This window comes from Notamacropus eugenii, chromosome 1 (genome assembly GCF_028372415.1).
Source record: "Notamacropus eugenii isolate mMacEug1 chromosome 1, mMacEug1.pri_v2, whole genome shotgun sequence".
In the NCBI taxonomy this organism is placed as follows: domain Eukaryota; kingdom Metazoa; phylum Chordata; class Mammalia; order Diprotodontia; family Macropodidae; genus Notamacropus; species Notamacropus eugenii.
The window spans coordinates 110,204,182-110,348,360 of NC_092872.1; the positions used below are offsets into that span (position 1 = coordinate 110,204,182).

Consider the following 144,179-nt stretch of genomic DNA (forward strand, 5'->3'; position numbering starts at 1 on the left):
TTAGTTCTGTTGTTGATATGATCAATAATTCTACTAATTTTCCTAATATTGAACCAGCCCTGCATTTCTGGTATAAATCCTACCTGATCATAATATATTTTTCTCATGAGAAGTTACTGTATTCTTTTTGCCAATACCTTATTTAAAACCTTTGCTTCTATATTCTTTAGAGAAATTGGTCTATAATATTCTTTCTCTTCTTTGGCTCTTCCTGGTTTAGGTATTAGAACTGTATTTGTATCATAAAAAGAATTTGGTAGCACTCCTTCAACAATTTTCCCAAATACTGTATATAGTTTTGGAATTAATTTTTCTTTAAACATTTAATAGAATTCACTTGTAAATCTATCTGGTCCTAGATATTTTTTTCTTAGGCATTCTGTTGATGTTTTCTTCAATTTCTTTTTCTGAGATGGGGTTATTTAAGCTTTCAACTTCCTCTTCTGTTAATCTGGGCAATTTATATTTTTAAATATTCATTCATCTCCTTTAGATTGTCAAATTTATGGATATACAATTGAGCAAACAATATATATATATATATATATATATATATATATATATATATATATATATATATATATATATATATATATATATATATATATATATATATATATATATTCTATTCCAAAGTTTTATCTTTACTCTGTGTGTATCCACCTGTTTCAAATGTGTTTCTCGTAAACAACATATTGTTGGATCATGGTTTTTAATCCATTCTGCTATCTGCCTCTGTTTTATGGTAGAGTTCATCCCATTGACATTCTCAGTTATGATTACTATCTGTTTCTTTCCCTCCATCCTCTTTCCCCATCTATGCTTTTAGTTCTCCCTTCTCCCTGCCACTGCACAATAGAGTTTTTATTTTTGACCACCAGTTCCCTCAGTCTTCTTTCCCTTCTTTAAGCCCACCCCAGCCTTTTACTCTCCTTTTTGCTTACTACTTCTTCCCTCTCTTTTAAACTCCTCTCCCTTTTCTTTCCCCCTTCCTTTCCTACTACCTATAGTGCTAGTTAGATTTCTGTACTTCGGTGAGTTTGTTATCCCCTCCTTGAACTAAATCAGATGAGAGTAAATCTCAAACAATGCTCATCTCCCTCCCCTCTTTCCCTCTACTGTAATTTATTTTTGCGTCTCTTCCTGTGATGTAATTTACGTTTTTTCTGCCTCCTCCTTTTCACATCTCCCATTACAATCCCTTCACACCCTTAAATCACATTTCTTTATCATATCATTTGATTTATAGCAACTCCTTCTTTCTATGTATATGACTTTTAAATGTCGTAATATACAATTTTCAAAACAAACAAGTATCATCTCTTATAGGGAGGTAAACTGTTTGCCCATATCGAATAATAAGGTTTTTCTTTTCTTTTTATAGCTCTCTTGAGACTTTTGTTTGAAGATCGAATTATTTGTTGAGCTTTGGCAATTTCACTAGGAAGGTCTGGAAATCCCTTATTTCATTGAATGCCCATCTCCTTGTCTGAAATATTATGCTCAATTTTGCTCAGTAATTGATCCTTAGTCCCAGCTCCTTTGCCTTGCAGAATATCATATTCCAACCCCTCTGATATTTTAATGTAGAAGCTACAAAGTCCTGTGGATCCTTACTGTAGCTTCTTGATATTTGAATTGTTTCTTTCTGGCTGCCTGCAGTATTTTCTCCTTCACTTGATAGTTCTGGAATGTGGCAATGATATTCGTTGGTGTTTTCAGTTTGGAATTCCTTTCAGGAAGCAAACAGTGGATTCTCTCAATGACTATTTTGCCCTCTGGATCTAGGACCTCTGGGCAGTTTTCCTTGATGATTTATTGGAAAATATTGTCCAGGCTTTTCTTTTCATCATGGTTTTCTGGTAGACCAATAATTTTTAGATTTTCTCTCCTGGATCTATTTTTCAGGTCAGTTGTTTTTCCTATGACATATTTTACATTTTCTTCTATTTCTCCATTCTTTAAGTTCTGTTTGACTGATTCTTGATGTCTCATAGAGTCATTATCTTCTACTTGCCTAATACTAAGTTTTAATTGATTGTTTTCTTCAGTTAACTTTTGCATCTCCTTTTCCATTTGCCCAATTTTTCCCTTTAAGGAATTATTTCCTCCAGTCATGTTTTATACTTCCTTTTATATTTGCCCAGTTTTCCTGTTTAAGAAGCTGTTCTCTTCAGTGAATTCTTTTTTTCATATTTTTAAAATTATTGACCAGTTTTTCTTCTATTTTTCCAATTTGGTGTTTGAAGTCCTTCTTGAGCTCTTCCAAGAATGCTCTTTGGGCATGAGACCAGTTCACCTTCCCTTCTGAAGTTTCAGATGGGAGCATAGTCTCAGTGCTAACCCCCTTAGTATACTTTTTTTAAGCCTAGTCCCCATAGAAAGATTCTGTTGTCTCTTTTTTTCTGCTTTGCTTCTTGCTCATGATGATCATGCTTTTCTTGTCTTTTAAAGTAGATCTCTGCTTCTGGAGCACAGGTGGCTCTGTCCCACTGGTCTTGTGCTAACAACTTGAGGCTTTGTGTATTGTGGCCTCTGGTTCTTTCAGCTAGAAGCTAAAATGCTGCAATTTACCTGGTGCTGAGCTGGCTGGTATGCTAAAGCAAAGACCAGGTGAAATCTTTCTGGGTTTTCCAGGAGTTACCCTGAAGCTAGCTGCATTAAGTGTGGAGAGGAGGTGATCTGACCAAAGGAGTCTCCCCTGCTGAGCTTGAGCATAGGAAAGCTCAGTGGTTGGTGAACATCATCTGTGCTAGTACCTTCCTGATTCCCCTGGGGTGCTGACGCACACCTGGCTTCCCGGTGTTGGCAATTGCAAGCTTCACCCCCCTGGGGCTCAGGATTTCCTCCTAGTTTCCTGAGGTGGGACTTTCTGGGACAGCTTCAGTCTTGCACTGGTCCCCTTCAGCCACAGCAGAAGGGATCCCCCTTTGTGATTTTCCTAACTTCATGAGCTAAGAGACTGTTTACCCCTTCGACTGATTCCACCATTCCAGGATTTTTCTTGGAGAAATATCGTCTGGGTTTTTCAAGGTCAACAAGGGGAGGGGGCATAACATTTGCTGTTTACTTTGCCATCTTGGCTCTCAGAAGTTCAAGTAGGTGACTTATAGACATTTAGTTGATGGGCTAATAGTTTCAGGAGCAGCTGCTGCAGTTACATGTGGTTCTCTCTTGCTCACATCCAATGGACAGCTGTCCTGAGCTGATGTTTGAGAATCTGCAGTGCTGTAGGTTTGGACCTCCCAGGACTTCCTGATCAGCTTTTCTATGGTGGGGCCTGTGCTGGTACAGCCTGTGGGCTGTGAGCTCCTCCAGACCCATATAACAGATCCTTCCTGTCGACCTTCCAGTCTGTCCTGGGTTGGAATCTGCCACACTCTGTCTCCTAATATATTCTGCCATCCTAAAAGCTTTTACCGTTACTATTGATAACTGTATTTCCCTTCATCTCATTTCCCCAATTTATTCTATTCTCCATCCCCTTTCACCCTATTCCTCCTCAAAAATGTTTTGCTTCTCACTACACCCTCCCAAGTATGGCCACCCTTCTCTCACTTCTCTTATTTATTCTCTTCTCCTGTAGGGTAAGGTAGATTTCTATACTCAATTGAATGTGTATGTTTTTCCCTCTTTAAGTTAATTCTGATGAGAGTAATTCCCCTTCATTCCCTCTCATTCCCCCTCAACTCCTCTCTCTTCCTCTTCAGTACACAAGCTTTTCCTTATGTCATTTATGTGAGATAATTCGTACCTCTCTCTTTCCCTTTCTCTCATGAGATAATTTGTACCTCTCTCTTTCCCTTTCTCTCAGTACATTCCTTCTTTACTCCTTAATTTTATTTTTTACATATCATCACTTCATATTCCATTCACACCTGTGCTGTGTGTGTATACATGTATATATATGTGTGTGTATATACATATATAAATACTCCTAACTTCCCTAGAAATGATAAAGGTCTCATGAGTTACAAGTGTCCTCTTCCCATGTAGGAATATAAACAGTTTGACCTTATCAAGTCCCTTATGATTTCTATTTCCTGTTTATCTTTTCATGTTTTTCTTGAGCCTTTTATTTGAATTTTCTGTTCAGCTCTGGTCTTTTCATCAAGAACACTTGAAAGTACTCGCTCTCATTGAATGTCAATTTCTCTCCAGAAGAATTTTACTCAGTTTTGCTAGTTATCTGACACTTGGTTGTAATCCTAGATCCTCTGCCCTCCAGAATGTCATATACCAAGTCTTCCCCTACTGTAATGTACAAACTGTTAAACCTTGTGTTGTCCTGACCGTGTATTCATGATACTTGAATTGCTTTTCTGGCTGCTTGCAGTATTTCTCCTTGTACTGGGAACTCTGGAATTTAGCTATAATATTCTTTGGAATTTCATATCGAAATCTCTTTCAGGAGGTGATCAGTGGATTCTTTCAATTTCCATTTTCCCTCTCTGGTTTTAGATGTCAGTTTTCCTAAATAACTTCTTAAAATATGATGTCTAGACTCTTTTTTGATCATCACTTTCAGGTAGTCGAATAATTTTAAAATTATCTCTCCTGGATCAATTTTCCATGTGAAGTTGTTTTTCCAATGAGATATTTCACATTATCTTCCATTTTTTTCACTCTTTTTTTTTTCAAGGAGGGAGACAGTTTTGATTTATTGATGTTGCTTTGTGAGAACAGATTTATAATGCAGGGAAACAGCTTTTGAGGGGAATATCAAATAGTTAAAAGGTTACAGACTAGCTTTGATGTCAGAAGGCAGCAAGAATGTAGGGAGAAGGAGAGCAACAGGCTCTGTTTGTGTATAAACTGAAAATTGGGTAGTTGTCCCAGAGCTCAGGGCTCCATGGTCGGCTTGGGAATGTCCTCTTGGTACGATAATTGGGGTGATTCTTCTGAGGACAAAGGCTGGGGGCACAGGTGATAGGGCAGGAATTTGGTGACTCCTCAACCCCATGTACATACAGACTTTGTTTTCCAGGGTTCTAAGAATGGATGGCAGCCCAGCACCTTGATCTTTAACTGAGTAACCCCTGGACCAGGAAATCCAAGTGAACTGGAACTAGAGCACCTCACTTTGCTTCAGCATGATTTGGCTTGCCCCTCTCAGTTCTTACCTTGGTCCCAGTGCCTCATTCACTATCCCTTTCCTCCTCCTTCACCTTCCATCTTGAACTATTTCCAAGAAGACACCACACAGGCTTCCTTATACTCTAACCCAGGCTGAGGGGAAAGAAAGGGACCCTCATCTTTATGTTAAATGTATGTGGTAGAAATTCTCAGGCAGATAGCAGCTGCAGACCTTCTGTTTGGTTTGTTTCAGTCATGTCAGGAAGTAAACATAATCTGGGCCCTTAGGCCTTCTTAGCAAAATAAGACACCACCCAAAATGTTGATATGAGGTAGATTTCCTGTCTTAGAACAGTCAGAGGTAGGTAGATGACTCAAAAAGATTCAGGTAGCTCAGCTTCATGTAACAACTATCGCCACTGCTTCAAAAAAAAAATGAAGTAGCTGGAGTAACACCTTCTTGAACTGCTGAATGTCAGCTTTATCCTGGTCTTCATCCTGGGCCTGTCTTATCAGTCTAGCTACAGCTTCTCAGACAAAGATCTTCAGCATCTCCACCATGCACTGCAGAGCATCTCCACTACTTAGCATCTCTCATCCTTAAAGTTTAGGGGCAGCAACTTGTTTACCAGCTCCTTCCTAAAGCTGGGACCATCTTCCTCCATCTCAGCCACAGAGGCCCAAGAAGAACTCAGGTACCCCTCCCTGGAGGTCTTGTACCAGTCAATGAGAAATGACCACAGGAAGAAACAGTTGTGCTGTTGCCCCAACAGTTAAGGACCTATATTTTTTTCATTTTTTTGGATTTGTTTTATTGTTTTCTTGATTTCTCATACATAGTTTGCATTTGCTCCATCCTGATATATATATATGTATATATATATGTATAAATTTTGTATTTTTTAAATTTGTTTCTAGTTTTAAGCATTAACTTCTTTAAGATTTTGAGTTCTAAATTTTCTCCCTGCCCCTTTGTTCCCTCCTCCTTAAGATGGCATGCAGCCTGATATAGGCTATATATCATATAGGTTATACATGCACAATAATATTAAACATTTTTTCACATTTTACTCATGTTGTAAAGAAAAAGCAGGAGCAAAGGGAAAAAGTCAAGAAAGAACCAAAATAATAAAAACAGCAAATAATATTCTTCAATCTGCAACAGATATATAGTTCTTTCTCAGGATGTCATGAGTCTTTTGGAATTGTCTAAGATCCTTCTATTACTGAAAAGAGTTAAGTCTATCAAAAGTGATACCATACAATGTTGCTCTTACTGTGTACTATATTCTCTTGGTTCTGCTAACTTTGCTCAGCATCAGTTCATTTAAGAATTTTTGAAATCTGCCTGTTCATTATTTCTTTTAGCGCGAGTCTTACATTATGTTCATATACCATAATTTGTTCACTCATTCTCCAATTGATGGGCATCCCCTCAATTTCCAATTTTTTGTCACCACAAAAAGAGCTGCTATAAAATTTTTGCCATTGTGGATCCTTTCACCACGTTTATGATCTCTTTGGAATATAAGGCATGCAGTAATATTGCTGCATCAAAAGGTATGCACAATTTTTTACTCCTTTGGGCATAGTTCCAAATTACTTTCCAGAATGGTTGTATTCGTTCACAACTTCAACAATGCGTTAATATTCCAATTTCCCACATCTTCTCCAACTTTGATTATTTGCCTGTTTTTTCATGTTAGCCTGTCTGATAGATGTGATGTGGTACCTAAGAGTTGTTTTGATTTGCATTTCTCTAATCAATAGTGATGTAGAGCATTTTTTCATATGATTATATATAGCTTCAATTTCTTCATCTGAAAACTACATGTTCATATCCTTTGTCCATTTATCATTTAGGAAATGACTTGTATTCTTATAAATTTGACTCAGTTTTCTATATATTTTAGAAATGAGGACTTTATCAGAGACACTGACTACAAATTGTCTCCCAGTTTTCTGCTTCCCTTTTAATATTGATTACACTGGTTTTGTTTGTGTAAAACTTTTTAATTCAATTTCATGAAAATCATCCATTTTGTATTTTGTAATGTTCTCTGTCTCTTGTTTTATCAAAAATTCTTCAGTTCTCCATAGATATGACAGCTCTCCTAATTTGCTTATAGCATCACCATTTATATCTAAATTGTGAACCCATTTTGACTTTTTCTTGGTATGCAGTGTAAGATCTTGTTCTTTGTCCAGTTTCTGCCATACTATTTTCCAGTTTTTCCAGAAATTTTTGTTAAATAGTGTGTTCTTCTTCCAGAAACTGCTGTCTTTGACTTTATCAAACTAAAATCTTTGACTACTGTATGTTGTGTACCTAACCTATTACACTGATCCACCACCCTATTTCTTAGCCAGTATCAAATGATTTTTATGATTGCTGCTTTATAATACAATTTAAGATCTGATATTGCTAGGTCACCTTTCCTTGCATTTCTTTTCATTAATTCTTTTGATATTCTGGACCTTTTGCTCTTTCAGATGAATTTCTTTATTACTTTTGAGCTCTATAAAATAATTTTGGTAGTTTGATTGGTATGGTACTGAATAAATAAATTGGTATGGTACTGAATAAGTAAATTAATTTAGGTAGAACTGCAATGTTAGATAGAATTGTAATGTTTCTTTTATATGAGGTTGGCTTAGTCACAAACAAGTAATATTTTTCAGTTATTTAGTTCTGACCTTATTTGTGTGAAAAATGTTTTGTAATTGTTTTCATATATTTCCTAGGTTTGTGTTGGCAGATTGACTCCCAAATATTTTATAATGTCTACAGAAGTTTTAAATGAGAATTCTCTTTCTATCTCATGCTGTTGGGTTTTGTTAGTAATACATAGAAATGTCAATTATTTATGTGGGTTTATTACTTCAAGCAGTTTTTTTTTATTTCATTCTCTAGGATCCTCTAAGTACGCCATCATATCATCTGCAAAGAATGATAGCTTTGTCCCTTCTTTACCTATTCTAATTCCTTTAATTTCTTTGTCTTCTCTTAAAGCTAAATCTATCATTTCTGGTGGAATATGGAATAAGAGTGTTGAAAATGGACTTCTTTGTTGCACCCACAATCTTATTGGAATTACTTAACCCCTTTACAATTTTATGTAGATGCTACATATAATTTTAAGGATGACTCCATTTATTCCTGTGTTGTTTTATGTTTTTAATAGGAATGGCTGTTGTATTTTATTAAAAAGCTTTTTGTACGTCTATTGAGATAATCATATTATTTCTATTAGCTTTATTGTTGGTATGATCAATTATACTGATAGTTTTCCTAATATTATATATTATAGACAAAATCCAGAGTTGACCAGTCAAGGAGAAAACATTACAAGCAGCCAGAAAAAAATCAAGTACTGTGGAAACACAGTTGGTATAACACAGGAATTAGTAGCTTCTATACTAAGTGATCTAAAGGCTTTGAATATGATATTCCAGAGGTCAAAGGAGGTAAGATTATAACCAAAAATCACCTGCCCAGCAAAATTGAGTATAGTCCTTCAGGGAAAAAAGTGTGAAAATATATATATATATATATATATATATATATATATATGCAGTTACATGCACATACATATACACATACATATGTGTGTGTGTGTGTGTGTGTGTGTGTGTGTGTGTGTGTGTGTGTAGACAGAAGGCACGGGGTAAGATGAATATGTAGGGAAAATACCTAAAAATAAAATTTACTGTTGGGTGGAATGTACTTGGAGTAAGAGGAAGAGAGAGGTAGAATGTAGCAAATCATCTCACATAAAAAGTCAAGAAAGAACTCTTACAGTGGAGGGGCAGAAGGGGGAGGTGAAAGCAAATAAGTGAGCCTTACTCTCATGGGATTTTGTTTAAGGAGGAAGGGAATAACATACACTCAAATGGATATGGAAATCTATTTTACCCTGCAGAAAGACAGGGAGCAAGGGGATAGGAGAGGGAAGATAATAGAAAGGAAGGGAAATTGGGCAAAGGGATAATCAGAAGCAAATACTTGTGGGAGGACAGGTCAAGGAGAGAATGAAATAAATGGATGGCAGCATAGGACAGAGAGAAATTTGGTTAATCTTTCATAATGTAACTATTATGGAAGTGTTTTGCATGGCTACACATGTGTGATCTATATTGAATTGCTTTCTTTCACAATGAGGGTGGGTGGGGAGGGAGGGAGAGAATGTGGAATTCAAAGCTTTAATAATGACTATTCATTTTAGTCTGTTTTATTGTTTCTTGATGTCTCATGAATTCATTCGAAAATTATTTTTTTGTTGAGCTTTTGTACCTCTTTTTCTATTTGCATTACTCTGCTTTTTAAGAAGTCATTTTCATCAATTAAGTTTTATGCTTCTTTTACCATTTAGTCAATTGTGCTTTTTAGGTTTATATATTCTACAATGTTTGTATGTTTCTTTTACCATGCTTTCAATCGTCTTTTCATAATTTTCTTGCATGTCTATGACTATTTCCCTAATTTTTCCCCTTCCATTTTAATTGATTTTTAAAATCAGTTTTTTAGCTTTTTCAGGAGTTCTTGTTGGGCTTTGTATTAGTAAGCACCCCAACATATGAGTAGGGCTGCTATCACAAGTTATCTGCATCTATTAAAAGGAAAGGGAACTTTTGAGGGATTAACAATTTCCTTTAAACAAGCACATGTATCGTTCAGTTAGTTCAGGGGGAAAAGTCAGCACCCTGAACTTCAGAGAAAATACAGAGAAATCTAATTCAACAGACAATACTTCCAAACTGTTGGACCTACGTCACAAATCGACTGATAACTGTCTGACCATACATACATACATACATAGTTACCAGAGAGGGAAGCTCCAACATCTCGGTTTGTAAATCTGGGGGGCTGCTTAGTAGCTTCTCAGAGTCTCATCTGACACACAAACCTTTTTCTGAAAACTAAGCCCCAAAGTTAAACTGCACCTCAAGAGTCTTTATAAACTTTTTGGAGTCAGAGGACATCACAACCCTTGAGGACCAATGCTTCATTAGAAAATTAACAAACATTTTGGGTGAATGATATATGTGCTTGATTAAAGGAATGATATATGTGATTCATTAAATTGCTACCCCTCAAAAGTTGCCCTTCCTTTGATAAAAGCATATGAAAGAACCTCTGATAGCAGGACCCCCTGTGTATGTTGAGGTACTTACTGATTCAGTTGGAAGGGGCTTCTCATGCCAGGGACTTTAGACCATGACAATTTGCCTTTGCTGCGAGGCCCACAGAGCACCATCTTGTCTGGTACTGAACTGAGGCAGTGTGATGAGGGTGTGACTGGTACTTCTGGAGATCTCAGGTGTCTGACAGCTTACTTGGGGCTAAACTATAATCTTATTGGTGGGGTCTGGCATGTGTTGAAGAAGGTGAAGTATTTCTGCATTTGTCCAGGGATACACTGAAGCACATAGTGGTCTCACAACTGGAGGTAGTCTTTTTGCCCAGAGCTTTATTGAAGCATATGGTAGTTCTATGAACTGAAGTCTGCCCATTCCATTGGCTATGCTAAGGCATATGTGGGGTCCTGGTGGTTTGGTTTTCCTTCTTCACCACACTGGAGCTCTGGATCCCTTGCTGCTTTGCTTAGTCAGGGCTTGCTGCTGGCTTGCTTGGACATTTACTCTCCTGGGCTGTGGTCTCCTTTTACCTCAGTGAAACAGACATATGCTGCTGTTCTTCCAAGTTTCTTGAGTTTTTTGCTGGTTCTCCTGTCCCAGGGTTTGTTTGGGGGCACTACTATATGGTTGTTTGGAGGTGAATATGGGAGAATTATGGCACTTCACTGCTTACTCTGCAATGTTGGTTCTTGGACCTCACTCTTCTGTTGTGAATTTTAATTCCCTTGTTTGTAAAATTAGTGAAAGCCCTTTGAGACATTCTGTTGTTGTTTAGTCATTACCTATTTTGAGGTCTTCTTTGCAAATATACTGCAGTGATTTGCCATTTCTTTCTGCTCATTTTGTTGATGAGGAAACTGAAGCAAAGAAGGTTAAATAACTTTCCCAGGGTCACAAAGCTAATAAGTGTTTCAGTCCGGATTTGAACACAAGAAGATGTCTTCCTTTCTCCAGACTCAGCACTCTGTTCATTATTCTACCTAGTTGCCAATGTCCCTTATATCTTTGAGTCTGTGATATAACGTGACTTAAAGGTCAATATCACAATAGACCTTAAACTAAAAATTAATCTTCAGTATTTATTGCTTAAAGTAGGGGAAATGTTCTTGATGACTATGTATGAGTGATAGGTCAACAGAGAGACAAGGAGAATGATAGAGAATTGGAAACAGATATAAAGAGAGAGACAGAAATGTACAGAAACCAAAAGGAACATAGAAACAAACAAAGAATTAATGAAAGAATACAGGAATTAAAGTTGTGCTTGGATTTCTACTTGTTAATAAATAAACCATGTTCTTTGCTATTTACATTGAATTATTTGTTTAGAAACTATAGTAATGCATTATGTATGTATTTGCATATTCACATATATGTGTGTGTTTGTGTATCCATATATGCATATTTATGTATCTATGTATATATGTATGTGTGTGTGTCTATGTATATGTATGTATGTATATATGTACATGATAGAAGAAAAATTATGCTTATTTGATGATATGCTCATTCTAAGACAAATTTATTTCTGAAGTCTTACATTTCTTTCTTGAGAGAGAGAGACAGTCAGAGAGAGAGACAGAGAGAGAACTTCATCCTGCCTTTGGAAATATCTATATTCAAGACATTTTCATTGTTATATAATTTATAGGGTTCAAGAACAAAAACAAAATTTCATAATCAAAGTTAAACAGGGAAAAAATGTCCAGGTTCATTTATCATTTAGCTAACCTGGAGAATCACTTTCGTAAAATCCCTCAGTCCCTCTTTAACCACTCCCTACAAGGAAGCCACTTATTTCCAAGTAAATTCAAGTATGGCTTTTCGTGTTTTTATTAGGCAGTCTTCTTTCTCCTCTGAATGTGTTCATTACCCTAATCACTTTAGCAAACAGTCCTTCCTTTGTTGAGATCTCTCCTTTTAAAAATTGATTTGGTCCTTCCCTTCCCTTCCCTTCCCTTCCCTTCCCTTCCCTTCCCTTCCCTTCCCTTCCCTTCCCTTCCCTTCCCTTCTCTTTCTTTTCTTTCCTTTCCTTCTCCTTGTCCTGTCCTTTCCCAAAACCATAAGCCTACCGCACTCTGAAGCTGGGACACCAACGGACCCCTGCCTAAGGGCTGTTCTGGACCCTCCTATCTTTAGAGTGATTATCAATAGTAACACTGTTTCCTTTCCACCCTGACATTTTTCTTTTTCTGGTTCTCATTAAAAGGGCCATGCCCTAGCCACTTCTTAAACAGAACTATTCAATGAATGAGAGTTGCCTCACCCTAAGTGAGCACCTGCAAAGACCTTGGCCTAGATGGCCAAGTTATGACAAAGATTTCTAGTTCCAATTAGACTTAAAACTTTAGACTACACTATTTTCCCATTTTTTTTGGTAATATGTAACCTAAATAGGGAAGGGTGGTATCTCAATATATTTATGACTCCTGCACACTTATGTGTGCATGTATATGTATATTATGTGTATACATGTATATGTATATTACATCTACACATATATAACATGTATACCATATGAAGTAAATTGTTTACTGTGAATAAATGAATCTTAATAAAGTGGCATATTTCTCAAATAATTTTAACCAATTCAATCAGATGATACAACAATGAAGCAAAAGGATTATGCAAACACAAAGATTATCAGTAAGTCATTAGCTTATTACCAACTTATGTGCCTACTCTCTTTTATCTGTAAAATATTTATGCAAAAGATTATGTATATAAAGAGTGAATTTTCTGTAAAAATATAAGAAAGGAACATCCCTTCAAAAGAAAATTTGGGAGATGGAGCTAAGACTGTAGAGGAGAGACAGGAACCCAGCTGAAATTTCCAAACCTTCAACTTTAAAATAACATCTCAAATCAAATTTTGGACTGGCAGAGCCAACAATAGGTCAGGTTGAGACATTTCTGCAGCTCAGGACAACTTAGAAGACAGACAATAGTACTGTATGAAACCATGGTGCAGGCTGGCCTGGACTACACACAGCTGCAACAACAGCAGTAAGCCTTGAAAACAGCTGTGACAATGGCAAAAGTAGCAGTAGATTTGGGAGCTCTCATCCCTGAGAGATTAAGGAGGTCAGATAACTAATCAAAAAGTGATGAGATGGGACCTTTTCTTGGCCCTGGGTACACATAGTGATAATTGACAATTCTATTGCCCATATGCTGTTCTGGATCATACTTCCAGGGCAGAGAGGGATGCTTGTGTTCAATCACAAGAGAGCTGAGGCCCTGGTCCCAATTCCAGGGCAGAGAGTATTACTAACACCGGAGGTCAACAGAAATTAAAATTTCAACCTAGGTCCTTCTGATACCAAGCCCTGAACTCTTTTTATTGTTATCACCTAATTGCCTCAATAGTGTGAGGAAAAAAAAGTAATGTAAAACAAAATATAGTATGAGTTCAAGAAAAAAGTTAAGGATGAGAAGTGGAGATCAGGGAGCAGTGGCTCCCTAGCTGAATTTTGAATTATTGGGGAATGTATTCCAGATGTAGGGAAAGATCACAGAGGCAGGAAAATTGGGTACATATTCATGGAGTGGGAACTGAGGTAATATGTTCTTTAAAAGGTAATATTTTGACAAGACTAAAAAAGTGGGTTGGAAACAGATTGTGAATGATGAGATTTTGTAGAAAGAGCACCTGGCTTGCAGTTGGCATACCTGAATTTGAATCCATGTAACTATGGGACTTATCTAAGCCTCACTTTCCTCATCTATAAAATGGAGTTAAGAGTACTCTATGGATTTCAGAAACCTGGTAGGGAAGTTCTTTGGAAACTTTATTAAATTAAAGTGTTATTCCATGACTCTTCCTCTCTGGTGAGAAAGAAACATGGCAAAACAGACATATGTTTGTACATGAAGAATTACCAGCTAAATTTTAGTACTAAATTCTACAAATATTAGAATGAGCCGTTGAACCTTTTACTGTTTTTAAGTCTTTTTCCTGGATAGCTATATGACTAGGTTATATCCTCACATGCTCAAGATAAGTGCATAACTTTCTAGTGACAGAGATAAAATGAATAAACTTTCAAAAACATTTTAAGCAAATAATTCTGTGATAAATACATAAGACACTCTCACTGATGAGGGTTGGAAAGGATGATGGGATGGATGAAATTCTGAAATCCCCCAAAGTCTGGAATACCAGGGGCAGATCACCTGGAATGAATTCATGGACTCAAACATTCTTGAGATCAGGGTAAAAATTTATTATGATTTTCAGCAGGCAAGAATTCTTAGGGAACTGACGATTTGAATGGGGTACAGGTAAAGTTTATATAGTTTATTGTATAGTATAACATATGCCAAGCTTGATGACCAGGTGATTCAGGGTGGTGGTTAAGGCATAGTTAGTCCTTAAAGGAACATGCACTTTTAGTATCTATTGCTCATGTATTTTGCCCTGAGCTCATCAAGAAATAGCCCAAGGAGGGGGTACATGGAGATATGGTTTTAGGCCTGAACCATCAACTAACAGTCAGGGCTGACTGAGGAATACCAGGCTCCTCTCACCAACATCTTGTTAGACAAGATAAATGTAAGGGAGTATACGTATGTCTAAGTCTAGGATACATATGATTGGTCAATGAGTAGTAAATATTGTTATGATCCAGTACACAGCCAGCACATCCAGCGCACAACTGGTTCAAACTAATAAATTCTGGAGGTACAGCTGGCTACTGTATCAAGAGGAGAGGTAATGACTTGCTAGGGCATGCTGTTCTTGGGCTGGAGAGAGATTGCCTGGGATAGTGTTGTGAGGCTAGAGAGAAATGTGATTTTTAGAGAGGAATGTGATTTTAGAATTGAGGTCCAAGCACATGCACCCAAGCACCCTAGCATTCACCATGAGACTGGGGATATAAACACACAATTTCATGTGTGTTATCCTATAATCTTAGGTATTTGGGTTGTGATTTACTGTTAACTTTGAAAAAATGTGACCACAACATTTTAATGACATCATAATTTACCCCTTAGTACCGAAATTTAGAGGGTAATCACAAGACTGATGGTTTTTCAGCAGGATAGAAACAAAAGAGTATATAATTAATAGGAATAATTGGTCAAAATAAAATGCTACCAGACAATAAATTTGTTCTACACCCACCCTAAGGAGCTCTCCACAGCAAAGGCCTCATGATGTTCTGGACCCTGATTTTTCATCCTACCTAATTAAATTTGTCTTGAAAGTTTGATTTGAGGATGGTCTTCAGTGGGGCTGGGGAAATTTCCAGTTAGAACTCCATCTATATGTCATTATATACATATTCATAGATTCTTATCAATGAATTTGCACACATCATCAGTAAAGTGCAATTTAACAGTGGGAAGTTGTGAAGTATAGTGCCTATATATTACAGACTATGGGACACTTTGAAGGATTTAGAAAAAAAAAAAATATTTGCTTTGTTATGCATGGGCAGATTAAACTAAATGTTGCCTTAACTTTGATCCTTTATGCTATTTCTCAGTTGCTAATTATATTTGAAAGACTTAGAGGTATATCTAATAATATGCTTAATTTATATGCTGTAGTGCCATTTTCCCCTGAGGAACTCAAAGCACTTCCCATATTTGCCTCAATTTTCTGTTTCTATACTTGTACTTTTGGTTAATTCCTGTATTCTATTCTCTGACTTTCAGATGTTTATTGTTCTCTTCCCAACCAATTTCCTCATGAATCCTTTTGCCCTGCAAATTTTCAAGAGTACTTAACAGGAGTGCCATATTTAGCCCCTAAATGTGTCTAATTCTCCTAGACAAGACTGTTCTCTTTTCATTTGGCGTCAAGGGATTGACTCAAAATAACTATCCTTTTGTTATAAAGAAAGAGCAGCAGAACCAAAGAAATTCACTAAAATGGAGACTTTACAATCTGTTGAAAGAAAAGACATAAAATATCTGAATTTCAATAGCTTCTGTGGATGACAAGTTTAAGGCCCTCTTTTGGCTGTTTGGAAATCCCAATTCTGGAAGCTACTTGACTTTTTTCTTTCTCATTTTGTGAGAACAGAGGTCTTTAATGCTAGTCTTTAATTTTTGACTAAAGTGATATTTACTAGGTACATCATAGTCTGTTTTGAGTAGACAATATTATTGTATATCACTCAATAGCACACTAACTGCATACTGCCTTGTGTTATTCTGTATGTTTTATTTATGCAACTATACCATAAGTTCTTTGAAGGCAGAGCACATAGGAGTTATATAAGCTTTATAACATCTGAAATCTTGGTCATATTACCTTGTTTATGATAAAAATCAACTTGTGTTTCTTACATCAAGCAATCCATAGTATTCATTAAAGGACAGCTAGATGGTGCAGTGGATAGAGCACCAGTGCAGGAGTCAGGAGGACCTGAGTTCAAATCTCACCTCAGACACATGACACTCACTAGCTGTGTGACCTTGGGCAAGTCACCTAACCCCAATTGCCTCATCCTGGGTCATTTCCAGTCATCCTGATGAATATCTAATCACTAGATTCAGATGGCTCTGGGGAGGAGAAGTGAGACTGGTGACCTGCAGAGCCCTCCCTCCCTCAAAACAAAGTTAAGTGCAAGTCATGTCATCACTTCTCTGATGGCGTGGTCCTCTTTGGCAATGAAGGATGAACACACAGCTCAGTATTCATTAAATTGGTAAATACATCAAACAGGACTTAACATGAGAAGGAATCAGAAGGCATGTATTAATACTCCAGTGGATCCATATGCTCATTGCTGTAGGTGCTCCATTAGATAATGAAGATATCACTCACCCGTTACTTCATAACTCATGCAACTCTTGTACACTATGTCTTCCTTTAGGCACTTAGATACCAGAGATATCTAAATAAACTGGATATCTCCCACGAGATCTTTTAGTATTTCATGTGCAGAAGACTATAACTGACAATATGTTAGGAAACACTTCCTAGATATCTTTTTTTTTTTTTTTTACCAAGTCTTGAAACAAGTTAGAGTTGGGTAACATGCTGTAACAATTACATGTAACTCTTCATTGTCCTCTAGTATATCCATAATTTTGATTCTTAGGGATTATACTTTTCCATGATTCTCAACCTTATACCATAATCAGGAGAAAAGTGATATAAAAAATGGCTTTTTAAGTCAAAGAGAAGCTAATCATTAAAAGCACTGTAAACTCTCTCATCTGCTATTTACTTCTTCAATTCTGGACTGAAGTCACTGTTAGACTTTGTCTGCCTAATGTGTTCTGATTAACTAATTCAACAGGAAGATCAACCAGTTGTTTGTCATAGTTCAAACAAGAGATAAAGTGATTTTTCTCTCTGTTAGGTAGGAAGTTAGTGAGATAATTGATTTTTACAGCTTGCCAATTTTCTAACTTATACTTTCCTCAAATGTTAAATGAAAACTAAAATTAGATACAAAATTAAAAACAAATCAAAATAGCAATGCCTCCTATCAATTTGTTTGACCATAACTATTGGTTGAATATTATAAAACTATGACTTCTTGCCAATGTAATATAATATCTTCATGGTCATTTATTTATTTAGTTAGTTAGAAATAAATTCATTAGGGCAACCTCTTTTATGCAATCATGGATCTCATTGGAAGAAGTCCTGCAGTATTTTAGGTCTTCATTCAACCAAAAAATGTCATCTAAAACAGGAACATCAGGAGGAACTCAACATTTACAGAGCATTTGCACTCTGTAGTCCTTTCTCTGAGACTGATTGATTCTGTATCATTTTCTTACTGATCCTTTTTATGATTAATTGATTTTGTCCCATAACTGTTTTCGTTCTGTAACTACTTGAGTCATGGTCCTTTGTCACTGAACTTCATTCATGATTTAGCTGGTCTGCAATGGGTTCCTTTTAGAAATCCAACTTGCCTGCTAATCACTGATCTTTTCTTGCCTCAAGGAGTTTTGTTAACCTTGGGGAATGGGCCTGAAAGAAAGGCCTGATATCTTTACTCCACAAAGCTATCTATTCTTCAGGAATGTCTGGTTTGCCATCTAACAGTCTGGACTGCTATCTCAGACCAAGACTTAAACAATGAGTACTTCATTGTCTCGTGAGAGAAGGGGGATCATTACTAGCCCCCATTACCTAACTTCTAATCATGTTTTCCTCTGTGCCTCAGCTCTGTAACAAATTGTTTTGCTGCAATTCCATGATGTTGTCTAGCCTGTCCTCTTCTTTGTTCTGTGCTCCCTAAAACCTATAAAAGGGAAACTGACCTTTTGATTGGGGTCTTTGGCATTAATGGAGGCAAGCTATTCACCCATTTATTGATACGTACCATGTCCCTGCTAATAAATGTTATCTTGCCCAAAGATTTACCTCATTTTACCTTTGTGTTTAATCTCAAATTAACACCTTTATGATACTTTTGATGACCACAAATTTCTGTTTTATGCTTTTCTTGATGTTGGTCATATAAAGTTCATTGAACAACTTTATGCATATAGTTGTAACTAAATTTTACATCTTATATATCCTTAACATACAAATGGATAACTCTATGTCAGAAAAAGCCATTGATGCACTATTTTTTCAAACTAGTATTTCAAAAAATAATAAACATGTTATAAATACAAAGAGCTCTTACATATCATATATCTTTTAGTCAATTTTGTGACTAGGAAGATTTGGTCTTTTGTATAAATCAAGTGAAGATAAGTTCTCTTTTCATATAAAGAGTAACAGCAATGCATACTTTGATCATTTTCAAGATTTTATGGGTACTCAATACAGGCACATAGATTAATAGTGTCTATTTTGTCCAAATAAGTTTTTTTGTATTAGTATAGTTCATAATATCTTTCTGATCATTTGACTTCTTCGATTTCTTCAGATAGCTTTAAAATTGATCCTTAAATCTTTTCAATGTTGTGTTGTTACAGTATGATTATTTTCATTGTATCCTTGACCTTAATTATCTGTTCCATTGTATGTCACCTTCTTGATTTTCATTTCCACCCTCCTATATGTTTTTAGCATCAAAATACTGAGGTTACACTATCCTAAATGGTGAAAATATATTAGTATAGATATACTGACAAATCTGTTCCCTTTTGGGAATAGTAAAACAAATTTGAACTTAAGGCCTAATTTAAAAGCTTGAGTATGAAAGAAGGAATAATGGAAGGAAAGAAGGAATCCCTTAATTATTTCTTACTAAGTGAAAAGCTTTGTGCTAAATAATGGAGATACAAATGGAAATGTAAGGCATTCTCTGGTCTCTTAAAAGCTACCTTTCTAATGATGGAACAAAAACATATGGAAAGTTTCAGTAGCAAGTCAAATTGAAAAAGTCCTTTAGTTCATTGGGATTAGCAGCAAAACAGATGGTATGACCTCCTTTTAAATATTATTTCCACTGATAAAATGATTTTAGCTTTTGAGATTGAAACATTTGATAGTACCAGAAATATCTTGATTTCTCATTTGTGTACTTTGTTTTTTTATTTTATTTTTTAATTAATTTTATTTATTTTCAGTGTTCCACAATCACTATCATATAACTTATATTTTTTTCTCCTCCTTCCCCTCAGTTCCCCCCTCCCACCCTGAGACAGCATACAGTTTTACACAGGTTCTACACATACATTCCTATTAAATATATTTTCATTATAGTCATGCTGTGCAGAAGAATTAAAATGAATGGGAGAAATCATATAACAAACCAAACCAAACCAAACCAAACACACACACACACAACAAGATCTGCTACATTCTGCTACTGAATTCCATAATTCTTTCTCTGAATGTGGAAGGCATTTTGCCTTAAAACATCATTAGGACTTTTTTTAAGTCTTTGCATTGCAATGACATTTCAAGTATACCAGAAGAAACTCTTGCATGCTAGGGCCATTGCTGTGCACAGAGTTCTCCTGGTTATGCTCCTTCACTCAGCATCAGATCATATAAGTCTTTCCAGGCCTTTGTGAAATCTTCCTGTTCATCATTTTTTACAATGCAATAGTATTCCATTACATTCATATACCACAATTTGTTCAGTCATTCCTCAACTGATGGGCATCTCCTTGATTTCCAGTTTTGGTCAACACAAAGAGTGCTGCTATAAATATTTTTGTACATGTGGGGCCTTTTCCCATTTTTATAATCTCTTGGGGATATGGTCCTAGAAGTGCTATTGCTGGGTAAAAAGGTATGCGTATTTTTTTTAGCCCTTTGGACATAGGTACAAATTTCTCTCCAGAATGATTGGATCAGCTCACAGCTCCACCAACAATGAATTATTGTTCCAACTCTCCCACATTCTCTCCAACATTTATCATCTTCCTGTTCTGTCATGTTTGCAAACTGTTAAGTATGATGTGGTACCTCAGAGTTGTTTTGATTTGCATCTCTCTAATCAGTAGTTAGTTAGAGCATTTTTTCATATGACTATAGAGATATTTAATTTCTTCCTCTGAAAACAACTTGTTCATATCCTTTAAACATTTATGAATTGGGGAATGACTTGTATTTTTGTACATTTAACTCATTTCTCTATATATTCTAGAAATAAGGCCTTTATCACAGACACTAGCTACACAAATTCTTTCCCAGTTTTCTGCATCCCTCTGAATCTTGGTTGCATTGGGTTTGGTTGTGCAAAAACTTTTCAGTTTAGTGTAATCAACATTATCTGTCTTGCACTCCATAATGCTTTCTCTCTCTTCTTCAGTAAAAAATTCTTCCCTTCTCCATAAATCTGATAAATACACCATTCCTTGCTCCTCTGATTTGTCCATAGTATCAGTCTTTATACCTAGATCATGTACCCATTTGGACTTTATTCTTGTGTATGCTGTCAAGCATTGGTCTATGCCTAATTTTGGGCACACTGTTATCCAGTTTTCCCAGCAATTTTTGTGGAACAGTGAGCTCTTATCCCAGAAGCTGGGATCCTTGGGTTTATCAAATAGTAGACTGCTATATTCATTATCTACTGTGTCGTGAGTACCTAGCATATTCCACTTGTCTATCCCTCTGTTTCCTAGCCAGAACCAAGTGATTTGATAACTGCTGCTTTATAATATAATTTAAGATCTGGTAGTACTAGGCTACCTTCCCTAGTATTTCTTTTCATTAGTTCCTTTGATATTCTGGATCTTTTGTTCTTCCAGATGAATTTTTATATTATTTTATCCAGCTGTAGAAAATAATTATCTGATAGTTTAATTGGTATGGCACTAAATAAATAAATTAATTTAGGTATAATTGTCATTTTTATTATATTGGCTTGGCCTACCCATGAGCAACTGATGTTTTTCCACTTATTTATATCTGACTTTATTTGTGTGAAAAGTGTCTTGTAATTGTGTTCATATAGTCCCTGAGTTTGTTTTGACAGGCAAACTCCCAAATATTTTATAGTGTCTACCCTAGCTTTCAATGGGATTTCTCTTTCTATCTCTTGCTGTTGGACTTTGTTACTAATATATAGAAATGCAGAAGATTTGGGCAGGTTTATTTTGTAACTTGACACTTTGAAAAGTTGTTTATTATTTCAAGTAGTTTTTTACTTGAATCTCTGGGATTCTCTAAGTATATAATCATATCATCTGCAAAGAGTGATAACTTAGTCTCTTCTGACTTCCTGCACTGGGGTGGGAGGTTTTTATGCCTTAGTACATGGTCAAGTTTTGCATATGTGCCATGTACCACTTGGAAAAATGGTATATTCCTTTCTATCCCCATTCAATTTTCTTCAGAGATCTATCATATCTACCTTATCCAGAGTTTCATTTACCTCCTTAACTTTTTCTTGTTTATTTTGAGGTTAGATTTATCAAGTTAAGAGAGGGGGAGGTTGAGGTCCCCCCTAGTATGGTTTTGCTGTCTATTTTTTCCTACAACTCCCTCAACTTCTCCTCTAAGAATTTGGATGCTGTATCACTTGGAGTATATATGTTTAGTAATGATATTGCTTCATTGTCTATGGTACTTTTTATCAGGATACAATTTCCTTCCTTATCTCTTTTGATTACATCTATTTCTGCTTTTGCTTTCTCTAAGATTAGGATTGCTACCCCTGTTTTTCTTACATCAGCTGAAGTACAATATATTCTGCTCCATTCTTTTACCTTTACCCTGTGTATATCCCCCCTTTTCAAATGTATTTCTTGTATTGTTGGATCATGGCTTTTAATCCACTCTGCTATCTGTCTGCCTTTTATGGGACAGTTCATTCCATTCACATTCACAGTTATGATTACAATCTGTGTCTTTCCCTCCATCGTCTTTCCCACTGTTTATGCTTTTAGTTCTCCTGTCTCCCTTCCCCTCCTCAATAGAGGTTTCACTTTTGACCACCACCTCCTACAATTTTCCCTTCCTTCTTTCAGCCCACCTGCCTTTTACTCCCTTTTACTCTTACTACTTCTTCCCTCCCTTTTAGCTTCCCCTCCCCTTTCTTCCCCCTTCCCCTCCTACTGCCTGTAGAGCTAGTTAGATTTATATACTTAATTAAATTTATTGTTCCCTCCTTGAATCCAATCAGATGAGAGTACCTCACACACAATGCTCATCTCCCTCCCCTCTTTCCCTCTACTGTAATTTTGTTCTTCTTCCTGTGATGTAATGTACCATTTTCTGCTTTCTTTTTTCACGTCTCCTGTTACAATCCCTTCTCATGCTTAAATAATATTTTTATCATCACATCACTTACTTTATACTTGTTCCCTCTATGTATATCCCTTTTATATCTCATAATAGATGTACAGCTCTCAAGATTAACAAGTCTAATCCTCCCCTATAGGGAGGTAAACAGTTTGCCCAAATTGAGTAGCAAGTTTTTCTTTTCCTGTTTAACTTTTTATGCCTCTCTTGAGACCTGCATTTGAAGATCGAATTTTCTATTGAGTTCTGATCTTTTTGTCGGGAAGGCCTGGAAATCTCTAATTTTGTTGAATGACCATCCCCTTGCCTGAAATGTTATGCGGAACTTTGCTGGGTAATAGATCCTTGGTTGTAGTCCCAGCTCCTTTGCCTTACAGAATATCATATTCTTATTACTTCTGTCTTTTAATATAGAAGTTTCAGAGTCCTGTGTGATCCTGACTATAGCTTCTAGATATTTGAATGGTTTCTTTCTGGTTGCCTGTAGTATTTTCTCCGTCACTTGATAATTCTGGATTTTGGCAACAATATTTCTTGGTGTTTTTAGTTTGAGATGCCTTTTGGGAGGTCAACGGTGGATTCTTTTGATGACCACTTTGCCTTCTGCGTCTAGCACTTCTGGGCAGTTTTCCTTGATGATTTCTTGGAAGATATTGTCCGGGTTCTTTTTCTCATTATGTCTTTCTGGTAGGCCAGTAATTCTTAAATTTTCTCTCCTGGATCTATTTTTCAGGTCAGTTGCTTTTCCAATTAGATATTTTACATTTTCTTCTGTCTTTTCATTCTTTAGATTTTGTTTGTCTGATTCTTGATGTCTTATGGAGTCATTAGTTTCTATGTGCCCAGTTCTAATTTTTATCTAATTGCTTTCTTCAGTTAACTTTTGCATCTCTTTTTCCATCTGTCCAATTATTCCTTTGAAGGAATTATTTTCTCCAATTAGATGTTGTACTTCCTTTTCCATTTGTTCAATTTTCCTTTTTAAAGAGGTGCTCTCTTCATAGAATTCTTTTTTCATACTTTTAAAATCATTGACTAGTTTTTCTTCTATTTCCATCTTCAGCTATCTGAAGTTTCAGATGGGAGTACAGTCTCACTACTGACCTCTCTGGTATTCTTCTTTTGGTCTGTGTCCCTATAGAAAGCTTCTATGGTTTTTTCGCCTTTACTTTGGTTTTTCTTGCTCATGATCGTGAGACTTTGTGTGTGGTCACCTCTGGTTCTTTCAGTTAGAAGCTGCAGAACTTGGGTTTGAGCTGACTGGTGTGAAAAAGATAAGAGCAAATGCCTTTTTATCTTTTTGTCTTTTGTTTCCCCTGATCAACTCTAGGGCTAATTTGTTAAGTGTGGGAGAGGGGTGGTCTGTTCACTGGAGATCTCCTCAGCTGAGCTGAGGCACAGGCAAACTCAGGTGTTAGAAATCCTGGTTGCCTTATTGTCTTCCTGTTTCCCGTGGAGCACTGAGGCATTCCTGGGTCCTAGTGCAAGTTTTCACTGCCCTGGGGCCCCTCTCCTTCCAGTTTGCCTCTGCCACAGTAAGAGGAAGCCCCCTTAGCTATTTTTCCCAGCCTTAGGTGCTATAAGACTGCTTGCCCCTTCTGTTCATCCCTCTGACCCAGGATTTTTCTGGGGAAATATTTTATGGTTCTTTTGATGTCAACAAGGGGAATAGGAGAGAACATCTACTGATCACTGCCATTTTGACTTCTGGAAGTTCAAGTAGGTGACTTACAGATGTTTAATCTGCTGGCTGATAGTTTCAGGAGCTACTGGGGCTGATACCTGGGGCTCAGCGGCTGTCATTCACTCGGCTACCCTGCTCTCCTGCCCTAAGCTGCTACTCTGCCTCCACTGTGCTGCTGCTGCCTCAGGGCCCCTCAGGGGTTTCCTGCTAGCTCAGCTGGACATGCTGCAATGTGTGCTTAGGACTAATCCCTGAGGAACAGATTCTTCCCATCAACCTTCTAGTCTGTCCTGGGCTGTGAATCTGCCACAGTCTGTCTCATGTTGGATTCTGCACTTCCAAAATTTGGTCAGATTCTCTTTATAGAAGTATCTGAAGGAGTTTGTCTAAGAGCTTAGATGAGTAGTTGCTCTCACTCTGTCATCTTGGTTCCACCCCCTCATTTGTGTGTTTTGAAAGAGAAAGAAAAAGAGAAGGGGAAGTGAAAGTGGAAGAAAGGCTAGTAGGTTGTTCTGCTTGGTGGCTGGTTGACTGGTCTCAGTTTCAAGGAGGTAGTGTTCTTGGATTGAGGTGCCACAGTCTGTGATAGGAGCTGGCAGGAGAATGATCATTTGCACTGACAGAAAGTCATCCCACTTCTGAAATCACTTTGTCAAATGTCATGTGGATAACAGGTCTAATCAAGTGTGATGCACAGTTTAATTTTTTTTTCTAACAGGGGTATGTGCCCAAGATTAGGTATGGTGTTGCACAAGACCACTTAGAGCTGTTTGCACTTTCCCATTAAGACTACTGGCAAGGCTGGACCATGGGTAGTCTTAGGCAGAGTCGGGTGGGCTTCCCTGTCCCACTAGTGAATCAGCCTCAGTGACCAAGCTGACTGGCCTGTTCTGGTTAAGACTGGACAAAATCATATTTTTTTAAAATGTCTTTTTTGGAAGGGTGTAGCTATATGTCATGGGAAGATTGGAAGCTTATCTGGAGTGTGCACATAGGATGAGCTCAAGTAGTGCCTTGGGGCTACCTATATGAAACTTATGTCTATGAGGGTGGAGATGTCTTAGGGCCAGCTAAGCTTCCTATATAAATCTTATGCCTAAGGAGTGTAACCAATGGCTTTGACTTTGATTATGCTAAGCTTATATTCTTCTTTTTCTTAATGAAAGAGCTTTTTTTTAAACATATCATTTACACATAATATGAGAGCTTTAGGAATTTAAATGGTGGAAAGAGCTGACAGAGTGATGTCCTCTGCTATACCCATTACTTTACTCTCTGTTTCCATAGTTCAGGCTTTATAGATATTTTTTTCTTCTCCAAACCTGATTGACAGCTCTTTTAGTGAAAGGGGGATCATACATTTTTACACCTTAAAAGCTCTATACAAATGATAGCTACCGTTATTGATTTGCTTAAAATATCTCACATTTTTTTTTAATCAGCTCTCAACTTTCTTTAATCTTAAATCCTAAAACTAGGTAAGGAGAAGAAACAGAGAATCCACTCTCAGAGTGCAGAAGGGTAGAAAACTCAGGGGGATCAAGGCACAGTAGGCTCTCCTGACAAGGCACTGGGGTGGTAGAGGGAGGGGTAGGAGAGAAATCAGTTCCCCCACCTTTACTTCATATAAAAATAGGAAGGAGAGAGCTCTAGGCAGACCCCTGGCTCCCCACCACCACCACGCTTTCTCCAGTAAGGGAAACCCCAACCTGACAGAAGGCTTCAACTACTTGAGGCTTCCAGGCTTGGGCCCCCAGATCAGAAGTAGGGACAGTGATGAGGCTGAGACATAAACAAGGGCCATGAATGTCCACCCTCCCAAATTCAGACTAAGCACACTTCATAAGCAGGGATCACAGGAAACCCCCAAGCAAATATGGGTCAAAGCTGCCTGTTAAATAGACAGGATTACATCCCATTCACAGTCACGGATGGGATGCCTCTCAAATACATATAAGTGGGCCATTCACTCTCACAAACAAATACATTCTTAAAAAAAAAAAAAACGACTTTATGCTAGAGGGTCCACAGGGTAAGATGTAAGCCTCTGCTGCTCCAGGGTCTGTTTCTTTTTAGCTGGTCCGAAGCTGATAATCACCACTCTGGGTGATGTATCGAACCCAGGGAAGGGCCTGATATCCACGCTTCTCAATGATCTTCATGTACCAGACCTGAATCCCAGAGACAGTGAAATAAGGAATCTCAAATTTCACAGAGATGGGAGGTCGACCCTCCACCTCTTCTTTCTCCATGCAGGGTAAACCAAAATGAGCTTTCATGGGGAAAGGACTTCCTCCAGGAAAGGACTTGATGTTCCAGAGAACCATATTTTTCTTAGGCAGCTACTTGGCACTGCCCACACTGGTTTTGAATCGAGGGGAATCTGCATCACTGGGCATTGGAACTGCGATCTCCACACTGTTGGCCACTGATTGCTTCTTAAACTGGCCTTTAGCCTTAACCATAATTTCTACTCAGCTGTGTGAAAACTTCTCAATGATAGACTCAATCCAGATTAGTGGTTTTACCTGGGTGTTGAGCCAATAAGACAAGAGCTCAAAGTCACCATCAGGTAGGATGAAGGAGATGGTTCGATTGTTGTCAAATCTCCAGAGCTGTACACAATGATGGAACTTAACATCTTCTAATTGAACAGACTTGTTTTTGTTGCCTGAAAGTCCAGTGACTTCAAAAAGCACTTTGTCATTGAGGCCCAATCTTAGCTCTGGCATGCCAGACAAAAACGCCTTCAGCTTAATGGTGCCTACAATCTCACTCAACAGCACACTCCTATTGGCATTGACCAGTAGGTTGACAGACTCAATCACATCAAAGAAAACCTCATTCTTCTTATATCGATGCCCTCTGAGTGCCAGGACAGAGCACTGGTGACTGTTGGGGGCACCCAGGATTTGTTTGTCTCTAATTTGTTGCCCTGCTGGGTGATGTACTCCTGCAGAATTTTGCTGTCTGTGGTCTGTGGAAAGGCAAAATCCATGAGTTCATCCAACAGCTCACAGACAATGATGAAATTGTCCTGGATGCTCTCCTCCTCTAGCTCCTTGAAGTATTCAGAGAATGCCTCCAAAGCTTTGTAGAGGAATGAGTACACCAGGGAAGTACTGGCATTCTTGAGCATGGTAGCCACCAAATAAAGGTTGCTATGTTTGATCCACAGGAAGTGTACCCTGCTATGGGTCAGCAGTGGGGTCAGGGCTCCCTCTTCTTCCTTCTGCATCAGCAGGGGCATGAAGTGGTCAATCTCTGCCATGTTAACATCTCCCTTGTAGTTCCAGCAGATCAAGGGCTTCCCCTTCATGTCCACAATGAAAGCAGCAGAGGCAGGCATGGCAGTAGCAGGGCTGGGTCAGAGCAATATCTCACATTTTTATGGGAGGAGTATGGTGCTCACCAATGATCCTCTTCAAAGTTCAATAATTATCTGTTGAATCCCTCAGGGATAGGAGATCTGAATAGTCCTCTTAGTGCTCTATGCTTCAGGTTGTGAAGTATCCTTATTTAGATAAATAGAGAAAATCATTACTTTTTACAGATTTATGAGATGTTGCTATACTCAATGGCTAGACTATCAAGGCAGTTCAACTATGGGAACAAAATTGGTATTAGAACCATACGGATGAAGACATGCATTTGCACACTCAGGTGGGCTATGCCAGTACTTACAAACATCTGAATGCTCTTGTTTTGTTTTGTTTTGTATTATCTTTCTGACTGAATGGAGGGTAGAGCTGTGCATAGCTTTGGAACTTGATTCAAGAAGATCTGAGTTCAAAACTGGTCTCAGATAATTACTAGCTATGTGACTCTGATTAAGTTAGTTAACCATGCTTAGCCTGAGTTTACTCATATGCAAAAATGCAGTTTTAAAAGAGAGAGAACCTACAACAGATCATCGTTCAATCAATCAAACAATAAATAAACATTTATGAAATAATTGCTATGTACCAGACACTATGCTAAGAGCTTGGGATACAAAAGAGGCCAAATATAATCTCTTCCCTCAAGGAGAATGCAGTCTAATTAGAGAGACAACATGCAAACAATATATACAACCAAGCTATATGAAGAATAAATAGGGAATAATTAAGAGAGGGTTATTGTAATGAATGAATGAGATAATATATCCAATTCAGTTCCCTCAATTAATATTTATTAATTGCCAAGTATGTTCTAGGCCCTGTTAGGTTTTACATATGTACAGTGATATGAAAACCTTAAAGCACTCTATGCATGTTAGCTATGGCTATTCTAGCTTTGTTTTCAATGATTAAGGGATTCACTTTTCCTCCAAAACCATGTAGGATAGGGTTAAATCTTATAATAGCACTTGGTGTCTTCATTTGGCTCATTGCTTTTGAACTCATTTAGTGCTACAGGGACTTATCAAACTGCTTCATTTCTTTACTACCACCTTAGAAAAATATAAAAACCAATTGCATTACTTATTGAGGAGATTGATTTTCCAGTTCATTTCTCCCTAATTACCATTTGTAGGGGGGAAAGGGTGGATGGATGAATTGCTGCTAACCATAACCCCAATGTAAGTGCAGAAGGGTTTCTTTTGGTCTCTTAGCACAATTTCTTTTGGGATAATTGGTCTAATATTTAAAGCATCATATGTAGGAGTTTTAACTCTGAGGAATTCGAGATGTTCCTCCTAAATTTGTATGCATCTTTCCCTGCAGTGTTCTGGAAAATTATCTCCATGATGATCAAGAAAATATTAGTATCAGAGAGAGTGGCTTGAGGCTTGACTATGAAAGTGCAGGTGGTACTGTAAAACTTGGTTGGGAGAAAGGTTGCATGGGAGTTGGGGAAAAATGTCTAGTCCATGAATAAAGTTAGATTATGAGCACTAGGACTCCTAGTATAATTTGGATATCCTTACATTCTGAACCAAGGCATTTGATTTCAGTTGGTCTGTGATGGAGAGTAGTAGTTAATTCATTAGGAAATAAGGAATTTGTGGTAGAGCAAAATGAAGAAAGCTATCATTTCAAGCTGTGGAACATCTTGCAAACCAGAGAATTATAAATCTTTTCTTTTGTTTCTAGATACCATTTAGTATGTATTTGGGAGTAGAAATATCCTTCAAGTTCTTCTGGTTTTAAGTGGCTAGCTTTCTGTTCTTTTGATTATTTTATGGAAGTATCTTCTACTTGCTTCTGGCTCCATTCTGATCCTCAGATTGATTTTTTATCTTGGTGATACTGTGATTGCTCTAATTGGGAGAGTGGTTTGGGCTGTGATTGCTTTTCTCATACCCAGTTCCTTGCTTAGGATGTACATTACATACAGTTCTCTTTGAGTGGTTTATTTGTTAGTAACTGGAGCTGAAGTTTCAGTTATTTATCATTATTTTAGCATCCTGAAATTCTCTATCTGTTTCTTTTCCACCGTTATTGAAGAAATAGAATGACATAGGACTAAGAGTCATGTTTGATAATTCCTTATTTTATGATTTTCCATGTTCATCAACTAGTGACCACTGTATTGATGACGAACTTTTGTGTACTCTACTAATCTGTTCATTGTACAGCAGATCCAATATATAACCAGTACTATACTGCAAATCATTCTAGCAAGAAATAGTTTGACTGAGAATGCTCACAACAAGCATTTCCTGAAAAAAACCCAGAGTTTACTCTCTTCTGTAATGAGACATTGGAATAAATCTTTTGTGGAAGGCATATGGGGCAATACATTTTTCTCTTTTAGAAAAAACTGATTTTAATCAGATTCAAAGGAATCTCTATTTGTCTTCACAAAGGATTGTGAAATCATGATTTGAATACTTGTTAGTGGCAGTGGTTTGGATGTCTTTGGAATTTTTGTGAACAAAAATCACAAAGCCTCATTCTGTAAGAGTTTTAAAAACACTGAAAGACTGAGTCATATCTTCTGGGTTCCACAGTGAACTTTACTATAAATCCTTCACAACACTTATGGAACTGCACTATTCAGATTAGTTCTCTTGGGAACAGAGCCAAAGAGGAAGCCAAGATCATAAATTAAAGCTAAAGCCATTCCGTGACCTTTCTTTCTAAAAGTACTTGGCATTCTCTTTAGTCTGAAATTTTCACAGGGTTGAAGAAATTTTAAGAAATAGAATTTGATGGTGACTTTTAGACTCAGTGTGTCAATTGACTAGTTTAAAATAATGATTGATTTATTATTTGATTTATCAATATCCAAACTATACATTTTATCAGATATTTATAATTCAATCTTAAGCTGCATGTAGATACAATCATCTGTTAAAATATGACTTATCTAAGAAGTTGAAAGGGCATTTGCTACAGAATAATTAATAAAAATGTTATTATGTTCTCTGATAAAGAAAAGGATATAAAAGAATGAATTCACATATATATTTTCTAGTGTTTTATAATTTAAATTAAAGTATAATCCAAAGAATAACTGTGTGAGGTGGGTACCAATGAGAAAACTGACACTGAGAGGGTAAGTAATCTATTCGAGGTCATATAATTTGTATGTGAACCAGGATGTGAACTCATTTTTTCAGGTTACAGGATCAATGTTCTTTCCACTGTAATATACTGTCTTCTAGATAAGATTAGGAGCGAAGCAGAAAACTAGGAAAGAATTTTTGCAACTAGTGCCTGTGATAAAGGCCTCATTTCTAAAATATGTAGAGAACTAAATCAAATGTACAAGAATACAATTCATTCCCCAATTGATAAATCATCAAAAGATATGAACAAGTAATTTACAGAAGAAGAAATTAATGCTATCTATAGACATATGAAAAAATGCTCTAAATTACTATTGATTAGAGAATGCAAATCAAAACAGCTCTGAGGTACCACATCACACCTATCAGATTGGCTAACATGACAAAACAGGAAGATGATAAATTTTGGAGAAGATGTGGGAGAGTTGGAACACTAATTCATTGCTGGTGGAGTTGTGGGCTGATCCAACCATTCTGCCGAACAATTTGGAACTATGGCCAAAGGGCTACAACAATGTGCATATCCTTTGACGCAGCAATATTGCTTTAAGGACTGAATCCCAAAAAGATCATAAAAATTGGAAAGGGTTCCACATGTACAAAACTATTTATAGCAACTCTCTTTGTGGTGGCCAAAAACTTGAAATCAAAGTGATGCCCATCAGTTGGGGAAAGGATGAAGAAGTTGTGGCATATGAATGTAACGGAATACTATGGTGATATGAGAAACTATGAACAGGAAGACTTCAGAGAAGCCTAGAAAGATTTATATGAACTGATGCTGAGTGAAAAGAGCAGAACCAGGAGAACTTTGTACACAGCAACAACCGCAGTGTGCAAAGAATTTTTCTGGTAGACTTAGAACTTCATTGAAATGTACATACTTAAAAATTTTCCAGTGTACTCTTGAGGCAAAACACCCTCCACATTCAGAGAAACAACTATGGAATTGGATCGCAGACAGAAACAGATCATTTTCTTTTGTATTATTCTATGTTTCATTTTGTTTTATGGTTTCCCCATTCAGTTTAATTCTTCTATGCAACGTGCATTTAATAGGAATGTATGTGCAGAACCTATATAAGATTGTATGCCATCTCAGGGAGGGAGTAGAGAGGGAGGGGGGAATAAGAGGGAGGGAGAGGAAAAATATCTAAGATGTATGGAAGTGATTGTCTAACACTGAAAACAAATAAAGTAATTCAATTTAAAAATAGAAAAAAAAAGAACTTACATCATACAGTTTAAGGAAAGTGCCTATTCATGGATAACTTGCTTTTCTTTAATTTATAATATTTTTCAGTATAAGTCCTAAGGTATAGTAAGAAATGAGAGTGAGATTCAGGAAATATTACATTCACCTATCAGAAGACTTCAAATGTCTGTACACAAGTGCCCCAAACTGAGGCAATAATTTGACAAATTTGACCTTATAACTGAATATATATCCAGTATAACTGAAACTTGGTGGAATGAAATTCAAGAGTGGTCCATAGTTCTGGATAGGTATACTATATTTAAGAGAAATAAGATAGGTAAAACATGGGATGGTAAAAATATTTCATATGCAGGTGTGTGTGTGTGTGTGTGTGTGTGTGTGTGTATGAGTATGTGTGTATACAATGCAAAAATGATTTTTTCTGTACCTCGAATAAAAATTTTAAAAGCAAATCTCTGAGAGAAGGTAGGTAGAATATGAAAAATGTATATTTTTTATGTACTTTGAATACATATTTAAAAAAAAAAAACCTTCTCTCACAGAAGGTAGGTAACACGAATCATCACAGGTAGTCTGTAGACGTGGTTGAGCATTGCAGTGATCAGAGACCTTAAGTCTTTTGAAATTATTTTTTTACAAGGTTTCTGTTCTTTAATAAATTATTTTCCTAGCTTTGCTTACTTCTTTCTGTGTCAATTCAGAATTCTCTGAAATCATATTCTTCACATTTTTATGGTACAATAACATTCTACTCCCTTCATATACCATAATTTCTAAATTGATTAATTTCTTCAGATTGTAGTTTTTCTCTTTTAATCCCTCTTTCAGGAGAAGGATGTTTGTTTTCCTTTCTCAGTATAATCTTACCTCTTATTCTACCTTTCCTACTTAATTATCACTTCTTTCATTGTTAATATTTTAATGTTTACTTGTATTTTCCATGCTCTGATACCCCCTAAGCCTCCTTCCTTCACATGTCTTTTATTGATTCCCTTGATATTCTTGACCCTTTGTTTTTCAAAAAAATTTTGTTATTATTTTTTCTAGTCCTCTATTTCTTTTGTCAGTTTGATTGGTATGGAATTGAATAAGTAAAATAATTTAAGAATTGCTGTTTTGTTGTGTTGACTTGGCCTACACATGAGCAATTAATATTTCCCAAATTGTTTAGATCTGACTTTATTTGTGTGAGAAGTGCTTTGTAATTCTTTCCTTTGTTTATTTTATTTGCCTGGACAGGTAGACTCCTAAGTATTTTTAAATGGCTTCAGTTATTTTAAATGGAATTTCTCTTTCTCTCTTTTGCTTCTGGATTTTGTTAGTAGAAATGTTAATGATTCATGTGAGTTTATTTCATATCCTGTAACTCTACTGAACTTAAGTATTTCAACTAGTTTTTTGGCTGGTATTCTAGGTCTCTCTAAGTATAACATCATATCATCTGCAAAGAGTGATAGTTTTATTTCCTCATTGCCTATTCTAATTCCTTCTATTTTTTCTTCTCTTATTGCTATCGTTGACATTTATAATACAATATTAATAATAGTGGTGAAAATGGATATCCTTGCTTCACAATATTAATTAGGGAAATATTTATCTAATTGGAAAGGTTTCTAGTTTATCCCCATTACAGATAATGCTTGCTAATGATTTTAGGTAGATGCTACTTATCATTTTAAGGAAAGATCCATTTATTCCAATGCTTTCTAGTGTTTTTAGTAAGAATAAGCATTATTTTTTTGTCATAAACTTTTTCTATATCTTTTGAGATAATCATATTTTTTTTTAGTTAAGGTATTGATATGGTCAATTATACTGATAGTTTCCTGATATTGAACCAGTCCTGCATTTTTGATATAAATCTCACCTAGCCATTGTTTATGGTTTTTGTAATATATTGTTATAGTCTTCTTGCAAGTATGTTATTTAAAATTTTTGTATCAATATTCATTAGGGAAATTGATGGATGTTTTCTTTCTCTGTTTTTATTCTCCATGGTTTAGCTGTTAACATCATATTCATATAGTAAAATGTTTTGGTAGGACTTGTTTGTCTCATTTACAAAATAGTTTATAGAGTATTGAAATTAATTACTCTTTAAGTATTTGCAGAACACTTTTGTGAATCTATTTGGTCTTAAGGATTTTTTTTTTGTATGGAGCTTATTAATGGCTTGATCAATTTCTTTTTCTAAGATAAGATTACTTAAAAATTTGGATACTTTGCTATCAGTAAATACCCCAACATATACAGGGGGACCTGCTACCACAGGTTCTTAGATCTTCATTCATAAAAGGAAAGCAACTTTCAAGGGATTAACAATCACTTTAATCAAACACAGTTATCAGAGAAAATCAAAATTTCAGAGAAAATACAGAGAAATCCAAGCATGTTACAGACATGCTTCCAAAATGTCTGACCATTACATACATACATTGTTACCAGAGAGGGAAGCATCCATCTCTGGGCTTTAGCCAGGGGGCTCCTTAGGGGCTTCCCAGAGCCTCTCTGACCAAAGAAGCACTCCCTGTCAGTAAACCGCAAAGTAAAACCTCACCCTCAAAGTATTTATACACTTTTTAGAGACAGAGGGCGTAACTCTCTGACCCAGTGCCCCAATAGAAAAAAAAAAAAACAAAAGGTAGTTGGAACTCTCCTAAAAAACAACTCCCCTGATCAAGCTTCCCACAATGGGCAGGTCCATCAATGGGTGGGAAATATCCTCCTTAATCACATTATTCAATCTGAAGCACTTTTAGTAAAACAAAAAATAGTAAAAGATCTTATTTTACTCACCATTACAATCATTTAATGCATATATTCTTAGTGTTAGATATTACTATTAATATCTAAATCTACTAAATCTTAGTATTCTTAGTGTTAGATAATTCATTATCTATTGTGCCTTTTAGGGAAAAAGTAGTTTTTCTGCTTATACCTTTTAATTAGTTCTAATTTGGCTTTTGTTTTGTCTGAGATCATGACTGCTACCTCTCCTTTTATTATTTAAGCTGAAACATAATAGTTTTTGCTTCAGCCCCTTACTTTTTCTCTGTTTGTGACTTTCTGCTTCAAGTGTATTTCTTGTAAAGAAAATACTATAAGATTCTTGTTTTTAATCCACTTCACTATATGTTTCAATTTATTGGATAAGATTATCACATTCACATTCATAGAAATGATTTTTAAGTAATTATCTCCAGTGTAAAACAGATTTCTATAGCCACTTGAGTGTGGATGTCATTCCCTTTTTGAGCCACTTCTGATAAAAGCATTGCCTGCCTCTCTCCTCAGATTTCCCTCCTGTATCACCCAGGCAATATTCCCAGCACCAAGAGCAACTATAAACCTGCCAATGTAATTATAAATCACAAAGTAAAATAGATCATCCATGTAGGAGGCAAAAGAAATGCATTTATTCAGATGCTAGAAAAGCCAAATTTGTACACCAGAAAGCCAAATTCATCATAGTAACAAACAAATCTATACACAATAAAAATGTAGAGGGCAACAACATCCCCAAGCCTTACCTCCGTTAGGCTTCCCACAAACAAGCTCCCTTAAGCAAATCACAAAAAGGCTCCCTTAAAGAAATCACAAGCAGTCTGCCTTAAATAAAATCACAAATGAGCTCTCTCACTCATGCTAGCCAGTTGCCTGCTTTTCTCTCTTTTTCTCAGTTTTTACTGCTCTGACCAATTTCCTCTCAGCTCTGCTCCAGCTCTGTCTCTTCCTGTTCCACCCTTTCTGCTCCACTCCTTCTTGTTCCACTCATTCAGCAAGCTCTTCCTGCCACAGGCTCCATGTAACTCAGGTTTTCCTGTGACCCACACAGGTCACATGAGTCTATTAATGAATGGAAAAGATCTTCCCCTTTAAATTACCATTACACCTCCACTATTAAAACTCTTTCATGACTCTTTTATGTGAGATGATTTACCTCATTCTGCATCTCTCTTCCCCTTTCTCCCAGTGCATCCTAATTTTTCACCCTTTAATTTTATTTTTTTGGATACATCTCATCATAGTGAACTCATGCCTATGTTCAATCCATATGTACTCCTTCTAATTGCCCCAATGGTAATAAACTTCTTTGAAATTACAAGCATCATCTTTTCATATTGGAATAGAAACAATTTAATCATATCAAACCTCTTAGGATTTTTCTTTCATGTTTACTTTTTATGCTTCTCTTGAGTCTTGTATTTAATATCAAAATTATACACTCCAAGGAATATTGTAGCCAAATCCCAGAACTATCAAGTCAAAGAGAAAATATGGCAAATAGCCAAAAGCAAATAGTTTAAATATCACAGCACTCCAGTCAGGATTATACAGGACTTAGCAGCTTCTACATTAAAGGACTGGAGGGCTCAGAATATGATATTCCAGAAGGCAAAGAAGCTCAGATTACAGATAAAAATCAACTACATAATTGAGCATAATTGTTCAAGGGAAAAGATGGAAATTCAATGAAATAAGGGACTTCCAATCATTTCCAATGAAAAGACAAGAGCTGAATAGAAGATTCTATCTTCAAATATAAGACTCGAGAAGGATACAAAAGTAAACTGGAAAGAAAAATGATATTTAATAAGATTTAAAGAGTTTACATCCTTACTCGGGAATATGATACTTTGTAATTATTGAGAACTGTATCTTTATTAGGGCAATTAGAAGTAGTATACATGGCGGGCATGGGTATAAATTGACTTTGATGTGATGATATAAAAAGTGAAGGGGTGGAAAAAGATTATAGAGGAAGAAGAGAAAAGTGAGAGGCAGAATAAGGTAAATTACATCTTGTAGGAGCAAAAGATCTCTTATGGTAGAGGGAAAGAAGGAAGGGTGTGAGCATTATTTAAACATTATTCTCATAGGATATGGATCAAAAGGGAATAACATATACACTCTGTTGGGTATAAAAATTGTCTTACCTTATTGGGAAGGAATAGGGGAAAGGCAAAACAAAAAAGGAAAAAAAGAGAGCGTTGATAAAATGGAGGGCAAAAGTACCAGGGGAAAGGAGAAAGAAAAGAGGGACAGATAAAAGGGAGGGAAACTTGAGGGAGATGTGGTCAGAAACAAAACACTGGTGAGAAGGGACAAGGGGAAAGGAGAGAGAAAAGTATAAATGAGGAGAGAAATAAGATAGAGGGAACTAAACAGTCAGTAGTCTTAGCTGTGATTGTGAATGGGATAAACTCTCCCATAAAATGGAAGTGATAATAAAGTGGATTAAAAACCAGACTCCTACAATATGTTGTTTACAAGAAACATATTTGAAGCAGACAGAGAAAATATAAAAGGCTGGAGTGGAATATATTATGTCTCAGTTGAAGTTAAAAAAAAAAAAAGCAGGGGTAGCAATTCTGATCTCAGATAAAACAAAAGTAAAAATAGATCTAATTAAAAGGAAGGAAACTACATCATTCTCAAAGGTGCCATAGACAATGATGTCATATTAATACTACACATATATGCACCAAGTGGTATAACATTCAGATTCTTAGAAGAGAAGTTAAGTGAGTTACAGGAAGAAATAAAAAGCAATAGTATACTAGTGAGGGCTGTCCACCTCTCCCTCTCAGAACTAGATACATCTAACCACAAAATAAACAAGAAAGAAGACAAGGAGTTGAATAGAATTGTAAGAAAGTTAGATATGATAGATCTCTGGGAAAAACTGAATTGGGATAGAGTGTTATATGCCAGGTCTAAAACAATATTATAAAGCAGAACTCAACAAAGCTTTTTGGTAGTGGATAAAAAATAGGTACTAGAGCAGTGGAATAGGTTAGGTACACAGAAATAAATGAATGTAATAATCTGTCATTTGATAAACCCAAAGACTCTAGCTCTGGGGATAAGAACTCATTATTTGAGAAACTGCTGAAAAAACTGGAAAATAGCAGGGCAGAAACTAGGCATAGATCAACATCTCTCACCCAGTACCAAAATAAGATTGAAATGGGTACACAATTTAGACATAAAGGGTAATAGCATAAACAAATTAGGAGAGCAAGAGATTGTTTACCTGACAGCTATATGCAAAAGGGAAGAAAGTAAGACCAAAGAAGAAAGAGAGAACATTATGTAATGCAAAATGAATCATTTTGAGTACATTAAATTTAAAGGTTTTGCACAAGCAAAACCAATACAATGAAGATTATAGAGAAAGCAGAAAGCTTGGAAACAAATTTTTTTTAAAGCCAGTGTTTCCAATAAAAGCCTCATTTCTAAAATATATGGAAAACTGAATAAAAATTTTAAGAATACAATTAACTCCCCAATTGACAAATAGTCAAATACGAACAGGATATTTTCAGATGAAGAAATTAAAGCTATCTCCAGTCATATAAAAAAATGCTCTAAATCACTATTGATTAGAGAAATGCAAATTAAAACAATTCTGAGCTATCAGCTCACACATATCAGACTGACTAATATGACAGAAAAGGAAAATGCAAATGTTAGAGAAGATGGAGGGAAATTGGAACGGTAATGCAATGTTGATGGACTTGTGATCTGATTCAATCATTCTGGAGAGAAATTTAAAACTATGCTCAAAGGCCTACAACACTATGTATACCTTTTGATCCAGCAATTCTACCTTTAGGTCAATGTCCCTAAGAGATAACAAAAAAAGGGAAAGGACTCACATCTACACAAATATTTGTAGAAATTCATAATTTTGTAGTCACTGAAAGATCAACTGTCAAGATATCCCCCCAAAAGAGAAAGGATATCAAATACTGTGGGGAATATCACAGATCTTAATCTATTCTTTAAATGTAATCAAGAAAATATATTAAAAACTACTCACTCTTATTTTCTATTCCTATAAAAATTTATGATGATAATCTGTATGTATTTCCAGTGTATCCTTGGTGAAAATATTAGAAGGGAACAGGTAGGAATTCACATTTTATATTCTATATTATAACACATCTTTATAGTCACACAATGGGCTAAAGGGCTTAGAGATTTCTTTGTGCTGGCTAAAACAATCACCCAGGGCACCTATCAGATTGACTAATATAACAGAAAAGGAAAATGATAAATGTTGAAGGATATATGGGAAATTTTGGACACTGACATACTGTTGGTGGAGTTGTGAAGTGATTCAACCATTCTGGAGAGCAATTTGATACTATGCCCAAAGGGCTTCATAACTGTATAAATGATCCAACAATATCACCACTAGGTATATACTCCAAAGAATTCCATGGAAAAAGGAAAAGGACCCCCTTGTCTTCAAAAATATTTATATAGCAGCTCTTTTTTGGTAGCAAAAAAGTGGAAATTGAGGGGAAGCCCAACAACTGAGGAATGGCTGAACAAGCTGTGGTACATGAATGTAATGGGATACTATTGCTCTATAATAAGTGATGAGCAAGCAGATTTCAGTAAAATCTGGAAAAACTTATATGAACTGATGTTGAATAAAGTGAACAGAACCAGGAAAACATTATATACAGTAACAACAACACTGTACAATTGCACAATTGACTTATTAACAAGATATTTGGATGCCTGAGTACAGAGAATGCAGGAATCACTTGTGGTGGCCTCTCAGGAGTCAACAGATGGCTGGGGCCTTTAGTGGGCTTTTATGCTTCTGTCTAAGGGCACTTTCACTAGTTACATCTAAGTTCTAACTGGTAATCCATTACCTAAACTATGATGAAAGGCAACTACCAAAGTGTTAGTCTTCGAATGCCATTAGGGAAGATGTATTATTTATTGCTCATGTTATTTTTTTTAACAGATTTTCAGGATATACATATGTGCATTACCTACCGCATTTAGGGGACCCCTATATAATTATCAAACTACAAACAAGTGTTAATTTTATTGTAAGAAAAAAGTAACAAACAGAATTTGCATAAGGACTACTTAATCACAAAATAGAGACTTAAAAAAAATAAGTCTTAAATGAGCAACCTCATTATGCTATTTTTATATACAGGGTATTGTTAGCCAGGGAAGTTTACTTCCCTGAGTGACTAGGAGAGGTGGAGGAAAAGTAGAAAGACAACAATGTTTTGCTGTTATTGTGTTGTTAATTGTTAATACACAAGAGACTCTGATAAGGTAAAAGGCACCTGAAAGTGATAACCCTAGGAGAAGAAAGACATGAAATAGGCATGGAAAGATTAATTTTCCTTACCACCCTCCCTACCCGCAAAGGGCATGTGGTGGTTACTATTACTTTATGGAATGCTTCAGAAAGGATTAGAATCCTTTTTTTTGCAGAAATATAATGATACAGAGAGTAGGGTTACTAAGGAAATTCTTACACAGGAAAAATCTGAGAAAGATGATTTAACTGAATAGATAGGGGAAAAAAATGGATCAAAATGAGAAGATCAGAATGAGGAAGATGTGGAGCAAGAGAGACAAATCAACCTTAGAATGGATTGTAGGGAAACACTGGGAAGATCATAGGAAGATGAGGATGAAAAGAAACTAGCTCAGAGGGCTTGAACTCTGCTAGACTAAAACTTCTACCCCACCCCCAACCTTGTTCTGTCCACCTTCCTCTGAGGAAGGGGAAGAAGATACATCCTAGATATCTGCATTGTATCCTGGCCCCTATTACTTCAAATTTGGCAGAAAGCAATAAAGGTGAGAGACAGTTCCTAAACCAATTCCTAAATCCAGGGACTACATGCTATATTACTTGGCAGAAAATGCAATACATCTTTACTGAACCACCCCATGAATATCTTAATATGCTTTCAATTTGTCACCAATGGATGGGAGGGGCAGTAGCCCAGATCTAATGTGCCTCTGACATAATCCTCCACTATATTGATGATATTATTTTAGTGGGAACAGCTGAGGCAAAAGTAGGCACCACCCAGACTACCTTGAGTGGCTCAGTTGAAACAAGATGGTTGGACAATTAACACAGACAGAATAAGCTTTATCAGGTTCAACAATATATCTTGACAATAGTAGGAACCTACAAAAGGTATTGGATGGTCACACTTAACTCCCATCTTGATGCAAATACTATTATGTCAACCTTTGAAAAAGACATTTTTCTTCACTTTGTCTATGCTGATTTCTTTGTGTGACACTGGAGTTTCATTTACCATAACCCAGACTCAACAATGGACTTCAAATCAGGAAATTCAGATAGAACTTCCATGTTTCACATGACCACCAAGCATCAGACATTGTGGTAGGATGGAATGGACAATTTAAATAAGCCCTACTCTCCAACAACAGTAGAGAATCCTTATTCGGATAAACAGAGAGCCTAGTACAGGCAATCTAGTCTTTGAACACCTTTATTCCCAACAATGGCATCTTTTGATGTTAGCTGACCCGCTATCAGAAGGTGGAAGAGAAAGTTATTAGGTTAAAACTAGTACAGAAACCAGGAGTTACAAACCAAGGCTTCACCCTCCTAGTCTTGCTTAAGGTATATCTAGCATGAAGGTGGGTAACAACCTATTCCACAGGCCCCACTTGTCAAGGTGGTGCTGATACCAACCAACTTGGATACACTGATTCCTGCCAGCCATAGTCTGAGAGTCCAGCTAACAGACCAACTATCTTTTACATTCATTCAGCACAAGACACTACTTCCATTCGCTATGACAACCAACTTACAACCCAGGGAACCTATTGGAACCATACTACTAGCCTGAATAGTAGTCAAAGAAATGAGTGAACCAATAAGATTGAAACCAGCTGGTGGTGAAGAAAATTCCTGGCCAAGACAGGAGCCTAGGCAACTGAGAACATATTGTGGATCCTATTCACAAGAAGTCCATAAGCAGGGCACTGGCAAAGAAAGTGTCTCGACTTACAATGAGTGATGTAGGCTGATGGGGAGGAATATCTTGCATTCCCACCTGTACTCCTCCTTGTTCTATTTCTATAGATAAAACTATAAATAAGAATCATTTGTTGAAAAGAAACTTTGAATAAAAAGCTTTGCATTTGTCTGAAGAATAATAATATATCTGTGCTACCACTGATACCACATCAATTTTATTGGTGGATATTTTTTAAAAGAGCTATTGCTTTAGAAAACAGGGAATGAACACCTATCAGAGAGTATCTTTGAGGGCACATTGAGGGAAAAAGAAAACTAAAGTTCCTGGAATAGTATTGACATCCAAAAGGAAAGGGAATTCTATTTTTAAAGGTATTATCAAGACAAAATCTTCAATTCTTCTTCATCAGAAAAATCATATTTTTATAAATGACAAGCTGAATTCTAAAACATCAGGCACTGCAATCACGCCACAACAACATAAGATTCATCATAGTTTTGCAATGTTCACTGAAACTGAATATTTTTTCCTATGCTATGCAATTTTATCAAAATTTACTTTTTAGAGAAATAGTGGGTGAAAACTTTGTTTCACATATGACATATGACATATTTTACACCCTATATAAAGAAAGATAGTCTTATTATTTCTTCTCAAAGTGTCTCCAACAAATGAATAAAAGCATTTGTCTAACAGATTCAATGATGGAGATAACTTTCTTCAATGTTTCCCTCTTACTGTCAACATATGAGGCAAAAATGGGGATTATATAGGATAAAAATTGAACTACCTCAAATGTTTGCTAGAGTCACAAAAAGATGTCCTGAAAAAAAAAAAGCCTAAAGAATTTCCTCTCAATTTCAAAGCATTCCAAAACTTTCTATCAAATATGACATTATGTTAATTGCTTTCATTCAGTCAATTGATGAACTAACAAGCATTTATTAAGTACCTACGATGTTCCAGTACTGGGAATATAGATACAAAAGAGAAAAGAAAAGAAACAATCCTTACACTTTTATGCTCTCTTCCATTTTATTTCAATGCAGCATTGAGTTTTGGAGTATATAAAATGAGTTATATTTTCAGTAATGAGAAAGAAATGGGTCTTTTCTTTTACATTGACAAAAACAATCTGAATTTAAAAAACAGCTCACAGAACACACATGGTATGTACATTGTGTCTGTCAAACAACATGTATATTTTGAACACTCATTGTAGATGGACAACAAGTTGATTCTAAAAATAAGAAGAAGTAATAGAAAATCAGCTTGTATCACCTTTGAGAAACCTCATAGGGTTTCAAGGCACATAGAATCACCTAGGTAGCACACAGTATCGAGTGGAGGGCCTGGAGTCAGGAAGACCTGAATTCACATCAATTCTCAGACACTTACTACTTATGGGACCTTCAGCAATTTCCTAACCTCCATCTGCCTCAGTGTCCTAAACTCTAAAATGGAACCATAATAACATCTACCTCCCAAGATTGTTATGAAGATCAAATGCAAAAATACTTGTAAAACTGTTAAATCAGTGCCTAGCACATAATGAATGCTTAAAAATACTTATTTCCTTTCTTCACTGATTCCAAAGTGTTTGATTATGCGAGACCCATTTCTTTAATATTAATATACTCCCATTGCTCCTATATGACTGTGGATTAAGGAGAACTTCAATCTCACAAATCTCACAAAATGAAACTTACAAATAATTGAAAAGAGAATGGAATTCATATGGTGGAGTTAATTAAATCACACGATGTAGCCAACAAATATTTTAATGTGACATATTAAGAATAATTTTACAGAGGACACATTTGGCCAGTAAAGGGGGTCCCTTCATTTTAATAAGCATGAGCCACAAAAGATGAAGAGCAAATGTGATATGTTGTGATCCTGGGATATTAAATAAAAAGGGAGAAAAAGACTTCCTACATGTTGGAGAGATTCTCTATGGAAGTTTTGTGGAAAGATTTGTATAAGCATCACATAGGATGAGTGAAGGAAGCTGATTTGTATAATTAGAAGGTTATCTATCCTGATGAGTAATGGATTGCTCAAAGCACAAACAGATGCATATTTATTTAATAATTTACAAATGTTCAAAAACATGTGGAAATATATATGATTAGGTGAACTTATTTGTGTGCCTCAGGGCTAAATATTAAATACTGGCAATATCAGGAATCACACAAAAAATCAATTATCTTCATATTTTGCTTAGCACAACATTTCGTAAAGGTGTTTCTGAGTTTAACTAAGAAATAACAATCTTATTTGTTGTTAAGTAATTTTGTTTTCTAAGGGAACCAGTGACATTACAAGGTGATGTCTTGACATGTTTATGAATTGGATTTAAGCAAGGAAGAGTTGCACAAAATTGTGAACCTCTCTCTCTTCCAGAGTCATTGAAGTCCAGTACCAGGACAAAAGTCAAGAAAACTGGCAATTGCTAGGGTTACACTTAATGACCTTAGCATTTTTAATGTCTGTTCAAGCTCTCAGCACTCCACAGATCATGTTTCTGCAGCTTCAATGGTCTTTGGGATAAATTGTTCTCATCTTTGCCTTCTGCTTAAGTATCCATATGCTTGGAGTAGACATCTTCCCTAACTAACTGAGACTTGAGACCTGCAGGTACTTTTAACTTAGTTTAGCCAGTCTGCTAAGACAATTTTATTAGATGTTGCTATGCATGCTACAGCTTCTTGGAGCCAGAGGTGAAAGTTGGGTGAAAAATGGACATCAAAGATGGATAAGTAGCCTTGAAAAGGGCTCAGGAAATCTTCTGTAGTCCTTCCTGACTACCCCATATAGGCCATTAATAAATTAACTATTAGTGCTAAGCATTGAAAAGATATTGAACTTGGATTCAGAAAGCCTACATTCAAATCTTTACTCTGCAGTTCCTTCAAATTCCAAATCCAAGATCCCTTAGTTTACTTTTAGAACTACATATTTTTTAAAAAATTGTTTTTTTTTTTCATAACAGTGTTTGCTGTGGTCAGGAATAATGAAGTAGTGTTGTTTTGTCCAAGCTTGTCAAAGATGAAGTCACCACTGACAATATCAGACTTAAGCTAAATTAGATTTTGTATAAGAATAGAAGTGACGTACCTTCTTTTCTCATAAATCTTGTCATCCTTACATATGACATTTGAGAAAAAATCAGAAGTCGTTGTATCCAGAAAATTAATTTTAAGAGTATACCTTAACACGGTAGAGTATATGGTTTATTTAAGCTAACAAGCAATTAACTCAGAAAAATGAGGTATAAACAGAGGGACAATTCATAAAATTTCTTACTGGTCTTCCCCTTCATAGATGGCCTTTTGTACTCTTTTCTGCAACAAAATACATAATACTGTTCAATCATAATGAACAATTAGATACCACCTCCAAAAAGAAAACAATTTTTTTAAGAAAAACCTGTGTTTTGTGTTCTTAAGAAGCACAACAGTTTGAAGGAATATTACTAATCACAGCATAATTGATTTCTCCACTACATTAAGATTTTCTAAGTACTTTGTACATTTAATTTGAGTCTTATCAAAACTCTAGCATGTAGATAATAGATGTGTAACTAATTCTAATCTACAGGTGAGGGAAAATGTTCTTAGTGGTTATTTGACATGTCCAGGGTGGCACAGAAAATATTAGAAGAAGATTTGAACACAGGTTTCTTCTGATTCCAGGATTATCACTCTTTTTATTATGCCATACTTTTGACCAAGACTATATACAAAGTATACAAATGAATGTTGAGGGGAGAGCTACAGGGAAGAAGTGCCAAGGTTTGTAGTCTAGAAATCCAACATATCTCCAATCATGAGAACTGGATTCTCTTGTTTATGATAGAAGCAGGCTTATTACTTATAGCTCTGACGACTTTATTGTCCTACAAAATTTGAAGAGTTCTGACCTACATTTGCTGATGCTATCTATTTCCTCTCTATAAATTTCAACTCCTTCTTGCTTTGGAAGATTAAGAGAACACAAGGCATGGACTACAGCAGATACATTCTAATTCTTTAGTTACAAACTCAGGAAGGAAAGGGATAATGGAAGTACAATTCAGTTTCTTAGTTTAACCACTTGATATCTTCTACCTATATCTTTTATTTTTTTAAAGTCATGCCTAGATGGCAAGTGCTTATTTTCATGTGTAGAAATACATTTTCCATACAAGACAGATTTCCTTTTGAAAGAAAGCATGAATTCAAAGTAATCAAAAATCTTTTAAGAATAAGACTTTTAAGGATGAAGGCAGAAATCTGATGGTACCAAAACAAGAAACTTATAAGCCTAATACTGTTTTTCCCAATGATTGTACTGGGTAAAAATCTGCCCCCATGCTTTCTCTCTTTATTCATTAACAAATTATTTGCTATTTTTTTCAAATTTATAAAAATGCAGATAGCAGAGGGGGGATGCAGGCATCAGATAAATCTTTTAACTTGTTATGAATCCATGTTTGTTAGATATACAAAATGTCTACCCTTATAGGACATGACAGCTATTCTGTAACTAATGGAATATCTGTACAGTACTTAGCCACTTTTCACATTTTCTAATACTGTCAGCGACTGTATTTATAAGGTTGCAGGAGGGAAGTCAGTCAGTTTGAAGCTTTTGAAACAGATGTCAGTTTCAAGTTTTTGAAGACTCACTATAAACAGAAGTTTAAAAAAAGAATTAAAAAAAAGATCATTGACAATCTTTTTTGATGTACTTTGGCTTAATATATTAAAGCATTGGTTCATATGAAATATAAGAGTTTCAGTTTTTATTACTTTTTCCATTTCTTTCTTGTTACTGGCTCATAAATTTTTATACACATACACACATATATGAACATACACACATACATACACACACATGTATATATATGTGTGTATATACATATACATATATAATGTATATATAGATGGGGAGAGAATGTATAGAATGAATTTAGTCTTCACTAACCTCAGAAGTATAGATTTTTCTCCTTTCTTTTCCAAATTGGAAGAATCTTCTTCCTATGTTTCCTTTTCAATCATAGTGCTCCCTCTGGGTTACCACCTCTCTCATTCATTATTTGCCTATTAAGTTCCCAGGAGATCTACTACTTTAAGTTCAATGTATTCCTTGCTTTCATTCAACTACAATGATAGGATTATAAGCCTTTACCAGTATATTTTTATAGTCAGTCAAAGGATACAATTAGGTCAAAGAGCAAAGACCTTTTAACACAATGGTATCATAAGAACGGTAGCTACAATCATTCCCCTCGCAAATCTATAGGCTCTTCCAACAAAAGCCCAAGGCCCCTATTTCCTCACCTTTATCACCTCATGTTGGTCTCACTGGGTACAGTGCATGTATAAGGGTGACTGTTCAGCTGCAATTCCTGAGTCTGTTCCACTCTACAACTCAATTATTAGACCTGGCTGTCCTCTCTGCTGAGAAATTACAGATTCCTAAGAGCTGTCTCTTGACTTGACTGACTAGACTTACTATGTAAGGTAACTTGTCTCCTACTAGATCAGTACCTGCCCAGTCCTCCAATACTGTCCCCAATCCCCAAGGTTCATGAACAATTCCCTTGCAATACTAAGGTCTTTTTTTTCATAGCTGATTCTTTCCCCTTTTACCAGAGATCTCATTCCTCAGAGTCTTTTCTTGCCCTGAAAAGTGAATATTTCTTTTTAAAGGATTTTCAATGGAATGATCAGCCTTAAATCAATCAGTGACTTGCTGTCCTCCGATTTTAACAAACTTGTTGTTTGAAGTTTTAACAAACTGCAAATCTCAAAAAGAGATTATATTATATAATATAGAAACAAGTATGTAATGATTGATAAATATAATATAAACAGATATGATAATAAAACATTATGCTTACTACAGAAATAATAATAGTTGAGGCAGAGCCAAGAGGGTGGAATAAACAGGCACTTGCTTGATTTCTCCACCAAGCTTCTCCAAACACCTGTAAAAATTACTCTAAACAAATTCTAGAGCAGCAGAACACACAAAATGATGGAGGGAAACAAATTTCCAGCCTAAGACAATCTGGAAGGTTGACAGAAAAGGTCTGTTGCATAAGTCTGAGAAAGAAGCCATGTCTGGGGCAAAACAATCCAGCCCAGAATGGGCCCTGGCACACCTCAAGCAAGACTCAGGGAACTGAATCACTGGAAGCTGTGATGATTTTCAGACTTCTCAACCCATAAATTCCAAAGAGAACTTAGAAGGTCAGTAGAAAAGGTATATGAGACCTGGGGAAGAAAGAATCATGGTCTGTCCCAAGCCTCAAGGCAGTAGCAGCAGCTTCCAGAGATCTCAGACCACAGATGGTGGTGGAATTAAATGGCAGATCAGAGATGATTGCTGGATCTCTTTGGTGGCACTGAGGCAGGATTTTCTTGCTTTGTGCATGCTTGAATCTGTGCCCCATCCGTAGGTGGCAGCCCTGGAGTGAGAAGGAGCTCTGGTGAGGTGGAGCTTATGATGGCAGTGGAAAGGTAATCCTCCTCACAATTCCAAGACAGAAAAGGGTGCTTCTGGTCACTCACAGACCAAAGCACAGATCAGGAGAGGAGTAAACACCTCTCCTTTGATAGTACAATGTTGGAAGAATCGAAAGTTTACAGCTCCCTAGAAATGTCTCTGAAAGTAGCTGGACAAAACGGGAAGCAGAGACCTATCTAAACAAAGAGATTAAAAAAATCAAGTAATTGACTAGAAAAATGAGTGAACAGTGGAAAAAAAACCTGAGACTATAGAATCTTACTTTGGTGACAAGTAAGATCAAAACATACAAGCAGAAGAAGGCAACAAAGTCATAGTTCTTAAATCCAAAGCCTTCAATAAAAATATGAATTGCTGGCAGGCCATGGAAGAGCTCAAAAAGGACTTTGAAAAACAAGTAAGAGAAGTAGAGGAAAAATTGGGAAGAAAAATGAGAGTGATGCAAGAAAATCATGAAAATCAAGTGAACAGTTTGCTAAAGGAGAACCAAAAAACTCCTCAAGAAAGCAACACCTTAAAAATAGACTAATCTAAGTGGCAAAAAAGAAAAGGAGGAGAAGAATGTCTAAAAAAGCAGAATTAGTGAAATGGAAAAGGAGGTACAAAAGCTCACTGAAGAAAATAATTCCTTAAAAATTAGAATGGAGTGAACAGAAGTTATTGCCAATTTTAGAAATCATAAAATTGTAAAACAGAATAAAAATAATGAAAAAAAATAGAAGACAGTGAAATATCTCATTGGAAAAGGAAGCGACTTGGAAAATGGATCCAGGAGAGATCATTTAAAAATTATTGGAGTACTTGAAACATATGATCAAAAAGGAGTCTAAACATCATCTTTCAAGAATATATCAATAAAAATTTCCCTGATATTCTAGAATCAGAGGGTAAGATAGATATTGAAAGAATTCACCAATCAGTTCCTGAGAGAGATCTGTAAAGGTAATTTAAATGGGAAGATCTTTTTCATTCATTTAATAGGCACATGTGACCTGCTTGGTTCAGAAGAAGTCTGAGTCTGGAGCCTGTGCTAGGAGAAGTTTGCCTGAATGGGTGGTACAGGAAATGTGGGACAGGAAGAGACAGAGTTAGAGCAGTGTTGAGAAGAAGTTAGTCATGAAAGCAGTCAGAACTAGAAAAGATGCAGGCAAATAGGCAGCTGGCTAGCATGAGTGAAAAAGCTTGTTTATGATTTTGTTTAAGGGAGCCTGCTTGTTATTTGTTTAATGGGGCTGTCATGTGGGAAGCCTAACAGCGGGAAGGTGTGGGGATGGTGTTGTCTTCTGCATTGTTTTGTGTATAGATTTTTGTTACTATGATGGATTTGGCTTTCTGGTGTTGGTATTTTGCTTTCTGGTTTTGGTTCTGTCTTCCATGTGGAGATTCTGTTGTATTTAGGGATTCAGAATTGTGCTGGCATATTCATGGCTGCCATGGGTATTGTGAATATTTTGGTGGTGCTACAAGATACCAAAAGGAAGACTCCTAGGAATATTGTAGCCAAATTCCAGAACTCCGAGGTCAAGGAGAAACTATTGCAAGCAACCATAAAGAAACAATTCAAATATTGTGGAAGCATAATCAGGATAACATAAAATTCAGCAGCTTCTACACTAAGAGATCAGAGGGTTTGGAATAAGATATTCTAGAAATCAAAGGAGCTAGGATTAAAACCAAGAATCATCTATCCAGAAAAACTGAGTATAATTCTTTGGGGGTAAAATGGATATTCCATGAAATAGAGGACTTTCAAGCATTCTTGATGAAAACACCACAGCTGAATAGAAAATTTGACTCTCAAATACAAGAATCAGGAGAAGTTTGAAAAGGTAAATAGAAAAGAGAAGTCATACAGGACTTAATAAAGTTGAACTGCTTACATTCCTACATGAAAAGATGATATTTGTAACCCATAAGACCTTTCTCAGTATTAGGGTAGTTGAAGGGAATGTGTGTATGTGTATGTGTGTATGTGCATATGCATGTGTGTGTGTGTGTGTGTGTGTGTGTATGTGTGTGTAGAGGGCACCAGGTGAATTGAATATGATTGGATGATATCTAAAAAATAAAATAAAGAGATGAGAAAGGAATACACTGTCAGAGGGAGAAAAGGAGAAGGAGAATGGGGTAAATTACTTCACATAAAATAGACAAGAAAAAACTTTGACAGTGGAGGGGAAGAGGTGGGAGGTAAGAAGGAATGAGTGAACCATACTCTCATTCTATTTGACTGAAGGAAGGAATAACATACACACTAAACTGAGTATGGAAATCTATCTTACCTTTTGGAAAAGTAGGGTGAAAGGGGATAAGAAAGGGGGAGAAGACAGAAGGGAGGGCAGATTGGGGGAGGGGGTAATCAGAAGCAAACCCTTTTGAGGAGGGACAGGGTCAAAAGAGAACAGAATAAATGGAGGGTGGGATAGGATAGAGGGAAATATAGTTAGTCTTTCACAACATAACTTTCATGGAAGTGTTTTGCATCACTACACATGTATAACCTACACTGAATTACTTGTCCTGTCAATGAAGGTAGATGGAGTGGGAGGATTAGAGAGAATTTTGTATTGAAAATTTCAAAAATGAATGCCATTTTTTTTACATGTAACTGGGAAATAAGATACATGGGCAATGGGGTATAAAAATTTATCTTGCCCTACAGCAAAGTAGAAGTGAAGGGGATAAGAGAAGGGTATTGGTGATAGAAGGGAGGCCAGATTTGGGGAAGGGGTAATCAGAATACATGCCTTTTTGGGGTTCTGGAGGGTATAGATAAGGAGAAAATTTGAAAATCAAAATCTGTGGAAGCAAATGTTCAAAGCTAAAAATAAATTCAGAAAAATAGCTGTAGTATTAACAACATTTATATAGCTAGCACATACAATCTTTATACAAACACTACTACTAATAATAAAAATAATAAAATCGTAGCAGTAACAACATTTACACTGATATTTATTTAATTATTTATTAAGTGACTTATTTAAATACAATCACTGATAGTATTTACTGTGCCAGGCATTGTATTAAGTCCTTTACAACTACTATATCGTCTGATCCCCACAACAATCCTGGAAAGCAGAAGTTATCATTCTATTATCACTTTCTGAGTACCTTTTAAAATTTCATTAATTGGGTTGGGGCCAGGAAATGAAAACAAAACAAAACAAAAATACATAAGTATAGTAGCCACTGTAAGAGAAATACTGACTGCAGAGATTAACCCTTGCTGTTTGAAACAGTCAGAGAAGAAAACAAATGAATGGCTACTTGGGACAGTCAAGCAAAAAAGATATTTGAAGTCCAACTGATGGAGTGCAGACTCTGAGAACTTCCTTGAACTTTCCTTGAATCTTTGGGCAGTCTCTTGAGACCCATAAACTTTTCATTTTCACTGTGCCTAAGTTTCTGTTGTACTCCCCCCCCCCCCCACCACCACCTTGGTCCTATCAAAATCCCATTCCCCAGTCTGTGGCCACTCTCATCAAGATCCTCCCTAGATTCCATCTGTATTCACCCCAGGGTACTGGTCATTCCCATCAATTCCTCTGAACATTTCAGGTTGACCTCCCCTATCAATAACATTCCTGGGGCCCCAGACTACTTAACGGCACCTGGATTCTTCCCTCAGTCTCTTTCTGTATTTAAGTTTTATCTCACCTCCATGAAGGTGCTCAGATTCAATCTAGCTCTGACTCTGTCTAGCTGAGATTGTATCTGGCTCACTTGTGAATTCAAGTGTTACAAATGCTTAGGCTCCTTAAGAGTCAACCCAATATTGTGAATCTTTAATAAACTTTGTTTTTCTTCGGCTTTAAGAAGGCTTGTGTTGAACTCATTCGAGTAGGGCCCAGTATGTAGGTATTTTGGGGTCCCCAGCACCTCTGAATCTCAACACATTGAGCAAGTTTCACTACTCATTAGAGTTCATTGGAGGAAGCAGAGCCACTTTTCTATGAGAAGAGACTGCTGGCTTGTAGTTTTTTAGGTGTACCTAGAGCTTAAGATCTGAAAGAAGAAATGTTTGCAAATTATCTGGGAGTTGATTAGAGGAAGCAAGATCCAGAACTGGTTCTACCCTGAGAAAAGGAAAACTGACTCCAAGGCTGTCTGCTTCCCTCTCTAGGGAAAATTTCCTCAGAGCCCCAAGAGGAGATGTGCATAACTTTGTAGTTCTTCAATTTAAAAGCAAGTGCTTGCCGCTGAAATAGGCTTTGGTGCCCAGCCAAGATAATAGCTTTGGAAAGCTGCAGACCTCAGGGCTAAAGCTGCTATTTTCCTGGAAATATGTAATACTGATGCTTAAGTGAATGAGCTGAATGAATGAATGAATGGGTGAATGAACTTCAGCCACCTGTGACCATTAGAAAAGGGGCTTGTCTCATAGTGAAGCATAAAAGAAGGCCTAGTGATATGTGATACTCACTCTTTCCTGAAAGGCACCACCATTCAGGCCTTCAGTCTAGAGAGGTGAGTTGTCCTGGGCACATATGTTCCTTCTCTCATGTGCTGCACTGAGAAATTTCTGTAAATATATACCTATTCTCCCACATGGTCACTCAGTACATTAGTCAAAGAATGTAACACAGGTTTGTGGGAGGCTAGTATACTTTTATTATTCCTGCTTTTGTCTTCTGTTGAGTAAATATAGAGTTACCTTTTTTATTGCCTTTGTCTTGTTAGTGAATGTTTCATGTTTAAGAGCTAAGGCATGTCTATGAATTATTTGTTATAAATAGAAATTGATGGGGTACAGTCTCTCAGAACTTCCTTGAACTCCCCATTTCCCACTTAACCTGGCCTTTCATATTCGAATCTAATCTTTCCACTTAATCTGGCCTTTCATACTCAAATCTGTTACCCTTAACCTAGCCTGGCCCTCTGTTGTTGGTTGCCTCTGAATTATCTCGCCTGCTTCCTACCCAAGGCCTCCATTATCTGATACCCCCTAATTGCTTCCAGCTGTCTCCTACCTTTGATTACCTCACTAGTTACCCCAGTCTCATCAAGACCATCCTGGAGATCTTTCCCACAGGCTTTCTGTATATAGGTTCCATCTTGTCTCAAAGACAAGGCTCAGATTAAATTCAGCTCAGACTCTGTCTAGCTGAGATTCTATCTGACCAGCTTGTAACAAGTGTTACAAATGCTTGGGCTGCTTAAGAGTCAACCCAATATGGCGAATCTTTAATATACTTTGTTTTTCTTTGGCTTTAAGAAGGCTTATGTCAAATTAATTCATTCAAGCAGGACCTGGTGAGTCGGTATTTCAGAGTCCCTACCATCCCAAACCTCAATAAAAGCACATCTATGGAGGATCAGGACCTACGGTGGTGAGAAGAGTATCCTCTCTGTATTTTAAAGTTATCTCAATAGTGCTTAGATGTGAGAGGTAGCTATTTGGTAATACTCAACACCAGTTTCCCCCTCTAGGAAAACCTTCCAGACTTAACAGTAAGAGTGTAGTTTGTGGTGAGGGTGACACTGAGAAAGATAGTTGGAGGCTGCAAGTTAGAACATTGTGGGTTAGTGTCAACTTGAGTGAGGTCTTTTCACACCAGGGCCATACTGGTAATTTGAACAATGGTTTGCTTGCCTAGTTCAAGATTTTAAGGAACATAGAATGTGCTACAATTGGGACTTATTGGGTTTATTAATATTCTTCAATGAATTCAAAAAGCATTTATTAAGTACCTAATATGTGCCAGTCATCATGGGAAATGCTGAGGATATAGAGGAGAGAGAGAGAGGGAGGGAGGACAGGTAGTTAACATTTTTTGCAGCACTTCAAGGTTTGCAAAGTACTTTATAAATAATCTCACTTTGTTTTCACAATAAACTTGGAAGTAAAGTGCTAAGATTGTCTCCATTTCTCAGGTGAGGAAAATGATAGAGACAGTGATTACTTGTCCTAAAGGGGCTTACTACACACATACACACACACACAAACACACACACACAGTATAAAATAATTTAATTCATAACTGTGGGAATCAGATTAAGCTTTCCAAAAGAGTTGTTACAAAGTATCTTTGAAGAATGCTACAGATTCCAGAAGGCAGAGGTGAGAAGTATGTATTTTCTCAGGCATCTGGGTTCAGCTTGTGCAGAGGTGCCAAAGGAATATATTATGTACAAGGAACAGAAATAACTCAATTTGACTGGAACATAGCATGAGTGGAGAAATTCAATGCTCTATAAGCTTTCAAGGGAGACTGGAGCCAGATTGTGAAGAGCTTTACGAGTCAAAAAGGAAAGTTTCTCATTTGTCTTAAAGGCAAGAAGGAATCAATGTTTCTTCTTATTCAGGTGAGTAAGATTGCTGTTATTATTGTCTGGAAATATAAATTTGGCAAAATATCCATGTGAAAGGTGTATTGGAGAAGTAAAGAAAGACTTGAGACATGGGAAAGAGACTGTAGCAATTGCCCAGAAAAAAACATTGATGAACTAGGTTAGTGGCCATGTGAGGAGGAAGAAAAAAAGGCTTATGTCTTGGGGAGAGAGAACAGATATGGTAGTTGAGGGACTACAATGAATAGAAACTGATACTGTTTATGAACTTGGATAACTGGAAGAATGCATATTATATCATTGAGAGAAATGGATAAATTAAAATAAGGGAGGATTTTGGAGGATATTTAATAAATTTAGTTTTGGAAATGTTGAATTTGATAAATCCTATGATGTTCAGTGTTTTTCTTGTTGTTGTTGTTTGTTTTGTTTTTTAGAATAGCACTGAATTACTTCATTTTTTTTAAACAAAAAAATGAAAAATTTAAAGTGAGATGTTTAGAGGAACACAGATTAATTGGCATCCCAAATAACATCCTATGAAGTTTATTCTAAGAATTCAAAAGAATAACTGAGTTTTCAAAACGAGCAAAGAATTTTAGTTATTTCTCCAAATAACATAAACTAAAAATGACATATAAAAAAGGGCAAGCAGTGACTTTGTGAGGATTTCCTATTCTTTGGCCTTAGGTGACAATAGGGGCAGGGAGGTAGCAAAATGTATAGAGACCCATGCCTGGGTTTGTCCTTGTATTTGTCAAACATAGATTGCTATATTCATGGACTCTTGTGTCTTGACTACCTAGCTGATTTCACTGGTCCACCCTCCTGTTTCTTAGCCAGTACCAAGTGGTTTTGATAGTTGCTGCTTTATAACACAATTTGAGACCTGGTAGGGCTAGGCCACTTTGCCTAACATTTCTTTTCATTAGTTCCCTTGGTATTCTAAACCTTTTTTCTTCCAGATGAATTTTGATATTTTTTCTAGCTGTGAAAAATAGTTATCTGATAGTTTGATTGAGATGACACTGAATAAGTAAAGTAATTTAGGTAAAATTGTCATTTTTATTACATTGGCTCAGTCTACCCATGAGCAGCTGATGTTTTTCCACATACTTAAGTCTGATTTTATTTGTATGAAAAATGTTTTGTAATGGTGTTCATATGGTCCCTGGGTTTGTTTTGGCAGATGGACTCCCAAATCTTTTATAGTATGTACCCTAGCTTTAAATGGGATTTCTCTTTCTATCTCTTACTGCTGGACTTTGTTAGTAATATGTAGTAATGCAGAAGATTTGGTTGAATTTTTCTGTAACCTGCAACTTTGTCAAAGTTGTTTAATATTTCAAGAAGTTCTTTAGTTGATTCCCTGGGATTTTCTAAGTATATTATCATATCATCTGCAAAGATTGATAACTTAGTTTCTTCTATGCCTATTCTAATTCCTTCAACTTCTTTTTCTTCTCTTATTGCTACAGCTAACATTCCTAGTACCATATTAAATAATAGTGGTGATAATGGACATCTTTGTTTCACCCCTGATCTTATTGGACATGCATGTAGCTTATTTTCATAGCATATAATGCTTGCTGAAGGTTTTAGGTAGATACTGCTTATTATTTTATGAAAAGTTCCATTTATTTCTCCTCATTGGAGGCAAGTTCACCCTTTTCAATTTTAATATTGGTAATTTGGTTTTCTTCTTTCCTTTCTTAAAAGAAATTGACCAAAGGTTTATCAATTCTATTGGTTTTTTCATAAAACCAACTAAGTTTTATTTATTAATTCTTAAGTTTTCTTAATTTCAATTTTATTAATTTATCTTTTCATTTTCAGTATTTCTAATTTGGTATTTACTTGGGGATTTTAAATTTATTTATTTTTCTAAAGATTTCAGCTGCATGCCCAATTCATTGATCTCCTTATTCTCTATTTTATTCATATAGGCATTCAAAGAAATAAAACTTCCCCTAAGAACAGCTTTTGCAGTATCCCATAAGATTTAATAGGTTGTCTCATTATTGTCATTCTCTTGAGTGATGTTGTTGATTGTTTCTATGATTTCTTCTTTAACCCACTCATTCTTTAGGATTAGATTATTTAGTTTCCAATTAATTTTTGGTCTATCATTCCATGGCCTTTTATTACTTGTAGTTCTTATTGCATTATGATGTGGAAAGGATGTGTTCACTATCTCTGCCTTTCTGCACTGAATTGTGAAGTTTTTGTGGCCTAGCAATGGTCCATTTTTGTATATGTGCCATGTACCTCTGAGAAAAAGGTATATTCCTTTCTATCCCCATTCAGTTTTCTCCAGAGATCTATCATGTCTTCCTTATCAAGAGTTTTATTCATCTCCTTAACTTTTTTCTTGCTTATTTTGATACTAGATTTATCAACTTCAGAGAGGGGGAGGTTGAGTTCCCCCACCAGCATATTTTTGCTGTCTGTTTCTCCCTGTAACTCTCTTAACTTCTCCTCTAAGAATTTATTTGTTATACCACTTGGAGCATATATGTTTAGTAATGATATTGCTTCATTGTCTATAGTGCCCTTTAGCAGGATATCCTTTCCTTCCTTATCTCTTTTGATTATATCTATTTCTGCTTTTGCTTTATCTGAGATTAGGATTGTTACCACTGCTTTTCTTACATTAGCTGAAGCACAATATATTCTACTCCAACCTTTAACCTTTTCCCTGTGTGTATTCCCCCGTTTAAAATGTGTTTCTTGTAAACAACATATTGTTGGATTATGGTTTTTTAGTCCATTCTGCTCTCTGTCTCCGTTTTATGGGACAGTTCATCGCATTCACATTCACAGTTGTGACTACTATCTGTGTCTTTCCCTCCATCCTCTTTTCCCCTCTTTGTGCTTTTAGTTCTCCCTTTCTCCCTGGCCCTCCATAATAGAGTTTCAATTTTTGATGGCCACCTCCCTCAGTCTTCCATTCCTTCTTTCAGAGCCCTCTCTTTTACTCACATTTATTCTTACTTCTTCTTTCCTCCCTTTTAGCTTCCCATCCCTTTTCTTTCCCCCTTCCTCTCCTACTGCCTACAGAACCAGTTAGATTTCTCAACTTAACCAAGTTTGTTGTTCCCTCCTTGAACCAAATCTGATGAGAATAAATATCAAACAATACACATCTCCCTCCCCTCTTCCCTCTACTCTAATATAATTTTGTGCCTCTTCCTGTGATGTAATTTACCATTTTGTGCCTCCACCTTTTCACATTTCCTGTTACAATCACTTCACACCCTTAAATCATATTTTTATCATCGCATTATTTACTTTGTACCAGATCCCTCTATCTATGTATATCTCTTTCATATATCATGATAAATATACAATTCTCAAGATTAGCAAGTATAATCTTCCCTTCTATGGATGTAAACAGTTTGTCCATACTGAATAAGAAGTTTTTCCCCCTTGTTAACCTTTTTATGCCTCTCTTAAGACTTATATTTGAAGATCGAATTTTCTCTTGAGCTCTGACCTTCTCATCATGAAGGTCTGAAAATCCCTTATTTCATTGAATGTCCCATCTCCTTGCCTGAAATATTAATGCTCTACTTTGCTGGGTAATTGATCCTTGATTGTAGTCCCACCCTCTTTGCTTACAGAATATCATATTTCAATTCCTTCAATATTTTAATGTAGAAGCTGCAAGGTCCTGTGTGATCCTTACTGTGGCTCCTCTATATTTTTATGGTTTCTTTCTGGCTTCCTGTAGTATTTTCTCCTTCACTTGATGGTTCTGAAATTTAGCAACAATATTCCTTGGTGTTTTTAGTTTTGAATCCCTTTTGAGAGGTGATCCATGGATTCTTTCAATGAGTATTTTGCCCTCTGGATCTAGGATTTCTGGGCAGTTTTCCTTAATAATTTCTTGGAAGATATTCTTGAGAGTTATTTTTTCATCATAGTTTTCTGGTAGACCAATAATTCTTAGATTTTTCTCCTGGATCTATTTTCCAAATCAGTTGTTTTTCCAATTAGATATTTTACGTTTTCTTCTATGTTCTCATTCTTTACATTCTGTTTGACTGATTCTTGATATCTTATAGTGTCATTAGCTTCTACTTGCTGATTTCTAATTTTTTTCAAATTGTTTTCTTCAGTTAACTTTTTTATCTCCTTGTCCATCTGTCCAGTTGTTCCTTTTAAGGAGTTATTTTCTTCAGTTAGTTTTTGTACTTACTTTTCCATTTGTTCAGTTTTCACAGTTAGATTTTATGCTTCCTTTTCCATTTGTTCAATTTTTCTTTTAAATTCTTCTGTGATATATTTTTTCATATTTTTAAAATCATTGGCCAATTTTTCTTCTATTTCTCTAATTTATCTTTTAAAATCCTTCTTCAGCTCTTCCAAGAATGCTCTTTTTGCTTCATATCAGTTCATATTCTCTTCTGAAGTTTCAGATGGGAGTATAATCTCAATGCTGACCTCTTTAGTATTTGTGCTTTGGTCCTTGACCCCTAGAAACATTCTATGTTCTTCTCTTTTCTGCTTTGCTGCTTAGTCATGATGATGATCACCCTTTTCCTGGATTTTAAAGTAGATCCCTGCTTCTAAGGCACAAGGGGCTCTGTCCCATAGTTCTTGTGCCTTGAACTTAAGGTTTTGTGTGTTGTGGCCTCTGGTTCTTTCAGCTAGAAGCCAAAATGCTGCAACTTACCTGGTGTTGAGCTGGCTGGTGTGAGAAAGCCGAGGCCAGGTGAAGTCTTTCTGTATTTCCCCAGAGTTGTCCTGGAGCTAGCTGTGTTAAGTGTGGGGGAGGGGGTGGCCTGGCTACAGCAGGTCTTCTCTGTTGAACTACAGCATAGGCAAGCTCAATGGTTGGTGATGCCAGCTTCCCTAGTGTCTTCCCAATTCCCCTGGGGTTCTGAGGCACACCTGGGGTCTTGGTGTTGGCAATTGTTAGCTCCACTCTCCTGGGCCTCTGGATATCCTTCTGGTTTGCTGAAGTTGGCTGTCTGGGACAACTTTGGTCCTGCACTACTTACTTTCCGTCACACAAGAGGGACCCTGCTTAGCGATTTTACTAACCTCACGTGCTAAGAGACTGTTTACCTTTCAGCTGATCCCACTGTTCCAGGATTTTGTCCGGGGAAATATTTTATGAGTTTTTCAAGGTCAGCAAGGGGAGGAGGAGAGCATTTACGGATCACTTTGCCATCTTCGCTCCCAGAAGTTCAAGTAGGTAACTTACAGACATTTAATCTGTAGGCTGATAGTCTAAAGAGCAACTGCTGCAGATCCCTGGGGCTCTGTGGTCCCCACTCACTGGTTTCCACTGGCCTCCTGTCCTGGACTGATATGCCAAAGATTCAGCAGTGTGATCTCTGTCTCATAGTGCCCAGGGCTTCCTGCTTGGGCTGTGGTGGGGAGAGGCTGGTACAACCTGTGTGCTGTGCACTCTTTCAGCCCTGCACAATGTGTCCTTCCCATCAACCTTCCAATCTGTTCTGGGCTGTGAATCTGTCACAGTCTGTCTCCTATTGGATTCTGCCCCTCCAACATCTGTTCAGATTCTCTTCTTAAAGGTATCTGAAGGAGTTTGTCTAAGAGCTTAGGTGAGGAATTGCTCTCACTCCACCATCTTGACTCTGCCTCCCATGATGTTCAATATTTAATGTTGGATGATGAGTTAAATGATAAATGACTGGAACCCAAGTTTCCATAGATGCATATGAGAAACATTTAATAAATCAATAAATATTTATTAAATGCCTGTTATGCCAGGAACTGTGCTAAGCACTGAGGGAAAAAAATAAACAAAAGGTAATCCCTGCCCTCAAGGAGCTTACTATGGAGAAGAAAGTATGCAATATGTATATGTCTGTGTGTGTGTGTATGGATGTATGTATGTATGTATAATTCAAGCTATATACAAGATGAAAGCAAATAATTAAAAGAGAGAAAGAACTGGAATTAAGAGATCACAGGGAAGGTTTCCACTATAAGGTAGAGTTTTATTTAGGACTTAAAGGAAGCCAAGACATAAGTAGTCTAATAAAAGGGGAGGTATTTCAGGTATGATGGAAAGTCAGAGAAAATTCGTGAAGTTGAGAGATGGAGTGTCTTTTTCATGGGATAGCCAGGAGGCAAGCATTATTGGATTGAAGACTATATGTTGGGGAGAAAAATGTAATAAAACCTGGAAAGGTAGGAGGGGGCTAGAATTCATAATTCAATTAATGCCAGTTGATGTGATCACTAAGAGACTGGAGAAAAAAAAGGATCCAAGACAGAGACTTAAAAGGACATGGATGAGTATCTGAACTGTGGTGATTGCTGAATAAAGTCCAAGGAAGGCCGGCAAGATAGATGATAGGAAAATTACTAGAGAGCAATGTCATAAAAATCCAGGGATGAGAAAATGTAGAAAGTGTAGGAAGAAAGGTTAGTCATTCGTATCAAATTTTTCAAAATGCTCAAGGATATGAATAGAGAGAAAAAGTTTTATATTTGACAACTAAAAGATCATTAGTAATTGGGTAAAGAGTAGTTTGTGTTGAGTGATTGGAAACCAGATTTGAAGGGATTGAGGTCAGTGGGAAATGAAAAAATGGAGGCAACTGAATGGATATAGGGAAAATTGGCAATGCTATTAATGACCCACATATCTCTTTGAATCATAGGCCTATCTCCCTTTGAAACTTAAAAAGGGTATTTCCTTTGGCAATCCATTTAAACCTTCTGGCCTCAGTTTTGTCATCTCTAACACAGGGATAATGATACCTGTAGTATGTTCCTCTCAAGATTGTTAAGGGACATAAATGACATAATAAGACTCTTTACACATTTTAAAATGTATTATAAATGTCAAGTATCGGCAGCAGCATCACTATTATATCTCATTCTCATATTATTTCATGGAGTTCAAATTAAAGCAATCCTGGGATATTTTTATCCTGTTATTATTTTTTATATTTAGTGTGCTATATAATAGTGTATATGGTATAAAAGAATGACATTCTAATTGACTAGAATATTAGGATTTATGTTCATTGCTGTTATTATTATTATTGTTATAAACAATAAACTTAAGTGTACTTTCAGTGATGCTGTGTGACTGTCAGACATGGTATATTACAGTCTCCATATAATTGAAATGAATTACCCAATAGCAAGGGCTAAGAACTTGTGGGCATGAGTATATTCACATTCTACCAAGTAGTGACAATATAAAAGGTATCAAGTTGAACTGTATGATGTGAAAAATCAGATCATATTGTGAGATGGAGAGATAACCAGCATACAAGTCTACCTATTCCACTGGTATCTGTGAAAAGTCAAGAGATTGAGGGGAAAGCCCTCAGTTTCTTGGGAGGACCTCTTATGATGGACTGATGGAAGCACACAGGTGAAAGTCACAGAAAAGAGGCTAGCATGGAGAATTTTTGCAATTTGTGTCAGAAGAAATAACACAAAAATGAGATCACAAATCTATAGGAATACTTGAATTTTGGGAAGTTGACAATGTATAGTGGATAGAGAGCTGGCTTTGGATTTAAGAATTCCTGAGGGAAAGGTTTATATCTGAATCTTTAGTTGTATAATCATGGGCAAGTCTCTTAATCTTTCCATTCTCCAGGCAGTTTCTCTAGGATTATAAGTGGTAGCTGAGTTGAGTTTCTAATCTGTTTTGGTGGGAGAGTTATTATACAAGGAATTCTTTATACTGATAACATCACATATCCTTTCCTCTTCCTTGCAAATATGTGCATTGAGGGGTAACTAGGTGGTGCAGTGGATAGAGCACCAGTGCAGGAGTCAGGAGGGCCTGAGTTCAAATCTCCCCTCAGACACTTGACACTCACTAGCTGTGTGACCTTGGGCAAGTCATTTAACCCCAATTGCCTCATCCTGGGTCATCTCCAGTCATCCTGATGAATATCTGGTCACTGGATTCAGATGTCTCTGGAGGAGAAGTGAGGCTGGTGACCTGCACAGCCCTCCCTCACTCAAAACAAAGTCTAGTGAAAGTCATGTCATGATTTCTCTGATGGCATGGTCTTCTTCAGCAATGAAGGATGAACACACACGTGCATTATATTTAATTTGTATATATACAATAGGAACAAAAAAATGAGATGCCCAGTTATATTTCCTTTGCCAAAAAATCACATAGCAAGGTTTGAATGAGAAAACATTTAAGAAGAAATTGTTACCCTACAAAAAAGCATGTAGTACTCCAGATTCTCCTTCTTTGCAATATCCAATCATCATATATTTTTGGGGGGGAAGCCAAAGAGAACTATCGTGACAAATTCCCCACCCCAGGTTGAAATTTAATGTTATTATTACTCCAGAAATTAAGTAGTTCAGATATGTGGAAAGATTAATATTGCTATAATAATAATAATAATATATTATTATATATAAGAAGATGTTGGAGCAAGTAGTAAATCACTGTCATTCTCCAATACTTACTTCTGAACAATCATAAAATGACTTGCAAGAATAAATGCTGGAAAAGTGATGCAATGGAAATTGCATGTAATAAAGGGTGATGGAAAAAATAGACTAAAAATTAATTGAAAACTAAATAATCTGATTCTAAGCATGAGTGGATTAAACTACAAATCATAGAAGCAATCAATAACTTCATTCCAGAGAATGACAATATTGAGACAGCATATCAAAGTTTAGGGGATGCAGCAAAAGCACTTGAATGCTTACATGAATAAAACAGGGAAAGAGGAGATGGATGAATTGGGCATGCAACTGAATAAAGCTGGAAAAAGAACAATTTGAAAATCCCCAGTTAAATACCAAATAAGAAATTCTGAAAGTCAAAGGAGATATTAATAAAATTGACATTAAAATAACTGTTGAGCTAACAAAGAAAATTAAGAGCTGATTTTTTTGAAAAAAAAATAGATAAACTAGTGGTTAATTGATTAAAAAGAAGAAAAACAAACTATCAATGTCAAAAATGAAAGGAATGAATTTACTGCCTGTGAAGAGTATATTAAAGCAACAATTGGGAGCTATTTTGCCCATCTGTGTGCCAAGAATTCTGACAATCTGAGTAAAAAGAATGAATATTTTTTTAAATATATAAATTGCCCAGAGAAAATAAAATACGTATATCACTGCATTTCAGAAAAATAAGTAAAACAAGGCATCACTGAACTCCTTAAGAAAAACAAAATCTCCAGCGTCAGATGGATTTACAAGTGAATTAAACGTAAAAAGTTAAAGAACAACTAATTCCAATGTTTTATAGACTACTTGGGAAAATGGGCCAAGAAGGAGTCCTACCAAATTTCTTTAAGGATACATATATAGTGTTGATGCCTAACCAAGGAAGAGTCAAAACAAAGGATGACAATTATAGACCAATTTCCCTAATGAATATTGATGCAAAAAGATAAATATAATATTAGCAAATAGATTACAATAACTTATTATGAAGATAATGCATTATGATCACATGATTCTTATACCAGGAATACAAGGCGGGTTCAATATTTGGCAATATCAATAACAAAATTAAGAGAAACAATATCATTATTTCAATAGATAAGAAAAAGCTTTTGAGAAAACACATTATTCCTTTTAAAAACATTAGACAACATAGGAATATATGGAGTTTTCCTTAAAATGATAAGTAGCATCCATGTAAACCTATTACTAAGCATTGTATATAATGGAAATAAGCTAGAAACATTTTCAATAAGATGAGGGGCGAAATAAGGACATCCATTATAACCACTGTTATTCAATATTATATTAGAAATGTTAGCTTTAACAATAAGAGAAGAAAAAGAAACTGAAGGAATTAGAATAGGCAATGAAGCAACAAAGGTATCACTCTTTGCAGATGATATGATGGTATGCTTAGAATAGTTTAGAAAATCAAGGAAAAAATGCTTGAAGTAATAAACTTTAGCAAAGTTGCAGGATATAAAACAAACACATAAAAATCATTGGCATTTCTGTATATTACTGACAAAACCTAAAAATAAAAAATAGAAATAGAAATTTCATTTAAAAGTATTTGGGAGGTTACCTGCCAAAACAAACCCAGAGACTGTATGAACTCAACTTCTAAACACTTTTCACCCAAATAAAGCTGATCTCAATATTTAGAAAAAATATCGGTTGCTCGTATGTAATCCAGGTTAATATAATAAAGTTGGCAATTCTACCTAAATTAATTTACTTATTCAGTGTCATCCCAATAAAGCTACCAAAAGTTATTTAATGGAGTTAGGAAAAGTAATAACAAAACTCATATGGAAGAGCAAAAGTTCCAGAATATTAAGAGAATTAGTGAAAAGAAATGCTAAGGAAGGTGCCATAGCTATAACAGATCTAAAACTGTCTTATAAAGCAGCAGTTATCAAAACTATATCAAAATTATAAATAAATAAAAAATAAGTACATAACACACATGAGTCAATAAGTATAGTAATACAACACTTGATAAAGCCAAATAATCCAGCTTCTGGGATAAGAGCTCATTATTTGACAAAAACTTCTAGGAAAACTGGAAAATAGTATAGTAGAAACTCAGCGTAAAAACATCTTTCACTGCTTACCAAGATGAGGTCAAAATGGGTACATAGTTTGGATACAGAGTGTGATAGACACCATATTGAAATTAGGAAAGTGAGGAATAGTTTATTGCTCAGATCTACAGAGAAGGGAAGAATTTCTAATCAAATAAGAGATAAAGAACATTATGAAATGTAAAATGGATATTTTTTATTACATTAATGTAAAAAGTTTGCACAAATAAAGCCAATGCAATCAAGATGAGAAAGGAAACAGAGATCTGAGAAACAATTTTTACAGTCATTGTCCCAAAGGCATCATTTAAAAATATATGGAGAAATGAGTTAAACTTCTCAGATTACACATGATTTCATAATTGATAGTCAAAGGATATATATGATTTTCTTTACTTTTTTAGCATGTACATATTCTTTTAAGTTAGACAAAGCATTTTATATGTATTTTCACATCATCTGGCAAAGTAAGTATTATTAATATCTTTTTTTCCAGTGTATTTATTTCACTTTCAGCATTCACATCCATAAGTTTTAAATTTTCTCCCCCTTCCTTCCTCCTCCCTTCCCAAGATGGCATGCAATCTTATATGGGCTCTACACATACATTGTTATTAAACACATTTTCACATTAGTCATGTTCCATAGAAGAGCTATAATGAACAGGAGAAGGCATGAAAAAAATCAAAATAAAGCGTAACAAGCTTCATCCTGCATTCTGACTCCACAGTTCTTTCTCTGTATGTAGATGGCAGTTTGCATCATGAGTCCTTTGGAAATGTTTTAGGTCTTTGTATTGTTGAGAGAGGCTAAGTCTATCAAAATTAGTCCTCCAACACTGTAGCTTTAATTGTATATAATGTTCTCCTGATTCTGTTCACTTCACTCAACATAGATTCATATAACTCTTTCCAGGTTTTTTTGAAGTCCGCCTGTTCATCATTTCTTAGATCATAATAGTATTCCATTACATTCATATACCCCGACTTGTTAAGCCATTCCTCAATTGATGGACATCCCTTTGATTTGAAGTTCTTGGTCACCACAAAAAGAGAAGCTGTAAATATTTTTTGTACAGATGAGTCTTTTCCCCATTTTTATGATCTCTTTGGGATACAACCCTAGAAGGGATATTGCTAGAGCAAAGGGTATGCAAATTTTTGAAGTCCTTTGCACATACTTCCAAATTACTCTCCTGGATGGTTGGATCAGTTCACAGCTCCAGCAACAATGAATTAGTGTTCCAATTCTCTTACATCTTCTCCAATATTTATCATGTTCCTCTTTTGTCATTTTAGCCAATCAGATAGGTGTGATGTGGTACATAACAATTGTTTTTATTTGCATTTCTTTAATTGTAATAGCAATTTAAATGGAAAGATCTTTCTCATTCATTAATAGGCCCATGTGACCTGCCTGAATCACCTAGAGGCCTAAGGCACATGTGGTGGGAGGAGATTACTGAACAGGTGGAACAGCAAAGGTGAGGAAGAACCAGGAGGAAGTGAATGAGTGTGTTCAGGGGCAGAGGAAAGAGGACACAGGCATGGCAAGGCTCAGGCTTATGAGTGTTTGCTTGTGAGAAGGCTCCACAGAGTGCGAGGGAAGGCTTGGGAATGGCTTTGCCCCCTGCAGTGATCATGTTTATTAACTTCTTGGCTACCATGACAAATTTAAGTTTCTGGCTCTGGGATTTGGCTCTCTGTTGTCTAAATAAATGTTTTTCTTCTGCTTTCTTTTTCTTTTTCTTTTTTTTGCAATTGAGAACTACATCAGCATATTCATAGTCACCACCAGTGCTGTGAATATTGCTTTGGCAATATTAGTGTATTACACTAATCAATAGCAATTTAGAGTATTTTTCCTTGATATATAAGTTATAGATTTAGGAGTGGGATTGCTGTGTCAATGGATATGCACAGGAACTCTTTGGGCAGAGTTCCAAATTGCTCTCCAGAATGGTTGAATCAGTCCACAACTACACCAACAGTGCATTACTTTTCCAATTTTTTTACATCCTTTCAATTTATCATTTACTTTTTCTGTCACATTAGCCAATCTAATAGAAGTGAAGTGGTATGTAAGAGTCATATTAATTTACATTTCTCCAATTAGTAGTGACTTAGAAAAACTTTCACATATTATTGTAGATAGATCTGCTTTCCTCGTTTGAAAAATGCCTGTTCATAACCTTTGACCATTTATCAATTAGTGAATAGCTTGTATTCTCATTAATCTGGTGCATTTTGCTACATATATGAGAAGTGTGGCCTTTATCAAACACATTCAAAAAATTTGTTTTCAGCTTCATGTTTTCCTTCTAATGTTGTTTGCATTGGTTTTATTTGTGCAAAACATTTTTAAATTTAATACAAGAAAAATTGTAGATTTTATGTCTTGCAATGTTGTCTATCTCTTACTGGGTCATAAAATCTTCCCTTCTCCATAGATCTGACAGGTAAAAACTATTCCTCACTCTCCTAATTTGCTTATGGTATCACCCTTTGTGTCTAACTCTTCTACAAATTTTGATCTTATGGTATTTTTAAATTTTTCCTTTGTCATTAATTTATCTGTTTTCAGTTTTAAACAATCACTTCCATAAGTCTTAGATTTTCTCCCCCTCCCTTCTTCCTCCCTTCCCAAGATGGCATGTAATCTTTTATGATTACTATATAATATATGGTATTCTGTGAAGTTTGACTCAGTTCTCTATATATTTTAGAAATGAGGCTTTTATCACAGACACTAGTTGTAAAAATTATTTCCCAAATGTCTTCTTCCCTCCTAATCTTGGTTGCATTGGCTTTGTTTATGCAAAACCTTTTCAATTTAATGTAATCAAAATTATCTATTTTGTATTTCATAGTGTTCTCTGTTCCTTGTTTGGTCATAAATTCCTTCATTCTCCATAGATCTGACAAATTTACTATTCATTGCTCCCCTAATTTGTTTGTACTACCAGCCTTTATATCTAGATCATGTATCCATTCAGACTTCATTCTTGTGTATGGTGTCAGTCATTGGTGTATGCCCAACTTCTGCCACACTGCTAGCCACTTTTCCCAGCAATTTTGTCAAACAAACAAAAATTTGTTCTTATCCCAGAAGGTGGGATGCTTGGGTTTTTCAAACAGGAAACTGCTATATACGTTGACTATTGTTTCTTGAATTTCAATCCCCCTCCTTTTACTCCCCTTTTCCCTTACTACTACTTCTTCCTTCCCTTTTAGCCTCCTTTCCCTTTTCTTCCCCCCTCGCCCTCATCTTGCCTATTGCAATGCAAGGACTTAAAGAATTCCCAGTGGACTCGTGAGGCAAAATGCCTTCTACATCCAGAGAAAGAACTATGGAAATGGATCACAAACTGAAGCAGACCACTCTCTTTTGTATTATGTTTTCCTCTGTTTTATGGTTTCTCCCATTCATTTTAATTCTTCTATGCAACATGATTAAGATGAAAATGTAGTCAATAAGAATGTATGTGTAGAACCTATATAAAATCGTATGCCATCTCAGGGAAGGGGAGCAGGTAGGGAGGGGAAAATAAGGGGGAGGTAGGGGAAAAAGTTTAAGATATATTCAAGTGATTGTAGAACATTAAAAACAAATAAAATAATTTAATCTTAAAAAAAGTTTCCTTTCTTCAGCAAAAAATATTCATTCATCTCAGTTAGTTTGTCATATTTATGGGCATACAGTTAGAGAGTAATTTCTAATTATTGCTTCAACTTCCTCCCCAGTGGAGGTGAGTTCACCCTTTTAATTTTTAATATTGGTATTTTCATTTTCTTCTTTTTTATTTTAAATAAAATTGACCAGAGATTTATCAATTTTACTGTTTCTTCATAAAACTAACTCTTAGTTTCATTTATTAGTTCAATAGTTTTTTAATTTCAATTTTATTAATCTCTCCTTTGTTTTTCAGTATTTCTAATTTGATATTTACTTGGGGTAATTGTGTTCATATAGTTCCTGTGTTTGTTTTAGCAGGCAGACTCCCACATATTTTATAGTGTCCGTAATAATTTTGAATGGGATTTCTCTTTCTGTCTCTTGCTCTTGGACTCCATTAGTAACATATAAAAATGCCAGTGATTTATGTGGGTTTGTTTTATATCCTGCAACTTTGCTAAAGTAACTAAAGTAGTATTTCAAGTAGTTTTTGACTTGATTCTCTAGGATTCTCTAAGTGTATCATCGTATCATCTGCAAAGAGTGATAATTTAATTTCTTCTTTGCCTCTTCTAATTCCTCCAATTTCTTTTTCTTCTCTTATTGCTAAAGCCAATATTTCTAGTACCATATTGAATAACAATGGTGATAATGGGCATTCATGTTTCACCCCTGATCTTTTTGGACATACATCTAACTTATCCCCATTACATATAATGCTTGCTGATGGTTTTAGGTAGATGCTACTCATCTGTTTAAAGACAACTTCATTTATTCCTCTGCTCTGTAGTAGTTTCAGTAGGAATGAATATTGTATTTTGTCAGAAGCTGTTTCTGCAACTATTGAGATAATAATATGGTTTCTATTAGTTTTCTCCTTGATATGATGAATTACGCAGATACTTGTCCTAATATTGAATCAATCCTACATTTCTGGTATAAATCTTACCTGATCAAAGTGTATTGGGGCAAGTTTCTGTAATCTTTTTGTTAATATCTTATTATAAAATATTGCACCTGTATTCATTACGGAAATTGGTCTCCGATTTTCTTTTTTTCTGTTTTGGCTCATCTCAGTTGAGGTTCTTGAAGGCTTTGCCAGTAGATCGCAAACTCTTTCAGGATGTACTGAGCTGTAAAGTCTATGAGGATGAGACTGATGACATTGTAAGTCTGTCATCCAAAGACAAGTCTAGGTTAGGTAAGAATCATTACCAGTATTATCATGAAGTCTTCATTTTTTTTCAGCTAGAATAACCCATAAATATCTTCTCATAACATATAGAGTGATAGTGACCCATATTATTGAAGATTGTACTTACAATGATGACACCACCCATCTTCAAAATACTGTTCAGGATCTTTGGGATGAAATGGACAATAAGTTACAGTGCTCCTAGATATTCCCTTTAATTGTGGGTTTCCAATGTCATGGACTAATACGTAAAAGAACTATAACATGAATTAGCTCATGTTTGGTCCTGGTAGTTAAATAGAAGGGACATAGAACTTCCTAAAATTCAAGTTCAGACACTTCCTATCTTTGTTATCCTAGGCCAGTTATTTAACCTCTGCTTGCTTCTGTTTCCTCAACTGTAAAATGAGGGTAATAATCCCAAGGTGTCTGTGAGGATTAACTGAAAAAAATTTATGAAATGCTTAGCACAGCTTCAGACACATAGAAGGCCCTTTAATACCTTCCTTCCTTCCTTCCTTCCTTCCTTCCTTCCTTCCTTCCTTCCTTCCTTCCTTCCTTCCTTCCTTCCTTCCTCCCCAGGAGGGCAGCTGAGTGAGCTTCCTTCCAATTAGAACAACTATTTCTTCATCTTGCCTTCCTTTTTTCCAGGGGTATACAGTGTATGTTTCTATATGCTAACACTCCAAACATTCCATCTTGTTTGTGCCTTTCTCATTGCACTATGTTTACCCCCCAGTATTAAATGATAGGGGGGAAATTTCTTGGGGAATAAACTTTCCACTTTCCTAGAAAGGATAGTGTCTATGGTTTGACTTTTTTTTCTGTTTGGCTGTGTCCACGCATAAGCCTCATCCCTCCACCTATCCTGTAAAAAATTTTTTTTGACATATTTGCAATTAGTTGTATATCCAGTGTTAGAGGAAATGTGTTTTGTTCAAACATTTCATTGAACTCATTTATCTAAAGTATATGTAGTACTAGTTTGCTCTTCATGTATATTTCCTCATGTTGCCATTAAGGATATCACTCCTTCTTTGTAGTTAGGTTACACAATGTTACACAAACAATATATGTTTGTGTTATATGTTACGCAAACATCAGTCTCAGATGTTTTTCTTTACTAGATTTATAACACAACTGATATGCTTTATCAGAGATATAGTCCTGAGCATGCTCAGTCCAACTTTCAGCTAGGGGGTAGGAGATTTCCTCTGTTGTCAAACTGTGGCCTAATATTAGTGTCTCAGTTTATCCTCTTACTTTTTCTTAAAGTCAAATTAATGTTTTCTTGTTTCTTCTTAAGGACACAAGACCCCCCTGTTTCCTGTCTATACTGTATCTATGTCTATCAGTCAATAAACCTACCAAACAACAAACATTTCTTCTATATCAATTATGAAGATCATGTGAATAGGAACCAAAACTATCTAATAAGGAATTAGGATGTCTTGGACTAGAGATTAAAAGACATAGGGCCACAGATTGTGTTTCACTTACTGCTTTCTATTGAACATAGAAAAAAACATAGAAAAATTGTTTGAGGAAGATACCAGCTTGTCACAAAGTAGTATCAGAAAATAGAATTTGGATTTCTGGACCACTGTGTAAAATACAGGGATCACAGATTCCTGAGTAGTGATAATATACATTTATCAAAAGCAAGGAGTCATTATTATTTTCTGGTGTGACAAACAAAATCAAATATATTTAACCTAAAAAGGAAAGGGGAGGGAGAAAATAATATATCAATATCATTTAAATTATATATCACAGAGTGTAGCTCTTACAAAAGAAGAAGAATAAAACTTGAAATATCTACAATTAAAATCCAAGAAAGATTGCAGTGGTCAGACCTAAATCTCTGATGTCAATATGCAAATATCCCAAGTTTAGACAACAAAAAAGAAGAACTAGAGGTCGTTTAACAAGGCAACAAATTTAACTTTAGAGATATCACTGAGACTTGGTGGGATATAACCCATGAATTGACTCTGAAGACATATATTTGATTCTTTTTTAAAAATTATTATTAATTTATTTGTTTTCAGTTATCTACAATCATTTCCATAAGACTTAGATTTTCTCCCCATGCCAGCCCCCTCCCTCCCCGAGAGTGTATGCGATCTTATATGATTTATATACATACATTCTTGTTAAGTACATTTTCACATTAGTCATATTGCACAGAAGAATTAAAAAGAATGGGAGAATTTATTAGGAAAATAAAACATAATGCAAGAGAAAATATTCCGCTTCATTCTATGTTTTAATTCCATAGTTCTTTCTCTGAATGTGGATAGCATTTTCCCTCAAGAGTTTTAGTTCCTTGAATTGCTGTGAAGGGTTAGTCTACTAGAAAAATTCGTCACACACTGTGGTTGTTACTGTGCGTAATGATCTCCTACTTCTGCTCATTTCACTTAGCATTAGTTCATCTAAATCCTTCCAGGCCTCTCTGAAGTCTCCCTGTTTATCATTTCTTATAGCACAATAGTATTTTATTGCATTCATATACCACAACTTGTTCAGCTATTCCTCAATTGATAGGCATCCCCTTGATTTTCAGTTCTTGGTTACCACAAAGACAGCTGCTATAAATATTTTTGTACATGTGGTATTTTTTCTGATTTTTATGATCCTTTTCAGGTACAGTCGTAGCAGCAATATTGCTGGTTCAAATGGTACACACAATTTTGTAACCTTTTGGGCATAGTTCCAAATAGTGTTCCAACTCTCCCACATCTTCTTCGATATTTACCATCTTCCTTTTCTGTCATGTTATGCAATCTGATAGGTGTGATGTAGTACCTCAGAGTTGTTTTGATTTACTTTTCTCTAATCAATAGTGATTTAGAGCACTTTTCATATGACTATACATAGCTTTAATTTCTTCCTCTGAAAATTACCTGTTCATATCCATTGACCATATATCAATTGGGGAATGACTTGTATTCTTGTAAATTTGACTCAGTTCTCTTTATATTTTAGAAATGAGGTCTTTATCATGGACACTAGTTGTAAAAATTCTTTTCCAATTTTCTGCTTCCCTCTAATATTGGTTGCATTGGGTTTATTTATGCAAATACTTTTTAATTTCATGTAATCAAATTTATCCTTTTTGCACTTCATAATGTTCTCTATCTCTTGTTTGATCACAAATTTCTCCATTCTCCAGAACTCTGACAAATACACTATTCCTTTCTTCCATGATTTGTTTACAGTATTAGCCTTTATACCTAAACCATGCATCAGTTTGAACTTCATTCTTGTGTATGGTGTCAGCATTGATCCATTCCCTGTTTGCACCACACTCTTATCCAGTTTTCCCAGGATTTTTTGTCAAACAGTGAATTTTTACCCCTGAAGCTGGGACCTTTGGGTTTATCAGACAGTAGATGGCTATATTCATTGCTGCTGTGTTTTGAGTACCTAATATATTCCACTGGTCTACCCCTCCATTTCTTAGCCAGTACCAAGTGGTTTTGATGATTGTTGCTTTATAATACATTTTGAAATCTGGTAGGGCTGGTGCAACTTCCCTAGCATTTCTTTGCATTAATTCCCTTGATATTTTGGAGCATTTGTTCTTCCAGAGGAAATGTGATAAAAATTTTTCCTAGCTCTAGATAATAATTTTCTGATAGTTTGATTGGTATGGCAATGAATAAGTAAATTAATTTAGGTAAAATTGTCACATTTATTATATTGGTCATCTACCCATGACCAACTGATGTTTTTCCAGTTACTTAAACCTGAATATATTTGCGCAAAAAGTGTTTTGTAATTGTATTCATGTAGTCCCTGTGTTTATTTTGCAGATAGACTCCCAGATATTTTATAGTGTCTCCCATAGCTTTAAATAGGATTTATCTTTCTATCTCTTCCTGTTTGGTTGTTATTAATATATAGAAATGCAGATGATTTATGTGGGTTTATTTTTTAACTTGCAAATCTGTCGAAGTTGCTTATTATTTCAAGTAGTTTTTTACTTGATTCTCTAGAATTCTCTTCTTTGTCTATTCTCATTCCTTCAAATTCTTTTTTTCTCTTATTGTTAAAGCTAACATTTCTAGTGTCATATTGAATAACAATGGTCATAATGCACATTCTTTTTACGTCCCTGACCTTATTGGAAATGCATCTAGGTTATCTCCATTGCATATAATGCTGGCTGGTGGTGTAAGTAATTACTGCTTATTATTTTAAGGAAGGATCCATTTATTCCTATGTTCTCCAGTGTTTTCAATTGGAATGACTGCTGTATGTTTATCAAAAGATTTTTCTGCATCTCTTGAGATAATTGTATGGTTTCTGTTTGTTTTCTTGTTGATATGATCAATGATGCTGACAGTTTTCCTAATACTGAACCTGTCTTGCATTCTTGGTAAAAAAAATCCTACCTGATCATAATGTATTATTGAAGGAATATTTCATATCCCTTGAATAAAGTAAGTTGACTCTGTCCTTTTGGTGACCTCTCAAGGAACATAACACGCGCGAGTTGGCCATGCCTTAATGTTTTGGGAGCTAGCCACTCCCGGAACACATAGATAATACTTGGAGGATCTGGCTAGTCCTCCCAGTATATGATTAATTAACTTATATTTTGTGGCCCCCGTGTGATATCTCCTTGATGGACAAAACCTGTATTCCCATGGCCATGTGCCTGACCAGCTTGGAACAGTGTGCAGAGCCGTTGGCAAAAAGCCTTCTTTGTCTAGGTCGCTATAAAGTCCCCCCGTCTAGTGTAAGTCCTCGGAATCTCACCCATGGAGAGGACGCTCTGCCTGGGACCTCTTTGCTCCCAATTCGGACCCTGAACGTTGTATCTCGGGATTCCCCAGCTGATGGAATTCAGGTGTTGGTGCTTCCCCGAATTGGTGATGTTTTCTTTTTCTTTTTCTGCTATACTGATTATTATACTTATTACTCTGTGCTTATTGTGTCTTATCTGTTGTATTGGATGTAATTATAGACAGTCTATAATTAAACTACCTTCATTTTTAAAGCAGTGTGGGAGTGTTATTTACAGGAACGAATCTGAACCCCTGAAAATCACAAAACAATTATTCTCATGAAAAGTTGCTGTCTTCTTTTTGCTAGTATCTTATTTAAAGTTTTTTATCTATAGTCATTAGAGAAATCGGTTTATGCTTTTCTTTCTCTGTTTTGGCTTTTCTGGAGTTAGGCATCATAACCATATTTGTATCATAAAAATAATTTGGTAGCACTCCTTCCTTTTGAGTTTTCCCAAATATTCCATATAATACTGGGATTAACTGTTCTTTAAATGTATGATAGAATTCACCTGTAAATCCGTCTGGCCCTGGAGAATTTTTCCTAGGGAGTTCATTTATGGCTTATCCAATTTCTTTTTCTGCGATGGCGTTATTTAAGTATTTAACTTCCTCTTCTGTCAATCTGGGGCATATATGTGTATATGTGTATATATATATATATGTATATATATATATACACATATATACATATATACATGTATGTATATATGTATATATGTACATGTATATTTATTTATCTCACTAAGATTGTCATATTTATGGGCATACAGTTGTGCAACATAATTTCAAATTATTGCTTCAGTTCCTTCTTTGTTTGAGGTGAGTTCACTGTTTTCGTTTTTGATATTGGCAATTTTTTCTTTCTTTTTCTAAATCAAATTGAGTAAAGGTTTGTCAATTTTATTGGTTTTTTCATAAAATTAACTTTCAGTTTTATTTATTAGTTCAGTGGTTTTCTTGATTTCAATTTTGTTAATCTCTACTTTGGTTTTCAGTATTTCTAATTTTGTATTTACTTGAGAATTTTCAGTTTGTTCTTTTTCTAGTTTTTCAGCTGCACACCCAATTCATTGATCTCCTCTTCATTTTATTCATGGAAGTGATCAATTATATAAAACTTTCCCTAAGAACAGCTTTTGCAGCATTCCATAAGTTTGGTAGGTTGTCTCATTATTGTCATCCTCTGGAAAGAAATTACTATTTGTTTCTATGATTTGTTTTTTAAGCCACTCATTCCATAGGATTAGATTATTTAGTTTCCAATTAATTTTTGATATATCATTCAATGGCCTTTCATTACATGTAATTTTCGTTGCATTATGACCTGAGAATGATGCTTTGACTGTCTCTGCCTTTCTGCACTGAACTGTGAGGTTTTTATCCACTAATATGCAGTCAGTTTTTGTATATGTGCCATTTTCTGCTGAGACAAAGGTATATTTCTATCTCCATTCAATTTTCTCCAGTGATCTATCATATCTACATTTTCCAGAGTTCTATTCATATTCTTAACTTCTTTCTTGTTCATTTTGAGGTTGGATTTATCATATTCAGAGAGAGGGAGGTTGAGGTTCCCCACTAGTATAGTTTTGCTGTCTATTTCTTTCTATAACTGTATTAATTTCTCCTCTAAGAATTTGGATGCTACACCACTTGTTGCATATATGTTTAATAATGATGTTGCTTCATTGTCTATGGTGCCTTTTAGCAAGATATAGGTTCCTTCCTTATCTTAGATCTATTTCTCCTTTTGCTTTTTCTGAGATTAGGATTGCTACCTCTGCTTTTTTACATCAGTTGAAGGATAAAAATTCTGCTTCAAACATTTCCCTTTAATCTGCGTGGATCCCTTGTTTCAAATGTCTTTCTTGCAAACAACATATTGTTGGTTTTTAGTTTTTGATTCATTCTGTTATTCGTTCATCTCATTCACATTCACAGTTATGATTACTATCCATGTCTTTCTCTCCATCCTATTTCCCTCCATTTATGCTTTTAGTTCTCCCTTCTCCTTTCCCCTTCACAATAGATTTTTTATTTTTGACCACCACTTCCTTCAGTTTTCCCTTCCTTCTCTCAGGACCCTCCCCTTTATTTCCTCCCTTTCCTTACTACTTCTCTCCTCCCTTTTAACCTCCTCTCCCTTTTCTTTCCCCTTTCCCCTCCTCCTGCCTTTAGGGCAGATTAGATTTCTATACTTAATTGAGCTTGCTGTTCCCTCCTTAAACCAAATCAGATGAGAGCAAATCTCATACAGTACTCCTCTCCCTCCCCACTTTCCCTTTACTATAATGTTTTTATGCCTCTTTCTGTGATGCAATTTACCTTTTTCTGTATCATCCTTTTCACATCTCCCATTACAATCCCTTCACACCCTTAAATCATATTTTTAGTACCTCATTTACTTTATCCTCACTCCCTTATGTATGTATATCCCTTTTACATACCATAATAACTATATAATTCTCAAGATTAACAAATATCATCTTCCCTTACGGGTATGTAAACAGTGTGTCCATATTGAATAACACATTTTTCCCCTGTTTACCTTTTTATTCCTCTCTTGAGACTTGTAGGTGAATACCAAATTTTCTATTGAGCTCTGGCTTTTTCATTAGGAAAGTCTGGAAAACTGTTATTTCTTTGACTGTCCATCTCCTTGCTTGAAAGCCTATGCTTAGTTTTGCTGGATAACTGATCCTTGATTGTAGTCCAATCTCCTTTGCCTTACAGCATATCATATTCCAATCCCTCTGACCTTTTAATGCAGAAGCTGCAAAGTCCTGTGGGATCCTGAGTGTAGTTCGTCGATATTTGAATTGTTTCTTTCTGGATGCTTACAGTATTTTGTCCTTAACGTGAAGGTTCTTGAATTTGGCAACAATATTCCATGGCATTTTCAGTTTGGGATCTCTTTCAGGAGTTGTTTAGTGAATTCTTTTTTGCTATTTTTAGAGTCAATGGCCAATTTTTCTTGTTACTCTAATTTGGTTTTTAAAATCATTCTTGAGCTCTCCCAATATTGATCTTTGGGCTTGAGGCCAGTTCATATTCCCATCATGGGTTTCAGATTGGAGTACATTCTCAACGTTGAACTCTTCTGTATCCATGGTCATATCTTTATCCCCATAGCAAGATTCTATGGTCTTTTCTTTTCTGGTTTGCTTCTTGCTCATGCTGATTGCTTTTTTTCCTGGATTTTTAAGTGCATCTCTGTTTCTGGGGCACATAGGACTCTGTCCCATGCTTCTTGGGCTGAAAACTTGAGGCTTTGTGTGTTGTGGGGTCTGGTTCTTTCACTTAGAGGCTAGAATGCTGCAGCTTACATGGTGCTGAGCTGACTGGTGTGAGAAGGCAGAGGCCAGGTGAAGTCTTTCTGAGTTTCCCCAGAGTTACCTTGGAGCTTGCTGTGTGAGGTGTCTGGTACAGTGGTCTGACCACAGGAGGTCTCCTCTCCTGAGCTAGAACACAGGCAGGCTCAGCAGTTGGTGAACCCCTGTCTGCACTAGTGTCTCCCTGTTTCCCTGGCTATGGTAAGTCACACCTGAGGTCCTGATATTGGCACTTTTGGACTCAGGATCTCCTCATGGTTTGCTGTGGTGGGACCATCTGGAACAGCTCCACTTCTGTCCCCTTCAGCCACAGCAAGAGGATCTCTCTTTTATGATTTTCCTGACTTCTCTTGCTAAGAGACTGTTTACCCCTCAGCTGATCCCACTATTTCAGGATTTTTCCTGTGGAAATATTCTCTTTGTTTTTCAAGGTCAACAAGGAGAGGACGAGAACACTTGCAGATTACTCCCCCATAAGTTTAAGTAGGTGACTTACCGACAGTTAATCTGTGGGCTGATAGTCTCAGGAGTAGCTGTTGCTTTTACTCACAGTCCTGTGCTTGTCTCTTACTCAGTTCTGCTGGACTCTAGTCCTGGGCTGATATGTTTGAGAATCCACACTACTGCTTCTGCTTCAGTCTGCCCCAGGGGTTCCTGCTCAGCTCTAATGGCTGCTCTGGTGCAGCCTGTGTGCTCTGCTCTCCCCAACCCTGTATAACAGATTCATTCATTTGACATTCCAGGCTGAACTGGGCTGGAAATCTGACACACTCTATCTCCTAGTAGATTCTGTCACTCTAATATATAAGATTTTTTTTTGATATGTCATAAGACTATGGATGAGGAATTAAAGAAAAAGGAAAATAGGTGAAGATAGATATAACAATGGTAACTGACAAGAGAGAGAAGGCCTTCTTACTTTGTTTTTTCTTCTAAAGATTTTGGAATCGAAAATAACAGGATCATATCTATTTTGTAAGTCCATGATCAAAAATATGGTCAAGAGAGCATTTGTTGTGAAGCAAATTTGGAGAGGAAGGTGTTAGTGGAGGACAAAGTCAGTGTGTCAATAGTTTCATGTTCAAGTCTTAAAAGCTAATGAAACTGGACTATACTAAGATATGTATATATATGTATGTATATACACACACATACATATATTATACATGCATATGTGTATGTGTGTGTTCGTCTTTTGTTGCAGAAGAAGGCCATGCTATCAGAGAAATAATGACATGACTTGCCCTTGACTTTGTTTTGAGTGAGGGAGGGCTGTGCAGGTCACCAGCCTCACTTCTCCAGACCCATCTGAATCCAGTGACCAGATATTCATCAGGATGACTGGAGATGACCCAGGATGAGACAATTTTGTGGTTAAGTGACTTGCCCAAGGTCACAGAGCTAGTGAGTGTCAAGTGTCTTGGATGAGATTTGAACTCAGGTCCGCCTGACTCCTGCACTGGTGCTCTATTCACTATGATGGTGATAGTATCACTGAACTCTGTGCTATTTAGACCTTATGCTTTATTCAATTCTGGACACCAAAGTTTAGTAAGGATGTTATGATGGATTTCCATGAGCCAGGATGGTAGAGTACATAGTAACCCTCTCACACTCTTCCTTATTGCCTCCTAAAAATACAGTAAATATATTGCCTCTTGAAAAATCCTGGAAGAGCAAAACTATCAAAATAAATTTGGAGGAGCATTCTACTTGCTGAGGAGAAAGGGGGAATCAGTGGGAAAGGTCCCTCTCCTTCTGGTAGTAGGGAGGCACAGTGCAGGGCTGCAGGAATCCTGGCAAAATGTCAGCGAGCCCTATTTCTGCAAACCAATTGGTGATAGTGAGCCCTAAGAGGCCCAAGGTGGTGGAGCAGGCAAGCATCAATACCAGAATTTCCCTTACCCCACACCCTGTACCTTGGCACAGCTAGGGCAAGTTTCCAATCAGAGAACCACCTCTTCTGTAGGTGGGCAGGCATTCTCCAGCAGTTGACTTCTCTGTGCTTTATTGCAGTTTCTGGTGGGCAAGCATCCCCCAACAACCAAATCTCCCCATGCCTTCATTACAACCCCAGGTGAACAGGTATTCTCCAGACATCCAAGACCACCCTTAGAGATTCTGTGTAGGCCTGGGGAAATGCATAAAAACCCACATGGCCTCAGCATATGCCAGGCACCACCACTAGGATGCCAGTTCAGCACCAGGTAAGCTTACCATATTCTTACACCCTCCAACTGCAAAAATCTGAGGCCCCAGCATACAAAATCAGTCTTCAGGTCTCTAACTTTCAACACAAGAAAATAGGGAGAGTGCCCCTTGTATTGTAACAGGAAAACTCAATTTTAAAAGTTAGGAATTACACAAATATCCTGAGCAAGGAGCAGAAACAGACATTGACCATAGATTCTTTCCACAGTGACAGGGAAGATCAAAATACAAATTCATAAGAGGACAATATTGTCAATGTCATCAAATCTAATACCTTAAAGAGGAATATAAACTTGTTTCAAGTCCCAAAAAGTCCTCTCAGAAGAGCTCAAGAAGGATTTTAAAAGTCAAATAAGAGAGATAGAAGGAAAATTGGGAAAAGAAATGAGAGGTATGCAAGAGAGAGCGAACAGCTTGGAAAAGGAAGGACAAAAATTGACAGTAGGAAGCAATTACATAAAAAGTATAGTTGGCGAAATGGAAGAAAAAAACCCACTGAAGAAAACAACTCCTTAAAAAGCAAAATGGACCAAATTGAAAAGGAGCCACAAATTCTTCCTAAGAGAACTCCTTACAAAGGAGAATTTGCAAATGGAGAAAGAGGTAAAAAAGGTAAATGAAGAAAAAAATAATTAATTTTCAGTTTTCAACATTCATTTAAACATAATTTTGAGTTCCAAATTTTCTCCCAATCTCTCACCTTTCCTCATTCCAAGATGGCATGCATTCTGAATAGCCCTTCCCAAAATATGCCCTTCCTTCTATCTCTCCCACCCTTTTTCTTATTCTTTACCCCTTCCACTTTTCTGTAGGATAAGATAGATTTTGATACCCCATTGCCTATGTATCTTATTTCTCAGTTGCATGTATAAACAATTTTTGAAATTCTTTTATAAAATTTTGATTTCCAAATTCTTTCACTTCCTCCCTCCCCAACCCTCATTGAGCAAGCAAGCAATTCTGTATCAGTTACAGATGCTTTATCATGCAAAACATTTCCATAATATTCACGTTGTGAAAGACCAAATATATTACCCTCCGTTCTATCCCACTCCACCCATTTATTCTGTTCTCTCCTTTGACACTGTCCCTCCTAAAAAGCTTTTGCTTCTGACTGCCTTCTCCCCATTTGCTCTCTCTTCTATCAATTCCCCCACTCCCATTCCATTTCCCCCTTTACTTGTCCTGTAGCATGCCATAGATTTACGTAAAAGGAGTGTATTATTTCCTCCTTAAGCCAAATCTTATGAGAGCAAGATTCACTGATTCCCCCTCATCTCCACCCCTCTTCTGCTCCACTATAAAAGCTTTATCTTGCCTCTTTTATGTGATATAATTTACCCCATTCTACTTCTCCCTTTCACCTCCCAGGACATTTCTCTTTAGCCCTTAATTTTGGTTTTTACATATAATCCTGCAGAAAACAATTTGTTAAAAATTAGAATTGGGTTGTGAAATCAAATGATTCTATGAAACATCAAGAATCAGTCATAACGAAATCATATGAATGAAGCAATAAGAAGAAAATGTAAAAAAAAATCATTGGAAAACAAATGACATGGAAAATAGATCTTGGAGAGATCATTTAAGAATTATTGTTCTACCTAAAGGACATGTTAAAAAATGAGCCTGTAGTGTATCTTTCAAGAAATTATTAAGGAAAACTTTCCTGAGGTCCTAGAACTGGAGAATAAAACAGGCACTAAAAGAATCCACCAATCACATCCTCAAAGGGAATCTGAAATGAAAATGCCAAGAAATATTGTAGCCAAATTCCAGAGCTATCTGGTCAAGGAGAAAATACTGCAAGAAGCCAGAAAGAAAGAATATTTTTTATTATTTTATTTGTTTTTAATATTCTACAATTACTACCATAAAACGTAGATTTTTTACTCCCACCACTCCCCTCCCTCCCCAAGATGGCATATAATTCTATATAGGATCTACATATACTTTCCTATTGAATACGTTTTCACTATGGTCATGCATTTTAGACAAACTAAAATAAATGGAAAAAATCATATAAGAAATCAAAACATAATACACACACACACACACACACACACACACAAAAGCATGATCTGCTACATTCTGTGAATGAATTCCATAGTTCTTTCTCTGAGTGTGGAAGGCATTTTGCCTTAGAAAACCATTGGGAATTTTTTTTTAAGTTCTTGCATTATTGCAAAGTTCCAAGTCTACCAGAAAAAATCTCTCCTACACTGTGGTCATTACTGTGCACAAAGTTCTCCTGGTTCTGCTCCTTTTGCTCAGCATCAAATTATATAAGTCCTTCCAGGCCTCCCTGAAGTCTTCTTGTTCATCATTTCTTATGGCACAATAGTACTCCATTATATTTGTGTACTATAATTTATTCAGCCATTCCCCAACTGATGGACATCCCCTTGACTTCCAGTTTTTGGCAACTACAAAGAGTGCTGCTATAAATATTTTTGTACATGTGGGACCCTTTCCCATTTTTATGATCTCTTGGGGATACAGTCATAGTAGCAATATTGCTGGGTCAAAGGGTATGTACACTTTTGGAGCCCTTTGGGCATAGTCCCAAACCGCTCTCTAAAATGGTTGGATGAGCTCACAGCTCCACCAACAGTGAATTAGTGTTCCAACTCTCTCACATCATCTCCAACATTTATCATTTCCCTGTTCTGTCATGTTTTCCAATCTTATAGGTGTGATGTGGTACCTCAGAGTTGTTTTGATTTGCATCTCTCTAATCAAAAGTAATTTGGAGCATTTTTTCATATGATTATAGATATCTTTTATTTCTTCCTCTGATAATTGCCTGTTCATATCCTTTGAGCATTTATCAACTGGGGAATGACTTGGATAGTTGTACATTTGACTCAGTTCTCTATATATTCTAAAAATGAGGCCTTTATCCTCAAGACTAGATGTAAACATTCTTTCTCAATTTACTGCACCCCTCCAAATTTTGGTTGCATTGGGTTTGGTTGTGCAAAAACTTTTCAGTTTAATGTAATCAAAATTATCCATCTTGCATTTAATAATGCTTTCTATCTCTTCTTTAGTCAAAAACTCTTCCCTTCTCCATAAATTTGATAAATACATTATTCATTGCTCCTCCAGTTTGTTCATGGTATCAATCTTTATACCTAGATCGTGTACCCATTTGGACTTTATTCTTGTGTACAGTGTCAGACATGGGTCTATGCCTAGTTTCTGCCACTCTGTTATCCAGTTTTTTTTCTTTTTTTCCTTTTTTTGTCTTTTTCACACAGTTTATAACAGGTAAAGCAATTCAAACTTTTGGTCCAGTGATACATGTTTTTTAAAGTATGTTCAATGTGAACCACAAAAGAATTTTTTATTTTTTTTAAACATAAAGCAACTGAGACACAGATAATATTTATGTTGCTAACTTCATAAACTCTTAACCTAATTGTCTCCACAGTGTTACTAAGAATAAAAGGACCCTAACTTAATGTTGTTGGTCTAAAATCCCATGCCTAATAGCTTAATTTTAGACAGCCTCGGATGTTCCTCGACCCATAATCTATAATTGAATAGATCTGGTATTAAGCTTACAAATCTTTTGACTATAGGAAATTGCCACCAAGTGTAGGGACGTTGCAGGGAAACAATATCTCCCCAACTTCATGTCAATTCCAGACAGGAGTAGATTGTCCATTTGCATTCAGTCAGGCTTAAAGTCTGCCAGGTGTCAGTGGGGAAATTGAGTCAGGAGAATCCCACTTCAGCCCATGCTGAACAGCCGCTCTCCTACTCTTCCCTTGAAATCCCCTATGCAGTTCATATCAGCATCTCATGAGCTTACTGGCATCATGTAATGGAGACTCAGATCGCCTTTCTTGCTTCCCATACCTGGAGTTAGACTCAGAAGAACAGTCACTTAACAGTCCCATAGCATCTAAAAATGGCAAGTTTCCATAACCAGGTTTCAAATATGATTATAGTTTCACTTTGGCTAAGGAACATCTTTTGAGGCAAGTCTTAAGTGGCTTACATGTCTTTCTATACATGTTCTAGTTCCTAATTAAATAGCAATCATAAAATCTAATTTGCCATTAAAACCTTGACTTTTCCATCAATGCCAAATTTTATCCAACGTTACCTTCCTCTTGGAAAGTTAGAAATTCTTTGCTCCAAACTAAAGATGTCATTGATTTATTCTCAGTAATTAATTCAGTCTGTTGTTTTAATACTAATTGATTTTACCTCACTTTGTAACATGTCCAATTTTTCTCCCCATCCCCCCTCCCCCCTTCTTCCTAATACCTTGCATTCTGATTACTTCTTCCCTCAATGTACCCTCCCCTCCATTACACCCCACCTCTGTCCTATCCCCATCTTCTCTCTTTTCTTGCAGGGCAAGATGAATTTCCATACCCCTATCCCTGTAATTCTTATTACCCGATTATATGCAATAAAAATTCTCAGCATTCATTTCTACTACTTTGAATTCCAACTTCTCTCCTTGCCCCCCCTCCCCAGTCCCATTAAGAAGAGAAGCAATTCAATACAGACTAAATATGTGTTGTTTTGCAAAAGACTTCCATAGTAATCATGTTGTGTAATACTAATTATATTGCCCTCTGACCTACCCTATCCCCCTTATTTTCCCCCCCACAATTGACCTTGTCCCTTCTCGAAAGTGTTTATTTCTAGCGACTCCCTTCTCCCATTTGCCCTCCCTTCTAATATTCTCTTTGCTCCACTTGTTGCCTCCTCTCCTACTTTCCTGTGGTGTGATATAAATTTTCATATCAAATTTAGTGAGCATGTTATCCTTCCTTCAGCCACCTGTGGGGAGAGTAGCTTTATTTCCTTCCCCTCCCCTTCTCCCTTATCTCCTCCATTGAATAAGATTTTTCGTATCTCTTTTATGAGTTATAGCCTGCCCCATTTCATTACTCACTTTCTCTTCCCAGTATTTTCCTCCTTCACCCCTTAATTTTTATTTTATTGTGTGTGTGTGTATGTGTGTGTGTGTGTATATCATCTCTTCTGATAAAACACACCCTGTACTCTCTATCTATGTGTATGTGTGTGACTGTGTGTATACAATCTCTCCAATTACCCAAATACTGAGAAAAGATTCAAGAGTTAAAAATATTTTCTTTCCATGCAATAATGTAAACAGTTCAGCTTTAGAGAGTCTTTTATGGTTTTTCTTTTTTTTGCTGTTTACCTTTTCATGCTTCTCTTGATTCTTGTCTTGGAAAGTCAAATTTTTAAATACAGATCTCGTCTTTTCCTCAACATGAAATCTTCAAATTTGTCTCTATCATCGAATATCCATTTTTTCCCTTGAAGTATTATATTCAGATTTGCTGGGTAAGTGATTCTTGGCTTCAATCCCAGTTCCTTTGACTTCTGAAATGTCCTACTCCAAGCCTTTCGTTCATTTAATGTTGAAGCTGCCAGATCCTGTGTTATCCTGATTGTATTTCCACAGTACTCAGATAGTTTCTTTCTAGCTGCTTGTAGTATTTTCTCCTTGATCTGGGAACTCTGAAATTTGGCCACAGTATTCCTAGGAGTTTCTCTCTTTGGGTTTCTTTCAACTGGTGAGTGATGAATTTTTTCAATATCCATTTTGCCTTGTGATTCTATAACATTAGGGCAGTTTTCCTTGATAATTTCATGGAAGATAGTGTCTAGCCTCTTTTTTGATCATGGCTTTCAGGTTGTCCAATATTTTTTAAATTATTTCTCCTGGATCTATTTTCCAGGTCAGCTGTTTGTTCAATGAGTTCTTTCACCTCATCTTTTATTTTTTTAGATTTTTTGTTTTGTTTACTAACTTCTTGGCTTGACTCATAGTCATTCTTTTCCCTGGATTCAATTCTCTCTTTCAAGGAATTATTTTGTTCAGTGAGCTTTCGAACCTTCTTTTCTATTTGGCTAATTCTGCTTTTTAAAACCTCCTTCTCTTCGTTGGCTTTTTGGACCTCTTTTTCCAATTGAGTTAGCCTCTTTTTAAAGCTGTTATTTTCCTCAGCATTTTTTTGGTTCTCCTTTAGTAAGCTGCTGACTTGTTTTTTAAGGTCTTCTATTGCCTGGGCCAAGTTTAGATCCCCTGTGGAGGCAGAGCCCTTGACTTCCTCTGACAGTGTGCCTTGTTCTTCCCCATCTGAAAGTAACCTTCTATGGTCTTATTTTTTCCCCCTTTTCTGGGCATTTACCTAGCCAGTTACTTGACTTCTGAGTTTCCTCTCCACACCACCTCGCCTCCAGATCCACGCAGCTGGCGCTTGGGGGCTGAGATTCAAATGCTGCTTCCCAGCCTCAGGGCTTTTGGCGGCTGGGGGCTGCTATTCAGTGTGAGATTAAGTTCAGCTGCTGGGGTTGGGGCAGGGCTGCAATACGGGGCTCAGTTCCCTCTTGGGGTTTATGTGGAGACCTTCAATAATGGATCTGGGCTCCTGCTTGCTTAGGGAGCCCTTGTCGGCTGCTGTCTCTGCTGCTGCCTCTCAAGGGAGCCTGAGTTATGGGTGGGGGGTGTCCCCCCCACTCCCCTCTCAGTGAGCTGAAAAGACCCTCTCATTGACGTTTGGTGCCTTTGGGTGGAGGGATCTTCGCTGCTACTGGAGATTCCATCCCTGAACCCTGCTTGTATCTGCACTCCTCGATGCCACTTGGCTAAGGCAGGGCTGGACTCCGCTCCGGGTCCAGTGCATGACAGACCTTTTGCATTGGTTTTTCAGGTCTCTCTGGAACAGAAATCTCCTCAGCTCCGTTGTTCTGTGGCTTCTGCTGCTCCAGAATTTGTTGGCAGTTCTTTTTTCAGATATTTTATGGGCTGTGGGATCGGAGCTAGCATGTGTGCGTCTGTCTACTCCACCATCTTGGCTCCACCCCGAGATTTTTTCCTAGGACATTCATTAATGGCTTGTTCAATTTCTTTGTCAGAGATGGGGTTTGTTTAAGCATTCAGCTTCCTCCTCTGTTAATCTATGCAACTTGTATTTTTTAAAATACTAATCCATTTCATTTAGATTATCCAATTTGTGGGCCTAACGTTGGGCAAAGTAATTTCTAATTATTGTTTTAATTTCCTCCTTGTTGGAGGTGAGTTCACCCCTTTCATTTTTAATATTAGTAATTTGCTTTTCTTCTTTCTTCTTTTTAATCAAATTGACCAAAGGTTTATCAATTTTATTAGTTTTTTTCACAAAACCAATTATTGATTTTATTTATTAATTCAATAGTTTTCTTAATTTCAATTTTATTAATCTCTCCTTTGGTTTTCAGTATTTCTAGTTTGGTATTTACTTGGGGATTTTCAATTTGTTCTTTTTCTAGCTTTTTCAGCTGCATGCCCAAGTCATTGATGTCCTCTTTCTCTATTTTATTTATGTAGGCATTCAAAGGTATAAAACTTCCCCTAAGAACTGCCTTTGCAGTATCCCATAAGATGTAGTAGGTTGTCTCATTGTCATTCTCTTGAATGACATTGTTGATTGTTTCTATGATTTCTTCTTTAACCCACTCTTTCCTTAGGATTAGATTATTTAGTTTCCCATTGATTTTTGGTTTATTTTTCATGCCCTTTTATTACATATCATTTTTATTGCATTATGATCTGAGAAGGATGCATTGATTATCTGCCTGTCTGCACTGGATTTTGAGATTTTTATGTCCTAGTTCATGATCAATTTTTGTAAATGTGCCATGTACCATGAGAAAAATGTATATTCCTTTCTATTCCCATTCAATTTTCTCCAGAGATCTATCATATCTACCTTATCCAGAGTTTTATTTACCTCCTTAACCTCTTTTTTGTTTTTTTTTTTTTTGAGGTTAGATTTATCGAGTTCAGAGAGGGGGAGGTTGAGGTCCCCCACTAGTATAATTTTTCTGTCAGTTTCTTCCTTTAGCTCCCCCAACCTCTCCTCTACGAATCTGGATGCTATACCACTTGGGACATACGTGTTTAGTAATGATATTGCTTCATTGTCTATGGTGCCTTCTAGCAGGATATAGTTTCTATCCTTATCTCTTTTGATTAGATCTATTTCTGCTTTTGCTTTGTCTGAGATTATGATTGCTACTCCTGCTTTTTTTACATCAGCTGAAGTAAAATATATCCTGCTCCAACCTTTGACCTCTATCCTGTGTGTATATCCCCGTTTCAAATGTGTTTCTTGTAAATAACATATTGTTGGATTATGGCTTTTAATCCATTCTGCTATCCATCTCCATTTTATGGGAGAGTTCATTCCATTCACATTCAGCTATGATTACAATCTGTGTATTTCCCTCCATCCTCTTTCCCACAGTTTGTGCTTTTAGTTCTCCCATCTCCCTTCCCCTCCTCAATAATATTAACTTTTCACCACCTCCTCCTGCAGCCTTCCCTTCCTTCTTTTAGACCCCCTCCCTTTTACTCCCCTTTACCCTTATTGCTTCTTCCCTCCCTTTTAGCTTCCCTCCCCCTTCTTCCCCTTCCCCTTCTACTGCCTATAGAGCTAGTTAGGATTATCTACTTAAGTTTATTGTTCCCTCCTTGAAAAAAATCAGATGAGAGTACCTCTCAAACCATGCTCATCTTCCTCCCCTCTTTCCTTCTACTATAATTTTGTACTTCTCCCTGTGATGTAATTTACCATTTTCTGTTTCTGCCTTTTCACACCTCCTGTTACAATCCCTTCACATACTTAAATCATATTGTTAACATGACATCATTTACTTTATATAGTTTCCCTTTATGTATATCTCTTTTATATTTCATAATAGATGCACAATTCTCAAGGTTAACAGACATTATCTTCCCTTACAGGGAGGTAAACAGTTTGCCAAAATTGAGTTACAGGGGTTTTTTTTTCACCCTGTTTACCTTTTTATGATTCTCTTGAGACCTGCATTTGAAGATTGACTTATCTATTAAGTTCTGACGTTTTTGTCATGAAGGTCTGGAAATCCCTTATTTCGTTGAATGACCTTCTCCTTGCCTGAAATGTTATGCTGAACTTTGCTGGGTAGGTGATCCTTGGTCGTAGTCCCAACTCCTTTGCCTTACGGAATATTGGATTTCAGTTCCTTCAGTCTTTTAATATAGATGCTGCAAGGTCCTGTGTGATCCTGACTGTAGCTCCTCGATATTTGATTTTTTTCTTTCTGTCTGCCTGTAGTATTTTCTTCTTCACTTGATAGTTCTGGAATTTGGCAATGATATTTCTTGGGGTTTTTAGTTTGGGATCCCTTTTGGGAGGTGAACATGGATTTTTTCGATGACTATTTTGCCCTCTGCATCTAGTACTTCTGGTCAGTTTTACTTGATCATTTTCTGGAAGATATTGTCTAGACTCTTTTTTTCATCATGACCTTCTGGCAGGCAAATAATTCTTAAATTTTCTCTCCTTGATCTATTTTCCAGTTCATTTGTTTTTCCAATTAGATATTTTACATTTTCTTCTATTTTTTCATTCTTTAGATTTTGTTTGACTGGTTCTTGCTATCTCATTGAGTCATTAGTTTCTACTTGCCCAATTCTAATCTTTATCAGATTGTTTTCTTCAGGTAACTTTTGAATCTCCTTTTCCATCTCTCCAATATTTCGTTTTAAGGAGTTATTTTCTCCACTTAATTTTTGTACTTCCTTTTCCATTTGTCCAATTTTCCCAGTTAGGTTTTGTGTTTCCTTTTCCATTTGACCAACTGTTCCTTTCAGGGAGTTATTTTCTCCACTTAATTTTTTAATTTCATTTCAATTTGTTCAATTTTCCTTTTCAAAGAGATGTTCTCATCAGTGAATTCTTTTTTTATAATTTTAAAATCATTGGCCAGTTTTTCTTCTATTTCCTTCTTCAGCTGTTCCAGGAGAGCTGTTTGTGCATGTGAGCAGTTCATAGTCCCTTCTGAAGTTTCAGATGGAAGTACAGTTTCAGTATTTACCTCTTTGGTATTTGTGTTTTGGTCCTTATCCCTGTAAAAAGATTCTATGGTTTTTTCATGCTTATTTTGCTTTTTTTAATTCATGATGCTGATTGTGTTTTGTGGCTTCTGGTTCTTACAGTTAGAAGCTGTGGAACTTGGTATTGAGCTGACGTGTGAAAAGACTAAGAGCAGGTTTTTATTTTGTGTTTCCCTGATCAACCCTGGGGTTAGCTTGTTAAGTGTGGGGCAGGAGTGGTCTGGTCACAGGTGATCTCCTCAACTGAACAGAGGGAAAGGCAAGCTCAGGGGATGGTGATCCCAGCTGCCCTATTGTCTTCCCATTTTCCCTGAAGTACTGAGGCATACCTAGATGCTAGTGCACGTTCCCACCCCTCCTGGGGCTCCTCTCCTGACGCTGAGGCTTGCCTGGGTCCTAGTGCATGTTTTCTCTGCCCTGGGTCCTCTGTCGTTCTGGTTTGACTCCACCACAGTAGGAGGAATCCCCCTTATCTATTTTCCTAGCCTCAGGTGTTATGAGATCATTTGCCCCCTCTGTTGTTCCTGCTGATCCAGGATTTTTTCTGGGGAAATATTTTATGGTTCTTTCACGGTCATCAAGGGGGGACTAGAGAGCATTTACTGATCATTCTGCCATCCTGGCTCCTGGAAGTTCAAGTAGGTGACTTACCAATGTTTAATATGCAGACTGAAAGTCTCAGGAGCTGCTGTGCTGATATCTGGTGCTCAGAGGCTCTCACTGGATTGGTTCTGCTCGTCTCCCACCCTTGGGTACTGCTCCTCTGGTTCTGCCTTCTGCTTTCAGGTTTCTCAGGGCCCTTCAGCTCTGCTGCTCTAGATTCACTGTCCTGTGCACTGTGGGCTCACTCCCGTCAAACAGATCCTTCCTGTGGACCTTCCAGTCTGTCTTGGGCTCTGAATCAACCACAGTCTGTCTCCCACTGGATTCCACACCTCCAAAACTTGGTCAGATTCTCCTTTCAGAGGTATCTGAAGAAGTTTGTTGAAGAGCTTAGGTGAGTCATTGCTCTCACTCTGCCATCTTGGCTCTGCCACCCAGAATGAAAGAATTTAAACATCATGGAGCCACAGACAGGATTATAAAGGACCTTACACGTTCTACATTAAAAGATTAGAAGGCTTGAAATATGGTATTCCATAAGGCAAAAACATCTTGAGATACAGATAAACATACCAAGGATAGACTGCCTAAGTGAAATTGAACATAACCTTGGAGGGGAAGAGAGAGACATTCAATGAAATTGAGGACTTCCAAATTTTCCTGATAAACAATTCAGAGCTGAACAGAAAATTTGATCTTTAGATACAAGACTTAAAAGAAGCATAAAAAGGTAAATAGAAAAAGAAAAAAAAATGTTATTCAATCAGGTTAAAATGTTTACATGCTTACAAGGGAAGATGATACTTCATACTCTTGAGAAATGTATCTTTATTTTGACATTTAGAAGGGTTATACATAGACATTGAAAGCAGATATAAGTTGATTTTGATGTGTTGATAAAAAGAAATTAATTAAAGTCTGAATAGAAAGGTTTTGCTGGGAGAAGAGGAAATGAGGAGGCAGAAAAGGGAAAATTGCATCAGATGTATTTCTTAGCCAGCACCAAGTAGTTTGGATGATTGTTGCTTTATAGTGCAATTTAAGATCTGTTATGGCTAGGCCACCTTCCCTAGCATTTCTTTTCATTAATTTCCTTGGTATTGTGAACGTTTCCTTCTTCCAGATAAATTTTTTCATTATTTTTTCTAGCTCTATAAAATAATTTTTTTAGTTTGATAAGCATGGTATTGAATAGTTAAATTAATTTTAGGTAGAATTGTCATTTTTATTATATTAACTTGGCAACCACTTCGGTATAAAGGCTCATATGATAAACAAATTAGGAGAGAAAAGAATAGTTTGCCTGTCAGATTTATCGAGAATGGAACAATTTATGACCAAACAAGAGATAGAGAGCATTATGTAATGAAAAACGGATGATTTTGGTTACATTAAACTGAAAAGATTTTGCACAAACAAAGCCATGCAATCATGATTAGAAGGGAAGCAGAAAGCTGGGAAATAATTTTTACAACCAGTGTTTCTGATATAGGCCTCATTTCTAAAATATATAGAGAATTGAATCAAATTTCACTGAATACAGGTGATTCCCCAACTAATAAATGGTCAAAGTATATGGACAGTTTTTAGATGAAGAAATTAAAGGTATCTATAGCCATTTGAAAAAATCACTATTGATTAGAGAAATGCAAATCAAAAGAACTCTGAAGTATCACATCACACCTATCAGACTGGCCAAGATGACAAAACAAGAAAATGATAAGTGTTGGGGAAGATGTGGGAAAATTGAGACACTAATGTATTTTTGGTGAAGTTGTGAATTGGTCCAACTCTTCTGAAAAGCAATTTGGAACTATGCCTAAGGGCTATAAAATGTACATACCTTTAATCCAGCAATACTACTTCTAAGTCTGTATTCCAAAAATATTATAAAATGGAAAAATATACAAAAATATTTATAATTGCTCTTTTTGTGGTGTCCAAGAATTGGAAGGTGAGGGGATGAATGGCTGAAGAAGATGCTGTATATGAATGTGATGGAACAGTATTGTTCCACAAGCAATGTTGTTTCTTTTTTGATAAAATCAGAGTCTATCCTTTGGTTGGATGGAGATATCTTTCATCCAGTAGGAAAGTTCATTCACTCTATTCTCTTGTATATTTAAATTTGTAGAATTTATCTAATTTATGCATTATTATTTGGATACAGTGCTTTACTTGTGATATTCTATTTGCTTCAATCTTTTGTGTAAATTTGGTGGGAAGTTTTAAAATCATTTAATGTATTTGGGATACCTTTCCCCCTTTAAGATATAGTCGCCAGGAAAGTAGTTTTTGCTCTGGATCAATCAATCCTTTATATGGATTTCATAAAAACCTGGAAAAATTTACATGAACTCATGCTTGGTGAAGTGAGCAGAAGCAGGACAACATTGAACACAGAGTAAAATTGTGTGAAGATCAACTTGATAGACTTAGGTCTTTTCAGCAACACGATTATCTATGACAATTCCTAAAGACTCAAGATGTAAAATGCTATCCTTATGCAGAGAAAGAACTATGGAACCTGAATGCAGATCAAGACATTCTATTTTCTCTCTTTTTTTTCTTTTTTCTTTCTCATAGGTTTTCCCTTTTGTCCTGATGTTTCTTTAACAACATGACTAATGTGAAAATATGTTTAATATGATTGTACATGTATAGCCTATATCAAATTTCATGCTATCTTGGGAAAGGGAAAAAGAAGGGAAAATTTGGAATTCAAAATCTTATAAAAGTGAATGTTGAAAACTAAAAATCGATTAATAAATTTAAAAACTATGCATTTATACCAATAATATTTAGGGGAAGATTAATTTTATTCTAGTCTTATAACTCCTCTTTGTCAGAGAAGAGTTGAGTGCCCATCCTTGTAGTACCTTTTGTTGCTACCCTCATGACTGGGATGTTAGAAAGGACTGGGGAAGGTTTCAAAGATTCACTCAAGCCACTTACGCACACATTTAAATATTCCATGTGTACACACACACATAAGCTACATTAGCAGCACATAACTTGCATTAATAAATTTTAAAAGTAATAGATTGATGTTTAAAGCCAAATGTTTGGTTTTCATCAGTTCATCATCAATTATACAAGTGTTAAATCTAATCATCTGTTCTAACAAGTCAGTTAGAACCATTTCCTTGGTTTTCAAACAAAATGGAAATGACCAGACATCAGAATTCAAATAAACTTTTATTCCATTCTCCTTTTCTGAAACTGACAAGAGAGCAATAAATTGTTAGGCTTCTCTGGCAAATGTCATCATCAGCAGGTTGAAAAAATAAAATTCTCAACCTGGTATATATAAAAAGTAAAGGACCAGAAGGAATTGGAATAAAATTTGTATCTGAGATATAAAGTCCTCCTCATTTTTCCTTATCAGGGCTCCTTCACATAAAAAATATAGTTATCACAAAAGGATATTGCTAAAGCACACATCTTTTCTCTTTCTGCGTTTTGGAAAAAATAAGTCAAGATAAATGTGCACAGTACCTAAAAATTGTTTCAACCAAATAACTAGAATTATACCAGTAACCCAGAAAGCAATTTTCAAAGATGGCCATAGTATAAGGAAGTAGGAAATAAATTGGCCAGGCTATAAAATATTAATTTTCATCTTACTTTATGGTCATTGGGAGGAACTAAAGGTAAATTTTGTGAGTCTGATTACTTTAAGGGTTACTATGATATATTATCATTGAGTCTTCACTTTCTAATGCTTTTCTGCATTATTGCAGTATTTAAACCCTTTGAGAGGGTTAGTAACTTGCCTCCCCTTCATAGTTTTCTGAGAGCTTAGAAGGCTATAAGCCTATAAGGCAAGTTTTGCCCACCAACAAGCTCATTTCCCCCTCTCAAGATCTAGATAGTTTAAAATTGAAAAGAAAATAATAAATAATTCTATTACTATTCTAGAGTCTTCTATCTATGAGATTCCTCCATTTACTTTTATGATATCTAAGGGCTTATGATAAAAAAAAAAACCGCTAATTTACATGCAGAAAAAATAGCTGATTGACTCTGAGTGTACATTGAAGTATATTTTTCATGCTTTTCTTTCATTATGACTAACATGAAAATGTTTTGCATTTCAGCAGGAAGTTGTGGGGGAAAGGTAATGTGCCCCAAGTCCAAAAAGTTTTGTAATTAGTGTTTTAGAATGATTTCCTTCCCTGCAGTATAAATAATGATGAAAATGAAAAACAAACTTTCATATGATACAATATAGTTTCGGAGCACTTAGATAAAACGTATCTTTATTTGTCCCCCCCCCCCCCTTTACTTGGGAGGTAGAAAATGGTATTAACATTCTGTATAAAAAGATAGTGGCCTAAACAGGTAAAATGAGTGGTCAAAGAGCATACAGTTATCAAGTGGTAGAGATAATATTGGAATCGTGATGTTTTGACTCCAAATTCAAGACTCTTTCCGTTACATAGAAACTGTTTTCTAGCAGCTAAGCAGCCTTGTTAGTGATCTGGTAAGCAGACGTGTGACCTAGGTCAAATCAGTTACCCCCTCTGAGTATTAGTTTCCTCATCTGTATAATAGGGCATTAAAGTTAGATGATCTCAACAACTCTTCCAACTCCATTAAAAATGTTTTGTTGATAGAATAATTCATGTGCTAATGTAAAAGAAGTCACTTGACTTTTTAAAGAGCTAAATATATTGCTTTTCTTGATATATAATTTTCTGGATATCTTTTGTTTTTATATACCCTTTATTTCTGAATGTACCTCTTCCTTTCCCTCACTAGTGAAACATTCTCAATCAGAATTTTTTAAAAAAGAGAAGGTAAATTGTTTTCAGCTTTTCTATGGGGCTCGCAAAATCCTTAATTCCTTTAACAAAACTAGATTTTGTTACTAGATTTAGATTCGCTTAGGTACCAACAGCTAAGATTTCCACTTATACCGACTGCATATGGCAAGCTTGTTTCTGAGAATGATAAGGGTTGTGGCCTGAGCTAGCTTTTATTCTAAAAAGAGACTGTGTCCATTTATGTATTTCTTTCTGCTTCTTGTTCTGACTCATGAAGTCACTGCTGAGAAGCACTCAAAGGTACTTGCATTAAACACTTGATGCACAGAAACCTGATTGGTTGTGTTTTCAAAGGTTGGACTCTTTCCTGGGAGCTGCAGTTATGTCTTGGAAAATCACTCTAATAGAATTTGGAGACACTGATGTGAATTCTCATGCAAGAACATAGATCTTGGGGGTTACAGAATGTCATATAAATCAAATAATACTCCCCCTCCTTTTTTCTTGCAGCCAGCAACTAAAATTCATCAGCAGCCTTATATTGCTTTAGACTCTCAGGACCCAATGAATGACTCACTGCAAAATTTCCAGCCATTTTAAAGCCAATACTTTTGTGGCATTTCATAACCAATTTATTAAAAGCAGATGATGGGAACACATGGTGATTTGAGAGCAATTTCTGCAATCATTGAAAACCTTGGAGAAAGATGAGCTTTAAATGTTCAGCTCAGAAAGTGTTGCAAAATCAGCCTCACCACCTCACTAACTGGAATTTCTGGAGTGCAGGAGTTAATGGTGCAAAGATTTTTTTTTTTCAGTTTCACGGATCAAAGGGAATGTAAAAATGACAAAATAAAACCACTTTTCCTAGGACATTAAAATCAGGTCTTTTTTTCTCTTTGAGCTATAACTAGCAATTCTGACATTTGGGAAAGTCACCACAAAACTTGTTTGAAGCAAGTATTGGAAAAGGAGAGTATTTTAGGATAAGTATGCTTGGGGAGTTGACCTACACCGATAAATGAGTTTTTTGCTGTGGTAACTCCCTGTATCAATTAAAACACAGGTCTGTCCCTTTCAAAAGCTTAATGCCGTTAGTGGCACATAGTTGACACAAGAAATGTTAATGATTGACCCATTATCCATTAGAATGCAAGCCCCTTAAAAAGAGATTTCTTCATTCTTTGTAGTACTTACAAAAGCCCCCGAAATATGATAGTACCTAATAATGATTGATTGATTGATCCTCATTCCTATTCTGCAGTTGGAAAGGGGGTTGATTTTAATTCTGAATCTGAGGGTCTTTTTCATTTCATATCTTTTTCCAGCTCTTTCTGAAACTTGCCACTGTTGACTACTTTTTCTTCTTGGGTATTCTTCCTTCTCGGACTTTCATAACTCTACTCAGCCACTTAGTGATTCAATAAGCATTTGTTATTTGCTGTGCTAAGCTTAGGGATAAAAAGAAATGCAAAAGTGTCTCCCCTTGCCCTCAAGAGCTCATATTCTAGTGGGAGATATAATATGCAAACACTTATGTAGATTCAAAATATATAGAGAGAGTAGATGGAAGATACTCACTGAGGGAAAGGACTGGGAGTAAGGGACACCAGGAAAATTTTCTTTCAAAAGTTGACTTTGAGTTTTTCTTGAAGGAAGTTAGAGAAACTAAGACATGGTAAGTAGGAGCAAGAACATTGTAGGCATGCATGGAGGACAACCAGGAGAAAGAACCTGAATTGGAAGATGTAGTGGTAAATGTAAGAAATAGCAAGAAAGTATGAGCTGTTGCATCAAAATAGGAAAATAGGACTTGGCAGAGTAAGGCTACATATCAGCAGAATAGATAAATTATGGCTATATGCAAGTAAAGGAATTTTTAGTAAATACACAATGCACGCACACACACATACACACTCACACGTGAAAATTGTTTTATCACTATATCTAAATTATATTGGAGGGAGCTAGGTGACACAGTGGATACAACCTCAGACTTGGAATTAAGAAGACCTGATTTCCATCCTGCTTCAGACTTTCACTCACTGTGTAATCCTACACAAGTTGTTTAAGCTATATTCTCTTCAATACCTACCTCCCATGACTTTTGGGGAATGATATGAGATAATATTTGTAAAGCCCTTAGGACATTGCCCAGAAAATTTATTATTATTATTGTTATTCCATCACAGATTTAAACCTGGAATAAAATTTAGACAGGAGTTCTTAACATGAAATACATGAACTTATTTTTCCTCTAATATTTCAAATTATAAAGTTTTGCTAGCACTTCACTGTAATTGGTTATTTTTGTAATCATATACATTTTATTTTATGAATTTAAGAACAATATTCTGAGAAGTCTGTAGGCTTCACCAGACTGCCAAAGGGGTCCATGATACAAAAAAATTAAGATCCCAATTGATGTTATACAGTCACAAAACCTCATTTTAGAGTTAAAAAGAGTGAAGGTCAGAGATTTATTTAAGATTATGTAAGTAATATGTAGCAGAGTCAAAGCTAGATTTCCTTTCTTGAGTCCTAGTTCACTGCTCTTCCTTCTATGTCTGCATTGCCTTGTACCAAGTGAATGCCACTGGTTGGCTGAGTCTGCTTCAGATGGTCACAAACATTTTATTTGACTAAAACATGAAGATTTTCAATCTGATTATTTGACAAATGCTGATAAAGGAAGTCAAATAACTAAGGTGGCTTTGCTCTCTTCTTCTCTAACACCTCTTTTGTCCACCATGGCTTGTTTTTTATGTTTATTTTATGAGCAGAGAAAATCAATCCTGATAAAAAGAATTCTCTCTTGATTCCTAGATAAAAGGGAAATTGAATAAGAAGCCTGACTGTTTTAATCCACATTGTTTGCTTCTAGATCAAGGACGATTTAAGTTTTAAAAGCTAGATCTTCAAATTCAGAATCTGAAAGATGCCTTAGGGAGAGAGAAGAAGCTGTCACTTTCCACTAGCCTGAAAAAAATAGTGTTCTGAAATAAGGTTCTTAAGAGACTCGCATAAATCTATCTGCCCCAAAAAGTTTTATTCTCTGTATTTCATTTCTTTGCTCTCAGTAATGATATTTATTGAAACAAATACACAAGCGTAAGCCAAAGGAATACTTACAGTATGTGGTTATGTTCATCTCCTTTTTTATCTTACTATGGATTTTTTTTATGTGTTTGATATCTGAGCATGATGTTGTAAGTGAGACAGACATAAAGTCAACCTAAGCCTCAGAGCATATTATAGAAATTACTCCAATGTTTAGTATAGTCATTTTCAAGTGAATTTTTCTTTTCAAACACATACATACTCTCAGAAAGTTGAAGTTAGAAAGACTCTTAAATATACATAATAAAGCTCCTTTCATTGTACAGATGAGGAAACTGAGCCTAGAGCAATTAGCTTACTTGTAAGGTTTACATAGATAGCAAATGTTCCAGAACTGAAACTACAATGCTGCGTTTTGGGCTCAAATTCAGTGCTCTTTCCCATCATGTCAGGACAGATGTGATGAAAAACACAACTGGAATTCAGATAGCAGATATCTAAGTTGATAAATTATTGCCTTTTAAAATAGACATATATTTTGATTTTAAGTAGAAAACTATGAAAGATTTCAAAGCATTAAAAAAAAGCAAACACATAAATTGTAATAATAGTATTTATGTAGTAGTTTAAGATTTGTAAAACACCTTAAACATATCGCATCTTATTCTCACAACCCTTGGAGGTAAGTGCTATTATTCTCTCTATTTTGCATATGAGGAAACTGAGGCAAACATAGATTGCGTTCTTCCCAGGGTCAAACAGATAGTAAGAGATTGAAATCATAGTTGAACTCAGGTCTTTCTGACTCCAGGCATAGCACTCTATGCTCTGTGCTAACTAGCTACCTATCCATAAATCATTTTCCAAATTTATTAGAAACTAAAGCAGTGGTTCTCAAACTTCATCTTATTATCCCTTCGCACTCTTAGTAATTACTGAGGATTCACCTCTCCTGCTAAGAACTCTTATTTGTGTATTATAACTAATGATAATGACCATATTTGAAATTAAAATATTTCAGCATTATTATATAAGTACTTTTGACCATATGGACTCCTTGTAAAGGTTTTGCCATCCCAGCCCCCAAGTCCCTAGATAGCACTTTGAGAATCATTGTTCTAAACGATTTTACACGTTGTCCAATGAAAAACCTTAAGTCTCAGAAAACTGGTAGTCATTGAGTTTCTACCATGTAATGCAGCAGGTTTTAAAAGATAGAATATAAACTCATTGACAGCAGAAATTTTCAGTGTGTTTTTAATTATCTCTGCAGCACAATGCATAGTTACATTATTGAGTAATACTTTGATTAAGTGCAGATGTATTTATTGGGAGCAACAGGTCAAACTAGATTTGATGCTCATGAGATGAAATAGTTTATTTTTGTTTATTTTAATTTATGATTTCCCAAAAAAAAAATATTTGGAAGAGGCTATGTGACATCCCTTTTTGATGTCCAGAATGAATTCATTAGGGGGACAGAGATAAAATGGCAGAGTAGAAGGAGGGACCTTTGTGAGCTTTCCCTCCAACCCTCTCAAAATACCTGTTAAAAATGACACTAAACAAATTCTAGAACAGCAGAAATCACAAAATGCCAGAGTGAAACAGATTTCCAACCTAAGACAATATGGAAGGCTGAGAGAAAGGGTCTATTTCACCGGACTCAGAATGGAGCGAAGTCCACATGCTTTAAGTTCTCTTCCAGTTCTAAATCTGTCACCATATAAATGGCCATTTTGACTTTCAGTCTATCCATTAAACGTTACCACTGACATATTTGGGAGGACAGAAGGGAGTAGATAAGTAGAAGATAGAATGTGTAAAATGGCGTAACCAAGAATTCTAAAAGCAAAGGTTAGGAAGATACAAGATTGAAGAACTGAAGACAGAAATTGAGTACAAAGGCATAGACATGGGGAAAGATATATTTTCTGACTAAGGACAATCAGGCTTATATGACCAGATGGTCAAGTGCATAGAGGAGCTTGATGTGTAAGAAGACTTAAAAGACAGAATGTGGTCAGACTCTAAATAGCAAACTGAGGAATTTTTATCTCATCATAGAGGTAATGGAGAGCCAATAGGATTTATGGAATAAAGAAGTGATATGGAGAGATCAACAATGTAGGACAATGATTTTGGTGGCTGTATGGGGAATAGGTTAGAGTGGGAAGATGCTTGAGACACATCATAGTCTAAAAAAGCTGGGGAAAGCTGCACAAATAGAGGGGGCGAAGATATGAGAAATACTAGTGAAAGGGAAATGAGAAGATTTGACAACCAGCTGAATATGTGTGGTGAGTGAGTCTAAGTTGAGAATGTTTCTAAAATTGTAAACTTTCATGATACCGAGGAAGTTGAAAATAAGTATATATTTTGGGAAAAATCAATCGATTAAAAAGCATTTATTAAATGCCCATTGTATGATAGGGATCGTACTAGGTAACACAAATACCACCACAAACATTGCTTACTTGACTCTGGACAGGTCACTTGAACTCTCACTGTCCTAGCCAATTCTTTAATGCTCTTAACGTATAGAACACTCCATCTGTATTACAGCGGGAGTTTTCTTGCTTACAAAAAAGAGAAATCAAAAGTCTACACCAAAACAGAGCCCCAAATAAAAAATATTGAAAGTATGAATATTTTGTAATATAGAGTATTCTGAATATTTGACTAATTTGACAAAGCACTAGAATGTGAGTCACATAAAGGAGTAGTATGGGCAGCAGCACAGCAATCTATTATGCTGCCTTGTGTAACTTGCTCCATTCTGAATGCAATAAATAATCTCATTGTCAAGATGGTGGATTTCTTGTTCACCAATTGAGTAAAACATGTCTAAAATACAAGTTCTCCTGATGCAATTTGATGGAAGAAACTACTCTTTTGTCAGTTTGTCTGCGTAAACTGGATGTCTTAGATGACATAGGGAAGCCCCACATAAAATACATTTAAATGCTGTCAACATTTTCCTGGGATAAACACGCACGTGTCAAAAAAATATGGCAAATGGTAAACACTTTGTTTTTTGTTTTTATAAATGGAACACTCATCAAAAAAATTCACTATTGGAGAGAGACAGAGAGCGTGGGTTAAAATGGAACAATGTCTCATACTAACTTGATGACCCTGAGAGAAATCACTTTACCCCTTAAAATCTGTTTCCTCTTCTGAAAAAAAGTGGGATTAACCTATATAATATCAGATGTCCTTTCCAACTCTAGAAGGAAGAATTTCTGATCCTATATCCCGAAAAATTATTGACTCTGATTCTCAAAAAACATGAAGATTTCTACATTTGTATCTCCAGCAGATTCTAATTCATACTTCCCCTGAAATCTGCAGGTGTTAAGACCCGAGGAAATCCATGAAATATTCAGTTCCTTCCATTTGTTATCAAATTCTTCCTTACTTCGAGTTCAGATTTGACTCATACTTTCATCAAATTGGTTTTCATTTAGCCCCCTAGAAATATTCTGAACAATTCTATTCCCTCATCCATGTGATAGCTCTTCAAATATTTGTTCACTGTGATTATATCCATTCCTTTAGGTCATCTCTTCTTCAGGACAAACACTCTTTTCCCTTTTTCTTTAAAGAAAATTCCACACGTCATGAGGTGTCAAGTTCCTCGATCATCCCAGTAAGCATCCCTTTATGTCTAGTGTATCAACTCCAAATGTGGGGCCCAGGATGATATAAATAATTTCAAAAAGGGCCTGACTTGCAAAGTATTGTGAAAACTAACACAGCTTGACCTGCATGACTAGAATTCATGCTCTCCTCAACTCAGCCTTTTAGAATTTTTCCAAACTTAACTCAGACATCACCTTCAGGGAATTCCGACCCTGTCATCTCCAACTATTAATTTTTTTCCTTGTCAAATTGCAGTCTATTGTATTGACTCCTCTGTATAAATGTTTTATCTGGCTTTTTGAGTGCTAGGACTGTAATTTTTCCTTGTTATTGTTTCTAGCACATAGTTCATAGACTTGCTTATAATATGACCTTAATAAATATTTGTTGAATTTAACTGATAGAGATGTGGGCTAGATGGTAGGTGTTAGGTGGATTTAGAATTGGCTGAATAACAGGACACAAAGACCAGTCACTAATGGATTAAAGTTAAGGTGGAAAAGGCCTCCATTACAGGGCCTTACGATCTTCAATTTGGTCCTCAGCTATTTAACATATTAATGAGCTATAGATATAGATACCTTGCTTATAAGTTTCTCAGAAGATGTAAAGCCAAGAACAACAAGAAGTACTCTGTCTCAAGGAGTGAGAATTAAAGCAGATGTTACTTTTATTAATTTTTTAAAAATTAATTTATTTTTATTTTCAATGTTTACTTCCACAAGATTTTGAGTTCCAAATTTTCTCCCCATCTCCCTCCACTCCAAGACATTGTGCATTCTGATTACCCCTTCCCCCAATCTGCCCCTGCTTCTATCAACCACCCCTTTCTTTTATCCCCTTCCTTTCTGTTGTCTATTCCCTTCTATTTGCTTGTAGATAGATTTCTATACCCCATTGCTTGTATACTTTATTTCCCAGTTGCATGTAAAAATATTTTTAAACATTTGCTTCAAAAACACTGCGTTCCACATTCTCTCCCTTACTCTCCCCCCATCCACCCTCATTGAGAAAGGTAAACAATTTGATACAGGTTATACATGTGCAGTCATGCGAAACACTTTGATAATAGTCATATTGTGGAAAACTAACTATATTAACCTCCTTCCTATCATGCCACTCACTTATTCTATTCTCTTCTTTGACCTTGTTGCTCCCTAAAACTGTTTGCTTCTGATTTCCACCTCTCCCCATTTTGCCCTCCTTTCTGTCACACTTCTCCTTCTTATCCCCTTCTCTCCTACTTTCCTGTAGGGTTAGATAGATTTCTATACCCAACTGAGTGTGTATATTATTCCCTCCTTAAACCAAATCTGATAAGAGTAAGGTTCACTCATTCCCTCTCAAATTGACCCTCTTCCCCTCATTCTTAAAGCTTTTTCTTGGCTTTTTTCATGAGATAACATATCCCATTCTATTTCTGTATTTCTCCTCCTAGTACATTTCTCTCTGTCATCCTTAATTTAAGTTTTAGATATCATTCCTTCATATTCAAATCACCCTGTGTCTTCTGTATGTATTACCCTAATACCGACAAAGGTCTTATGAGTTACAAATATCATCTTTCTATGTAGGAATGTAAACAGTTCAACTTTAATTAGTCCCTTATGATTTCTCTTTCCTATTTACCATTCCATGGTTCTCTGGAGTTTTGGATTTAAAAGTCAAACGTTCTATTCAGTTCTGGTCTTTCTATCAAGAATACTTGAAATACTATTTCATTGAAAATCTAACCCCCTTCTCCCCAAAGTATTATACTCATTCTTGATGCTTAGATGATTCTCACTTTTACTCCCAGTTCCTTTGACCTCTGGAACATCATATTCCAAGCCCTCAGATCCCTTAGTGTAGAAGCTGCTAAATTTTGCCTTATCCTGATTTTGTTTCCACAATCTTGAATTGCTTCTTTCTGGCTGTTTATAATATTTTCTCCTTCAGTGGGAATTCTGTAATTTGGGTACAGTATTCCTGGGAATTTTCCTTTTGGGTCTCTTTCAGGAGGTGATCAGTGGTTTCTTTCCATTTCAATTTTACCCTCTGGTTCTAGAATATCAGGGGAGTTTTCCTTGAAAATTTCTTGAAAGATGATGTCTAGGCTGCTTTTTTATCATGATTTTCAAGTAGTTCAATAATTTCTAAATGATTTCTTCTGGATCAGTTTTCTAGGTCACTCATTTTTTCAATGAGATATTTCATATTGTCTTCTATTTTTTCACTCTTTTGTTTATGTTTTACAATTTCTTGATTTCTCATAAAGTCATTAGCTTACATTTGCTCCACTCTTATTTTTAAGGGATTCTTTTCTTCAGTGAGCTTTTGGACCTATCTTTCCATTTAGCCAATTCTATTTTTTTTAAATAATTCTCCTGTTTATTGGCTTTTTGGACTTCTTTTGCATTTGGGTTAGTATTTTGGGGGTCTCCTTTTGCAAAGTATTGATTCATTTTTTAATGCTTTTCTTGCATCACTTTCATTTCTCTTCCCAATTTTTTTCTCTACTTTTTTTTTTACTGGATTTTCAAATGTGTTCTTCCATGACCTGCCACCAATTCACATTTTTTCTTGGAGGCTTTTGATGTAGGAGCTTTGGTTTTGTTGTTTTCTTCTGGTTGTATAGTTTGATCTTCTTTGTTACCAAAGGAAGATAATATAGTTTGAGATTTTTTCTGCTGTTTGCTCATTTTTTCATCTAGCTACTTGTTAAGGTAAGGCTTTTCTTCCAGTGTAGAGGGTGTACTGTCCCAAGCTCCAGGTGTTTTGTGAAGCTGTTTTCAGAGACAATTCTAGGGACTTCTATATTTTCAGTTCTTTCAAGGTGCTATGATCAAAAGAGGTCTGTGAGTGACAACATGCACTGCTTTAAGCCTTGAAACTGTGAGAAGGATTCCCTTCCTACGGCTGTCACAATTTCTGCCATGCCAGCGTTTGTCCTCACCCCAGGACTACCATCCATTGTGAGGGATCGGGACTGTGGCCCTGATTCAGGCAAGGGCCAAGCAAGAGAATACCGCTTCATCACCAGCAAAGAGATCCCTGCAATCCCTGTCTGATCAGGCTCTCAATCCCCCCACCATCTTTGGGCAGAAAGCTCTGGAAAGAAGTGTTGCTACTGCCACTGCCACTACCCTTGCTGATGTTGCATCTGCCCTGGAATTGAGCTCTGACTGCACTCCTCTCTCACAGACCTTTCCTCCTTACCTTCTAAAGTTGTCTTTGGCATTTGTGGGTTGAGATGTCTGGAAATCACTGCAGTTGCCAGTGATTTAGTCCCCTGAAATCTGCTTCAGTCCCCTGAAATCTGCTTCAGTTTTCCTGAGGCCTCATCTATGCTGGTGTGTTTTGACCTGGTCTGTGCTCCTTTTTCAGACTAGTGCAACACACCTTTCCTGTTGATCTTCGAGGTCATATTGGTAAGAATTTTGCTTCATTCTGTCATTTTGTGGGTTCTGCTGCTCTAGATTGTACTTAGAGTCATTTTGACAAATATTTGAATGGGTTTGGGGGACATCTCAAGCAATCTCTGTTATTACTCTGTCAAGTTGGATTCACCCCTGAGCAGATGTTAAAAGGCTAAAATTTTGTGCCAAATTCAATATATTCAAAAATTAATATTGTTATATGACTATATTCTAAGAAGTCAAATTCATGACTATAAGATTTGGCAAAGTATAATTAGACAGCAGTTTATCTGGGGGGAAAAGATTAGGGTTTTGATGGACTATTGGGTCATTTGATGGAAATGAACAGTGCAACATGGTAGCTAAAATAGATGAGAACTTTGGTTTCATTAGGTGAGGCAAAATGTCCAACACATGAGACATTTTAGTTCCTTTGTAGTGTACCTTATGCAGACCATACTTACTATATGTTTTTTATTTTTTGTTTATTTTTCTTAAGGGCACCACATTTTAGTTAAGAAAATGAAAAAGAGCCTTCTGTGAGGAAGGGTGATCAGTGTCAAAAAGCATGTAAGTACCTATTCTGTACTAGTCACTGGCCTAGTTATTGGGAATTTTTTTCAAAAGGAAATTGTTCCTGCACTCATTGAACTCATGTTCTATCATAAGAAGCAACATGAACATTAAGATGGCACAGTAGTTTTTCCCTCCCTACAGTATCTACCCTCTTGACAATGGAAATAGAAACAGATATGTAAAGATTTGAGGTCAAGTTTTGACTTTTTCTCTTCCACCTCATTATACTTAGAACCTGTGGTGGGTGGGTTGTGGGGATTAAGAGATTTAAATAATAGAATTTCTCAAATATTTTCTTGTAACTGCCACCTCTTATATGTGTTACCTGTCCACTAGCCTATAAACATCCCAAAAGACCATCTTACTATTCTATTTGTATCCTTGTCATACCACTTGAACTTAGATGCTTAAGGTATTGAGTATATTTCATTATCATTTATTTTATTTATGCAAATATACATAGAATAAATAGAATGCAAATTTAGCAATGGAGGGACCAGTCTTTGGGGATATAAGAAAAACTTTATGTAGAAGATAGTACTTGAAGTAAAACTTGAAAGAAGTAAGATATTCTGCAAGGTAGAAGTAAAAATAGAATACATTCTGGGCATGAAAAACATGCAGTGTAAAAGTATCTGGAGGAGAGATGGAGTTCAGTCAATGAGGGATAGGAAGAAGATCACTGAATCATCCAGTAGAGGAATGAAAGTAACATATAATAACGTTAGAAATACAGGTTCAAGCCAGATTATGAAAAGTTTTGAATAGCAGATAGATTTTTTTCTATTTCATCTTAAGAGCAATAAGAAACCATTTGAAGTTTATGAAGAACATGATCAGACCTGCTCTGAGAAAAAAAAAATTATTTGTGAACTACATGGGTAATAGATTGACTTTGGGAGAGACTTGAGGCAAGCAGACCAATTGTGATAGAGCAGGTCAGATTTAATGGGAACATGAACTTTGGTATCTGTAAAATAACTGAAAAGGGAACATATGGGAGAAATGTTGTGGGTGAGGAAATGGCAAGACTTGGCAAGCAATTGGATACCTGATGTAGGAAAGAGTGGGGAGTCACAATGTCAAGGTTTTAAGCCTAGAATGGAAGGATTTCTGAAATCTCATTCTGTCTCTTGAAAAGAGAGTAATTCCTTTATACTCATTTTAAGCAAATACAAAAAAAGTAATTTTTACCTTCATGTAAATTGAATTAAAGAAGGACCTAGAAATCTTGGCTCTTACTTTCTTGCTATTTTGTAAGTTTACTGAATTTCTCCTGTCAACTAGGTATGTTTAAACATTCTTTTATCTTCTTATCTGGTAAGTTCTATATTACCTCCCTCCCTAATAATCATTTCTACATTTATAAGTTACTACTTATCTCACTCTTTCATACATGACAGATGTGAGTATCCAGAGAATATCATTGGAAGTCTTGAATTTCTCCATGCTAAGTTAGAATAAATTAAAATACTAAGAATGTCAGCAAAGGAAATTTTAATCAAATCAGAATTTTTTTCAGCTAAATTAGGAAGCAGAAATTTGGTACTACTATTTTTAATCTTCAATCCCCAAAGAGTGGTATTTCATCTTTCCTGTCTTTTGAACTGACATCAATGAATTGAATCAGCTTCAACAGAAATACTCATTCTTGTACATTGCAGTTTCCTGCTATGCTAATATGAGAAACCTTTCCTCTATTTAGAAAAAAAATGAACTCTTTTTTATTTCCATAACTCTCAAAGAGCATTGAGCAGCAATTGGAAGACTTTCCCAATTATATCATGCATAGAGCATCTGCAGAGTTGGTATTAGAGGCTCCAGCAAGAAAAAACACATCTTTGAATCTTTGGTTCTGCTTCTAGCACAGATGCCAAAGCAGATGGAGGGGCAGAGATCATCTGGAGAAATGCTCTGCATCTCAGATTCTGGTGGAGAGCAAATGGCAACCAGGACACTAGTGAAATGGTTAGATTGATAGACTCAGCACTCTCAGAAGCAGTGAAGGTGACAAAGTCTCCACATATTGAGATTTAGGCAGAATCATGATGGATGATGTGTGTGCTTTTCCTGTCAATACCTTTTATCACTCATGAACCCTGATCTGATGGGCACTTGCTTGAACTGCCTGTAAATTTTTCTGAAACCACGTTTCAAATGCTTAGGAAAACATACATGCATATACATACATACATACATACACATGCATATGTACATACATGCATACATTCATGCATTTATACACACAAACACACACATATGTATGTATGTATGTATATGCCTCATTCTAAGAAACAGGCTATTCCAAACAGTAGGAATGGAAAAGCAAACTCAGAAAGTGTAAATAGTAAAGGAAAAAATATTAAATGTGTTCTAGATTGAGAATAATCAGAATTTTCTTATTGTTATGCTAAATTTACTACAAGAATTTGTGTTCAGAGACCAGCAATGTAAATTTGTTGAGTTTGTAAGTAGATGATAGGGTGATTATGCTTAGAAGGCCCCTATGTAGATACTGACATTTCATTGGTGCAGTGGGGTAGAATGTTGTCAGGTCTCAAGTCAGAAACACCCGAGTTCAAATCTGATCTCAGACATTTACTAACTGTGTGACCCTAGATAAGTTACTTAATTGTTTTGATAACTGTCTTCTTCTTGCTTCTTTCACAGAAGGAAGAACTAGTGGTATGTAATAGGCACTTAACAAATGTGTGTTGATTGGTTGATAAAATGATCATAGTTTCCTAATTTCAAAAAATCGATCACAGTCCAGCAAAATAGTTTCCCCATTTCTTGTTAAAAGTATACTTTTCCTTGTATACCTAATAGCTTACCGTAGAAAAACTGGGCCATATAAGTCACCATTGTCACTGTTATCCAAGACTTTTAATGTCGGATATAAGTACAACATAGGGGGGAAATTAATCTTAAATTAAAGATTATAGGAAATAAAACAGGAAAGGACAAACACTGAGAATTACTTCAAAAATAATTATATTCCATTGTAAACTGAAATGTCATTACAACTACCTTTAGGTACAGGAACCCATGGTGAGAAGTTAGCTCTGGGAGGGAAGTCCATGTTCAGGATGGTCAGCAGAAAGACACCGATAGTAATAGCCTTTCAGGTAGTCAAAGAATGCCTTTTGCGATTCTCCTCCACAATTCTCCACTGAGGATAGATTGAGACATCTTTTGACTTTGTTGGCACTGTAGTCAGTCAGTTACCAATTATTTACTAAGTCCTCACTATATACCAGACACTGTGCTCATCACTGGAAATAGAAATACAAATTCAAAGAAAAACAGTCCAATCTCTTCTCTCAAGGAGCTTGCTTTCTAGAAGGGGAAAACATAAAGAAAAAGCTATAAGGGAATGAAGGAGGGAGGTATACAGTGCAGAAAAATGACAGAGAATTCCAGATGGCAGCCTAGTGAGAAATGAAGGGATGGACATCCTGGATGCTTCCTTAAGTGGAGGTTCTAAGAACCATTCAATCAGAGGGAGAGGTCATAGGGGCTCAGAGGATTTCCATTTTCAATTCTAGGATTTAAGTGATATTGGGGACATTTTTATGTGTCCAGATTGGCACCAATGAGAAACCCTAACTACCTCTTAAAAATATGAGCTTAGAAAGCGAATGTTTTTTGGTCTGGGTCCCAGGATGGTGATGGTTATTGGGGACAGGAACATTAATTGAAATGGATTTATTGAAAACAAAAGTTGTCTTTTCTTATGTGGGTTTTTAAAACTTCAATTAACCTCTTACATTTCTTTCCTCTTATTTAGTTTTTTTTTTACAAAACTATTACTATATCACATCTACCTCCCAAAGACAGAAAAACAATCCTTAAAGAAAAAAAGCACAAACAAATTTCCACATTTTTGCATCCAAAAACCTATATCTCATTCTGCACCTATAATATTACTAATTCTGTGGCATGAAGTATTCCCTTTCTAGAACTGTTCTTGGTTTTTGCGTTGATCAAAGTTTTTAAGAATTTCAATGTTATTAATGCATATATTACTTTCTTATTCCTATTCAATCCACTCTGCATCAGTTCATATAAGTATTTGGGGCTTTTGATGAGGAGGAGAAGGAAGGAGAAATAGGAAATAGGAAGGAGAAAAAGAAAAACAAGATAATAAATAATATCCTGTTGATATTCAGATTGGCTTGGGCCGGAAATTGGCTTCAGTCTATCATTTTGTGACTTTTGTTGCTCTAGAATTTGTTTAGAGTCATGTTTTATAGATTTATTGAGGGGTTGGTGGGGGAGAGTAGCAGGTCTCTGCTTCTACTCCACCATTTTGCCTCCACCTCCTTTGATCCCCAATCTTATTAGAAATGCTTCCTGCTTATCCCCAGTTCATATAAAGCTCTCTGATGGTTTTAGACAGATGCTATTATCAGTTTCTGTAAGACTCCATTTATTCCTTTTTTATCTAGTCTTTTTAGTAGGATTTAGTGCTGTATTTTTTCAAAGGCTTTTTCTGCATTTTTTGAGATAGTCACATGGTTTCTGTTAGTTTGGTTGTTGATATGATCAACTATCTTTGTAGTTTTCTTAATATTTTTCCAGTCCTGCATGACTGGTAAAAATGCTACATGTTTATAGAGTGTTATTCTCATGATAAGTCGCAGTAATCTTTTTCCTAGTATTTTATTTAAATTTTTTCATCTGTATTCGTTAGGAAAATTTGTCTATAATTTTCATTCTTTGTTTTGACTCTTCCTGGGTTATATGCTAATACCATATTCATATCATAAAAAAAAAAAAACAATTTGGTGGGACTCCTTCAGCTATTTCTCCAAATAGACTATGTGGCATGGGAATTAATTGTCCTTTAAATATTTGATAATACTCTCTTGTCAATCTGTCTGGCTGGCCCTGGAGATTTTACCTAGGGAGTTCTTTGATGTCTTGCTCAATTTCTTTTTTCGGAAATAGGATTGCTGAAGTGTTTTACATGCCCTTCGATTAATCTGGCCAATTTAAATTTTGTAAATACTCATCCATTAGTAAAATTTATTGGCATAGAGTTGGGGAAAAATCATTTCTAATAATTGTTTTAATTTCCTCTTCATTGGCGATAAATTCATCCTTTTCATTTTTGATACTGTTAATTTGGTTTTCTTTTCTCTTTTTAAATCAAATCACCAATAAGTTTATTTTACTGTTTTTTTTTTCTTAAGACCACCTCTCAGTTTTATTTGGTAGTTCAATATTTTTCTTAATTTCAATTTTAATAATCTTTCTTTTGTTTTCAGTATTTCTAATTTGCTATTTAGTTGTGAGTATTTAATTTGTTCTTTTTCTAGAATTTTTAGTTGTATACCCGATTCATTATTCTTTTTATCTATTTTATTCATATAAGCATTTAGAAATTTAAAAAAAAATATGCTAAGACACGTTCTGTTGCATCTCATAAGTTTTTGTATATTATCTCATTATTATCATTCTCTTGGATGAAGTTATTGATTGTTTCCATGATTTGTTATTTTTCCCACTCATTCTTTAATTTCCAATTACATTTTATTTTTTCCATGGTCCTTTATTAAACATAATTTTTATTGCATCATGATCTGAACAAAATGCATTTAATATTTCTGCCTTTCTGCATTTTGTTGTGAGGTTTTCACACTCTAGCACATGATTATTTTTTTTTGTAAGTGCCATGTATCTCTGAAAAAACGTTATATTCCTTTATATCCCCAATTTAATTTTTTTCCAGAGGGCTACAATATCTAAATTTTCTAAAATTTTATTAATCTCCTTAACTTCTTTCTTGTTTACTTTGAGGTTAGATTTATCAACTTCAGAGGCATGGAGGTTGAGTTTCCCCTCTAGTATAGTTTTGCTGTCAATTCCTTCCTGTAACTCCGTTCACTTCTCCAGTAATAATTTAGTGCATATAGGTTTAGTAATGATATTACTTAATTGTCTACAATGCCTTTTAGGAGGAGATAGTTTTCCTCTTTATCGTTTTTAATTAGGTCTATTTTTGCTATTACTTTGTCTGACATTAGGATTGCTATCCCTGATTGTTTTTACTTCAGCTGAAGTGTAATACTTTCTATTATATAAACCCTAAAATGCACTTTTTACCTTTACCTTGTGTTTATTCCCCTGTTTCAAATGTGTTTTTTGTAAGCAACATATTGTAGGATGATATTTTTTAATCCATTTTGCTGCCCACTTCTGTTTTATGGGATAGTTTATCATATTCACATTCACAGTTATGAGTAGTGTCTGTCTTTCTCTCCACCCCATCACCCATTGAAGCTTTTATTTCTCCTTTCTTTCCCTCCTCAAAAAAGTGTTGCCTTTGACCTCCACCTCCCTCAATTTTCCCTCCTTTCTATCAGCCCTCTCCTTCTTCATGTGATGCAATTCACCCTTTTCTTCCTCCTCCTTTCCTCTTCTCACATTAAAATCACTTTTAAACCTTTAATTAGTTTTTTTTATTCATCACATCAGCTAATTTATACCCACACTCTAAGTGTATCCCTTCTAAATGTCATACTACAGATACAATTCTGAAGAGTTGCAAGTATCGTTTTCCCATATAGTGATGTAACCCGTTTGCCCTTACTGAATTACATTTTTTTAAATTTTTTTCTTTCCTGTTTACCTTTTTCTACCTTTCTTGAATCTTGTCTTTGAAGATCAAATTTAATGTTGAGCTTTGGTCTTTTCATAAGGCAGGTCTTCAAGTACCCTATTTTGCCGTATGTCTATCTCCTTGCTTGAAAGACTATGATGAATTTTGCTGAGTAGCTGATCTTTGGTTGTAACCCAAGCTCCTTTGCATTGCACAATATCATATTCCAAGCCCTCTGATCTTTTAATGTAGAAGCTTCAAGGTTTTGCATAATCCTGACCATGGTTCTACAATATTTGAATTGTTTCTGTCTCCTTGCAGTATTTTCTTCTGGACCTGAAAATAATGTTATATGGCTATGATATTCCCTGACATTTTAAGTTTGGAATCTCTTTCAAGAAATGATTAGTGGGTCTTTTGAAGACTATTTTACCCTACAGTTCTAGGTAAACAGGGTAGTTTCCTTAATGATTTCTTGGAAGATGCTGTCCAAGGTCTTGTTTCTTTCCTCATGACTTTCAGGTAGACTAATAATTCTTAAATTATGTATCCTGGATCATTTTTGCAGGTCAATTGTTTTACCAATGAGGTGTTTTAGGTTTTCCTCTATTTTTAATTGTTTTGATTTGACTGATTCTTATTTTCTCATGGAGTCATTAGCATCCACTTGCCCAATTCTAAATTTAACAGAATTGTTTTCTTCAGTTAGCTTTTGTGCCTCCTTTTCCATTTGGCCAATTGTACTCTGTAAAAAGTTTTTTTTCCCTCCAATGCAGTTTCCCACCTCCATTCATTTCATCATACATATATATATATACACATATATATGTATGTATATGCATATATATGTATATATACATACATACATACATACATGCACACACAGGTAATCATGCATTTATTTCAAGCAACATTCAAGAGAATAAAAAGCAAACAATTTTGTTAGGTATTTTTTTCAGTTGTATCTGTTTCAACAACCTCATTTGAGAGTTCTTAGCAAAGATACTGGAACGATTTTATATTTCCTTCTCCAGCTTATTTTTTATTATTAAATAATTAATTTTATTTTTCAACATTCTTTTTCGCAAGATTTAGAGTTCCAAATTTTCTCCCCATCACTCCCCTCTGCCCAGCCCAAGAAAGTGTTCATTTTGATTACCTTTTCCCCCAATCTGCCCTCTGTTCTGTCATACCCCTTCCTTCTCTTATCTCCTTCACCTCTATTTTATTGTAGGGCTAGATAGATTTATATACCTATTTGCCTGTATGTGTTATCCCCAGTTGCATGTAAAAACTATTTTAACATTGTTTTAAAAAATCTTTGAGTTCGCATTCTCTTACTTCCCCCCCCCACACACACACATTGAGAAGGCAAGCAATTCAATATAGATTATACGTCTGTAGATATGCAAAACATTTCCATCAGAGTCATGTTGTCAAAGACTAACTATAATTCCCTCCATCCCATCCTGTCCCCCATTTATTCTATTCTCTCTTTTGATCCTGTCCTTCCTCAAATGCATTTACTTTTTACCCCAAAATCTTTTTACCCCATTTGCCCTCCCTTCTACCATCCTCCTATTCCTTGTTCATCCCCTTGACCCCTACTTTCCTGTAGTGTAAAATAGATTTTCATACCAAATTGGGTGTGCATGGTATTCCCTCCTTAAACCAAATCCGATTCACTCTTTCTTATCTCCTACCTCCTCTTCCCCTTCATTGAAAAAAGCTTTTTCTTCTCTCTTTTGCGGGAGAGATAATTTAGTCCATTCTATTTCTGCTTTTCTCCTCCCAATCTATTCCTCTCTCATCCCTTATTTTAATTTTTTTAGATATCCTTTCATATTCAACTCACACTGTGCCCTCCATCTACATATACAATCTCTCCAGCTACCCTAATACTGAGAGAAGTTTCACAAGTTACCAATATTATCTTTATATATAGGAATGTGAACAGTTCAACTTTATTAAGTCCCTTATGATTTCTATTTCTGGTTTACCTTTTCATGTTTCTCTTCATTCTTGTGTTTGAAAGTCAAATTTTCTATTCAACTCTGCTGTTTTCATCAAGAATGCTTGAAAGTTCTCTATTTCATTGAATGACCAGTTGTTCTCTTAAAGTATTATACTCAGTGTTGCAGGGTAGGTGATTCTTGGCTTTAATTCTAGCTTCTTTGACTTGTGGAATATCATATTCCAAGCCCTCCAGTCACTTAATGTAGAAGCTGCTAGATCTTGTGTTATCTGGATTGTATTTCTACAGTACTCGAATTCTTTCTTTCTGGCAGTTTGCAACACTTTTTCCTTGACCCGGGAGCTGTGGACATTGGTTACAGTATTCCTAGGAGTTTTCCTTTTGGCATCTCTTTCAGGAGGCAATCGGTGGATTCTTTCAGTATCTATTTTACCCTCTGGTTCTAGAATATCAAGGCAGTTTTTCTTGAAAGATGATGTCTAGACTCTTTTTATGATCATGGCTTTCAGGTAGTCCAGTAATTTTTAAACTGTCTCTCCATTTTCCATGTCAGTTGTTTTTCCAGTGAGATATTTCACACTATCTGCTGCTTTTTCATTCCTTAGGTTTTGTTTCATAATTTCTTGATTTTTCTTAAAGTAATTAGCTTCTAGCTGCTCCATTCTAATCTTTAAGGAATAATTTTCTTCAGTGAGCTTTTGGGACTCCTTTTCTATTTAGCCAATTCTACTTTTTTAAGGAATTCTTGTCCCCATTGGTTTTTGGATCACTTTGGTCATTTGGATTAGTCTGTTATTCAGGGTATTATTTTCTTCAGTATTTTTTGGCTTCCCTTTAACAAGCAATTGACTCATTTTTCATGATTTCCCTACATCACTCTCACTTTTATTCTCAATCTTTCCTCTTCTTCTCTTACTCGATTTTCAACATCCTTTTTGAACTCTTCTATGGCCTGAGTCCAATTGATAATTTTATTGAACGCTTTGGCTATAGGAGCTTTGTGTCTTCTTCTGTTTGTATATTTTGGTCTTCCTTGTGACCAAACCAGGGTACTATAGTCTGATTATTTTTTCTGGTTTTTGTTCTTTTTCCTAGCTATTGACTTTACTTGTGATGTCTTTGTTGAGGTAGTTCTCTACTTCCAGTGGTGGTGGTGTTTGGGCATACTGTCAGCCACTTGATTCCCTCATGATCAATGCACCTAGAGCTCTGGAAACAGCAGGTACCACTGCCTCTGCTGCTGCTGCAGTTTCTGCAGGTTCTTCCACCCCCTCCACCACTATGGGGCTGGTACCAGACCACTCAACCATCTCACACAAATATGACAGTTTTTTTCCATTGATCTTCCAATTTATCCTTGGCATTTTGGAGTTATGAAGTCTGGAAACTGCCACTAATGCCAGCGATTCAGTATTCCCTTGCCCTGCTCAAGTCTTGTCTGTACCAGCACGAACTTTGCTCTGCTCCCAGCCTGGTGCAATTGACACTTCTTGTTGGTGTTAAAGTCTGTCTTGGGCTGGAGATCTGCTTCACTCCATCATTCTGTGGGTTCTGGAGCTGCATAATGTGTTTGGAATCATTATTTACATGTATTTGGGTGAGTTTGGGGGAGAGCTGTAGCAAGTCTCTGTTTTTAGTCCTCCATCTTGGCTCTGTCTTCCCTCCAGCTCTGTCATTGCATTTTTAAAGGAATTTTTTCAATTTTTCTTTTGCCTCTCTAACTCATCTTTTAAAATCCTTCCTGAGCTCTCTCAATAAGACTTTCTGGGCTTCTGACCAGTTCATATTCTCCTTTTTGGTTTCAGATGTGGATTTAATGACAATGTTGTCCTCTTCTGAATTTGTATTTTGATCTTCACTGTCTGTGATAGTAAGGACCTATGGTCCCCGTTTTTCTATGTTGCTTTCTCTTTATGATGTTGCCTTTTTCCTGGCTTTTAGATTTTATCTTTCCTTTTGGGGTAGAGTCCCACACTTTTCATACTGGACTCTAGGGACCTACTTATTGAATTTGTTTACTGGAACCTTGGGTTTTTGCATCTGGGGGCTATAGAGACTGTAGCTTACCTGGTGCTGAACTGGAGCTGGTGTTGGTGGCTGCTATGTCCCAAAGTTAGGTAAGGTTTTTCTGTGTTTGATCTTGGTTACACTGAAGTTTGTGGAATGAGGTGTGGGAATGAGAATTGTCTGGCTGTTGGAGGTTGCCTACTCAACAGGGGCTGCAATCGAGCAGGGTTAGGCTCAGCTGATGATGGTCGCCCATCAAACGTGCAAGTGGTAGTTCTCTGTGCTAGTGTCTGCCACTTCTCTGACTGTGCCAAGTAATATGGAGGTTCTCATGTTGGTGCTTGACTGCTCCCTCACCCTGGGGCTCCAAATTTACCACTATTTTTTTGAGGTGGCTTGCTGAGACTTCCATTCTTTACTGGTTCCCTTGAGACACAGTAAGAGGGACCTTTCCTGTTAATCCACCTAACCTCAAGAGCTAAAACAAAACAAAGCAAAACTGCGGTACCCCTTATTGCTGCTGGCTCCACTCTCTCAATATTTTTCCAGGGATGGAATTTTCTGAATTTTTCAAGATCAGTAAGGGTTGAGAGAGAGCAACTTACTGCTTGTCCTGCCATCTTGCTTCTGGACAAATATTCTATAAAATAGGCAAGCCTAGGAAGGAGCAAACCAAATTCCTAAGATACAAAGAAAAAATTCTTTTAATTTACTTTGAGATACCTAAGGGAGTAGAAGGAGAACATCCCATGTTTCTTCCAATAACTCCAACAAGTCTCAAAAAAGAGCGCCAGAAAGAAATTTTGTAAAAATCCAAGGAAAAACTACAGAAAAATGAATTCTTAATAGCACAGATATGCACAACAGAACAGGAAGAAATCCACAAGTATGTAGGAAGAAGTACAGCCAGAAAAATCAAGAGCATAGCACATTTCACCAGCCCAATTCTCCTATGTGCTTACATTCTTAAAATATAAGGGTAGATATGATGTTTGTTTTGCTACCAATTCTCTTTAGTTTGCTTTGGGGCCCAGGAAAAATTGTGAGGAAATGGAATACTAAATTTGTCCACATTTTCAAAAATAAAAGATAAGACAAAGCTATTTGTAAGCTATTGACCACTAAACTGAACTGTGGTTTATTTAAAAAAACCTAATATACTTTTAAAAGGGGTGGTTAGTAAAAATTTAAAAAGAAAGAAATGTTTCCAAAGATATATCAAGGCTTCTTCAAACTGTCATGTCAATCTAAGCTTTTTTTCTGTTTTTAAAATAAAGCTACTAGACTGGAAATACCTGAAATACTGGCTTGATATTAAGAGAAAAAGAAGAACAAAATTTCCCAGTAATTCCAGTCATCTAAAAGTGGAATGGCCTTCCTTGGATGACTGTCAATTTTGCCTCACTGGAGATCAAGCTCAAGTTGGATGATTATCAAGTATGTCATCAGTGTCATTGTTTAGCAGGTACAGGCTGTATTACATAGATTCTGGGGTCCTTCTCAACAATGAAATGCTCTGATTCTCAAAATGTGATATTAAGTATTTAACACTGTCTTTTCAATGTTGTGTGTCCACTGCAAAGAATAATTTTCTCCATTGTGGGAGCTTTATAATTTTTGTTAACAACAGATTAAGACATTAATTTTAAGGTGTCTTTTAGACACCTCGAGTACCATTTAGCAAATCAAAATAGATTTAGGAATTTACTAAGTAAGACTTCCTTTTTACATATTAAATTTGGCCCTAAGTAGGCCAAATTTAATTCATAGAGAAATATGGTTTACTTTAGAGTGCTTTGAATTTTTTTAAGACATGTTATATTATTCCAATATATCACTGGATATTCAGTATATTCATTGGATTCCAACATATCATTGGATATTCAATAATATTCAATATATCATTGAATGTGGCACCATTACTTGATGACTTGAAAATTCTGGCTATTTTAACTTATCCTTATTAGATGTGAAATTATACATGTGCAATTGTACAAACTCCTTGGTGTTTTGGATTGCTCCCAACTTCAGAATCTCCCAATTCATTTTCAGGGAAGGCAGTTGGAGGAGAATATGTTCAGCGGATCCTAACCATACCTTATTAACCAAGAGCTTCATGATGAATATCTGGTTCTTGGAGAATAGGTTTGTTTGTGGCTTCATCATGAAAAAATATGAATGGATTGATTAGAATTAGAACTAAAAGTTGTGTCCATGTGCAATGTGTGGCAAGGGCACTACATATGTATATTTCATTTATGTGTAGTGGGCATCTTAAATAAAGAAGTGCCAAGATACAGGAACAAGTGAATGTTTATGAAAATGAATCTGCCAGATACATCTGTCATTGACTGCCAGAGTGCCATTGCCTCTATTACTTCAAAGAATAGGAAAAGACTTATAAACATAGTTTTTGCTGACTTTGTGATACTGAGCCATATTCTGGAGTCAGCTTCCTCTAGCTTTGGAGAGCCAATTAATTGTTAAACTTCAAGACAAGCATTTATATGTCAGAACTCAGTAAATACCACAAATAAGCTTTGGTTGTTTTCATTGTTCACCCTTTATTTCATTGTCAAAATTTAAGAAAATCATGGATAAATGCTAATGATGCAGATTGAAGTGAAAATGGTTTCATGTGCACATTTTTCTTCAGAGGTCATTGTTAATCATTTTTCAGCACACCCCTTTATTACTTTCCATTCATTAAGCATATACTATTCATAGGATTTCAAGCAACCACCCAACACAGAGACATATTCAAAAAAAGAAACAGAAACATAAAAATGTGGGAAACTCAGGTAGTCCAGAGATGTATTACTTTGCCATGAGATCTCACATAGATCTCCCAATAATCATAATGCTTAACTCTCCAAATTACAGGGCAATTTAAGGATACAGAGGATTGCGTTCACTTTCTTTATAAGCGTCCTTAGAGCAACTGTTAAAATTGGAGGAAAATCAATGTCCTCAAGAGATCTGTTGGTGACAGCTTTTACCTCTATTCTCACTGTTCTGCTGGCTTATTTCCCTGATGATGGCAACAAAATATTGACATGAAGGAATCATATAGAGTATTTACAGATACCCAAGTAGCAAGAGTGGAACATGAAAAACACCTCCATTGAAGTGAACAAGTCCTATAAACCTCTAATTATTGGTGTTCCAGAATAATATAATCACAAAGTTAAATCTGAACCGAATTTTAGAAGGGTTCTAATCCAATTCACTCAATTTGCAAATGAGAAAAATGAAAATGAGGCTCCTGCAGGTTAAATTGAGGTGCTCTAGGTCACATAAGTAGCAAGTGAAAGATCTGAATTCAGCATCAGGTCCTCTAAAAATAAGCTCATTCCACTGTACCATGAACACATTACACAGAGTATTTACTTCCACTGTGGCAAAAATAGAGAACTTCAAAGTCTATTAGGGTCACACTGGTTGTCATTTCAGTGGTATGAATCGATCTGTCCAACTTCTCCTTGAGAGCAAGTAACTCATCCCCCACATTCTCTACTTTCTCTTTCACAAAATACAGGCAAAGAAAATGTCATCTCACTGAGAAATGTCAACTTGGACTGGAGTATTGAGCAGCTGGGATTGCATAATTTGTCCAGGACATGAACAAGAATTGGTATTATTAGAAGAGAAAGCTATAGAAGACATAGTAACAGAAAAGTTACAAAACACTAGACCAGTGAACTTGATTTTAATTCCTGGCAAAATTACTAAATGTGTTTTGAAAGCAATGTTTTGTGAATATTTAAAATGAAAACAACATTGAGACATCATGGCTTCCTGAAAAATAGGTGATACCTGACTAACCTTACTATCTCTTTGGTGGTTATAGTAGATTTAAATTTGATGAAGTCTTTTAAGCTAATTTTGTGGAGTAAATGGAAAGACAGAGTTGTCAAATTTGGTACATATGTATGTATGTATGTATGTATGTATGTATATGTATATATATATATAATAGCTGTGTATATAAATAGATGTATGCATTTATGTATGTGTATCTTTGGGCAGCTAGGTGGTGCAGTGGATGGAGTACTGAGCCTGAAGTTGGGAAGACTCATTTTCCTGAGTTCAAATCTTGTGCCAGATACTTAGTAGCTATGTGACCCTAGACAAGTCATTTATTCCTGCTTGTCTTAGTTTCTTCTTCTGTAAAATGAGTTGGAGAAGGAAATGGTAAACCACTGCAGTATGTTTGCCAAGAAATCCCCAAATGGGGTCACAAAGAGTCAGACATAAATGAAAATACTGAACAAGTGTACATTTTAATATATACATATATGTGCATACATATATTTACATTTACATATACAAAACTAAATACAGGTGTATAAATACACATACATGTTATATATTTATGTGTTCCTACATAAATATGTAACAAATATGCATGTATGTATGTCTCTGTTTTAGATATACATATATACATATATATATATATATGCACGAATATCTGTGTGTACATAATTTTTCTGACAGAAATCTTCTAGAAACCCTTGGAAGTAAATATCTAAAATGTCAGATTCCCCTCCTGGCCTTTGCAGTAAATAAAGAAAAATTCATAGGAATATTGAATAAAGAAAATTTCATAATATGATTTAAAACAGAATTTGGCATTAATACTCTACTCTAATAGAAAAAAATGCCATTTAATTTTTCTACAATGCCCCAGGAGTAGCATTCTCCTGAAACCAGCTGCCTCTTTTTGACTATTTCCATCAAGAGCTTTCATCCAGACCTGGGATAATTGGAGAGACTTCCTTCCTCTGATCCATACTCTAGTACTTTCTGGAAGTGAGGAAAGATGATACTTCCCTTAAGTGAGTCTTAGTTCAAACCCTTTAAGGGGAAGTGGGGAGGCAATGATCTTAACTAGGCATTTTTCTTTCTATGTTTGATTACCGTTAGTAATCCATTTTCTAGGGCCGCTTTCAAAACTCTTTATGCAGCTTCCTAAGAAAAAAGAAATAAGTCTAAGAGAAAAATAATAGCATAGAGCATTGTTCCCTGAGAAGTTATTTAAGAACCAATAAAGCTTCCATCTTTCAGGTAAGTATGGAAAAACTTTTCATCTATAAACATATATTCCTTAACATTTTTTCCAGTTGAATAAACAGGAGGTTTTTAATATGCTTCCATATAGGCTAGATGATATTAGGAGCACAGTAGCATAGATTTAATCTGGAATGTTATCTAGCCCAAAATTCTCATTTTACAAGTGAGGAAATGGAGATCTAGAGAAACTGTAACTTGTCCAGGATAACATATGTAGAAAGTACCAAAGCCAGCATTTGGATTTTAGTCTCTAATTCAGAATATTAAGTATTCTTATCACTGCAAAATACTTCCTTCTGTGCAGTTAGTTGGATTTGGAGTTGGTTGAATGAGTATATTCAAAGAATGTTACCTAGTGGGTTGATGCTATCTTGGAAAACAGGCTTCCACTGGAGTGTTACAGAGACCTCTCCTTGACCCTGTGCAATTCATTTTATTTTCTTTAATCAATGATTGGACAAAAACATTGATGCCTTATTTATTCAATTTGGAAATGATGCAAAAATTTAAAGGCCTACCTACCTCACAAATTTAGTGACAGAATCAATATCCAAAGAAATCTTAAAATATATGATATACTTTTAAAAAGATGAAATTTAATAGAGATAAATGCAAACTAATGTCTTACTTTTCTATGCCATTGTTGTAAGGAGGCAATCTTGAATGCTTAAATATTCAAAAAATTGCAGTAAGAAGGAAAGACTTCAAATATGGAACTAGTTACAGACTCTCTTTTCACAGCTAGTTCAGCTTAGTTTGGAAAGGTTCATAAGTAGGCTGTACATAGAGTGATGAATTGTTTAATTATGGAAACTTTACCAAGTTTTAGGTTGCTTGCAATTTTCATCAATACCAGGTTAATCCACAATGAGTAAAAGAATTAATTAGTGAAATTCTAAAAGAAGGAAACGAGGATTTATTAACCGCCTAAGAAATGCTAAACATTGTGGTAAATGTTTTTCAAATATTAACCCATTTGGTCCTATCTATAATATTGGGAGGTAGGTGCAATTATTTATCTCATTTATTATTTGAGTAAACTGAGATACGGAGGGTTATTGTCTTACCTATGGTCATGTTTGAGGCAAGATTTAAATCCAGCTCTTTATAACTCCAACCTCAATACCCTATGCACTATGTAACCTACCTTCTGGTCATCAAATTTTAGCACCAATATGTATAAACTAGAGTATATTCAAAAAGGACCAATCAAGTTTTTCAGGACACATGTCTGCTTTAGAATTGGAATGCCATGAAACACTTTTGGGCTATAAAATATTTAACAAAAGCAAGTTTACATGCCACAAAATAATTTAAAAGATTCAATTTACTTAAAAGTGATTCTATTACTCCCTACTTCTGCATTCATAAACACAGAGATGCTGGTTCATAAAGACATCATCCAAGACAGTATAAGTTCTGCTAAATTTTTGATGTTCTGGATCCCACTTTTGCCTCAGTTGAATTTGATCAACTTCTGGGACCCAAGAAGGTGGAGTAAACAGTAAATCACTGCAACTCTCCCCTACTTACCTCCAAAGAACCACAAAATAGAGCCCCCAAACAAGTACTAGAACAGCAGAACTAGCAAAAAGATGGGACGAAATAATTTTTAGCCCAAGAAAGGTGGAGGATCAAGCAAGATAAGCCCATCTCACTCAAGTGAAAATGGAGCACAGCCAAGAATGGGAAGCATCCAAGCTTCCAAAAGAAAAAAAATGAATGGGTGGGCACCAATGGATAAGCTCAAAAAGGATTTTGAAAATCAAGGAAGAGAAGTAGAGGAAAAATTGGGAAGAGAAATGAGGTTGATGCAAGAAAATCATGAAAAAAGGGTCAACTGCTTGCTAAATGGTACCCAAAACATGCTGAAGAAAATACTTTAAAAAATAAAATGACCGAAAGGGCAACAAGAGTCCAAAAAGTCAATGAGAAAAAGAATGCTTTAAAAAAGCGAATTGACCAAAGGGAAAAGGAGATCTGAAAGCTCACTGGATCAACAACTGCTTAAAAAATTAGAATGGAGCAGATGGAAATTAATGACTTTATGGAAAATCAAGAAATACCAAAATAAAACCAAAAAAAAATGAGACAATAGAAGACAATATAAAATACCTCTTTGGACATACAACTGATCTGGAAAATAGATCCAGGAGAGATGATTTAAAATTGTCGGACTGCCTGAATGCCATGATCATAAAAAGACCCTAAATATAATCTTTCAAAAAATTATCAAGGAAAGGTGCCCTGATATTTTAGAACCAGAAGATGAAATAGATATTGAAAAAAAAATCTATCCATCATCTCTTAAAAGAGATTCCCAAAGGAAAACTCATTTTGTAGTCAAATTTCAGAATTTCCAAGTCAAGGAGAAAATATTGCAAGAAAGCAGAAAGAAACAACTTGTGTGTTGTGGAAACACAATCAGCATAACACAAGATCTAGCAGCTTCTACATTAAAGGATTGGAGGGCCTGAAATGTGATATTCTGGAGGTCAAAGGAACTAGAATTAAAACGAAGACTCGCTTACCCAGCAAAACTGAGCATAATATTTCAGGGAGAAGAAATTGACATTCAATGAAATAGACCTTTTTATGAAATTTTGATGTAAAGACGAGAACTAAATAGAAAATTTGACTTCCAAAATAAAAGAATGAAGAGAAGCATGAAAAGCTAAACAGAAAATAGAAATCATTAGAGAGTTACTGAAGTTCTAGTGTTTACTTTCCTACATGGAAAGATATTTGCAACTCATGACACCTTTCTCAATATTGCAGTGTTTGGAGGGAATGTATGTATAGAGACAGATGGCCCAGAGCAAGTTAAATATGAAGGTATGACATGTAAAAGATAAAATTAAAGGTTGAGTGAGGAATATATTCAGAGAAGAAGAAAGGGAGAGAGAGAATGGGTTAAAGCACCTCACATAAAAAGGTGAAGAAAAACATTTACAATGGAGGGGAAGATGGAGAGGTGAGAGGGATTCAAGCTAGTCCTTCAAACTAAACAAATCCTTGTCCCCTTAAAAGAAAACTAGCCTGGTTTATCTGAATCAAGTGTAGCAGCTACTACCTATACCATACAAAGATTATTGGAAGGACCTGGGGATGTTTAAACAGAAGATAAGGACACAGATGACACATGGTACTTGACTTCAAGCATATGAATTTATGACAGTGGAAAGACTGATTAATTGAGGGAAAAAAACATTTTTTAAAAACTGATTTGTAAAACATTAGACCTTTCCTCCTAAGTTCAAAAGACAGTAGTAGTGAATTTATTTTTAAATAGTCTATGATACCAAACACTGTCTGAATTGAATTATTTTCGAAGTTTCATCCTGTTACTCTACTAATGAATCTTATCTCTCATATATTTGTTCAGAACTCTGCAATTTCAATTCCTTCAGTTTTATAGCTAACCCACTTTTTTGTATTAAAGGATAGAAACTAAGTTCATCTTGATGTGAGGAATGGTCAACACATTTTGACATATAAATATAATGGGATATTATTTTAATATAAGAAATAGAAAATGTGAAGAATTCAAAGGTATATGAGAAGACTAATATGAACCAATTTTCAACAAATTAAATAGAAACAGTAAACAATGAATGATAAAAAGCAAAATTAAGCACTCTAAAATTACAGTGACCTATATTGGTTCAAGTAAAACATGAGAAAATGAACCTGTTTTTTTCATTACAAAGTTGGATGTTGCTCTATGTAGAATATTGCATATACTATCAGATATAGTTGATATGTTGATTTTTTCAGAATTGCTTTAATTGCTCTATTTTAAAAAATGTTAAATGAAGTGTTGTGCTAAAACCAGCTCATTATGAGTCACAAGAGCTGTTAAATTTTCATTGAACATTTATACTTCAGAAATTCTTTTTTTTATAATTAAATTTATTTATTTAACTTTTAACATTCATTTTCACAAAATTTTGGGTTACAAATTTTCTCCCCTTTTATCCCCTCCCCCCCAAACACCAAGCATTCTAATTGCCCCTATGACCAATCTGTTCTCTCTTCTATCATCCCTCTCTGCCCTTGTCTCCGTCTTCTCTTTTCTCTTGTAGGGCCAGATAGCTTTCTATACCCCTTTACCTATATTTCTTATTTCCTAGTGGCAAGAACATTACTCGACAGTTGATCCTAACACTTTGAGTTCCAATTTCTTTACCCTCCTCCCTCTCCACCCCTTCCCTTTGGAGGGCAAGCAATTCAATATAGGCCAAATCTGTGTAGTTTTGCAAATGACTTTCATAATAGTTGTGTTGTATAGGGCTAACTATATTTCCCTCCATCCTATCCTGTCCCCCATTTCTTCTATTCTCTTTTTATCCTATCCCTCCCCATGAGTGTCGACCTCGAATTTCACTCTCCTCCCCATGCCCTCCCTTCTATCATCCCCCCCACCCTGCTTGTCCCCTTATCCCCCACTTTCCCGTATTGTGAGATAGGTTTTCCTACCAAAATGAGTGTGCATTTTATTCTTTCCTTTAGTGGAATGTGATGAGAGTAGACTTCATGTTTTTCTCTCACCTCCCCTCTTTATCCCTCCACTAATGAGTCTTTTGCTTGCCTCTTTTATGAGAGATACTTTGCCCCATTCAATTTCTCCCTTTCTCCTCCCAATATTTCTCTCTCACTGCTTGATTTCATTTTTTTTTAAGATATGATCCCATCCTCTTCAATTCACTCTGTGCACTCTGTCTCTATGTATGTGTGCGTGTGTGCATGTGTGTGTGTGTAATCCCACCCAGTACCCAGATACTGAAATGTTTCAAGAGTTACAAATATTATCTTTCCATGTAGGAATGTAAACAGTTCAACTTTAATAAGTCCCTTATGACTTCTCTTTGCTGTTCACCTTTTCATGGTTCTCTTCATTCTTGTGTTTGAAAGTCAAATTTTCTTTTCAGCTCTGGTCTTTTCATCAACAATGCTTGAAAATCCTCTATTTCATTGAAAGACCAATTTTTTCCCTGAAGTATTATACTCAGTTTTGCTGGGTAGGTGATTCTTGGTTTTAGTCCTAGTTCCTTTGACTTCTGGAATATCCTATTCCATGCCCTTTGATCCCTTAATGTAGAGGCTGCTAGATCTTGTGTTATCCTGATTGTATTTGCACAATACTTGAATTGTTTCTTTCTAGCTGCTTGATATATTTTCTCCTTGACCAGAGAACTCTGGAATTTGGCCACAATGTTCCTAGGACTTTCTCTTTTTGGATCTCTTTCAGGCAGTGTTCTGTGGATTCCTTGAATATTTATTTTGCCCTCTGGTTCTAGAATCTCAGGGCAGTTTTCCTTGATAATTTCATGAAAGATGATGTCTAGGCTCTTCTTTTGATCATGGCTTTCAGGTAGGCCCATAATTTTTAAATTGTCTCTCCTGGATCTATTTTCCAGGTCAGTTGTTTTTCCAATGAGATATTTCACATTATCTTCCATTTTTCCATTCTTTTGGTTTTGTTTTGTGATTTCTTGGTGTCTCATAAAGTCATTAGCCTCCATCTGTGCCATTCTAATTTTGAAAGAACTATTTTCTTCAGTGAGCTTTTGAATCTCCTTTTCCATTTGGCTAATTCTGCTTTTGAAAGCATTCTTCTCCTCATTGGCTTTTTGAACCCCTTTTGCCAATTGAGTTAGGCTAGTTTTCAAGTTGTTATTTTCTTCAGCATTTTTTTGGGTCTCCTTTAGCAGGGAGCTGATCTGCTGTTCATGCTTTGACTTCATGTCTCTCATTTCTCTTCCCAGCTTTTCCTCTACCTCTCTAACTTGATTTTCAAAATTCTTTTTGAGCTCTTCCATGGCCTGAGACCACTGGGTGGGCTGGGACACAGAAGACTTGATTTCTGTGTCTTTGCCTGATGGTAAGCATTGTTCTTCCTCATCAGAAAGGAAGGGAGGAAATGCCTGTTCACCAAGAAAGTAACCTTCTATAGTCTTATTTCTTTTCCCTTTTCTGGGCATTTTCCCAGCCAGTGACTTGACCTCTGAATATTCTCTTCACACCCACCTCACCTCCTGATCTTCCCAGCCAGTGTTTGGCGTCTGAGATTCAAATGCTGCTTCCAGCCTTAGGGCTTTTGGCGTGGGCAGGGCTGCTATTCAGTGTGAGGTTAAGTTCAGGTGCTGAGGTTGGGGCAGGGTCGCCTCTCAGGCTCAGTTCCCTCAGGGGGTTTATGCACAGACCTTCCACAATGGATCCAGGCTCCTGCCCGCTTGGGGAGCCCCGGTCTGCAGCCGCCTCTTAGCTTCTACCTCCCAGGGGGGCCTGAGTTATGGGGGCACCCCACTCCCCTCTCGACCCGCCAAAGAGACTCTTTCACCGACCCCCGTCACCTGTGGGTGGAGGGACTTGTGCGGCCGCTGGAGATCCCGTCCCTGAAGCCTGCTCGGATTTGTACCTCTTGGTGCCGCGGCCGTGGCAGGTCTGGGCTGGGCTCCGCATCTGCAACGCAACGGACCTTTTGCGAGAGTTTTGCAGGTCCCTCTGTGGGTGGAGGGACCCACGTGGCCGCTGGAGTTCCCGTCCCTGAAGCCAGCTCAGATCTTTTCCTCTTGGTGCCGCGACCGCGGCAGGGCTGCACTCAGCTCCCAGTCCCGGCGCCCAGTCCACAGCTCGAAGCACCTCCCGCAAGAGGTTTGCAGGTCTCTCCGGAACAGAAATCTCCCTCGCTCCAATGATCCGTGGCCTCTGGGTGCAGAATTAGCCGTGAGTTACTTCCCTGTAGCCGTTCTATGGGTTGTGGGTTTGGAGCTATGTGTATGAGCGTCTTTCTACTCCACCATCTTGGCCCAGAAACTCTTAAAGACTGAAAACCTAGGGTTGATTTATTGTTTTATTGATTGTCTAGATTTAAAAAAGTCGTGTAGAAAACATTAAAAATTCAGATGAAACTGAAAAGTGTATCATGGGTTCATTTTTAATATCATTTTTAAATACTCGTTAGCATACCCCTGCTGATAAGGAATTGTTTATTGAGTATGGATGCATCCCAAAACAAATGTGATATCAAAACAAAAGATTTTAATAATAATAGATCTTAAAATTGAAATACATTAAAACAGCTCCCTTGAGGGAAGAAGAGAAAAACTCGGAATATTTTGAAAAACCTCCAGTTTAATCTACACAATGTTATTATAGAACTCCAGTTCCTGTTTTTTGGTTACCCTGATATGCCTACTGCTCTTCCCATGTCAACCTGGCAAATCTCCAGCAAATTCTCACACACTGACACCCACACATGAGTTTATATGAGCACACACAAGCATACCCATAAATTTAAAAGCACATGCCCTATATGTTTAGTCAGCACATACAAATATAAACTCAAATATATGCGCATGTAGGATTCAGTGCTTACTTGCTACCCTTTTTGTATCTCACAGAAGTCTCCTTTGGGAAAAGTTTTACTTAGAATAACATATTGTACATGAAGAGAAAAATCAAAGCCTTGAAATTACATTTTTTTTCACAGCAGAAAAATGAATGGCTAGAAATAAATCCAGTAGACAGAAAAATGTAAAGGAATAATAAAAAAAAAAACACTAGAGACTTCAACGTCAAACTCCCTTCTCTCTCCCACCCTCCAATCCCCTATCAGCCACTTGCATTTTAAAGTTCAACCTCAGAGGCCAGGCCAGAAGAAAATCTGTGATTAAACTGCATAAGCATATCAGTTTTCTTGCCTAGCGGAAGATATTTTTCTTTAGGGAATTTTGCTGTGATTATTTTTCAAGCAAAGAGTAAACCATATCAAAAGGACAAGCTAAAAATAGGGTATTAAATTTGAATATTTTGTCTCCTGTAGTTTTGGTTTCCAAACATCCATTGTGTGTACAAACTCTGATGACTAGAGAATAGCAATCTAACACTATCTTCACACATGTTTATATACAAACATTAACATGAGATAAATGACAAAGCAGGAAAAGAGAAAATTGAATTCTAATTTCCCTCCAAAAAATGTAGGGGGAAATTGGAGTCAAGTAAAAGTACATTTTGAAAGTAGGATAGGAGCTGCAGGCACAAAGAAAAGCTTGATTTAATCTTTTGACTTTTAATTTATTTGAGGAGGCCCTTATTATTTTTATTTTGCTTCATTTTTATAATATGTAATTCATTCATTTTAAGTTCTTAACATTCAGTTCCACAAGAATTTGAATTCAAAAATTTCTCTCCATCTTTCCCCACTCTGCACCACAGGTCAGTAGACACCCTATCCACCCCTTCTTCCAGTCGGTTCTCCCTTTCATTAATCACCCTTTTTCCATCCCCTTTCCCCTCTATTTACCTGTAGGGCAGAATAGATTTCTATACTCCACTGGCTGTATAGTGCAATTTCCAGTTTCTTGCTCAAAGAATTTTTAGCATTCATTCTTAAAGCTTTGAGTTCCATTTTCTCTACCTCCCTCCCAACCCACCCTCATTGAGAAAACAAGCAATTCAATATAAGTCATACATGTGTAACAATGCAAAGCACTTCCATAACAGTTATGTTGTAAAAAACTAACCACATTTCCCTCTGTCCTATCCTGCCCTTCATTTATTCCATTCACTCCCTTGACTTGTCCTCCCCCAGTAATGCATACTCCTTATTATTCCTTTCCCAAATTTCTTGTCCCTTCTGTTATCTTCCCTCTCCTATCCCCTTCCTCCTTGCCTTCCTGCAGGGTTAAACAGATTTTCATATCCAGTTGAGAATATGTTTTTCCCTCCTTAAGGCAAATCCTATGAGAGTAAAGCTCAATTATTTCATTTCATCTCCCTCCTTCTTGCCCTCCATTGTACAATCTCCTTCTTCCCTCTTTCAAGTGAAATGATTTGCTACATTCTACCTCTCCTTTTCTCTTACTCCTATTTCATTCCATTCAACACTTTTATTTTTTCAGATATTCTCCCTTCATATTCAGCTTACCCTGTGCCCTCTGTCTATGTATGTATATATACATACACACATACAGCCATATACTCATACATACCTACACATATATAACATACACATACATACTTACCCATACCTGCTTATATATGTGTATATATATAAATGTATATATGTGTGTGTGTGTGTGTGTGTGTGTGTATAGATAAAGATATATATTCCCTCTAACTACCCTAATACCGAAAAAAGACTCATGAGTTACAAATGACATCTTTCCATGTAGGAATGTAAACAGTTCAATTTAATGAGTTCCTTAAGGCTTCTTTTTCCTGTTTACCTTTTCTTGCTTCTCTTGATTCTTGTATTTGAAAGTCAAATTTTCTATTCAGCTCTGGTCTTTTCAACAAGAATGCTTGGAAATCGTCTATTTCACTCAAATTCCATTTCCTCCCTGAAGTATTATACTCAGTTTTGCTGGGTGGGTGATTTTTGGTTTTAATCCTATCTTCTTTGGTCTCTGGAATATCATATTCTGAGTCTTTTGATCCCTTAGTGTAGAAGCTGCTAAATCCTATGTTATCCTGATTATATTTTCACAATATTTCAATTGTCTCTTTCTGGATGCTTGTAATATATTCTCCTTGACCTGGGAAGTCTGGAATTTGACTACAATATTCCTCGGAGTTTTCCTTTGGGGGTCTCTTTCAGGAGGTAATCAGTGAATTCTTTCCATTGCTATTTTACCCTCTGTTTCTAGAAAATTAGGGCAGTTTTCCTTGATAATTTCTTGGAAGATGATGTCTAAGCTCTTTTTTTATCATGATTTTCAGGTAGACCAGTAATTTTTAAATCATCTTTCCTGCATTTATTTTCCAGGTCAGTTGTTTTTCCAATGAAATATTTCACATTACCTTCTATTTTTTTATTCTTTTGGTTTTGTTTTGTAATTTCTTGGTTTCTCATAAAGTCATTAGCTTCCATCTGCTCTGTTATAACTTTTAAAGAACTATTTTCTTCAGTGAGGTTTTAAATATCCTTTTCCATTTGGCCCATTCTGCTTTTTTAAAACATTCTTCACCTCATTGGCTTTTTAGACCTCTTTTGGTGTTTGTGTTCGTCTCTTTTTAGAGGTGTTATTTTCTTCAGCACTCTTTTTGGGTCTCTTTTAGCAAGCTATTAACTCACTTTTCATGGTTTTCTTGCATTGTTCTCATTTTTCTTCCCAATTTCTCCTCCACCTCCCTTACTTGCTTTTCAAAATACTTTTTGAGCTCTTCCATGACCTGAGATTGTTGCATATTTTTTTGGAGGTTTTGAATGTAGAAACCTTGACTTTTATGTCTTCCTCTGATTTTTTGCCTTTTTCTTCCTCATCTGAAAGCATGAAAGAAAATACCTGTTCATCAAGAAATTCATCTTCTATAGTCTTATTTTTTTCCCTTGTTGAATATTTTCCCAGCTTGTTATGAGACCTTTGAGTCCTTTGTCAAGTGGATGATATACTTTAGTGACCTGTAAGTTCTCAGTTCCTACTAGGTGGCACAATCAAGGGAGAGGAGTTTACTCCTCTCCTGGTCTGTGCTCTGGTCTGTGATCAGGATTCCGTCTTCACAGCCACCACTAGCTTCACCAAGTTCATGCTCCTTCTCACCCCTAGACCACCACTCAGGACTAAGATCCAGATAGGCTGCTCAAATACTCCAGGGTCTTTAGCCCTAGCATTCCATAAGTGGATACTGCTGCCACAGTGGCTACTACTGCCCTGGGGCCAGGGCTAGAGCCAGATCAGTTCCCTTTTCACATAGGTGAAAGAGATTTTTTACTGACTTTTTAAGCTCTCTTTGGTGTTTGTGGCTTCAGAAATCTGGGAACCTCAGTTGCTACCTGTGATTTCACTCCCTGAATCTGGTTCCAGTCCTGTCTCTGATGCACAGTGTGGCCAAGGCTGGGCTGCACTCTGCTCCAAGACTAGTGTAACAGACCTTTCCTGTCAGCCTTCAAGGCTGTCTTGGACTGGAAATTTCTTTCACTCTGTGGTTTTGTGGCTTCTGCTGCTCTATAATTTGTTTAGAGTCGTGGTTTAGAAGTATTTTATGGGCTATGGAGGTAGAGCTAGAGCAGGTATGTCCTTCTACTCCACCATCTTGGCTCCGTAGCCTATTTTGCTTCATTAAAAAATTATAAATTCAATGATGGCTAAAGAAAAAGATTATATCTTGTAATTCCAATGCTATTCCAATTATATTGCATGTATAACTTAGGGAATATCATTATCTCCAATGCATTAACGTCAAAAGATACTCAAAGGACACTGATGAGCTGCATGGCAAGAAAAAGTAGATTGCATCACATTAAATATCAAGAATTTTACAAATGATGTTGTCAGAGAAATGTGTAATGGGACTTGGAGATGTGACTAGATTAAGGGTTAGCATACAGACATCATATATGCTCCAATGGCATACATACAGTTTCAAAAGATCAAGATAGCTGACTCCTCTCACACTGGGCATACTTCCTCTGGAAGACTTCTAGGAAGATTTGAATCTTACAGAATATCTGCAAACTCACAGATCCATTGATGTACCAAAGAAGTAAAAGGACTGATTTTTTTTTCTTTTGACAAAATAGGCACTTAGCAATACACATGTTCCAATACCTAGAACACAACTAGTGCTTGATAAACAAATGTTGACTGACCTATTGCCTAGGTCTTTTATAAAAGTACTTTCTACCTCGTATTTTTTTTTCTAAGTAAATTTTCTTTGTAACTTGAAATTCTTAAATATTTTTCCATTTTAGTCATATTTTGAAAGAAGACACAGAAGAAAAGGGGAAAATCATAAGAAAAACGAGAGACAGATCTGATCTGCATTCAGATTCCATAGCTCTTTCTCTGGATGTGAATATTTGGAAGTCTTAGATTATTGTACTTCTGAGAAGAACCAAGTCTATCAAAGTTGATCCTTGTGCAATGTTGCTGTTACTGTGTACAGTGTTCTCCTAGTCCTAGTCCACTCAGCTTCAGTTTATGTAAGTCTTTCCAGGTTTTTCTTAAATCTACCTCCTTATGTTCCTTTTTTTATATTTAATTTGATTTTCCCCTGTTGCATGTGAAAACAATTTTAACATTCATTTTTAAAGCTTTGATTTCCAAATTCTCTCCCTTTTCCCCTCCCAATTCCCCCCCATTGAAAAGACAAGCAGTTGAATATATACATGTGTAGTCATGCAAAACTTATCCACAATATTCACGTTGTGAAAGAAAACATAGACATACATACACAAACACACACACAAATAAATTCAGGAAAAATAAAGTCAAGAAAAAGTGTTCTCAGACACCATCCACTCTTGTTCTCAGAATGGATAGCAATTTTCATCATAAGTCCTTCAGAGTTGTATTTCTGAGAATAGCTACATCCATTCACAGATGCTTATCTTATCATATTGCTATTACTTTGTACAATGTAGATTTCACTTTGCCTGAGCCCATGCAAATCATTCCAGGTTTCTCTGAGAGCACCCTGCTCGTCATTTCCTATAGCACAATCATAATCACATACTACAACTTGTTTAGTCATTCCTCAATTGATGGACTCCCCCTCAATTTCCAATTCTTTGCCACTCAGAAATGAGTGCTATAAAAGTTTTTGTATATATAGGTACTTTTCCTTTTCAATTTTCATCTCTTTTGGGATGCAAGCCTAGTACTGGTATTGCTAGGTGAAAGGGTACACATAGTTTTATATCCCTTTGAGCCTAGTTCCAAATTGCTCTACAGAATGGTTGAATCACTTCACAACTCCACCAACAGTGCACTGATGTTTTATTTTTCCCACATCCCCTCCAACATTTGCCGTTTATTTTTCTGTCCTATTAGGCAATCTAAGAGGTATGAGGAAGTACCTCAGAATTGTTTTCATTTGCATTTCTCCAACCAATAGTGAATTAGAATTTTTTTTTCATATGGCTATAGAATACTTTGATTACTTCATCTGAAAGCTGTCCATATCTTTGATCACTTATCAACTGGGAAATGACTCTCATTTTTATAAATTTGACTTAATTCATTCTATGTTTAAGAAATGAGGCTTTTATCAAAGAAATGTGCTTTAACTTTTTTTGCAGTTGCTATTGCTAACTGTATTTCCCTTCAACCTATTCTCTCCTGTTTATTCTATCCTCTATCTTTTTACCCTGTGCTTCCTCAAGTCTTTTGTTTCTGACTACTCCCTCTCCCAGTCAGTCCTCCCTTTTCTCACTCTTCTATTATCCCCTTCCATTTCTTCATTACCTTCTATTACCCTCTTCCCCTTCTACTTTCCTATAGGGTAACATAGATTTCTATACCCAATTGAGTGTGTATTATTCCCTCTTTGAGATACTTCTCTCCCCTTCATTTTCCCCCTCTTCCCTTTCACTGTAAAGCTTTTTCTGGTATCCTTTATCTATGATAATTTACACTCTTCTGCCTCTCCCTTTCCTTTTTTCGCAGTACATTCATATCTCAATCCTTAATTTTTTTTTTTTTTAGGAGCAGCCCCATTTGGAAGTGCTTCTTCTGGACCCACCATTGAAGAGGTGGACTAAACAATGGAAGAAAGAGCATTCCACACAGCTTTCCAAAAATTGAAGAACTCAAAATTTGTAGCCAAGGCAGTAGCAGTTTAAAAGTAACATTTAAGCTACTGTGTAAATCAGGGCATTCTGAATACTTGAATGCATGCAGAGGGAGAGAAGTGAACAACATTGCACTTCATCAGTACTGTAAACAAGTGGAAATGCAATTCTTGTCCTGGAGAATAAAAGTTATTTAAAATTGGCACCATAAAAAAAGGAGTGGTTGAAAGTCCTCCATCTCATTCAATATCCATATTTTCCCCTGAAGGATTATACTCAGTATTGTTGAGTAGGTAATTTTTGTTTTTAATCTGATTTGTTTTGCCCTCTGGAATATCATATTCCAAGCACCTTGTGTTGTTCCTCTAAGACGTTTAGAAGTTTTAGTGCGGGGACAGAAGCAAGATGGAAGAATATAAGGTCAAAACTTCCAAATCTTCTCAACAACACTTCCTATGAAATGAGCACCAGAAGCATCAAAGGGAATTCTTAGGAGTAAAACCAAGAAAAAAAATCACAGTGAATCAATTTTCTAGCCCAGTACACCTTAGGAAGACAAAAAGAGAAGTCTAGACACACAGAGATGGGGGATGGCCTATAGCATACTGAAGAAGTAATGGTAATGGGTGACAGCCATGGAAAACAACAGCAGGTTATGACAGCAGCAGCACTGGTTTACAGGGACAGTAAATGAACTGAACGCCTGATCAGAAGAAGATGTCAGAGAAACCTGTGTTCTGGCACTGGATTGAGGGATCAGTTGCTAATTAGCAGTTCATTCATCCATTACCCATCTACGGGTCACAAATGCAACATGGAGTGTAATATTCTTCATTGCACGACAGCAGGGACCCTACCTGGGTAAGGAAGACAATACAAAAGGAGGGCTATTAACAGATATTTCTCTGAATCATGTCAATCTTGATCATGCCACATCAAGAATGACCAGATCCCCAGATACAGTTATGAAATAAAAGGTTGCAGTAGACAGAAACTCAGGTCAGTCATTCCCTGCCAAAGGCTGGCAAAGTTGAACTGTAACATAAAGTCAAGAAGAAGGTTGGACAAATATTTAAACAGTAAAGAAAGAACCTATCCATAAAAAAAAATAATATGGTGAGAAGTTCAGGACATGAAATCAAAAGATAATGGCTTAAAAAAAGCCATAAGCCAAGTCTCAAAAAATGCAGAAGAGATACAGAAAGAGATAAAAACACAAAAAGAATAATTTATCATCAAATAAGAGTGGTTGAAGAAAAAATATGTAAAGAAATGAGGGATGTGAAAACATGAAAAGTGAATTAATAACTTGGTAAGAAACACAAAATATTGAAGAAAATAATTCCTTAATATCAGAATTATCTAAAAGGCACAAGACATAAAAAAATTTCACTGAAGAAAATCTTTAAAAATTAGAATTCTTCAAGTGGAAGCTATTGCTTCCATGACACATCAAGAAAGAATAAAACAAAATTAAAGGACAGAAAAATAGAATATGTGAAATATCTCATAGGAAAAAAATGACGTAGAAAAAAAGACTGAGTAGAGATAATTGATGAAATATTAGTCTACCTGAAAATCATAAATGAAAAAAGAACCTAAGCAACATATTTCAAGAAATTACAAAGGACAACTGCCCAAATATTTTAACACCAGTGTGAAAAGAAGAAATTGAAAGACTCTTATTGATCATTTCTTGAAAGATACCAAAATGAAACCTACCAAAGTAGTATATCCAGATCTCAGAGCTCTCAAGTCCAGAAGAATATTCTGCAAGTGACTCAAAAGAAATAATTCAAGTATCATGGAACCGCAACTAAGCTCAGAAGACATTTAGAAGCTCCCAAATATAGGTGTCGAGGGCTTAGAATAAGATATTTTGGAAGGCAAAGGAGGTTAGGTTACAAACAAGAATAAATCTACCCAATACAACTGAGAATAATTCTGGTGTAGGGGCATTGATATTTAATGAAATGGAGATTTTTCAAACATTCCTGAGGAAAATACTAGAGTTAAATTGAAAATATGACTTTTAAAAATATATAATTTATTTATTTTTCTATATTCAACATTCATTACCACAAGAATATTAATTCCAAAATTTCTCCCTATCTATCCCCACCTCACCCCATGACAGCATGCACCCCATCCACCCCTTTTCCCAGCCTGTCCTCCCTTCTATCACCCCTTCTGCCATCACCCTCCTCCCTATTTTCCTAGTCCAAAATAAAATTGTATATTTCATTGCCTGTACATCTTATATCCCAGTGGCATGCAAAAACAATTGTTAACACTCATTTTAAAAGTTTTTAGTTACATATTCTCTCCCTTCCTTCCACCCCACCTGCCTTCATTGAGAAAGCAAGAAATTCAATATAGGTTATACATGTTTAGTCATGCAAAACACTTCCATAACAGTCATGTTGTGAAAGACTACCCACATTTCCCTGTGTCCTGTCCTGCCCTCCATTTATTTCATTCTATCCCTTGACCTGTCCCCCCATAATTGTGTTTGCTTCTGTTGATCCCTTTCTCTTATTTCCTGTCTGTTCTTTTATCTTCCCTTTCTTCTCCCCTTCCCCCTTCACTCCCCTTCCTACAGGGTAAAATAGATTTCCTGCCCAATTGAGTGTTATTTCCTCTTTAAGTCAAATCCCATGAGAGTAAGGCTTACTTATTCCCTTTAATCTCCCCCCTCTTCACCTACATAGTAAAAACTCTTTCTTGCCTCATTTATGTGATATGATTTGCAACATTCTATCTCTCCCTTTCTCTTCCTCCCAGTACATTCCTCTAAGCAGTAAATTTTATTTTTTAGGTACTCTCTCTTCATATTCAGCTCACTTTCTGCCCTCTGTATACATACATACATGTATACATACACACACCCATTTGCATATATATGGCTATGAATGTACATATGTGTATATGTTTGTATATAAGTATATGTATATATGTGTATATGTATATATACACACATACACATACCTACACATACACATACCTATATAAAATACATACACATACACATATCTACATATGTATGTACACACATGCATACACATACACACATATATACATACATATACACATGCATCCACACACATGCACACAGATATAGCTAGATAAGTAGATAAATAGATACATAGATACACAGATAGATATAGATATATGGATATTCCCTGTAACTACCCTAATATTGGGACAGGTCTCATGACTTACAAATATCATCTTTCCATGCAGGAATGTAAACAGTTCAACTTTAATAAGTCCCTTATGGCTTCTCTTTCCTGTTTATTCTTTTCATGTTTCTCTTGATTCTTGTATTTGCAAATCAAATTTTCTGTTCAGCTCTGGTCTTTTCAACAAGAATGCTTGGAGGTCCTCTATTAATTGAAATTCCATTTCCCCCCTGAAGTATTATATTCAGTCTTTCTTGCTAGGTGATTTTTGGTTTTAATCCTAGCTTCTTTGACCTCTGGAATATCATATTTCAATCTCTCAGATCCCTTAGTGTAGAAAATGCTAAATCATGTGTTATCCTGATTGTGTTTCCATGATGCTTGAATTGTTTCTTTCTGGCTGCTTATAATGTTTTCTCCTTGACCTGGGAATTCCGGAGTTTGGCTATGATAGTTCTAGGAGTTTTCTTTTTGGTGTCTCTTTCAGGAGATGATCAGTGACTTCTTTCCATTTTTATTTTACCCTATGTTTGTAGAATATCAAGACAGTTTTCCTTCACAATTTCTTAGAAAATGATGCTTAGGCTCTTTTTTTTATCATGGTTTTCATGTCGACCAATAACTTTAAAATGATACCTCTTGGATCTATTTTTCACATCAGTTTTTTTCCCAAAGAGATATTTCACATTGTCTTATCTTTTTCATCATTTTGGTTTTGTCTTATAAATTCTTGATTTATCATAAAGTCATTAACTTGTATATGCTCCATTCTTTAAAGAACTATTTTCTTCAGTAAACTTTTGGATCTCCTTTTCCATTTGGCCAATTCTGCTTTTAAGGTATTCTCTTCAATTGTTTTCCTTTTTACTTATTATGTTATTTGGGGTAGTTTATTTATAAAGATGTCATTTTTGTCAGCAATTATTTTTTGGGTCTCCTTTAGCAAGATATTGATACATTTTGATGATTTTTTTTTGCATCACTCTCATTTCTTTTCCCAATTTTTCCTCTACTTCTCTCATTTGATTTTATTTTTTTCCCATTTCATTATTTATAGTGTCCTTAAGCATAAAATAGTTTTCTGGTTTATTTCTTGTTTTAAAAAATACATATTATTTATTTTTCAGTTTTCCACATTCACTTCCACAAGAATTTAAATTCCAAATTTTCTCCCCATCTCTCCCTAGGCCCATGACAACATGCAACCCATTCACCCCTTCCTCCAGACTATCCTCCTTTCTATGAGCCTTCCTTCTTCTATACCCTTCCCTCTTATTTTCCTGTAAGGCAAAATAGTTTTCTATATTCCATTGCCTGTACATTGTATTTCCCAGTTGCATGCACAATCTTACTTGATTTTCAAAATCCTTTTTGAGCTTTTCCAAGACCTAAGACCATTTTGGTTTTTGTGGATTCAGAAACCTGGAAATTGCAGCAGCTGCCAGGACCACTTCCAGTCCAGTCTTTCCTGGCATCACCCACACTGAGCTGTGCTCTGCTCTGAGCCCAGTGCAATAGACACATCCTATCAGCCTCCCTGGTTGTCTTGGGCTTGAAATCTGTTTCATTCTGTCATTGTGTGTCTTCTGCTGCTCTGGAATTTGTTCAGAGTAATTTTTACACGTACTTGAAGAGGTTTTTGGGGAAAACTCCAGTAGATCTCTACTTCTACTCCACCATCTTGGCTCTGCACATGAACATGTGACTTTTAACACAAGATTCAAGAGAAGCATAAAGAGGTAAAAATTTATGATGGTTGAATTTTATATGCAAAGGTAATAAATGTCATCCTAAAGAACATTTTCATTATGAGGTCAAGAAATTTTAAAACAAAACAAAAAATGGAAAAAAAAAATAATAAACATTGTGAAATATCTCATTGGAGAAACAGGCGACCTGGAAAACAAATCCAGGAGAAGCAATATAAATATTTTTGGATTTCCTGAAACACATGATCAAAAAGAACCTGGACATCATCTTTCAAGAAATTATCAAGGAAAATATCCCTGATACTCTGGAACAAGAGGGCAAAATAGAAATTTAAAAAAAGCCACCAATTACCTCCTGAAAGAGATCCTAAATGAAAAATTCCTAAGAATATTGTAGTCAAATTCCAGAGTTTCCAGGTCAGAGAGAAATATTGCAAGCAGTCAGAAAGAAGCAATTCAAGAATTGTGGAAACACAATCAAGATAATACAAGATTTAGCAGCTTCTACAGTAAGGGTTCAGAGGACTTAGAATATAATATTCTGGAGGTGAAAGGATGAAGGATTAAAACAAAGAATCACCTCCTCAGCAAAACTGAGTATAATCATTTTGGGAGGGGGGGCGGGGAATGGACATGCAATGAAGTATAGGCCTTTCAAGCAGAACTCAATAGAAAATTTGACTTTCTAATACAAGACTCAGAAGTTTGAAAGGGCAAACAGAAAAGCAAAATCCTAAGGGACTTATTAAAGTTGAATGTTTACATTCCTACATGGAAAGGTTTTTTTTGTAACTCGGAACATTTCTGAGTATTAGGATAGTTGGAGGGGATAGATAGATACATAGATACACTATGTATGGATAGATGTGTATAGATGTATAGATCTAGATAGATAGATAGACAGAGGGCAGAAGGTGAACTGAAAATGACATATAAAATAAAATGAGGGGTTGAGAGGGGAATACATTGGGAGAAGGAAAAAGGGAGAATAAGAATGGGGTAAATCTTAAAAGAGACAAGAAAAAGCTTTTACCATGCAGATGAAAAGGGAGAGATGAGAGGGAACGAGTGGACCTTACTCTCATTGGATCTGTCTTAAAGAGGGAATATCATACACACTCAATTGGGCATGAAAATATGTCTTACCCTAGAGGAAAAAAGGGTATAAGGGAGGAGGATAATAGAAGGAAAGGCAACCTGAAAGAGGCGGTAATCAGAACAAAACATTTTTGAGGAGGGACAGGTTCAAAGGATAGAATATAATAAATGGGGAGGGGGGTGATAGGATGGAGGGAAATATAGTTTCTCACAACCTGTTATGGAAATGTTTTCCATGACTACACATGTATAACCTGTATTGAATTCCTTGCTGTCTCAGTGGTATTGGGCAGGGAGGGAGGAAGGCAGAGAATGTGGAATTCATACTTTTAAAAATTAGTGTTAAAATTGTTTTTACATGCAGCTGGGAAATAAGACATACGGGCAATGGGGAATGGAAGTCTATGACGTGGATCACAAACTATAGTCAGATGAATATTACACAACTGGAAATAGTAAAGAAGATAGTCGTTATTAGTGTATTCTGACAACAGACTCATCTATCTGATTTCAACTCTAGTTTCAGGTACTTACAAGATGTGCGACTCTGGACAAGCCATTTAACCTCATTTGTCTCAGTTTTCTCATCTGTAAAATGAACTTGATAAGGAAACGGCAAACAACTCCAGTATCTTTGCCAACTAAATCCCAAATGGGATCATGAAGGTTTAGAAACAACTGAAAAAATTAAACAACAACAACATCAAAGCAAAAGCAATAAAAAAGAAAGTATGTGTCTCTAGTATGACTGGTAGACATTCTTTTAAGGCATCCCTAACATGTGTAAATAAACTATTAAAAAAAGCACTGCACTATTTTTGAATACAGGAGCTTTTTAATTTTTTTAATTTTTTTCCCCATATTTTTAAAATATTCAGTACCAATACTCTAACTCACTATCAACAAACTTCATATGAACATCACAGCTGAATAGGGAACTCTAGGTGTCTGATTACTGCTGGATATTCTTTCTCATTAATATTATTTCATACTTTAATGAAACAGTGATTACAGATGTAACATATAATTTCATAAAATTTAAAATGATGAAAGGGAACATCCCTTTCTCATCATTGACTAGTGGTCAGGTCATTATTTACCTGTCTGTCCTCATGTACTAGGTTATTTTTTTATTCTATTCATTGTACAATCCCAAGTGTTAAAATAAATATAATTTAGTGGCTTTGAATTTAAGGAGATAACAATGCAAACACTGGTGTCTGAGGTGAGTTGGAAGAAGGCAAAAGAGTGTCCCAATACTCTTCCAGTAACTTCAGACTGCATTTCTGAATGGGTAGAAATTCCTCTATAATGCCATTATTATGGATAAGAAAAGCAAAAATAAATGAATGGATAGCAGTGGGGGGCAGGGAAGGGTACTTTTCATAAGAATTAGACTGTTATAGTGGAGGCAGGCAGCAGATAATAGGAAACTTTAGGCAGATAGAGGTGTCATCAAAAAGTTATTAGAGCTGAGAGAGTTCTAAGCATGTGAGTACTATACTCACTTTCTTCTTGCTTTTCACCCCCTTTTATAGATAAGGAAACTAAAGCTGAAATAGGGAAAGTAAAAATTTCATGGTCATATAGATTGAGAGCAGGTTGTTGTTTGTCCTTCACTCTTGAAGAGGACCAATGACATGAGGAGGAGGATATCTTGACTTGCAAATGAGTCATCAGCCTCACTTTTCTACTGTCACCAGTGTCCAGTGGTCAGACATAGGTCAGTTCAACTGGTGATGGCCCCAGATGCAGTGGGAGACCTTGGCTTTTTTAAGTTAATGTCTTTCTCAGGTTTCAGCTTTTCTGAGGCAATATCCACTCAGTATTTTAAGATTAGGTAAGAATTGAGGCAGCAGATGACCCAATTTGCCTTCACAAAAGACTCCAGAAGAACAAGAAATGGAGATCTTTAGGAATCTGTATTTTGGAAACGAATGAATGAAATTATTTTGGATCTCCAATTCTTTTAACTTTTCATCTGGTACCTGCAACAGACTGTGTTTTGATTATAGCTTACACTTAATGCTTGCTGAAGCGTTATTATCTCCATAACTGCATTTGAGTCATATTATTTATAGTGTCAAAGAGTGCAATTAGGTGAGTCACTTCCACTTGACGGCCTTAAGTTTTCTAATATTTAAGATGAATGGGTTGAACTTGGTGATGTCTGAGAAATTTTCAAGCTTGAAACACTATAATCCAATTAAATGTAGAACAATTGTATCAAAAGAAAGGAATAATATGGGAAACATTTGCAGAAGCTTTAAGGAGATGCACTCAAAGAGTGGGTTATGACGCAAAGTGATCATTAAATAGCAACAAAATATTGCCAAATGAACTTGACTTAAGTAAGAAAGGAAGTAGACTGCCCCTATAGTGCATAGGAATAGGTCTTAGAAGCTGATCTCAATGCGACATATCTTATTTCCCATCC

The 144,179-nt window shown here is 36.1% G+C and overlaps 1 long non-coding RNA gene and 1 pseudogene across 1 annotated transcript; one reads left to right on the top strand and one right to left on the bottom strand.

The window, feature by feature from the left end:
• The first annotated feature begins 1,762 nt into the window (after nucleotides 1-1,762).
• Nucleotides 1,763-118,623, top strand: LOC140523663 (uncharacterized). The gene is made up of 4 exons (XR_011973438.1): nucleotides 1,763-1,908; nucleotides 8,388-8,544; nucleotides 106,493-106,563; nucleotides 118,436-118,623. It is a non-coding gene; the product is annotated as an uncharacterized lncRNA (long non-coding RNA).
• Nucleotides 26,546-27,879, bottom strand: LOC140523652 (AP-1 complex subunit mu-2 pseudogene; annotated as a pseudogene).
• Nucleotides 118,624-144,179: the final 25,556 nt, after the last annotated feature.